This window comes from Miniopterus natalensis, chromosome 1 (genome assembly GCF_054644295.1).
Source record: "Miniopterus natalensis isolate mMinNat1 chromosome 1, mMinNat1.hap1, whole genome shotgun sequence".
In the NCBI taxonomy this organism is placed as follows: domain Eukaryota; kingdom Metazoa; phylum Chordata; class Mammalia; order Chiroptera; family Miniopteridae; genus Miniopterus; species Miniopterus natalensis.
Genome location: NC_142081.1, coordinates 163,154,633 through 163,276,528, shown reverse-complemented (window position 1 = coordinate 163,276,528; position 121,896 = coordinate 163,154,633). Strand labels below are relative to the sequence as shown.

The following is a 121,896-nucleotide window of genomic DNA, read 5'->3' as shown; positions in this document are numbered from 1 at the left end:
CACTGAGGACTCTGGTGCCTAAACTCAAGGCTGGGCTCCCCAGCCCAGAGCACCGGAACTGAGAGAGGTATCCACATAACATCTGGCTGTGAAAAGCACCAGGGGTTCTGTCTGCCAGGGAGAGAAGGATGGAAATGCAGGCACTCGCCTTGGGCTCCAGTGGGGGGGGGGGCAGAATGGACTGGAGCTATGTGAGGAGAATCTAGGGTTGTGGGCTCTGGAGACAGAGCTCAGAGGCCACCCCTCTGGATTCCTGTGCTGAGTCATTCCCCCATACTGCAGAGGCAGATATTTACCTTCCAAGCAGCTTTTGCCTGAGGGGGGAGAAATTGCCCCACCCTGCTGGAAAAAATCTTGCCCAACACTTTGGAGTTTCTACAGCCTGAGGCTCATTAAGGAACTGATAACAATCAGCCAACCCACCCTGTGGAGTTTCTACAGCCTGAGGCTCATTAAGAGACTGAGTAACAGCATCTGGGTGCTTTGAGTCTTTGCCTGATCTGCTTCTGGATGTGGGCCTTGGAAAAGCAGACTTTGGTGTTCATCTTAGTCCTGTCCAAATGCACCCAGCCCCAACAGAGGGGACCTCAAGCCATGGGTTATTTATAGCTCTAAACAGGGTACACAAGGCCAATCACAAACAGTGTCTGACATTCACCTGCACCAGAGACTGTCCAAAAAGACTGACAGTCATAGCAGATCTACTTAATACATAGAAACAAACCCAAATAGGCAGCCAAAATGGGGAGACAAAAAAACAAGCCCCAAGTGAAAGAAGGAGAGAACCTCCAGAAAAAGAACTAAGAGAAATGGGGATAAGCAACCTATCACATAACGAGTTCAGAATATTGATCAAAAGGATGCTTAATGGCATGAAAACAGATATGGAAACTATGAAGGAAATGAAGAATGACATAGCAGAAATAAAGAACACATTGGAAGAAATAAACAGCAGATTAGAGGAAGCTGAGGATTGGATCAGTGAATTAGAAGACAGAAAAAATCGCTCAATCAGAGATCTAAAATGAAAAACAATTAAAAAACATGAGGACAGTCTAAGAGAGCTGTGGGACAATGTAAAACATAACAATATTCTCATTATAGGAGTGCCAAAGGAGGCCAAAAGTAAGCAAGGTTAGAGAACCTGTTTGAAGAAATAATGGCAGAAAACTTCTCTAACCTGGTGAAGGAAAAAGTCACACAAGTTCAGGAGGCACAGAGAGTGCCAAGCAAGAAGAATTCAAAGAGACCCATGGCCAGACATATCATAATTAAAATGCCAAAAATTCAAGACAAAGAGAGAATATTAAAGGCAGCAAGAGAAAAGCTAGCTGTTACCTACAAAGGAGCCCCCGTAAGGCTGTCATCTGACTTCTCATCAGAAACTCTATAGGCCAGAAGGGAATGGCGTGAAGTATTCAAGGTAATGCAAAACAAGGATCTGAAACCAAGACTACTCTATCCAGCAAGGATATCATTCAAAACAAATGGTGAAATAAAGAGCTTCCCATACAAAAAATTAAAAAATTAAAAGCCCAAAGGAGTTTTTCACCACCAAACCACCATTTCAGGAAATTTAAAAATGACTGCTTTAATTAGAAGTAGAAATAGAGGCATTGCAAGAAAAGTTAAAGGGATTGCTGTTATAATAACAAGAAGAAATAGAGAGAGTAACATAGGTATAAAGAATTAAAATGGCAATAAATAGGACCTATCAATAATAACCTTAACAACTTAAGGGAGAGATCAACAGCAATACTGTCATAGTCATGGACTTGAAAACCCCATTGACTTCGCTGGATAGATCTTCCAAACAAAACATCAACACAGAAATAGTTACTAAATGGCACACTAGATCAGATGGATTTAATTGATATTTACAGAACACTTCACCCCAAAGCTGCAGAATATACATTCCTCTCAAGTGCACATACGTAATTCTCAAAGACAGACCACATGTTAGGTCACAAAACCAGTCTCTACGAGTTCAAGAAGACTGAAATCGTGTCAAGCATCTCAGATCACAATGGCACGGAATTAGAAATCAGCTACAGTAAAAACACTGAAAATCATTCAAACACATGGATACTAAATAACATATTATTAATCAATGTATGGGTTACCAATATGATCAAGAAAGAAATCAAAAACTTCCTGGAGACAAATGAAAATAAACACATAACAACCCAAAATCTATAGGACACAGCAAAAACAGTCTTAATATGGAAGTTCATAGCACTATAGGCCTACCTCAAAAAGCAAGAAAAATTTTTAGTAAACTATCTAACCCTACAACTTAAAGAATTAGACAGCTCCCCTGTGAAGCTGTCCTGACCAGGGTTTTTGTTTGACGGGAGTCTTTAAATTACTGTTTCTATTTCATCCATTTTTATTAGCCTATTCAGGTTCTCTGATTTTTCCTGATTCAGTTTTACATGATCTCACTCATATGTGGAATCTAATAAACAAAATAGACTGAGGAACCAAATAGATCCAAAGACATAGAAGCATGGAACAGACCGATGAATCTCAGTGGGAAGGCCGGGGTGGGAGAGTAGGTGGGGAGACATTAACCAAAGAATTTATATGCATAACCCATGGACACAGACAATAGTGTGGTAAAAGCCTGAGGGGGAGGTGAAATGAGTGGATAACAAAGTAGTGGTTCATATATACAATGGAATATTACTCAGCCATAAAAAGAATGGAATCTGTAATATTTTGAACCAAAAAAAAAGAATGGCTACCATCAACAAATCAACAAATGACACGTGCTGGTGAGGGTGTGGGGAAAGGGGCACCCTAGTACACTACTGGTGGTAATGCAGACTGGTGCAGCCACTGTGGAAAGCAGTATGGAGTTTCCTCAAAAAATTAAAAATGGAGCTTCTTTTTGACCCAATGAATATAACATTTTACTTACAGTGCTTCTGCATCAGGAGAGTGAGAAGAGGGTAAAGACATACTGAACTTCTAGATTTCTATCTCCTATTTAATCACTTCACCTGTTTTCAAGACAGAGTTATTGATAACTTTACTGAACATTTCAGATTGTTTTTGTGAGAAGACATGTAAACAGTTGTGGGAGTAGGTTCCTAGTGAGCATAGCATGGAAGATTACACCTTCTTTTCTGAAAATATTTTATCATACTATTTTCAAAGTACTGGATTCTATATAAAGATTGTTTTCAAAAGACTATATTATTCATTGAAAGAAAATTGACCAACTGATGCTTCTTAATAGAAAAATAAGAAAACCTTTTTGATAATTATTTGTATTTGATAGGAAGAGGAACACCTATTTCTTTATGACAGAAGGAAAGGATTACAACTATTATGTACTGTTACTATCTTCTGAAGGATTGGGTTCCAAATATCCCATTTTCTTTTCCTTTAGAATCTCTCTGTTTTATGTCACCCACAGGATACAAGAGTTGGTGTGACTTTTGTACCTGAAATAAATTCATTAACTGTAACAGAAAACACATTGAGAAAGTTAGACATTGGGTATTTTGTCATCAAATTGCTCAACTGCCACAACAGTAAAGTCGCACAACTTCACCTCACTAGTCAGAGAATGGAAAAGGGATTAGGGGTCACATATCTACTTCTTGTGTAACATGTGACACCTATTCTCCAAATGAGCAACTCCAAAGAAGAATACAGACTTTACAGTCTCTGGTGCAGTGGTATTTGTCATTCTATCACCTGTGTCAGTACTTTATTTGCTTTTCCAGTGACTAAGTAGTAGGAAACAGGTAAGGACAAATAAACAAAATCTCAGTATGGACTGTAGTTCAGAAGATGGAAAAGGAAGATGTCAAGAGTTTTAAAAATGAGTTTATTTATTTATTTTTTTAAAATATATCTTTATTGATTTCAGAGTGAGGAAAGGAGAGGGAGAGACAGAGACAGAAACATCAATGATGAGAGAGTCACTGATCGAGCCCGCAACCCGGGCATGTGCCCTGACCGGGAATCGAACCCTGATCGCCTGGATCCTATGTCGATGCTCAACCGCCGAGCCACGCCCGGCCGGGCTAAAAATGAGTTTATTTTGACAAATTTCTCAGGATTATCATAAGGAGACATGAGATTGCATTGACATTTTAAAGAAACAGTGTGAAAAATATAGGATTATGGGGGGAAAATTGCTTTGTTGTACTTTGATATGTCACTTGATACTCATTCTTGGAGCTATAGAACAAAAATAATCCCCGTTTCTTAGGGCTTCTCCTCATATACAATGAGCAGTAGCTGCTAATGTAACAAGCTTCTCCCATCACCAACGAGGGTGGCTGGACATAGAGAAGGGACAATGAGAACGAAGATGGAGAACAGGGAACATGGAGTGGTTCACAAAGCCTAGACGCACTCCTAGTAAAACAGGAGGGACACAATTCACCAAGAACTCAGCAAAGTTTTAAAGTGCTGCTGATTGGAAATTGATAGAAGATTAAATAAAGTGATGTCAGCCTAGGTAAAACATAGGTGATGCATAGCTTGACTTGGAAAGCATTTTAATCTATGTAAATTTTGAAGGAATATTGAAAGAAAAAGAAAACTTTATATCCTATTTTTGCAAGAAATCAAACTATTTAGTTCCTTACCTAAATGTTATAAACTTTCCCACCAATATAATTATCTTCATTTATTTTCCCCATTTACAGGAATGAAGCATCCTATCCTTTATGCCTGTTAAGACCCGCCAACCTCAGGTTCTTAGTTTACTTACTGTCCTTCTTCTTTCTGTCTCTTTAACCTCTCCTCTTTATTGGGTCTTTTGCGGTAAGAGGTATACATTCATAAATGAGGTATATAATTTAATTTGAACAGTGTTTACTCTGAGTTCTTTCTGCTTATGGTAAAATCACATTGGGAAAATTATTTAATCTATTTGTATTTCAGTTTTGTTATCTGTAAAACATGTATATTAATGATGATTGTTATAAGAATTATTTAAATTAATATATTTAGAGTACTTAAATTATGCCAAGCATTTCACACTTAATGTTATAAAATAAAATAAAATACATATATGGACATATGTGGATCTTGATGCCTACATTCCTGTCTCCGTGTTAACCCCCTTTCCCGTTCGCCATATGTCCTAACCTGAATGCTACTTGATGAGTGTTGTCTACACACTTTGTTTTATTTTCTTATCTCCCATATTGTAATTTAGTTTCTGCCCCCACCATGTCCCTGAAATAGGTTATACCAGGTTCAGCAACAAAATCTGAGATCAGATAAAAATGTGTCCATAGTTTTGTTTACATGATCTAAAATTTATTACTATTTTACTTCATCTATTAAAATCATTGCCATGGTTCCTGACTTATACCCTTCAGGTTTTCCACTTACCTTTTATTTGTTCTACTCAGTATTTTTCTGTAATGGTACCCTCTGCCTGTCTAGTAAATAGAAGTGTTCATTATTCATTCACTAATTCAGTTAAATACTAATCAAGTAGCTTCTAGGTCACTGTTGTTAGTTCCTGGATGCTTCATCATTTCTCTTTGTTCCCTTCATTATCCATACTTCCTGGAAGTATTCTTTTGATTAAAATTTCTCCATTTGAATCCCCATTTGGAAAATGGGGAAAATGTCCCCATTTTGAAGAAATATTGATATTCACAGGGATACTGAGTTATTCTGAGTAGAATAGTCCCTTTAGGGCAGTTAACAAGTTAGTGCACCATTAACTGTCTATCATGTTAAAAGAGGGCTCAAAGTTTATTAGGCCCACTTTGAATAACAAGGAAGCTATGCTACCTATGGGTATGTGAGCATAATCTAGTCAAGAAGTAATCTGTAAGTTACAGTTTTTTTAGTTCATTTAGGACATGAGTGTTATCTACTGTATGTCCTGGCTGCATTGCATTCATTATACCTTAGAAGATATTACTTTATGTGCTCTGTCTGTGGCAGATAGAAATACTAGAGTGATGTAAGCTTCATGGCAAAGTTAGATGACCCCTTTATATCTCCTCTAAACTCTACAATGAGTTGGTCATATATAGCCTAACAAAGGTTTCTCTGATTATCTGGGCACCTGAGGGATCCACACATCAGTGTACCTGAAGGTGGGTGTATTGGAATGCACAGGGAGGCAAGATGGGGGGAGGACAGGGATGATACAGACAATCCCAGTTCCAAGGCTTTCCACAGATGAGCTGGCAGCTCCAGTGGAGGTGGTAGGGGTGGAATTGCCAGGGAGTATTCTTGACGCCACTATGGGTGGAGGGTAAGAGGGGCAGCAACAGCTCTGGAGCCCATAAATGCGGCTCCCTCCTCTGGTTGCTGTGGTACTCCCGTTAGTTTGCATTACTGGATAACCTGGTAACAGGAGACGTCTCTCTGGCATTCTGGTCACAGTACAGTGGTGCCAGAAGCTAATAGAAACCAGGTAGCAGGGTGGCGGGCTCATGAACCTGGTTACCCCTTGACCTGCCACATTTCCCCCTATCATGGTGGTATGACCCAAGAAACAGGTAACCCAAACACAGCAGGGCACCCTTTATCCTTGACAACTCCTCCCCTTAGAGTTCTTTAGTTGGTGGTGTGATCCAAACCTTTATTCTCTCAGAATCAATATGATGATCTTTTTTTATTGGTTTGTTACAGCTTTACATGAGTTTTATTATTAGACATCTGAGTATTAAGTGGTGCCCTACTAATCTGCATCTCATTGGTTTAATTTCTACCAGAGCTCAGTAAAAATCCAGGAACTGTTTCCGAAAACGCAGAAGAGTAGTCAGGAGAATATGGTGTGGTTTTGCTCTAAAATCGTAAGATTTCCCTATAAGGATTTATTTAGTATTTATTTAATTTTTTAAAAAAATATATCTTTATTGATTTCAGAGAGAGGAAAGGAGAGGGAGAGAGAGAGAGATAGAAACATCAATGATGAGAGAGTCATTGATCAAGCCTGCAACCGGGCATGTGCCCTGACTGGGAATCGAACCCTGATCTCCTGGATCCTAGGTTGATGCTCAACCGCTGAGCCACACCCGGCTGGGCGTATTTATTTAATTTTTAAATTGTGATAACATCAGTTAATAACATTATATAAATTTCAAGTGTACAACCATATTATACTTTGATATGTGCATACTGTATTATGTGCTCACCACCAAAAGTCTAGTTTCCTTCTGTTACCATATGTTTGAGCCCCATTTACCTTTTTGCCCTTCCCCCACACCTCTCCCCTCTGGTAATTACCAATCTGTTGTCTGTTTCTGTTAATTTGTTTTTTCTGTTTTGTTATATTTGTTCATTTGTTACTTTTTGTTTTGTATTCCACATATGAGTGAAACCATATGTAATTAATTTACATTTATGGAATATAGAGACTGGAAAAAATTGTAATGATCTTTTGTTTTTTCAAAATGTTTTTATCGATTCTAGAGAGAGAGTAAGGGAGAGAGAGAGAAAAAGAGAGAAACATTGATGTGAGAGAGATACATCGATTGGTTGCCTCCCTTTGAACATGCAACCTGGGTGTGTGTCCTGACTAGTAATTGAATTGGTGACATTTCAGTGCATGGGACAGCAACTCAACCAACTGAGCCACACTGGCCAGGGCAAAATTGCAATGATCTTACATTCAGAGTATATGACTGTTTTCTGTAGGAAACTATTTCTTTGATTATATAAAATTATTACTAAAATTATGAATACTAGCGATTTTTAAATATAATGAATTAACATTTAACTTTAAGGTTGTCAATTATACTGGTCTTTAAAAATCTCATTAAAATTAGTAAAACAATTTGTGTATAATTCTTTAATTTATTTCTCCTAAAATCTGTTTACCTTTAAAACTTTACTGATATCTTCACTTGTTGGGGAAAAAAAATCATTCCATTGATTATCTTTATTTTCTAAGGAAATGTTCAGAATTGTTTCTTTTACATAAAAGGCACACAATAAATATTTGTTGATTAAAGGCAAAAACAGGCATAATTGTTTGATAGAGCTTGTTATGGACTTGTGTAACCATCTCAAATGTGTTTGTTGAAGCCTTAACTCCCAATGTGACTATATTTGGAGATAAGCCCTTTAACAAGATATTTCAAATTACATAAGGCCATGAGGTGGACTTTAATCCCGTAACACTTGTGTCCTTGTAAGGCTTTTTTTTCTTACAAAGGCCATAAGAGGACAGAGTCAGGAAGGGAAGCCTCGCCAGAAATCATCCCTGCTGGCATCTTGATGTTGCACTTCTAGCCTCCAGAATTGTGAAAAAATAAATATCTATTGCTTATGCTGCTGAGTCTGCAGTATCTTGTTATGGCTTCTGAGCAGACTAATGCTGAGCTTTATGGGAACTTTGTAAACATTACGAAGCAGAATGCTCCATCATTATTTTCAATTTTGGCCTAATACAAATAACATTGAGCAAATAAAGAGGAGGCTTATATTTATTTAGGAAATTTTCCTTTTAAAAAGGAAATCATATTTTCATGGATACTAATTTTTGAGGATACTCCCCTGATTATATGATCTGTTTGTTGCAACTGGTGAACTGTATTATTCTGAGCTCCCTACATCCATGACATTTAGCTCATATTTTGTTCTCTTCAGCAATCACCACATCACTTAAGGTTATAAAATTAAAAGAGTGATATGAATGGGAATTTTAGAGTAATTAATGTCCCTGTGCCAGAAAGTGGGTAAAGAGGAAGTGGGTAAAAATACCTGGGGCTAGAAAAAGGAAGAGTGGGACACGCTTACCAGTTAATGGTCTTGTGGAATTCTGGGCTGTTTCTTTAGGCTAAAAAAGAGGAATGGAATATTTGAAAACAGGAAGGAGGTACAGGAATAAACAGGATTGTCCACTCAGAACTTTGCAAAACTTGGAAAGATCTATTCCCTCTTTTTCTTCTTTCCTGTTTTACCAAATTTTTGACAAGAAAATAAACAACATTTTGTGATCAAGAATATAGCAGATGCTGCACAGGCCAGCAGGAACCCAATCACATCCAAAGAGTGGTACTGGAACCAGGTGAGGTCATGGGAGGCTGGCCGCAGGTGTTTGGCTCCTTTGTGGCGCATGACATACTCGATCCAGAAGACTGCTCGATCTAGAGGTCTCATGGGCTGGTCATGGTGAATCCTTGACAACTTCATAGCATTCTCTTTATAGCTGGATGGCAAGTAAGAAAGAAGGCAAAAAGAGAAAGAAATTTTGTTTTTGTTAGTTACATGATACATGTTATAAAAATTAATCTAAAGGCCACAGAACTCTGCTCATTGCTACATGAACTCTGCTCATTGCATAGAATTTTAACACGCATAGTGGAGAGATTATAAAAGAAATATATTCTTTTCTTTTTTTTAAAGTATATCTTTATTGATTTCAGAGAGAGGAAAGGAGAGGGAGAGAGAGGTAGAAGCATCAATGATGAGAGAGTCATTGATCAAGCCCGCAGCCTGGGCATGTGCCCTGACCGGGAATCGAACCCTGATCGCCTGGATCCCAGGTCGATGCTCAACCGCTGAGCCACGCCCGGCTGGGCAAAGAAATATATTCTTAATAGAATGTGGTTAAATTCAGACATAGAAATTGAAGCCTACTTTTTCCAAGCAGGAAGTGTGACATTGTATGAACTATACTTTCCAGAAGATTTCCAACACCAAGATAATGAATGGGCCAAGATTATGGGAAAAGGTCCATTCAAAGGTCTGTAAGCATGATCTCTAACATTTTCTTGTATGGTGCATAATACAATCAATGGTAATCCTTTAGAAAGAAGTAGTACTTACGAAGAATTGTTAATGACTGTTCTCAAGGCGTGCAGCAAATCTGCACTTGTCATTGTGTATAAGTTCACCTCCACAGCCGCTCCTTTGGCCTTCATGTGAGCAATGTTATCAGGCTGATCAGCAAACATGGGAACTCCCACCATAGGGACCCCATGATAAATAGCTTCATAGATCCCATTTATTCCACCATGAGTGATAAAAGCTTTGGTTTTTGGATGACCTAGTTTGGGGATAGAATGAGAAGCAGGTGAAAATTTTACTATAACACATGAATAGAAATTCAGAGACAGAAGAGGAAGATCTATGGAATAAATTACTGAAAAAGACAGTATTTTCTACAATATTTCCTATGGGGCACTGCTACCACAAAAAAATTGCTATCCCAGGAAAAGGAGGCATTAAGCCCTTTTGTGTTGCCTGAAACTCTCTCTGAATTCATAGGAGGTATGAATCTATAAAATTAATGGTCAAATATTTAATTATATCTTTTGAATTGGAGCAAAAATGAGAAACATTTAGAATTGTTAACTATTTGTTGACATTAATTTTTAAGTTCATATTCACTGTTAAAGAATTAATCAACTTGTCCATCAACCACTATACAGCTTTTCTTCCCTTTAGTCTTACCAAGAAGATCATTCTGGGGTAGCCAATCATAGAGCCGAGTATTGGCTCCTAATGTGGCTGGTTTCTTTCCTTTGTATCTCCATAAAACCTGTGGAAGACAGTGCATATATTTCACAAGTAGTACCACAGGATAATGACAGTTTAAGGTTGTTGAGTTATATATAAATCATGCATCTACTCTACTTTAGCTGATGGTTGAGAAGGGAGTATACTTTGTAAATACCGAAAGAAATAGTGGCACTGTTTACAACCATTTTTTTAAGAACTTGTGAAAGTTGCCTATTAAGTATACTATTATCATTTTGTCTCTTATCACTTAAGAGCTTCTGGGAGTGAGATTGTAAGTGAAGAATTAGTATATAATGCCATATTAGCCAAATGAATCAGAGTTTGGGAGTTATAATTTTTATGGCCACAGGACTTCTGTATACATTTATGTCACTGGCATTCTTAGTTCTATCTTCAAATTAGTGTTTCTTACAAATATCATTGCTTTAGATTTTATCTACTTATTTTTTGGATGATTGGTTATCTTTTCATCTTTCATTTCTTTCTATCTTCTTTTTTCTCCCACAACTTTTTTTTTGTTTTTCTAAAGTAAGAATAAGATAGTGATTTTTGCTTATATTCCAAAGTTCAGTCAATTATTCTGTTTGGTTTTGTTTTTGCAATTATATTTACCTTTAAATATAATTTTTTACATAAATTTTATGGAACTTAACCAAGTATGCAAATAAAAAGAGCTCTTGGATGTTTTATAAATAACAATATATAACAGCAATAATCTAGTATGGCGATAATAACTTTAAAATGAGTTAAATATCATAAATTAGGGCATGCAAATTGCTAGACTATAATATTAAAATTTCTATGGTCTTTTAATTCTAGAAAACTCTAATTAAAATGCTAAATGAATCTAGGCTTCTACTTCTATGCTCAATTATGATAAATCAAGTCTTAATACAAACAAAGATATGGAGGATATTCTTGTATATGATTCATCTTTATTTTTGTCATTTTATTTCTCCCTTTTCCTGGTCCTGGAGTGAATGTATTTCAGAACTATTTTGGGAATTGTCAGAACAAGACTTAAGATTTCATGAACAAGGCACTTAATGTTTTCATCTTTATTTCATTGAAAACAAATGATTGTAAAAGATCTGTTTCCATAATAACAACAATGCTCAGCAGGCAAGGTGCAAATATGCCTAAACTCACTGTTGTAACATTTTACAAATTTTTACTTAATCCTGGTACCTGATATGTTAAGCATAAAATGAGATTCAACTTTCAGTTGGAAAGACACCAACTGAGCAGGATTAAAGGTTGTACTAACCTTCTGTGGAATCTGGGCAAGGGCCGAGGCAATAAGATTGCCCTTTTCTTCTGTGAGATTTTGGATCACTGAACCCAGAGAAAACACCACAATACCATCTTTGCCTGAGCTCTGGACAAATTCTTCTATTTCCTGTAGAGAAAAAATTCTTTGTTTTACGGAGGTATAGTATCATAGGAAATAAAATAAAGTCCGCTTATACTTCTAAAATAAAGATTCAAGGAATTGTCAGAAGCATGGTTAGACTGCTTTTTATCTTTGACACCTAGAACCACCTAGTCTCTTTAGGAGGAAGTATATAATACAATATACAGTTGATGTATCGTAGAACTGTACACTTGAGCCTATATAATTTTATTAACCAATGTCACCCCAATAAATTTAATTAAAATAAATAAAATCTATGTTTAAATACATATCATTGATTAGTGAATAGCCATAGAACCAAACCATTAAACCAAAGGGTTAGGTGATGATAATACAGCACTTTTCATGGTTGATGGACACTGTTACTCACCAGATTTAATTTTATTAAAAATTGAGCATTTTATAAGCTCGTAAAAATATTCCTCAAAAGAAATCCCCCAAATGTGTCTGAATTAGGCATCTGACATCTTACATTTAATAACTTTTTACTGTGTTGATCTATTTTTTATATATGGCTTCAATGGTGATTTCCTCATGTTCAAGTCTTTATTAATAAGGCTAAGCAGATATTTGTTAGAATTGTGGTATATAGTAATAGTACTGAAAAAGAGATATAACAATTTTAAACAGCTCTATAATCATGTTACTTTAGGCAACAGTGATTGCCTGTCTTCTTGATGTATAAAACTCCCACCTCAGTGGACACTAGCTACATGTTCTTAATTTGAGCGTTAGCACAGAGTTGATACATAGCCACTTCTATAAATTAAACTGCCTCACCATTTAGAGTTGTGCAAGTTGGCTGTGGGGAAACTCCGGGTTTGGGCCCAGTCAGATCAAACTCTATGAGAATGACATCTTCTAGACATGTAGTATGTATTCTTTGTCAAATTGTTTGTGGCAGCTCTAGAGTCACCATGTTCCCCAATTAAAGGCTGTTAAATGACCAAAAAGGAGACGATGTCAAAGTTGACAATGTCAGCTTCATTAATGTTAGGAGGACATACCTGACATCATAGATATTATTTTGTTATTATTTTGATTCACTTTCCCAAACACATGGAGTTTGAATAAAATGGTGTGTGTGTGTGTGTATGTGTGTGTATACACGTGTGTGAATGTTCTTGATTGGAGGATCTCTAATAATTGTGGTGTTTTTTTTTATGACTTAGTAGTTTATTTTGAAGGTCATTTAAAAAACAAATTTAAGGACAATCAGAAAAAAATGCACAGAACACACTCATTAAATAAGTATGGTCATTGAATCAAAATAAGTGAAATATGTTTCCTGCAACTCCAGTAATAAGTTGTTATCTTGAAGGGTTTTATACTTCCAAAAAGGGGGAGAAATTATGGAAATTAAAGCTGCCTCTTAATCATGTAAATCTACAGTAGAAACCAAATGTTTTTGTTCTTCCCAATAAGTCAGCTTCGATCTTCCAACTGTGCTTTCTTTTTAAAAAGATGTTATGCCTGAAATTCAATGGGATTCCGCAGTCTTTCCTTTACAAGTACAGTAATTTCCTGTAATAAGATAGGCACACCTGTCTGATCCAGGTAGGCACAGTTGGCAAAAACTGCAGATCCACTTTCTGTTCGGATGACTCTTCTGCATGAATATTCTTATTTTCTACCATCCTCTCAATGTTATCTGTGAGACTGTAGTCAGAGTGAGGATTTTCTACAACCTGCATCTGTCCTTCCAGCATCTGCTCTGGCTCTGTGCCTGACCCTGGAAGTCACAGCTCTCAATACCAGTCCGTGCCCAAGCCTTCCATTTCGAAGAGCCTTGTGCCTCGCCACCAACTGCCAGAACAAACTGCTTCTGCCTCATCATTGCTTTTTAATCTGTGTGTTTCGTGTCTGGACTAATTCTAACCATAAACCATGATTAGTATTCAGACTGCACAAACTCCTTTTCAATAGGTAAGCTGAATTTAGAATGGGATAAATTTCCCCCTTTCATTTCATCTGAGGTGATTTTGTGAAATTATGGAGCTTATTGTGTGTGTGGCTGTAAGAGTGTATATCGTGTAAAAGTGGGAAATAGAGGATAGAAATGAGTTTGGTATGGGAGATTATCTAGAGAGCCATAAAAATTGTCACCTCTTTTTTGATTTCTCAAGTTAGATGTTGGTTCATTATGCCAAGTCGTAACAGAACTTGGTTTGCAGAGATAACTTGCTTGGTAAGGAAAAAGATATTCATGACTCTGAAATGAAATATCACTCATCAAGATACACTTCACCATAAAATAAATCAAGATTCTCCTGGGAACACCATGTACTCTGCAAACTTCCTGAAGGGATTTTGTTAATATTCTTACAGTACAAGTAAATGAGGGTTTTCCTCCTCGCTTCCTATCGATAGTTCAACAAGGTATCCTTGTAATGCTTATCTATTACTCGTTTGTTTCTCAGTACTATTTTCTTCCGACATCCCTGACACCCACATTTTTTTCTTTGAAGACTTAGGAATGTGGTACACTATTATCTTTTTCATTCCAAAAGAAACCCGTCACCATGTTGGTAAAGAATCAAGCCAAGATTGGGCCTCTCATTTTCATGAACTCTATGCTGATAACCTCCCATCTTTCCTGTGCTGTGCACTGAGACTGAGACCTCCCATTACCCAAATGACTTCTAGAAAATCCTCTTGCTCCTTTAAGTGAATAGTCACAATACAGAACTCATTGTATTAGTCTCAAATAATTTTTACCTCATGTTTCCTATTTCAGTAGAAGCCAACACTATGAAATAAACATTTAAAATGGAAATCAAGGAGTCATCTTTATTTCCTTCTCTTTCTTCAACTTTTACTTCCTCTCACCCATTAAACAGTGTGGAACTTATCCTAGTGTCCCATGAAAGCATGTTTATCTCTCTGTCATAGTATATGCCGTTATTCACAACTGTATCGTGCTCGTGAGAAATACTACAGCAGTCTCCTTAGTGATGTTCATGGCTCCAGTTTCCTGTCACTTCTATCAATTATCCATACTATAAAAACAATGATAGTTTAAGATATGCTTCAATTATGCCACTTTTTCAACCTAATTTCCCAATATAATGCCTAAAGTACCTGTATATAACTCACAAGAGCCCCTCTGACATGGAAAATGGAAATGGAGTTGGCCATTCAAAGATGTTCAACATCATGTCTCTCTTATTAAGACTGCGATCTTTAAAGGGAGATCAGGGATATAAGAAGGTACATGTAATCCTTCAACGCTATAGTCTTACCTTAGGTAAAGGTTTGGCAGGTTTGCAGTGCAATCCTCCAACAAATTCAAAATTAGGTAGGTATGGGCGAGGAAATTCAAAATCCCAATATGTCCTAATTAACCAAATTTCAGCTTTCCCCAGAGTCTCACATAATGTAGTGGGTCTTCCTGGAAAAATTAAAAAAAAAAAAAAGGTGGGTAGAGGGAATTAGACTGTAAGTTAAATGGAAAAATTGCACCACTAATTTGATGATTAGCTATCAAGGGAAAAATAAATTTAGGTCTTCTAGAATAATATGGCTTTTAGAGGCAAATGAAAGGGGGAATTAATAAAATAACATGGAATAAAAGAAAGAGAAATAAGACGTAAAGATGAAAGAGAAAAGAAAGTTTAAAAAAAACAGAAAAATAGAATAATTTGTAAGTTTTTTTTTACAAGATAAAAAACAAACAAAACATTTAAACACAACTCCAAACTATAAATTAATTACTAATTTTTTTTCTCTCCAACTGAATGGCAGATGATAGATTAGCCTCATGATATCTGCACCAAGTCACCTTTCAATGGTATCTAGTCTTCCAGTCAAGAATATGTCCACGCCCTCTCCAGCATGTTTTAATTTCAGGATTACTCATATTGTTATAGGATCCCATCAGTATCAGTCTACCTTATCCTTCTCAGTTATATCTCATCACTTCAAATAATGGGTCACTATTTTATTAGTATAAACTCCCTGAATAATTCATACTCATGATGACCCTCTTTTTGGGATGTGTCATACATAAGTACATACTACGATGATCACACACCACTTTACTACTGTCTTACTTTACTGCTGCCTTACTGCTGTGTTTTGAAGGGTATTTAAGGCATTAATTTTAGATTTTTATGCAGAAGAATGACTAATTGCAAAAATAACCTAGTCAATAATTTCTGTTTACAAAGAAATACATGTTATATAACTGAGAGAAAGAGAAAAAAACCAGTGTGAGAATATTTTTCACTTTAGGATTCTAAACAAAGTTGATGGTGACATACACCCAGGGAGGAAAGCCTCATTTCAGAGTCATCACTTTTTAATCTTTGAGGTCTTGTAGTCCAAAGGACACTCAGCTTGAAATTGCTAGAGGTTAGATTAGAGCTCCATCTCTTAGTTTCTGAATTAATGTGTCTTTCCCCTCTAGATGTTACTTACTGACTTAAATCATGCCTTGATTACAAACTCCAAGGTGATATTTTTATTAGCCATTCTCTTATTTCACTTAATCATTTTTTTCCCTAGGTGATTTAGTCTATATGACCTTCGCTTCATTTCAGAAAGACAGAGCTTAAAGCAATTAGGAGAATTCTGTATTTAGAGTAATGATTCACAATAATGAGTACAGAGGGGATAAAATGAAAGAATGAAAGTGAATTTAAGTATAAAATAAACTGTAAATAATTTCATAAATAATATTTGAAATGTTACATATGAGGAATTATGAACATAAAACAGTGAAATAAAACTGACAGCTATCCATTTTATTTTAGTTATATAATTTACATAAAATTGAGTTCTATAATCAGAATGGATAATTCTAATATATATGCATATATATGTATATGTATATATATACACACACACACAGACACACACATATACGTTCAATTAATGGGTTAAATTTTAGCTACCAAGTAGATATTATTATCAAATGAATCTGCTATGTTAAGCTACCCAGTGAGTCAAGTGGGATGATTTTTAATTTTAAAAACTTCTTAGGGATTGTCTGAATACATGACTAGTACAATTTTGCTTAATAAAATATGCCCTTTTTCTCTCTTTTCCTTAAATAATGCTTCTGCCCACTTTTTCTCGAGTTGAGGCTTCTCAGAGGCCTTTACTCATAATCCTATTATCAAAATGTGGCAGTGACATATAGCTTTCCGTTACCACTGAGGGCAGACTTGAGCCAAGATCCTTGTATTTTTTTAACTAATCTATAGAGCCTAGCATGTAGTGTGATCCCAGCATGCATAATGATTATTAAATTGATTAATTATAGCAAACCAATACATTTGAGTTCAAATCATGACTATATCAAAGCATTTTTTAAGTTGGTTTCTTTGAACATTAGTTCTGTGAAACAATTAGATAATCGGTGAATTAGAGAATATATTTAGTGTTAGATTGATCCTTTGTTCTTGTCTGTGCTTCTCAATTATAGTTGAAGTAGAACTCTCTCTGAGTTGGCTGATTCATATCAAAGCTGAGCATATGAAATTGTAAATCAAAGCATTTTTTTAAGCAGAAAAGTCAAAGATTAAATATAGATTGAATAGGTGTATATCAGTGAAGTTAAAAAAAAAATCTATTCTCTTTAACTGCTCAAGACACAAGTCTTTCAGAATTTTCTAATTACTCTTTCAGGTTTTTGTGCAGCACTCCTCCAAGAAATATAAAGCATCCTAGGAATCTTTTTTATGACCAACGATGATGAACCTGTCCAAACAGGACTTTCTGGAGTTTCATTTAAAGTTTATGAGAGGGCCCTGGCTGCTGTGACTCAGTTGGCTGGGCATCATCCATGTACTGAAAGGTTGCTGGTTCAGTTCCTGGTCAGGGCACATGCCTGGGTTGTGAGCTCCATCCCTGGAAGGGAGCATGCAGGAGGTAGTCAATTGATGTTCTGCTCTTACATCAATGTCTCTCTCTCTCCCTCCTCTCTCTAAAAATCAATAATAAAAAAATTCTAAACCAAAAATGAAGTTTATGAGAGGATAAGAATGGTGAGCACATTGATGTGTGGCATGTCTGGATGCATGGACCTGCCACCCAAATCTGGTGTGCCAGACGTGGTGCCCCTGGATGACTAGCCCCACCACCTTGGTGTGGCATGACTGGCCCTGCCAAGGTGATCCAACAACCCCGGACACAAGGACCTACCATCAGACCCAGTGTGACTGACCTGGCACCCCCAGATGACTGGCCCTGCCTCCTTGCACTGGGCCCCACAGTCATGACCCAAGGCCCCTGGATGCACAGACCTGCCTCCATGACCAGGCATGCCTGACCCAGTGCCCCCAAAAGACTGAACCTCACTGTGTGGCAGGATTCATGGACCTGCCACTGTGACCCAGAGTGCCTAACCCAGTGGCACCAGAAGATCGATCCCACTGCTTATGACCTGGTGCAATCCATTGCCCCTGGATGCATGGACCTCCCCCTGCAACTCAGCTGCCTCACCCTGCTGCTCACAGCACCCCTGACTACTAGGCTGCTAAAATGGGGAGACAAAGAAACAACCTGAAAAAGAAAGAAAAGGAAGAATCACCAGAAAAGAAACAAAATGAAATGGAGGCAAGGAATCTGTCAGATAAATAATTCAAAGTAATGGTTATAAGGGTGTTCAAACAACTTAGTGAGAACTACAAGCCACTTAATGAGAACTATAGGAATCTTAGTGAGAACTACACCAACATGAAAAAAGAGATAGAAACCATGAATAAGAATCAATTAGAAATGAAGAATGACATAGCTGAAATAAAGAATATCTGAAAGGAATCAACAGTAGATTAGATAAAGCTGAGGTCTGAATCAATGAGTTAAGAGACAAGGTAGAAAAAGACATTCAATCAAAGCAGCAATTGGGGAAAAAAATTAAAAAGCAAGCGAGTTTAAGGGAGCTTTGGGACAACATGAAATGTAACAACATCTGCATCATAGGGGTAGCAGAAGGAGAAGATTCTGAGCAAGGAATAGAGAACTATTTGAAGAAATAATGACAGAAAATTTCCCTGACCTGGTGAAATAAAAAGTCACACAAGTCCAGTAAATATAGAGAATCCCAATCAAGATGAACCCTAAAAGACCCACACCAAAACAAGTCATAATTAAATTAGCAAACATTAAAGATAAAGAAAGAATCTTAAAGGCAGCAAGAGAGAGACAGAAAGTTATCTACAAAGGAGCTCCCATTAGTCTATCAGTTGATTTCTCAATAGAAACACATCAGGCCATAAGGGAGTGGCATGAAGTGTACAAAGTAATGAAAAGTAAGGGACTGAATCCAAGGCTACCTTATCCAACAAGGCTATTATTCAAAATTGAAGGTGAAACAAAGAGCTACACAGACAAAAAAAGGCTAAAGGAGCTAATTACAACAAAACCAGCATTGCAAGAAATGCTAAAGGGATTGTTGTAAGAAGAAACATAGAGAGAGAGAGTGAAAAACAGGCATAAAGAATAAAAATGGCAACAAATTAGTACCTATCAATAATAACCTTAAATGCAAATGGCTTAAATACCTCAATCAAAAGCATAGGGTAGCTGAATGGATAAGAAAATATGACCCAAATATATGCTGTCTACAAGAGAGCCACCTCAGAACAAAGGCACACAGGATGAAAGTGAAGGGATGGAAAAAATTTTTCCTTGCAAATGGAAAAAAAAAAAAAGTTGGTATAGAAATACTCATATCTGATAAAATAGTCTTCAAAATGAAGGCCACAACAAGAGACAATGAAGGCCACTTCATAATACTAAAGAGATCAATCCAACAAGAGGATATAACCTTGGTAAACATTCAAACACATGGAGGCTAAATAGCATGTTATTAAACAATCAATGGGTTATCAAAGAGGTCAAGGAAGAAATAAAAAAAATTCCTGGAAAAAAATGAAAATGAACACACATCACCACCAAATCTATGGGACACAGCCAAAGCAGCCCTGAAAGGCAAGTTCATAGCCTACTACAGGCCTACCTCAAAAAACAAGAAAAACTTCTAATAAACTATCTAATCCTACAACTTAAAGAAATAGAAAGGGAACAAAAACAAAAGCCCAGAGTAAGTAGAAAGAAGGAAGTCATAAAGATCAGAACAGAAGTAAATGATATAGAGACTAAAAAACAATACAAAAGATCAATGAAACCAAAAGCTGTTTCTTTGAAAAAATAAACAAGGTTGATAAATCTTTAGCCAGACTCATTAAGAAAGAGTGTAAATAAATAAATAAAATCAAAAACAAAAGAGGTTAAGTAACAGCTGACACCACAGAAATACAAAAGATTGTAAGAAAATACTGTAAACAACTATATGTTAACAAGTTGGACAAACAAAGAAATGGAAAAATTCCTAGAAAAATACAACCTTTCAAAGCTCAATCAGGAAGAATCAGAAAATGTGAATAGGGCAATAACAATTGATGAAACTGAAGCAGTAATCAAAAACTCCCAGCAAACAAAAGACCTGCTCAGGATGACTTCACACGGGAGTTTTACTAAGCATTCAAAGAAGAACTAACACCTGTCCTCTTCAAACTATTCCAAAACAATCCAAAAGGAAGAAACACTTCCAAGCTCTTTTTATGAGGCTATAATTGTCCTAATTCCAAAACCAGATAAAGATACTACAAAGAAAGAGAATTACAGGCCAATATCCCTGATGAACATAGATGCCAAAATCCTCAACAAAATATTAGCAAATCAGATCCATCAATATATTAAAAAGATCATACACCATGACCAAGTGGGATTTATTCCAGGGATGCAAGGCTGGTACAATATCCAGAAATCAATAAATGTAATACATCACATAAACAAACTGAAAGACAAAAATCACATAATTATATCAATAAATGCTGAGAAAGCATTCCATAAAATCCAACACCCATTTTTTAAAATTTATCTTTATTGTTGAAAGTATTACAAATGTCCCCTTTCCCCCCCATTGATCCCCTCTACCTTGAACCCTCCCCCCAGGCCTTCACCCCACTATTGTCTGTGTCCATGGGTTATGCATATCAAAAATTTTGGAACTGATACAGGTGGATTAAATACAATATCTTTGTTAATAATAATCATATTTTACTTTAGGACTGGTATCAGACAAGTAGGTTATCTTGCTCTTAGGTAAACATTGTCCTCTCTTTACCAAGAATACTACAACTTCCTCTAAAATGAAAATGCAGTGTATTGGACTCATATATAATATCCAAATATGAAAAAAATTCCATCTTCTAGAGGATTAACATTTTTGCGTGTTTTGTATTGATTTTTTGAAGGAACCTAACAAGCATCAAGTTGTCTTACAAGAAATGGTATGATAACTATAAAGACAGAGTAACCATGTAAAGAGATTTCTTGTTCCCATTTCCACTTAGTTTTTGATAACCAGTTGATTACTGTCACTGGTAGAGTTTTAAATGAAAGTCAGATACTTTAAAATGTATTCCTTTCATTTACTTAGATTTCATTCACTTAGATTTCTGAATTTATTTTGATAACAACTTTAAAATAAAAAGCAAAATGTCTTACCTAATGCCTCACTGTAAAATTGGTCCCAAAAATGAATGTCATAATCCCGGATCCGGAAGTCAAAGAGAACAGAGAACATTACATTTTTTACTCTTTCCAGAAAGGTCATTCGGTCTGTAAGTCCCACCATCTGAACAGGAACATAAGAAGGTGGAGCTGGAAGTTTCCCACAGTGTTTCTCCTTCATGCCTCCCATAGACACTCTTAATGTGAGCACAAAAGGGACTCCAAGCAATTCCGCCACCAACTCTCCACAGGGCATTACAGGGTCTATAACCATTACATCGTAGTTTCTTTCCTGGAGCTTCTTCATGAGTGCCTGATTGTAGACTGCACTCTCACACAGGGTTTTTACACTTTCAGTTATTTCAAGAAAAACATCATTCAGTTTTATTGTTGATTGCCAGGGTGTTAAGTTTGGCAAGACATTCAAAATTACGTCCAGAAATTTCTCATGTGCTTTCTCCACTGATTCTTTCTGATATTCTGAATGCAATATTTCGAAGTTCAGTGGGGAAGGTTTCTTGTAGTCAATGAGCTTAGTATGTGCAGGAGTCAACACAGTTACCTCATGTCCTTTCTTTGCGAGTTCCTCTAGAATGTTCTTTATATTAAGCCAGTGGCTCATGTCAACAGGCCACACCAGAACCTTTCCACAGAATCCACAGCCAGCACTGCAGAGCTGCAGCAGCAGAACCACCGAAGCCCACTTCTGAGGTAACATGACAGCAGCTCCGTCACACACTGCTCTGCAGAGGTTTAGGGTGTTCCTGCTGAGTGCAGAGATCAATGGCAATAAAGACACAACATAGGTTAAAAATTAACTTTAAAATTAAAATGTTTTTGTGTTCATGCAAGATTAATGTTTATCGAGGGAATAAAACAGAAGCCAAAAAGTTCTCTGGGAAAAATTATTTCGACTTCCAGAACTCAAAAATAAAATACATTACATAGAGATACATTTATCCTGTAGATTGGAAGTAAGGAAAATAACAAATAAGAATCCCCTGTGGATAATATTTCGCACACACAGACACACACACCGAAGTCCATTCCACTCTGTGTCTGAATTTGCCTGATGGTTTAGGTGACACACGTGCCATATCTTTTCCCCTATGTGAAATAGCAAATAGCTTGCTTGGATATATATGGGGCATATTTTGATAAGAGTCTTAAGACTAGTACAGGGTGTTCAGAATTCCAGAGGAAAAACCTCATAATCCTCTATGGAATAATTGGAAACAGCTTTAGTAAAATAGAAAAGATGAGGCGAGATGAAAGCCTTGGTAGGATCTAGGCAGAGTGTAGCAAAAGGACAGATTTCACAATGAACAGATGAATGAGAAAAGTTCATGGGTATTTGGAAAGCATTCCAGTGGGTATGGATCGCAGAGAAAGTTGTGGGCAGTAGGTAACAGAAGAAAGTTAGATTGAAATAGGAGACAATAGGTAGTCTTGAATGGTTTGGATTTTAATTTACAGACAAATGTTATTTACTCGAATTTTAAAGAAGGGTAATCACAAAATCAAATTTTTCCTTTAGCAAATGATTCTGGCAGCTAAACATAGAATGGCATACAAAGGCAAGAGTTTAAAAGCAGGGAAAATGATAAAAAATGTGTATTAGTAATTTAAGCATGAGACCATAATAGCCCGAAACATGGATTTAAAATAATAAATGTGGGTTATTTAAGATGGCTGTGGAGTAGGAGGATCTTTCGCACACTTCCTTCCAGAACCAAATCAGAAATAAAACTATATTGGGAAACAGTCACTCTGAATTACTAACTGAAAACTATCTGAAGAGGAGACTTTTAACTGTACAGCATATTAGTTTAAGATTTACAACATAGTGATTAGGCATTTATAGATTTATGAAGTGATCACCTGATAATTCTAGTACCCATCTGACATCACACATATTTATTAAAATATGATTGACTATATTCCAAACGACTTCTGAAACTTTCCACTTAAATATTTCTTTGATTCCTTGAAGTGAATAAACCTGAAAGAGAACATATTCATCCTAAAGAAGTCCCTCCACATTGTTTCCTATTTCAGTAAAAGTCATCAATATTCAAATAAACACACAAGATAGAAATGCAGTAGTCCACCTTAAATTCATTATCTTCCCTGAACACTTAACTCCTTTCACTTACCAAACTTTTGAATTTACCCCAGGTGTCTAATGAAAGTATCTTTATCTCTCTATCATAATGGTAAATACCTTTGTTCTGATCTCAGTTATGCTGGTCAGGATTACCGAAACACTCTCTCTAGTGACCTGCATGGTTTTAATTTTCTATGCCTACAATCCATTATCTACACTTTAATCCCACTGGCATTTTAAGATGCCAGTTCATTCATGTCACACTTCAGCTAAAATTCTCAGTGTTATGTCTATATTAGCTAATATTGCTTAGAAGATCTATGATGTGGAAAATGGTTTTGGAGATGCAATCCAAAATTTGCAGTAGCATGTCATTGTTATGAGGTTATATTTAATCTTCAAAGGAATATCAGGTGTCATGTCATAAAGGATATAAAAACTTCACTGTAATACGCCTACCCTAAGTAAAATTTTGGAGGGATTGCAGTGCAATCCCCCAACAGACTAAAAGTAGTCTTTAAAACATAGCAAAAAAGCAAAAACAAAAAAGAATTGAAAAAAAAAGAAATAACATAAAATGATCATAAAAACAATATGTCAGTTATACTAACAAATACAAGTGGATAAAAATTCTCAAGTAAAACTTATATTAGATTATAAAAATTCAGTCATGTACTGGTTAAAAGAGACACACCTAAATATTAGTACAGTGTGTAACTTCCAAATAAGTAGAAGAAAAAACAAAAAGAAAGCACAGCAAAAGAAAAAACATCTTTTTAGATGTGAGGAGCAAAAGAAAACTGGGGAAATATGATTAGAAAAACTGAAAATCTATGAAAAATATTGAAAATGAAATATACTAGTTTTCAGGTACACAAAATAAATTAAAATTTTGTGCTTAGAAAATAAAGATAAACAGTTAATTTATAAAAGTCTAGTTATATTCTGACTAAAAAGAGAATGTCTAAAACATTAATACATGTAAACATTTTAAAGTAAATATATGAAAAATATGACACTTAACAAAAGGATGCAGATGTTGTTCTACTGATATTAGAAAATAATTAATTTTAACTCAAAAAAAGCATTACCAAAAATAAGTCAATGAAAAATAATAACAAAATTTTTCATTCATTTGGAAATTATATAATTTTATGTAAATGAAGCTATTACCACCTTAAATTCTATAAAACAAACATTGACAGAATTATGAGGAGAATGGCTTTCTTTGCAGATCTGCAGACTCATGGGCAGTGACTAATGAATTGATTGGTTGGTCAAAGACTTGGGAAGAATTACAGGGAAGATTAAAGGCAAGAAGACCTGGAGTAGGATTATTTTGGAATTCGCATAGATTATGAAAATTTGCACAGCTCTCCATATCCAATGTGAATTTTCTCCAGAAACCAAATGCTACAGACAACTGTCTCAACAATAAGGTGTTCTGGATGAGTAGTTCTGTGTATGACACTGTTTTTCCTACTTTCCAGAATTTGATCATAAAACTCATGTACAGAGGAGCAATGGAGAATGGGATGGAAACTATACAAGAGTGCAGAACATTGAATTCACCTCACTAAGGCTTATCTGGCTACTTCAGCTGTTATATCTTCAAGCTGTTAATATATCTCCCTACTTGCTTCTCAATATGGCATCACTCCCTAGGGTTCTAGACAGCCAGAAGGTAGAAGATTGCACTGGTCACCTTCCATCCGAGAGGATGCATCTGTTATCTCCATAGAAGTAGTTAAATTTCTAAATAACAAACATCTCCCACCTCACCCCCACTCTCTGTAGTATTTTAACCAGCCTCACAAACCAACCATGGGTATGAAGTCTTAGTAAAAATCATGCTATTGATATCAATATGTGTATGACCAGAAAACATATTTATAGCCACACAAAAAAAGCAAGAAAACCTAATGTCCATACAGTTTGCTGACTTTATCAAGTTCCCCATTAGCTAATGAAAGCTTCTCAGGGTTTTAGCTGAGACAATTCCCTATGTATTTTAGGTGCTTTATTAAAGGATTCAGTGTATGCTTGAAATCATGGCCTGATATACGATGCCTTCAGTATTTTGGTTTGAATACATGGGTTCAGAGTTCAAGGGATTGAAAGAGAATGGGTCCCCTAACAAGTATGAGTCACCATTTCCCTTAGACAAGTTTGTTCATTATATCTTGGAGCCAGGCCGTTTGAGGCTGCATTTTCAAGAGAGGAATGATTCCACCTAGAGACATGGCCACGATTTACTTAGATTAGAACCTGTGAATGCTTCTTGATTACTTCGAGCTCTTCTGTTGTGTTCCTCTTCTGGCTGTGGTGATAGATCCAAAATACCAAAGATAAACTAGGCCGCTGACACATGATAAAATATAGGCAAAATTAAGACTCATATCCAGCAGATTACTACTTAATACTCTGATGTCCAATAGTAAAGGTAAATGGAAAGCTGTGATAAATCATTCAGACAATATATATTATCACATTGATTTGGAATGGATGAAGATTTGGATCATCTTGCCAGGTAAAGAAACCTGACTAGAGGAGATGCTGCCATGGGATAAGGGGCACATGGAATGTATATGAACAAAATAAAGTATTAAATCCAGGCTCCTGAGCATCTGTGAATTCTGAGGATGTAAGAATTGTGCAAAGTACTCTGGTTGATGGCACATGGTTTCTGCTTTGTTAAGGATGAGAGTTTCCTCATCTGACTAGTTTTATGAATGACTGGTAAGGAAAAATCCATTCTAAGACTTTTTTTCTTTTTACATATATGCTGAAGTTACACTAACTAATGAAACTGTTATCACCCAGGAATTTTTGCCAGCTGACTTCTGGTGATATTCAGGAAAAGAAAGAAATCTGCAGATAATCAGAGAGCAGGAGGGGAAATATTATGTGAACAGTGGTTATTGAGCACAAGCAAGTTCCCTATTTAATGGTGGCTTGTATCAGAAACCAAATGGATGCCTGGATTTGCGTAGAGCTCAGCACTATGGATAACCAGCCTACTTCTCATAGGATCATAGGCATTCACTGCATTCTAGTTGCAGAAAATAAACTGGGCATAGAGCAAAAATAAGCAGTTATTCTCAAAACATAATAAAACTGTAAAAGTCAAAATACATCAATATGAATCACCCTTTAAAAACGTTAACTTATAATAAGTACATTTTAGTCTTCACAAAAAAATTGTAGAATTTATTTGCATTTTCAGTAATGAACATATCAAGAAGAAATACTTATATGCTTTTATGATACAGTTATTTTCAAATTGGAAGCAATTTTTAATACACAATATTGAAATGAATAAGTATGTCAAAATTATCAATAAACAATGGATGTCATTTATCTCCTTAATTATACACCAAACACTGAAATTAAATCTTTAATTAAACATGTTATTAAGTTTGTAATGGATATAAAGAAAGTTCAATTTTTATTCTATTTGTTAAATTAATGCAAAGCTGATTCAAATATGAACATTTGCCTTTAATTAGTATTTTGCATAAATATTTACTATAACATTTTTGGTCAGGGGATCTGCTAATATATTATGTTCTTGGTATAACAATTAATTTATGAATTTAAATTTGTAGATGATAGAGACTGAAAAATAATATAATGATCTGACATCCCAAATAAATGTTTGTTTTATTGACAGAAAACTAAGCCTTTGATTATAGTAATTATAGATTATGAGCATTAGTGATTTTTAAATATAATGAATTCACATTTAACTTTTTTATTAATTGTACTGTTAATTAAAATTTTCATAAAATTACTAATTTTTTTCTATGTTTTGAATTGTTATTTCCTCTAAAAGTGATCTGTTTACCTTTAACATATTGCTACATTCTCTATCCTTGAGAAAAAGTAATGACTAATTGATCTCTTTTGTTTGAAGGCAGTACCCAGACACTTGCACTTGAGGGCACCCAAGAATACTTGTTGACTAAAGGTGGAACACAAGCCATGATTATGCATGTGTTCAATGGATAGCTCTGACCCCAGAATCATTGGGCAAGCAGAAGGACTTATTTTTATGGAAAAAAAATACTATTCTTCTAACATACTAATCTTCTATGATGTTTCCCTGATTTGTTCTAGGGGAACTTGAGAATTTTATTCTTCCATGTTTCCTACATCCATCAAATGTAGCTCACATCTTGTGTGTTCCCCAGGATTTAGCATATTGTTAGTCAGCATATCACTTAGGGTTAAAAATAAAGAAAATTTTGATATTATGCATAGAATGTACATAAAACCCTTAGTGTCCCTGTATTAAGAAAATGAGAGGAAGAGGGTAAACCATCTGGCAAAAGGCAAAGGAAGAGTGGCACCTACTCACTACTTAATGGTATTGCCAAATTGTAGGATTTATCTGCAGGCTAAGGTAGAGGAACGGGAATTTTGAAAACATGATGAAGATGATATGTTTTCATTAAGGTCATTGTGGCTAAACTGAACAGGATTGCCCATGCAGACTTTTACCACCCTTAGAATGATCTATTCCCTCTTTTTCTTCTTTCCTGTTTTACCAAATTTTCGACAAGAAAACAGACAACAATTTGTGACCAAAATTATAGCAGATGCTGCACAGGCCAGCAGGAACCCAATCACATCCAAAGAGTGGTACTGGAACCAGGTGAGGTTGTGAGCAGCTGGCCGAAGGTGTTTAGCTCCTTTGTGGCGCATGACAAACTCGATCCAGAAGACTGCTCGATCCAAGGGCTTTATAGGTTGATCATGGTGAATCCTTGATAGCCTCATAGCATTCTCTTTATAACTGGTAGACACAGACATAGACAGAAATTAGAGCTTTTGTTTTCATTGAAGGTAAGTATATGATACCTTTGCATAACATATTATATTATGCAAAGGCCACAGATGCGTTGAGGAAACATTTCATTCTTGCTGTGACATGAACTTTGCTGATTGCATAGCATTTTCAGAGCTGTAAAGGGGATGGTTTGGAAGAAATACATTTTTGACACAATGTGATCAAATGTAAACATATAAAAAAGGAATAAGCCTAATTTTCTCAAGAAGTAATCTTAATATTATTGTTTGAAGTGTGATTTTAAGGACCGTTCAAAAGCCAAGATTGTGGCTAACCCATATATTGTGGGAAAATATCCATTAAAAAGTCCATAAGCATGGACCCTAATGTCTCACTATGTGGAATCTAAAGAACATAATAAACTGGTGAACAAAATAGACTCAGTAACATAGAAGCATGGCATAGACTGATGAATCTCAGAGGGAAGGTGGGGATGGATGAGTAGATGGGGAGAGATTAACCAAAGAATTTTTATGCATATATGCATAACCCGTGGACACAGACAATAGTGTGGTAGAGGCCTGAGGTGGGGAGTAGGTGAGGGGTGGAAGGGGTCAATGGGGAAAAAAGGGGACATCTGTAATATTTTGAACAATAAAAAACACACACAACAAAAAACAAAAATAAAAAACAAAGACAAAACAAACAAACAAACAAAATGACAGGCACAGGAAATTGGTAATCAACATCCATGAGTCATTTTTGCAGTTCTGAGATTCCTCAATTGCACACACTTGTGTATTTGTGTCTTTATTGGCAAGGTCAAAATTAGATGAAGGTACTAGAGTAATTTTAGAAATGGCAAGGAGATGGAATCTGAGTTTTCAAGGTAAGTAGAAATATCTGACTAGAATTTGAGCCCCTAACCATTATGGCATCACAGTAGTTGGTAGATATTTGAAATCTGAGGGTTTTTTGGAATTTTAACAAATCATTTCATTTATTTGGGGAATGAAATAATAGAGTGGTTTTTATATTAGTCATACTTTGGTTCTTATTTAAAGGTACAGCAAGTACATATACATGATACATTGGGCATTCTTGAATATGATGGGTAATATAATCAATGATAAACCTTTTAAAGAAATAATACTTACAAAGGTTCATTAATGACTGTTTTCAAGGCATCATGCAAATCTGCACTTGTCATTGTGTTTATGTTCACCTCCACAGCCGCTCCTTTGGCCTTCATGTGAGCAATGTTATCATGCTGATCAGCAAACATGGGAACTCCCACCATAGGGACCCCATGATAAATACCTTCATAGATTCCATTTGTTCCACCATGAGTGATAAAAGCTTTTGCTTTGGGATGACCTAGTTTGAGGGTTGAGTGAGAAACAGATGAGGATTTCATTATAATATGTTAACAGAATTTCAGAGTGAGATGGAGAAAACTACAGGCTAAATCAATGAAGAACACAGTATTTTCTACAGAAGCTGAACACAGGGGTCATTACTATCTCAGAAAACTGTGATCTCAGGAAATGGTAAATTAACTCTCTCAGCATTATCTGGAAAGACTGTACTGAGGAGGTGACACTTGAGTTGAGATTGAACTTTGAAAAGTCATGAGAGTCTTAACTGAAGATTCTCCTTTGTGAACCAGGGGAAGCAGGAATTTATAAATGGTCAATTCTTTAATTATACCTGCTTTAGAATTGGAAATTTTAAATGTGAAATGTGTAAAACGTGAAAATTTTAAATTAACTGTTGATTGAATTTAGTTGCTATCAGTTACTGAACTTGTTCCTCACCCAACTATATAGCTTTCCCCCTCAGTCTTACCGAGAAGGTCATTCTGGGGTATCCAGTCATAGAGCTGAGTATTGGCTCCCAATGTGGCCGGTTTCTTTCCTTTGTATCTCCACAAAACCTGTGGAAAACAGTGCATTAATTTTGCAAGTAAAAACACAAAATCAAGAAATTTTAGGGCTGTAGAGTTATTTAAAAATCATGTAGCCCACTCTATGTGATATTTGAGAGGAATATACAAAAGGGGTAGTTCGCAAACATTGAGAGATACAGTAGGACATTTACATCTACCTGTTGTGAAAGAGCTTGTACTAATAGCTTATGTATATTATTATCACTTAAAAGTGATGTTTATCACTTAAAAACTTTGGGGAGTAAGATTGTAAGTGAAGAAATAGGAAATAAGTAAGACTAGTTTAGTGAACCAGAGTTAGGGATTAAAAAGCTTTAAAACAAACATAAATGCTGTGTAAACTCTCTTGTCAGGAAGCCATTCTAGCTCTCAAGTTTCAAATGTAATATTTTCCAAAAATATAATTAGTTTTAGATTTTTATTGTCAGGTTTTTGGTTGATTGATTGTATTTCCTTCCTCCCTCCCTCCCTCCCTCCCTCTCTCCCTCCCTCCCTCCCTCCTTTCCTCCTTCCTTCCTGTCTTCTTTCCTTCCTTTCTTTTTCTTTCCCTTTCCTTCTTCCTTTTTTTAATCTTTCTTTTTATAGTTTTGGAGGAAGGATGAGATACTTCATTAAATAATATTCTATTTAGGATGTTAATCTTTCATTACATAATTTTTCTTTTGGGGGACTCTATAAGACAAATTCCGGATTATATACTAATAGGTGGCAAACTCTTAACAGGAAAGTTTGTTAGAAATAAAAATAAAAGGTTTTTACAAATAAAAATCCAAAGTTTTAACAGGCCTGATTAGTATACAGGTCATTACAGAGTTTTAACTAATATGCAAATATAGAGTTCTTGGATATTTCATGTGAAAAATAATATAAATGGGCCTGGCCAGTGTGGCTCAGTTGGTTGGAGCATTGTCCTGTTGTGGCTTCTGTTCCTGGTCAGGGAGCATATGTAGTTCCATCCCCGATCAGGGAATGTACAAAAGGCAGCCGATCGATGTTCACTGTTCTCATCTCTCTTTTTCTCCCTCTCTCTCTCCCACTCTCTCAAATTAATGAGCATATCCTCAGGTGAGGATTAGAAAAAATAAAAAAATAAATGAGCCACTTCAAAATGGAGTCAAAGCTGCCATTTCAGAGCAAGGCCTTGCATGTCTTACTCTTCAAACATTTTGAAGGTTTAAACTGGGCAAAATAACCTTTAGACTGGGCTGAGAGCAACATTATATTCCAAACAATTGTTTGCAGAATTAACAAGGAAGCAGACATCCTGAGCACCGACCTGAAAATTAAAGACATTCTTTAACGTTATCACTACTGCTTATGGCTAAAGAGTCACTTAGATTATTTGCACCTATAGAAATCCCTCCCCTGGCTTATTAACATCAACAGAAATTTATTCCTTTTGTTTATGTAATTATTTCCCTTTCCTTTTCATAAGTAATCTTCACCTTCACCTTCTAACCAGAACACACTTGCATTTCTGCCTGAATCAGTGCTTCCCAGAATTGCAATTCTTTTTTGACCTCAAACACTTGTTGCCTCTCACTTTGGCCTTTAATTTCTTTAGGTTAGCAGAGTATATATAAAGAGTAGAAATCTAAAATTATAATGACAACAAAATTAAAGTCAATTGAGTATCACAAATTAGAAAATATATATTGCTTGACAATAATCTGAGGATTTTTCTTTGTTTTTTAACTGTAGAAAATCAATTTAGAAAGATAGGCTTCTAGAGCAACTCTACTTTGATAGAGTCTTAATAAAACCTAGAGATATAAAGTATATCCTTGAGCATGATTCCTCTCTATGTATAACCTCTCTCTTTTCCTGGACCTTGGAGCTAACACACTTGAGAACTTTTAGGAGTAGTCAGTCAGTGCAAGTCATACAATTTCAAATAGTAAGAAGTTATTAGGATCTTAATGTTTTTATCTCCATTTCCTTGGAAATAACTTTATAAAAAGATGTACTTCCATAGTATTGCAAAGGCTCAGTAGGCAAAAGATCAAATGGGCCCCAATACAACATTTTAATGTTTTGAGAAATTTTTATTTTAAAAGTGGTGCCAGTAATGCTAATGTATAATGAATTTCAACTTTTTATTAGCCACACCTTCTCTCCAATTGGCAAAGTGGCTGCTTACTAGGATCATAGGTTGTACTGACCTTCTGTGGAATCCGAGCAAGTGCTGAGGCAATGATATTGGCTTTTTCATCTGTGAGGTTTTTGACCATTGACCCCAGAGAAAACACCACGACACCATGTTCACCTGAACTTTGGACAAATTCTTCCATTTCCTGTAGAGATAAAATCCTCTCTATTATAAAAGTACAGGATCACAAGGAAAAATTTCCCCCTACATTTCTAAATAGGCAGGGTCCAGAGAAGTATTGGAGACATTCTGTATCCTACCACACAGAACCATCTGGTTTCTTTAAGAGAAAAAAAATGTTTCTGAGAACTATGGCTTAAATATATAATAAGTGATTATAAATAAAGGCATGGAGTCAAACCATTGTACCAAATGAACAGATAATAAGAGATAGGTCTTCCCATGGTACATGAAACTGTTACTCCCAAGGCTTAATTTTATGAACCAATAGAGTTGTTTGCAAGCTCATAAAAATATTCCTTCTACTCACCAAATCCTGTGGAATCTACCCAACGGTTCTCATGAGAGTCTCTTTATCACTCAAACGACCATAGTAAGTGCCCCTATTTATAATTCCATCATGCTTGTTAGAATGACTACAGCAGTCTCCTTAGTGACTTTCAAGTCTTTAGTTTCCTGTCCCTTCAATCTAGTACCCACACTATAGACACACTCTTCAATATGTTCCTTAAATCACTTCATTCTTCAGCTTAAATATCAAAGTAAAGAAATTTTAAAAAGGTAGTCTCACTCATAAGAGACCCTATGACTTAGAAAATTGACTTGGAGTAGCAAACTGAAGATACCCAACAGCACATCTCTGTTATTAAGGCTGTAAACTTTAGAGGAAATTCAGAATTTTTATCATAAGGTACAAAAAATCATTCACTAAAATAGACTTACCTTAGGTAACGGTTTGGCTGGTTTACAGTGCAATCCTCCTACAAACTCAAAATTAGGTAGGTATGGGCGAGGAAATTCAAAATCCCAATATGTCCTCATTAGCCAAATTTCTGCTTTCCCCATAGTCTCACATAATGTAGTGGGTCTTCCTGGAGAAAGTAAAGAAAGTTGGGTGGATGTTATTAGCATATATGTTTGTTAGGAAAATAAATGTACCACTAATATTCTGATGTGCTATTAAGGAAAAAAAATCTAGGTCTTCTAGATTGCTTATTATGTCTAGATTTTGAAAGGAAGGGAAATTTAAAGTAATAAGGAAAGCAGGGTGGGGAGAGGGAGAGGTAACATTTGGTAGTGAAACAGTAATGTATACAATAATACATTCAATAAAATAAATTTCATATAATAAAATAAGAATGAATAAATTAATTAACAAAAATGAAATAAAAAAATTTAACCACCACTCCAAGTACTGATGAATTTAGTACTCATTGTTTCCTTCCAATTAAGTGGCAGATGATAGATTATCCCATCATATTAGCACCAAATCACCTCTCAACAGTTTTCTAATTTCCTATCAGGAATACATTTCTACCTTCCAGCTCATTCATTCATATTGTTGAAGAATTCCACAATTATAAGTTTACCTTACTTTCCTGAGTCAAATCCAATCAACTTCAATTGATTCGTTCTTTTTTTTCTCAGTAAGAACTCCCTGAGTAATTCATGTCCAATATGATCCCCTTTAGAATGTGAAATACACATTACCGATATCACACATTTATTTTAGTGTTGCCTTTAAGTGGTGTTTCTTGAAAGGGACAGATTCTAAGTATTAATTTTAGGAGATTTGTGGAGGAGTATTTGCAAATGACCAAGTCAACCATTTTTATACACAGAAAATATGTTTTATACACAGAAAACACTCAGCTTGAAGTTGGGAGAGATTGGATGAAAGAACACCACCTCACAGCTTCCATGCCAAAATGTTTATGTCCTTTAGAATTCTTATTCTATTTGTGTGACATCCTGCCTTTATTATCAGCTCTCTAGGTGAAATTATTGTGTATAGCCTATAGATCACACTTTAAGAAAGACATAGCGTATTCACTAAAATTCTGTATCTGAAGCAGTGATGCACAGTGTCAAATATAAAGTCAATCAAAAGTGAAGAGAATGAAACTGAGCAAAAGTATGCAGAAGTTCATAAATAGTATCATAGGACATTTTAAATGCCATACTGAGGAATTATGAAACAAAAATATAGAATTAAAATTCACCATCAATCTTTCCCCCATAATTATAGTACACAAATAAGTTATGAACACAGTGGAGAATTATGTAAATAACATGCAATTAATAAATGGGCTGCTACATTTGAGTTACTATGTCAATATTTTTATTGTTTGAATGTACTATTTTAATCCTACATGCGAATCTACTGGAATGACTTTTTAAAGAATTCTTAGAGGTAGCCTGGATTTATGGCAAAATGCCTCATGTAGGTGATATATATACAGGTGAAATTTTCAGTGGGAGACAGTTACCAATTTCTCAGAGGTAGGTCATTAGCTGGGTTGATACCGAGAGATAACTTTTCTAGGCTCCTTAAGTTATTAATTTCTTTTGAAAAGCATGAGAGAAAACAAATTTGTACAATTTCTGAAACACTGTTTAAAATTTAACACTTTACAATACATTTATATTCACTTATAAATAAATAAAATTATATTTTTAAAACAGTTTTTTGGAAGGTCAAGACATTTCCCATATACCGGTGTTTTGGCAATTATGCATAAAGTTGCTATAACCATACATGTGCAAATTTTTGTGTGAACACAAGTTCTCAGCTCCTTTGGGTAAATACCAAGACGCATGATAGTATGGTAAGAGTATGTTTAATTTTGTAAGAAATCTCCTGTCTTCTAAAGTGGTTGTACCACTTATCATTTCCACTCATGAAAAATGAGTCTTTGTTCCACAACTCATCAGCATTGGGTGTTGTATGCGTTCCACATGTTGGTCATTCTAATAGATGTGTAGTTGTATCTCATTGTTTAAATGAGCATTTTCCTCATGAAAAATAATATGGACCATTTTTTATATGCTTAGTTATTTGACAACTATATATCATCTTTGGCGAGGTATCTGTTAATGTCTTTGGCCCATTTTAAAATCAGGTTTTATGTTTTCTTGTTGAGTTTTAAGAGTTGTATTAAAATATCTTGAATAACAGTCCTTTATCAGACATGTCTTTTGCGAATACTCTCTCCCAGTTTGTGTCTTATCTTTTCATTTTCTTGACACTGTCTTTCACAAAACAGAGTTTTTAAATTTTAACAAAGTTTAGCTTATCCATTGCCTTTCATGGATTGTATTTTTGATGTATCTAAAAAGTCCTCACCATACCCAAGATCATCTAGGTTTTCTCCTATGTTATCTTCTAAGAGTTCTATAATTTTGAATTTTACATTTATATGGATAATTTATTTTTGAGTTAAATTTTGTGAAGCTTAAAATGTTTGTGTCTAGATTTATTTATTTTTGCATGTAGATATCCAGTCGTTCCAGCCCTACTTTTGAAAAAAGTATATCTATTGTATTGCCTTTATTTTTTTACAAAGATCCATTGACTATCTTGTGTAGATCTTTATTCCATAGATCTCTTCTGTTTCTTTGACCTATTCATCTATTCTTTTGCTAATATAGCAATGTCTTGATTACTGTAGCTTTATAGTATGTCATGAAATTGGATAGTATTCATCTTCCAACTTTTTCTCCTTAAGTATTGTGCTGGCTATTTGGAATATTTTGCCTCTCCATTAAACTTTAGAATCAGTTTGCTAATATCCATGTAATAACTTCCTGGACCTTTGATTGGGATATATACACACACACACACACACACACACACACACACACACACACATATATATATATATATATATGCATATATATATAATCTTTATTGATTTCAGAGAGAGGAAGGGAGAGAGAGAGAGAGAGAGAGAAACAGCAATGATGAGAGAGTCATCACTGATGGCTGCCTCCTGCACGCTTTCTGCTGGGGATCAAGCCACAACCCAGGTATGTGCCCCGGCCAGGAATTGAACTGTAACCTGTTGGTTCCTGGGTTGACACTCAACCACTGAGCCATGCTGGCTGGGGAGCCAATTGATGATGTTTCTCTCTCATTGATGTTTCTATCTCTCTGTCCCTTCCCCTTCCTCTCTCTCTAAAAATCAATAAAAACATATTTTTTAAAAAGAAAATATTTTTGTACAGCTGTACAATATGTTTGTTGTAAGCTAAGTGTTATTGCAAAAGATCAAAAAATTGAAAACAATAAAAAGCTTTTTTTATATCCTTATTCTATAAGCATTTTATACTTTAAAAAGTTTAAACTTTCTAAACCTCTTTGTTAAAAACTAAGACAAACACATACATTAGCTTAGGTCTACAAAGGACGGATGATCAATATCACTGTCTTTCATCTCCACATCTTGTCTGACTGGAAGGTCTTCAGGGGAAATAACATGCGAAGAATATTGTGTTGGAAATTTTATGTCTACCATCTAAATGTGATTCCCTCAGCACTTTAGTGTTTAGTTTTTTAATGGTATACAAATACAAGTATATATTTGGATTGACATTAATTAGTATGTTTTATATTTTGTTTTGATAGCAATCTATTAAGTATCAAAAATACTTTACAAAATGATTAGATGACTGTAAAGAAAAAGTAACCAAAGCCCGGCCGGGCATGGCTCAGCGGTTGAGCATCGGCCTGGGATCCAGGCGATCGGGGTTCGATTCTTGGTCAGGGCACATGCCCGGGTTGTGGGTTTAATCAATGACTCTCTCATCATTGATGTTTCTATCGCTCTCTCTCCCTCTCCTTTCCTCTCTCTGAAATCAATAAAGATATATTTTTAAAAAAAGAAAAAGTAACCACAGCAAGATATTTCTCACTTTCCCTTCCCGGTTAATACTGATGAGTTTATTGCTATAAATTATAGACTTTGAAGTAGAAACTAAAGTTTTAAAATATTGTCTTTTCATTTTCCTAGACTTTTCTTAAACCTCTTAAGAATGAAAAGCATAACTTCTTACCTAATGCTTCACTGTAAAACTGGTCCCAAAGTTGAATGTCATATGGCTGAAGCCAGAAGTCAAAGAAAAAGGAAAGCATTAAGTTTTTTACTCTTTCCAGGAAGGTCATTCTGTCTGGTAGTCTCCCCATGACAACAGGCACATAGGAAGGTGGAGCTGGGAGTTTCCCACAGTATTTCTCCACAGTGCCACCCATAAAAAACCTCAGTGTATACACAAAAGGGACTTCCAGCAACTCAGCAATCAGCTCTCCACAGGGCACCACAGGGTCTATAACCATTACATCGTAGTTGGTTTCCCGGAGTTTCTTCATGATCGACTGGTTGTAGACTACACTCTCACACAGAAATTTTAAATGTCCAGTTTGTTGAAAAAGAAATTCTTGCATTTTTCTTGCTGACTGCCAGCGTGACAATGTCGGCATGACATTAGTAGCTATGTCTAAGAAGTCATTTAGTTTATTTGCAGCATCCTCTCCCTCATGAGCCATAGGGATCACCTCGAAGTTCAATGTGGAAGGCTTTTTGTAGTCAATGATGATAGAGTTTGAAGGAACCAATACAGTCACCTCATGTCCCCTTTCTGTGAGCTTCTCCAGAATAACCTTTAGGTTGAGCCAATGGCTCATGTCACAGGGCCACACCAGGACCTTCCCACAGAAGCCAGAGCCCGTAAAGCAGAACTGCAGCAGCAGAACCACAGAAATCCATTTCTTAGACACCATGGCAGAGCTCTTTCACCCACTGCTTTGCTGCGGCTGAATATTTGCTAGGCACAGAGGTGAAGAGGCAATTTAGACATCAAGTTAAAAATTAAGCGCTGTAGTTACTGGCAAATGCAGAGAACTTTGTCAGTGTTGTTGACTGGGCACAGTACATGATTCTTGTTCAGGAAGAGATATAAAATATTTAAATATTTTTTTAGGAAATGTTTGCTGCATTCTAGGAGCTTGTTTTAAATATGTGAAAATAGAAAAAATTTTAATTGACAATTTTTAAAATATGATAGAATAACCCATTTGAGTGGGTCTAGTAAATAATATGGTAAATCTTATAGAACAAGAAGATTGATAATTTGGGGAAACATAAAGGGTAGGCTTTGTCATAAAGCTGATTACATGCTAGTATTGATAGTATGTGGATAGGACACATATATTACATAATAACAGGACAGGTCTTTTACATCTTTGTTTAAATTTATTCCAAGGTATTTTGTCCTTTGATGCTATTATAAATGGGATTGTTTTCTTTGTTTCATTTTCTGATAGTTCATTACTGATGCATAAAAATGATTTCTGGATATTTATATTGTATCCTGCTACTTTATGGAATTCATTTATCAATTCTAGTAGTTTTTGGTGGAAATCTTAGGGTTCTTGACATAGCATCATGTCATCAGTAAATAATGATAGTTTTACTTCTTCCCTTCCAATCTGGGTGCCTTTTATTTCTTCTTTCTCTCTGCTTGCTGTGGCTAGGACATCAGCACTGTGTTGAATAAGAGTGGTGAAGGCAGGCATCCCTGTCTTGTTCCTGATCTTAAGGGAAATGGTTTTCATTTTTGACCATTGAGTATGATGTTGGCTGTAGGACTGTCATATATGGCCTTTATTACATCGAGGCATTTTGCCCTCTGTTCCCACTTTGCTGAGAGTTTTTACCATAAATGGGTGCTGGATTTTGTAAAATTATTTTTCTGCATCTATTGATGTGATTGTGTGATTTTTGTCCTTCATTTTGTTTATGGGATGTCATGTTTATTGATTTTTAGATATTGTACCAGCCTTGCATCCCCAGAATAAATCCTACTAGGTCATGGTGTATGATCTTTTGAACGTATTGTCAGTTTGCTAATATTTTGTTGAGAATTTTAGCATCTGTATTCATCAGGAATATTGACCTTTGATTTTCTTTCTTTGTTGTATCTTTATCTGGTTTTGGAATTAGGGAAATGCTGGCCTTATAAAATGAGCTTGAAAGTCTTCCTTTCCTTTGAATTTTTTGGAATAGATTGAAGAGGATAGGTGCTATTTCTTCCTTGAAAGTTTAGTAAAATTCACCTGTGAAGCCATTCAGTCCAGGGCTACTGTTTATTGGGAGGTTTTTTTTTATTACCATTTCAATTTCATTAGTTGTAATCAGTCTATTCAGATTTTCTGACTCTTTCTGATGCAGTTTTGGAAGATTGTTTGTTTCTAGGAATTTATCTATTTTGTCCAGATTGCCTAATTTGTTGGCATAGTTGTTCATAATATGTTATTATGATCCTTTGCATTTCTTTGGTATTAGTTTTTACTTCTTCTCTTTCATTTCTGAGTTTATTTATTTGGGTTCTCTTTCTTTTTCTCTTGATGAGTCTGGTTAAAGATTTGTCAATTTGTTTATCTTTTCAGAGAACCAGCTCTTGGTTTTATTAATCTTTGGTATTGTTTCTTAGACTCTATTTTGTTTATTTCTGCTCTGCTCTTTATTATTTCCTTCCTTCTCACTTTGGGCCTTGTTTGTTGTTGTTTTCAAGTCTCTTTATGTGTAAACTTAGATTGCTTATTTGAGATTTTTCTTGTTTCTTGAGATAGGCCTCTCATGCTATGTGCTCCCCTGTTAGGACTGCGTTCACTGTGTCCTATAGATTTGGGGTTGTGTTTTTATTTTCATTTGTTTCAAGGAATCTTTTGGTTTCTTCCTTTATCTCATTGTTAACCCATTCATTGTTTAGTAACATGTTATTTAGCCTCCATATTTTTGTGTTTTTTTTCACTAATGAGAAGTGAGAGCTGACCAGTAGCTAAAAGAAAACAAGGAAGTGCTGTTTATAGTTGGAGCAACCTGAATATGATGATGACTCTAGCAAAATCATGAAACACTAAAGAAGGAGTAGCTATAGGGAGTTTTTCTGACCTGTGGTTTATGAGTTAATGAATACACAACAAGTCTGTGGAGATGCCAATTTGGCCCATAAACACTTCCATCTTAAGGTGGAGATAAATTTAGAAATACAGATTTTGTGTCCAATCATTCATCTATTCAACCCAGTTTGTGTCCAAATCCTTTAACATTTCATACCTTCAAGAAGCAATTTTAGCCTTTAGTATATGCCAGATTCTATACATTGCACAGGGAATAAAGAGACAAATAAGATACTATTCCAATTCAAAATGAGTTTACAGATTATTGCAGAAAATAAGTCAGTTAAACCAACACTCATTGTACACCTATAAGGAAGATGGATCTTAGATGGTAGGGATGAACTGAGGAGGGACAAAACTTATGAAGCAATTGTTTGGTGGAGGAAGGAAATGAAGAAATAATGCTTTAAGCCTTTAAGAGTGATATTTATCAGGTTGAAAAATATTGTTTTGGAAGTAAAAGAGAATATTAATGTATCTGTGTTCTAAATGTGACATAGATATATCCAGGGTTATATTCAATTATAAAATTATATTCAATTCATTAATTTGAAAGAGACATGTTACTTAAATTTTAAATTCCTTGAGAGTATTTCTGTTATGCTGAAAAAAAAAAAAAATCTAGGGTAGATTTGTTTAGAAGATGCAAAGATAAATCTAAGGTCAAGGATTGGAGAGATGAGCTCTGCTGAATAATTAGGCTTTGCATAAGTTCTGGTGTTAACTGGCGGAAAGCAGAGGCCAAACAAGGGTCAGAGAAAGGAAGATAGCACAGGTCTATAAATCCACTAGAAGAAAGTTGAGGTAATGTTATAATCTTAGGGTATGAAAGTCCCCTTGTACAAAATAAATAACCCAGAAGTGATGAGGGAAAAGACTGATAAACCTATCTATTCACTGTATAACGAAGTTCATGTACATTATAACCAGCTCAAACAAAGCTAAAGAAAGAACAGTGATATATGATACAGCTCAGATACTGACCTCAAAATAAATGTATTATTAGATAAATGTCTCTAAGTCATTTTATTATATGAGAAAACTAAGATAGAACTCAGGTTTTGTAGAGAAGTCTTTTGCATAAATTTAGAAGTATAGGCATGTTTTTATTTATGTCAAATATTTAAACTTCTGGATGAAATATTTAAAAAAATGCAACAGGGAATATGATAGAATGGTTAGGAGACATGGAGAATAGACTAAGATGCCTGAACCTAGTTTTTGCTTATTTTGTGCCTCCTCCCTCAACTCTTTTTTCACTCTTTAAGTTTTGCCCCTTGTTCACAGCACCAGACTGTCCAACTAAGCTCTATGTTTAAATTATTTAACTCAATCTTCCAATTACTTTTAATTTTTTAATAAAGAATCATTTTAGACATAAAACAGTTGCAAAAGAAGTACAGAGATTTTGGTATACCCTGCAGTCATTATTACTATGGTGTTTGTCTAATGGTGATTTTCTATATCTATTATTCCTTCTGTAGTTATTAATTGGAATTTTACTGCAAAGGATTATAAAACTACATGCTAACATTTGATTAGTATGATTTGCACAGTCTCACTGTATTTCCCTTTAAATTACTTATTAATTACAAAGGTAAAATAGGGAGATTCCTGGAAGACACCATCTTAACTGAGTAAAATTACTGTCACTAGTAATAACTTATCTATACTATGTATATCCTGATAAGCCACACTGTGAAAAACACAAGATCACTTTATAGTATTCTTATTAAAAATTAATAATCTCACTCTAAACATGAGAAAACATTAGAAAAACCCAATTTAATGAATATTTAAAAAGTAGCCAGTATTCTTCATAAATAAAAGACAACAAAATACTGGGAACTGTCACAAATTTGAAGAGTAAGGGGACTGGACAAATTAACGCACAGAGTGAACCTGGATTGTATATTGTAAAGAAAAATGGTCATTAGCAGGATAATTGCAAATGTTTTAATAAGAATTCCTAGTATTGATCATTTTATTATGGTAATTGAAAATGTTAATACTTAAAACCTAGTTAATTTAAAATTTTTTATTTTTCTCCTACATTTATTAACTGAAATGTAAAGAATTGCTTACTTATTCAATTATTTATTTATATCAGTATAACATATACATTTATAAGTTCTATTAAATTATTATTATTGTTTATTTTATTGCTGAAATTGTCCCAGATTTTGGAAAATTTTCAATATATTGGTTTCTGTGTCTTTTCAATGTGGCTCCGTAATTTTAAGCACTTTTTACTTTCTGATATTTCAAGGTGTTTCAGGCTCATCTATTATTTTCACTGCCATAACCTTAAAATCATTAACTTTTCCAAGAAATGCTGGTTAATTTTATTAGAGCACGGCATTTAAATATCAAGATGAGCATGCAAGTTGTGTTCATTGCTGCCAGGGTTTTAGTCTTATTCAGCGTACAAAGCTAATAAAAAGCTAGTAAATATACTTGCAGGTACTATTGCTCACATAAATGCATATCTATATTTACTCTTATCTAGCCTTTTGTTTATTTCAGAGTCCTTTTACCACAGTGAGAAACTTGTCTCCCAATACCACCATATGTTTACTTATTTGTTCAATTTTAGAAAACACATGAAATAGTTTCAGAATCACTAGCTCATAGACCTGTAACAAACAAATTTGCAAACCAGAGTACAGTATTTGCCTCACAAATATGTCTCAAGAGAATTGAGATGGCAGTTAGATACCTTTGTATAAGGAAAATACTACACTCATATGATTTTTATTGGTATGTTTAAGCAGAATTCCAAGTGATAAATCTTTCTTCCTTCCATAGGCAAGAAAGAAGAAGAAAAGGGAAGGGAAGGGAAGGGAAGGGAAGGGAAGGGAAGAAGGGAAGGGAAGGGAAGGGAAGGGAAGGGAAGGGAAGGGAAGGGAAGGGAAGGGAAGGGAAGGGAAGGGAAGGGAAGGGAAGGGAAGGGAAGGGAAGGGAAGGGAAGGGAAGGGAAGGGAAGGGAAGGGAAGGGAAGGGAAGGGAAGGGAGGAAGGAAGGAAAAGAAAAAGAGAAAGAAATACTTCACTCATTTAAAAAAGGCAGTGCAACCTTATCAGAAAAGGACTGAAGTAAGAAACATAATCAAGGTCCATAATCACTCATGAATATAAAGACAAGTGTCTCTATAGAAATATGAGCAAAATAAATTCAATGATGAACAAGAAAACATAAAATACCAGTATTGCATTGAGATTAGTTCAAGGGTAGAAATAAATCTTAATAGAAAAAATTTTAATGTCACATATGACATAGCAGATTAAAAGAAAAGGAGAAAAAATTATTAATATCTCATTAATTGATTTAAAAACCTTTTGGTAAAATCTTCAATTTTCAATAAAAACTTTCTTACAAGTTAGAGAAAGAAAAGTCTTTGAACTAATATGAATTGTTATATATTTAACGTCATTTTTAAATGAAAAAAATTTAAAATATTCACTTTTAACTCAAATATAAAAATGCCCACTTCTCAGTCAGCACAAGAAAAATATAATAAATTTCTAAAAATTAAAAAAAAATAACACTTTAATGATATTAATTCTTCCAATCCATGAACATGGTATATTCTTCCACTTGTTTATATCTTCCTCTATTTCTTTTTTCAATGTTCTGTAGTTATCTGAGTAGAGGTCTTTTACATCCTTGGTTAAGTTTATACCTAGGTATCTTTTTTTTTAGTTGCAATGGTAAATGGTACTTTTTTTTTTTTAGTTTTCCTTTTTGAGAGTTCATTATTGGTGTATGAAAATGCCACCGATTTCCAGATGTTAATTTTGTATCCAGCTACCTTGCTGAATTCATTTATCAAATCTAATAGTACTTTGATGGAGTCTTTAGGGTTTTCTATGTACAACATCATGTCATCTACAAATAATGACAGTTTCACTTCCTCTTTTCCAATCTGGACACCTTTTATGGAACAGAACAGAGGCCCCAGAAATAGACCCAAGCCATTATAGTGAGTGAATATTTGACAAAGGAGGCAAGAGCATCCAATGGAGTAAAGACAGCCTCTTCAATAAATGGCACTGGGAAAATCGCACAGCTACATGCAAAAATATGAAACTAGAACACCATCTTACACCATACACAAAAATAAACTCAAAATGGATAAAAGGCTTTCGCAACTTAAATGTAAGTCACGAAACCATAAAAATCCTGGAAGAAAACATAGGCAGTAAAGTCACAGACATCTCATGGAGTGGAATTTTCACAGAGAAACAGAAAAAAAGAAAAAATAAACAAATGGGACTACATCAAACTAAAAATCTTCTGTACAGAAAAAGAAATCACCCTCAAGATACAAAAGAAGCCCATGGTATGGGAGAACATATTTGCCAAGGATGTATCTGATAAGCGACTAATTTCCAAAGTGTACAAAGAACTCATACAATTCAACAAGAGGAAGACAAAAAATCCAATTAAAAAATGGGCAAGTACCTGAATAAACACTTCTCCAAAGAGGACATGCAGATGGCCAAGAGACATATGAAAAAATGCTCAACATTGCTAAGCATCAGAGAGAGGCAGTTTAAAACCACAATGAGGTATCACTTCACACCTGTCAGAATGGCTGCCATCAACAGGTCAACAAACAACATGTGCTGGCGAGGGTGTGGAGAAAGGGGAACCCTGGTACACTGTTGGTGGGGATGCAGACTGGTGCAGCCACTACGGAAAACAGCATGGAGGTTCCTCAAAAAATTAGAAATGGAGCTGCCTTTTGACCCAGTGATCCCCCTTCTAGGAATATATCCTAAGAATCCTGGAACACTAATCAGAAAGAATATATGCACTCTTGTGTTAATAGTAATTTACAATAGCTAAGATCTGGAAACAGCCCAAGTGCCCATCAGTAGATGAGTGGATAAAAAAGCTGTGGCACATTCACACCATGGAATACTATGCAGCTGTAAAGAAGAAGAATCTCGTACCCTTTGGGGCAGTATGGAAGGACCTGGAGAATATTATGCTAAGTGAAATAAGCCAGGCCGAGAAAGACAAACATCACATGATCTCACTTATATGTGGAATCTAGAGAACTTAATAAACTGATGAACAGAATAGATTCAATGACATGGAAGCATGGATCAGACTGATGAATCTCAGAGAGAAGGATGGGGGTGGGAGGCTGGGGAGGAGATATTAACCAAAGAATTTATATGCATATATGCACAACTCAAGGACACAGACAATAGTATGATGAGGGACTGGGGAGGAGGGTGGGGCAGGGTGGAACGGGTCAATGGGGAGAAAAAGGGACATCTGTAATATTTTGAACAATGAAAAAAAAAAGAATATAACACTGCCATAACTTTCAAATAATACAAGTGTTGATATTGAAATTTAAAGAAACCCACAGTTACTGCCAAATTACAACTGTTTACCAAGGGAGACAGCTTTTAATTTATACAAGCACACACACACACACACACATTATAAATATTATGTACAATATTACATAGAAATATGTTCAACCTATATAATGTTTTCCAAAATCAAACATATCATCTATACATATAATATTATATACACATATTTATATCATATAGTATACATTTTATACATGTATAATGTTTTATAAGTTGAACATGTCTATATATAATAATACTATATATAATATATAATACCATTTTATATAGATAGATAGATTCAACTTTAGAAACTACACCAACAACATCAATGTCAACATAGACACACACACATCTATATAATATTGATGATTTTAGAATCATAAGGCTTTAAGAATAGACATAAAACATGGATAATTCGCTAAAACAAAGATTAATCTAAGGTCAAGGATTGGGGAGATGTGCTCTGCTGAATAATTAGGCTTTGCATAATTTCTGGTGTTAACAGGTGGAAAGCAGAGGCCAAACAAGGGTCAGAGGCAGGAAGATAGGACAGGTCCATAAATCCACTAGAAGAAAGTTGAGGTAATGTTATAATCTTAGGGTAAGAATAGTATATAAGATAGAAAATTGTCACTTTTTACTTTTTCTTTTCTTCTTTTTCTGCAGGCATCCAGTATATTGGAGACATTTTTTTGAGATTTTGAGCCTGTTGCAGTGTTCAAGTTAGTCAATGGTTGAAGTAGTTCTTTACTGGATGACATAATTTTTTCCTAGAAAGACATTTTTCCTAGAAAGTAATCTTTTAAATGGTACTTTGAAAGATGTTAGGAATATAGATATTTGATCCATTTGACTGTTTAGAATATTTTTAAAAGTAGCAGTTGAATAATACTGTATGTAACATTTTCAGATCAGATTCTTTCACTTAGTAATATGCATTTAAGATTCCTCTACATATTTTTGTTTTGATGACTCAATTTTTAGCACTGAATAATATTTCATTGTCTGAATCTATCACAGTATATTTATCAGTTCACCCACTGAAGGGCATCTTGGTTGCTTCCAAGTTTTGGTAATTATGTATACAGCTTCAATAGACACCCCTGTGCAGGTTTTTGTGTAGACATAAGTTTTAAACTCCCTTGGGAAATACTAAAGGGTGTGATTTCTGAATCACATGATAAGAGTATGTTTAGTTTTGTAAGATACTGCTTGTCTTTCAAAGTGGCTGTACCATTTTGCGCTGCCACTGGTGATGCATGAGAGATCATGCTCCACATCCTCATCAGGATTTAGTGTTATCAGTGTTACGGACTTTGTCCATTCTAAAAAGTGTGTTGTAGTATCTCATTGTTGTTTTAATTTGCATTTCCCTCATGACAAATAATATGCTTATTTGCCATCTATATATCTTCTTTGGTAAGGTATCTGTTAGGTTTTTGGCCCATATTTTAATCAGTATGTTTTCTTATTGTTGACGTTTAATAGTTCTTTTTAATATTTTGGATAACGATTCTTTATCAGACATACCTTTTGCAAATATCTCCATTCTGCATCTTGTCTTATTTTCTTGACATTGTCTTTCACAGAGCAGAAGTTTTTCAATTTAATATAGTCCAGTGTAAAAATTATATCTTTCACGGGTTATATCCAAGAAGGAAAGACATCGCATAATCTTACAAAGTTAGAATTAAGTTTGTCAGATTAATTAGGCACCTGTATTTAAAATGTGGTAATGATTTTTTCCTGAACTGGTGGGAATTCATTTTTAATCTATAAACATCATTCTAATGTTGCACCATAAAATTAACAATGTGGATCAAAATATTTTTCAAACTTCTGTTTGAAATATTACCTTCATGAAATATAGAGCAGGGTGTGGGTATCTAATTTCTATTATTTTTACTAAGAGCTAGGAAAATATGACACATCAGGGATCCAGTATTTCCTTGATGCCCTATTGTCAAATGTTGATAAAAAATATGCTGGCCTCCTATTTTTCACTTTTGATGGTATCTTGATGGCCTATACTTCAGGTTTAGTGCATATTTACATTGTCAGGGAAATATATAAGCAATAAATGGCCCATGACATTTGCAAGCAAGTTGGCCTGATTGCAAAAAAGAAAAAAGGAGAGAGAGAGCTCATAGACCCAGACAACAGTGTGGTGACTGCAGGGGGCAGGGAGGTGGGTGGAGGTGAAAAGGGTATAGGGAGAACAAATGGTAATGAAAAAAATATAGAATAAAATAAAGAAAAATAAAAAATGCTGAATTCTAGAAGGAATTACCAATCTTTAAATTAAAAAAATTAAGAATATTATATGAGATAGAAAATTGTCACTTTTTCTTTTCTTCTTTTTCTGCAGGCATTCAGTATATTGGAGACATTTTTTTGAGATTTTGAGCCTGTTGCATTTTTCAAGTTAGTCAGTGGTTGAAGTAGTTCTTTATTGGATGACATAATTTTTTCCTAGAAAGATATTTTTCCGAGAAGGTAATCTTTTAAATGATACTTTGAAAGATGTTAGGAATATAGATATTTGATCCATTTGACTGTTTAGAATATTTTTAAAAGTAGCAGTTTTCCTGAAGAGTAAAAAATGATGTGTATTAAAAATGCATATATTAATAATATACATAGTGAAGATGGGACATGCTGTACAGGGGAGAGCATTGACCCATTCCCCAAGATTTTTCCAAAAAAGATGCTTCTGGTTTGCTAAGCAGAGAATTTTTATGTGCTTACATTTGTTATATTAAGAAAATATCAGGGTCTAATATTTATAGGCCCAGATATTAGTCTGCAAACTGTGTTGGAGAGAGCAACATTTTTCTGTATAAAAAAACTGGTGTCCATGAACTTTGGCACATAAGTGTCATAAATGGATCTGCCAGAGGTTATCTGGATCTGGCTACCACAGGCTCATGAGAGTTCATTGTTAATATTTAGAAGTTTTTCCAAACTGGATGTTATATGACCAGTAGCTTGAAATTAGGCCAGGTGGGAGAATTTACACCACAGATAGGGGGAAATGCAACTAAAGTGTTATCTTATTCTTTTTTTTTACTACAGAAAGCCAGTTTTTAAACAGCTAGAGTACGTCATTGAGTACTAAGGGGCAGAAAAGAGAGAACATATATGGAGGTGAAAGCAATGTAGAGTTCTAAGATTTAACAAATAGAGTAAGTCAGCCCTAGTTGGCCTGGTTCAGTGGTGAAAGCATCGGCCTTCAGACTGAAGGATCCTGGGTTCGATTCCATCCAAGGGCACATCCCTCGGTTGCAGGCTCAATCCCTGGCCCTGGTCAGGCCTCGTGCAGGAGGCAACCGGTCGATGTGTCTCTCTCACATCAGTGTTTTCTCTCTCCCCCTTCCACTCTTTTTGAAAAGCAATGGAAAAATATCCTTGGGTAAGGATTAAAAAAATAAAAAATAGAGTAAATGGAAGCTAGAAGTCTTTTTATTAGTTTTAGATTATTGAATGGCAAACTACCCAAAGCCTGAGTGTCTTAAAGCAATAACTTTCTATTTAGCTCATGGTTCTGCTCCCAATTCTGGTATAGACTAAGTAGAGCTGCTCTGGGCTGGTCTACTTCATGGTCATGTAAATATGGGTCAGCAGAGGGCTAGCTGATCTTAGAAGCCATCATTTGTATGTTTTGCAGTAGTCTAGCTAATATCTTTGTGGGCAAATATCCTGGGGCCTTGTATCCTTTACCATTTAGCATGCCAGATAACTTAAATCACAAAATAAAAAATGCACAAAGCAGTGAGAGTAAACTTCAATTTTTAATAGACTGCTTGTTTTACATTCACTAAAGTCACATTTGCCAAAGCAAGATAATTAACCAAGACAAGAGTCAATGTGGGACATGACTGCATATATGAGTGAATATAAGAAAAGCAAAAAAGTTCATAATAAAAAGAAAAAAAAACATGTAAAGAGAGTAGATATAAAGAAGACACTTTAAAAGATAGTTCTCAGAACTCCAAATAATACACAACTTAAAGATGGATAGCATCGTATGTTCTGTCTATTTGTCTATTCTATCTAATATTACCATAATTGACACAAGTAGAGAGATAACTTCTAAATTTTAGGAAATATAGAAATTGCCAAAGACTTCCTTGTTATGAATTCCTTAGCCCAAGATATTTTATAAAAATATGCCCAAAAGCCCTCAGCTAACGTCATATTCAGTGGTGAAAGGTTGAAGGCAAAGATCAGGAACAACACAACCATGGCCACTCCCATCACTCGTTTGACATAGTACTGTAAGTCCTGGCCTGAACATCCAGGCAATAAAAAAATAAAAGATTATCTGAATCAGAAAGGAAAAAGCAAAATTGTCTCTATTTGCAGATGACAGCATCTTATATATAGAAAATCCATAAGACTCCACCAAAAAGCTGTTGATACTAGTAAATGAATTTATTAAAGTTTCAGGATACAAAAATCAGTTGCGTTTCTATAAACTAAAAATGCAACAGCTGAAAAATGAATGAAAATATTTTTTTCTCCCATTTACAATAGCACCAAAAACAACAAAATACTTAGACATAACATTTAACCAAGGTGGTGAAAAATCTGGAAAATTTTTAAACATTGATGAGAGGTTCAGAGAGAGATGTGATCACACAAGAAGAGCCAGAGAGAAGTGAGCTGAGGATTCTGTTAATCATTCCTGGCTTTAATAATATAAAGAGGTCATAAGCTAAGGAGCGTGGTCAGACTGTGGAAGCTGGAAATGGAATGGAATATTGATTCCAGGGGAAGAGTGATATCAGAGGAATGGCAACATGAGAGATCCCCTTGGTCTCTCCCCCTGAAATTTCAACAATTTGAATAACTGGAACTCAACAAAGGATTCCCTGCTCAATATACAGGCACAGCCGATAGATCCATGCACTGGAGCATCTAATGCTGGGCAAGTGGGAACAAACAGGGGAGGCAAGAGGGAAGGAAGGCTCAGACTAGTCAAGGATGCAGCCCTGCAGCCAGAAGCCCACTGCAGGACTCAGCCCAGAGAGGGGAGGGAGCTGGTTGTGGCTGCTGCTTCCATCAGCAAAGAGGAGCAGAGAGACTCGGTGGGCACTCCTGCAGGAGTGAGGAGTAGCTGAGCTGAGAAACCTGGGCAAGGACACAGCACAGGGGTTCTGCTGCAGTTGTCTGACGGTTGGCATTTCAGACAAAAAAAGCCACAGAGCCCTGCTGTCCCACAGACTCCCATAACTCACCTTGTGTCACCCTTGGTGTCAGGTTGCTGAGCACTTTATCTGCAAACCTGAGGACTGTTACAACAGAATCACTGTTTGCCCTGAGCAAGGGGTGCGCTCTGACTCTGTGGTTGTGGTGCATTTTGGGGGAACCCTGTGGAGGTCCAAGGTCTCTATTACCAAGAGAGCAAAATAAAGAAGGCAGCTGGGTCCCCCAGACCGCACACTCCCAAGCATCATGGCTACAATGACAGCAGCCGAAGGGGTCAGCTTTGGGATTTCACAGAGCTAAAAAACTTGTGATCCAGTGCCACCTACTGGAAAATAATAGAAATACCTCTGTGTAGTAATCATTTGGAGTAGTACCTCTCATACATCGATGACTAGACAAAGAAGGAATCCATCAAATACCATGAATAACCAAAATAGCAAGGCAGATCAGAAAGAAAACAAAAAATCTCCCGAAAGCAAACTAGAGCACTTGGAAATATGTGATATAAATGACAGAGAATTCAAGATTGCAGTTCTGAAAATACTCAACAAGATGCAAGAAAGTGCATACAGGCAATTTAATGCACTCAGAAAACAAGTTAATAAACAAAACTAGTACTTTACCAAAGAAATTGAACTTTTAAAAAAGAACCTAACAGAAATTCTGGAGATGAGGAATTCAGTAAAAGAGATCTGGAATGAACTATAGAGCATACAAAATGCAGATGATCAGATGGAGGAAAGAATTAGTGATATTGAAGATAGAAATCTAGAAATGATGCAAAGGGAAGAAGAGAGAAACTTGAACATCAAACAAAATGAAAGAGCTCTACAAGAACTGTCTGACTCCATCAGGAAAAACAATATGTGAAAAATAGGCACACCAGAAAAAGAGGAGAGGGAGAAGGGAACAGAGAGCCAATTCAAACAAATTAGTTGATGAGAAATCCCAAAACCTATGGAAAGAGCAAGATCCTTGAATACAAGATGAAAGTAGGATGCCTAGTTATCTCAATCCAAAGAGGCCTTCTCCAAGGCACATTGTATTAAAACTGTCAAAAATAATGACAAAGAAAAAATTTTCAAGGCAGCCAGTGAAAAGAAGGAAGTGACCTATAAAGGAAAGCCCATGAGGCTATCATCAGGCTTGTACAAGCCAGAAGAAAGTGAAACCAAATACTCAATCTACTGAAAGAGAGAAATTGTCAGAAAAACAGACACACAGATCAATGGAACAGATTTGAGAGCCCAGAAATAAAACCACATGTAAATGGGCAGATAATTTTCGCCAAAGGAGCCAAAACACACAATAGAGAAGAGAAAGCCTATTAATAAATGGTACTGGGAAAACTAGAAAGCCACATGCAAAAGAATGAAACTAGATTACAGTTTGTTCCATGTACAAAAATTATTTCAAATGGATCAAAGACCTAAATGTAAAATCTGAAACAATAAAGTACATAGAAAGAAACATAGGCACTAAACTTATGGACCTTGGTCATAGAGAACATTTTATGAATTTTCCCTAAGGCAAGGGAAGTAAAAGACAAAAATAAATGACTGGGACTATATCAAACTAAAAAGCTTCCGCACAGCAAAAGAAACATGACAAAAGGCAACTGACCGAATGGGAGATTATATTTGCAAACAACAGCTCTGACAAAGGGTTAATATCTAAAATATATTAAAAACGCATAAAATTCAATACCAAACAAAGGCAGATAATGATCATTCTTGGATGTTTTTGGCGTGGATTAGCAATAATACCTGCAGTGTACCTAACAAAGTGCTTGGTACCAAGTAAGTGTTTAGCAAGAGTATTTATTAAGTTAACAATAAAGATGGTACAATTATCAAAGGAATTAATTAGCTGCAGAATCATCTAATAGAGAATTAGACCAGAGATTCTTGATGGATCACAAACTGAACATGAATGACAATGTAATCATGTCACTTTTCCAGTTAAAATGATTAGAGGATGCATTAAAAAGCCAACAAAAGAAAAATAGAAGTGAATAAGAATGAAGAATGAAAACTAATATATTAGTTTTCAATAGTTATTCAGTATCTGAAAAAGTCTGGAGAGTAGCTTTGTTAGAGTGGGAGCCAAGAATTTGATAGCTGTTAGTTACAGAGATACGCACATTTGACAAAAACCACTCTGTATACTTTATGTACTTTTTTTTAGCCATAGGTCAATTAGCCCTTAATAATAAAAAATGGGATAACACTATGCATCAACAGCATGGTTAAAAATTTTTAAAAAAGAAAGAAGAATTCCAAGAGTTGGTAAGAATGTAGAACAATTGGAATTCTAGTGGATGATTGGTGGGGTTAACTGGTACAAGCACTTTGGAAATTAAATTTTAGCAGTACCTACAAAAACTAAACATTGTCATATGCTCTGACCTGCCAATTTCACTCTTATGAATATACCTAACAGTATGGAACATGTATATTTACCAAAAGACATGTACAAGAACGTTTATAGCAGTGTTTATTGTAAATAGCTTACACCAGATAGTCTACATGTCCATCAACAGTAGAACAGATAAATAAAATGTGGTCTATTAATTCAATAGAATCGATATAACTGTGAGAATGAACAAACTAAACCTAAATGCAACAAATATAATAAACAAGCATATTATTATATTTTCTGTAATTGGACAAATATAATAAACACTATGTTAAGTAAAAGAAGCAAAATATAAAAGAGTCCATAATGTGTGGTTCATTAACACAAAGTTTAAAATCGGGCAAAATTAATCTGGTGTTAGAAGTCAAGAAAGTGTTTACCTTTACATGGGAGTCATTGGGCTGGTATGAAGAATGAATAGAAGTTATGGGTTGTAACAATACTTTGTTTCTGGATGTGGGTGCTAGTTGCATGGGTGGGTTCACATTGTGAAACTTCAATGAGCTATAAATGTTTGACTTATGTTTGACTTCAAAAGAATGTTTACAGAAAATTTCAGAACACCTCACAGCACTGACCACAAGAAAGCTGTATGTGAGAAGGAACTAGAAGACTCATGACAGAAGATGAACAGAGAGATCCAAGTTTTCTAGAAAAAGGGTGGGAGGTTGTGAATGGGGCTTAGAATGGGAGTGGGACACACAAAAACTAACAAAGTACTGGGTCCCGAAAGGGAGCCAGAGATCGAATATAAATAATGTTGTGAGTAATCTAGCTCAGTTCTAGGCAAGTGGGTTGGGGGACAATGTTTAGAGGCTTATTTTTTTTCACGGGCTGGAAAAAGGTAGCATTAGTTCTAGGAAATCCATCTAATATAGACGGAAAGAGAGGCCAACACAGAACCAACGTTACTGATAGGTAAAAGTAGGCTACACTGGCCAAGTGGCATATAAGTTAGTGCTGGGCTTTCTGCTCTCCTGACCTGCAGTGCACTCGGAAAGCTAGAGGCAGACTGGGAAACCAACACACAGGCAAAAGGTGCCATCCAAGCTGCCTTACCAGTTTAGCCACTTTCACTACAGCGTTCAAGCCCTTGCCTTCCTATATACGCAGCAAATGCTGGTCCCAAACCCTTCCCACATATGAATTATCTACACGTTGTACAGGATATCTCTCAATGCAAGGGTCGGGGAGAGATCACGCGCAGTGCAATTGGAAGGTAGAACATTGGGCCTGGGTGAGAATTGTCAATAGATTCACTCCTGGAAATAAATAGCAGTGATTGTCATATTCTCAAATATGCTTTTTCCATTAGGTGTAAAAGTATAATTAAAATTGAGTTGATGATCATTTTTACTCGCTTCATCAGTAAAACTTAGGACTTCCTCTCTGATAAATAAAACAGGATTTTTAACCAGTGCAGTTAGATATTTCCTTGTTACTTCCTTCTCTTTTCTTCAATATAGATATTTGGGGGCTTTCTTTACTACTGTGAATCATGCTATTTTTCTGGTTTATTTTTCCCACAGAACTGAAGAGCAACCATTGAAATGGAAACGCCACAGAAATTTTACATGTTATTAAACTTCCTGTGTTCAAAGATGATATCAAATGTAAGGTACCCACCCTATTTCGGTATCAGTTTACAGTTACCAGGTGTCCTTAATACTTTAAAAACATAATTGAAAATAAAAGACAAACTGGATTATATCAGTTCTTCCTGACAATATACTTCAAATAGATTTAATAACACGAAGAGCCTAAAGGATTTAAGTAAGTAATACATTTAATTTCTCAACGTGTGGGATTGCGGAAATCCTGTGAAAATGAGAACATGCTTTTCCACACATTATATAATTTGTCATGGTCTTGCCTCAGATCACACAGTAAGCAGGTGGAACTTGAACGCAGAATCTTATATGCTTTTCAAGACCTTTCACAATCTTACCTTTTGTAATCCCCTTATTTAAAGCATCTAGACTATTACCTTATCCAGTACCCATAATATATGTGATACATAATATGGGCAGTGATAATTATTATTGAATATATTTTGGATGTCTTAGAAAATAATTGTGTGACTAACATCTAAATTTACAGAAAAATACATTTCTGAGGCATATGAAATTTGGAATTCAGAGATAAAGAAAATATATATAAGTTGCATTCTAAAGAATATTAAAACAGAATTTTACTTTCAAAATTCTAATTATCATATCTTCAAAGTTACAAGCAAATTTTAGTTAACTTGCATGTGTTTTATTTATATGTGTGATATGTTCAATATCCTCCCTCTAGACCAATTCTATAAAGAATTTTAAAAGTTTAAATGATGGAAAATTGGATGAAGAATGTTCTAACATCAAGGAAAGAGAAAATTATACATATACAAATTCCACTTGTGAAGGGTAAAATTAATGTTGGGTTATAGTAAAAATGTTCCTGCATCTGCAGCTTGCCACAGGCCTTTGTACTTGTTTTTTTCCCCGATGCCTGAGTGCTTTTCCTCCAGGGAGCCCACTGGCTCTCACTCTCACTGCCCCTGGGTCTTTGCTCAAAGGCCACCCTTTCATTCGAGACCTTCCCTGACCTTCCCATTTAAACGTATAATCCGACTCCCAGAACAATCCAGTTTTTTTTACTCTACTATACAGCATATATTACACTTTCACATCCTATATATTTTGCATATTTATTTTATCATCTGTCTCTTCTTACTAGAACATAAGCTCCATTTAGGTAGAGATTTTGATCTATCTTGCTACCTGTTGCATTCTCAGTACACAGAAAAGTTGTAGATACTGGGCTCAATAAATACTTTTTTACACAAAGAAAGCAAGAGGAAGGGAGGAAGGGAGGAAGGGAGGAAGGAAGGAAGGAAACAGGGAGGGAGGGAGGGAGGGAAGAGATGAGGAAAGAGGAGAGAGAAAGAAAAATGGAGGAACAGAGGAAGGCCAAAAGTTGTGTAAAAGAACAGTATTTTGAACATAGCCTTTGTAAGAAAGTACCATTGATAGCATCAAGTATTAATTCCCGCTGTTAATTAATACCACCGATACTGATACTGCTGATAGATACAGAAAAAATAACATGTAGGGAAGGAGAAAAAAGAAAAATAAAGGAAAGAATGCTCATAAAGGGCGGAAGGAGAAGTAGGCAGCCAACCGGAACTGGCTTGACAGTTTGCATTATTTTGCTTGATCCTCATGAGGAAACTGCAAGGCAAGGAAATTTGAGGCTGGCCAAAGGAAACTGAAAACTTAAGTTGTAGACAGTGCTAGCCCAAACATTCAGAAGAGCCTAAGGATGGAGAGAGAGTGAGAGGCAGAGGAGGGTACAAACTCAGGTTGCCATGCTCAGTCTTAGGCTTTTAAAAGTTTTCTGCAAAGAAAAGAATGAAGAACCAAGAAGAGAAAATAAATGGTGTATCACTTCAAAATGTTTGCCAAGATATTTTTTTTGCATAATTTATCCTAGTAAAGGTATTTCCATCTATATTTGAAGATTGATTTACACATTGAAAAGCTATTTCTTAAATAGGCACAAGATTATTTGCACTATTGGCACACATATTAATACCACCATTCCATTTTTAATGAATTTATCCCAAGTTAATGATCAAGGACTTGTACGAAGGTATAATAAGTATATTTACTTCGGTTTGGCATGTGCGGTGGGATGAAACATTCAGCTGTATTAACAAGAATAAATAAGGTATCTAGAGTCGTTAATAAGAGGACATTTTAGAGACTTACCTAAAACTTTGCTGTAGTACAAATTCCATTCTCCCCAGTAGGACTGAAATATATAGTCTTGCAGAGGATAAGATATGATATTTTTAACCCTTTCAGCAAAGGTCATCTGGTCAGTGAGCTCGGACAAGGCTGCTGGTACATAGGAGGCAGGTGTGGGAATTTTCCCACAGTGTCTCTCCACTGTTGAGGCTGGGGAGAACCTCAATGTGTACATAAATGGAATTCCTAATTTCAGAGCAACCAGGTCCCCACAGATTGTTACTGGGTCGGCTACCAACACATCAAAACCACCTTTCTGAAGTCTTGACATTAACTTGGGGTTGTTTAATATGCCATCACAGATTTGTAGGTTAATTTGAAAAAAAGTGTCTAGGAGTTTTCCGAGTTCTTTGTAGAAAGTCCAGAGTGTGAGAGGAGTTGGCCTGTGGTCTATCCACAGCATTATCATATGTTCAATTAAGGAATCTATATTGCTCTTCTTGAAGGAAACAGGTATCACCTCAAAATTCACAAGAGAATCAGGATTGGAGTTGATGAATAAAGTTGCTGATGAAGCCAGTACGGTCACATTGTGATTTCTTTGAGTCAGCTCTTCTAGAATGATCTTAATATTTAACCAATGGCTACCATCCGTCGGCCAAATGAGCACATTTCCACTTAAAACAACTTCAGTCAGAGTCAAATTAAAAACCAGGAGGAAGACAAACTTCTTAGGCATGGTGATATTCATTATGGAAATCAACCTACTGTAGGTCTTTTCAGATGAAAATGAACTTTCAAAGTATATTTAGGTAAGTATATATTTTTCAAATATAATAATATTTAATGTAACAGCTACACTCATTCATAGGTCAATTGATCTATAGATGAAAAGGAAAACAATGTAATTAAATCCTTATGTGCATTATGATTATTTCAACAACAGACATGAAATATGGTCTTATTTTAAAGAAAAAAAAGACAGGCAGTTTATAAGCCTAGTATCTGTGTACTCTATGATAACTATTATTTATAAAATGTGTCTCTAAATTTAATGTATCTTTCCAAAATTAGGTTAAATGAAAAGTAACACCTCCGATTGCTAAAGCCACTTTGTCAAAACATGTAGTACTTTCAAGTTGTATGTCTTTATTATAAGGTATTTTTATGTACAAAATGGATGAGCTATAGAAAATTTTGACTAATTAGAATTTTATTCTTGTATTTTGAATCAAGTTTTCATTTTCATTTCTGTTTACTTTAAAGGGAGGACTCTAAAGTGGAATAAAACATATCAAGTCTTCATATTTAATCATATTTAATAACATTTGGTATATAACACTTACTGAAGAATGTTTTGTTCATGTGTATAAAATTAACTTAGAACAAAATTTCTTAAAAATATATGTTATTAGTTTGAATTGAGAATCCCTAAAACATTTTTGTACGGAAGTTCTTTCTTACATATTATCCACCCAAAGGCATACCCTGAAGTGAAGGCCTCTTCTTCCTGTTTGCTTCTGAGGCATTGCACAGGATGGCTAAGATTTCATTGTGCTGATTCATTTCTCATTGCCTTTCAGTTTTAGAAGTGGCCCCAGAGGCCACAAAAGCCTGGGAAGCAGCCTTCACACTGTTTTAGGAACATGAGTTGTCAACTCCTTAAGAACTTTAAAGTTTTAGCCTCACATTAGTGCTTCAACTTTATTTTGAGTAGCATTTAGTTCTTTTGAATGATTAAATGTAGATTTAAAATGTCCCATTTGTTTTGTTGTATATAAACCAAGAATCTTTCTAGAGCTTTCATTTTAGCCCCGAGTCTGCCATCAAAGGCTTCACTACTTTCTTGATTAAAGCCTCGGGTAAGTTTCTCAGCTTTCTCATTACAAAGTGGGGAAGAACAAAGATGCCTATTTCCTGTAGTTGTGAGGAATAAATGAAACAGTGGGTACTAATTATTCACAATGGCATCTGTGTACAATAAATATTAACTATATATGATATTGTAGGAAGAGAATCTTACTTTTAAAATGACCAATTTAAGCAGAGCTTATCACCTCCTCTCACTGGGGTACCCGAGCTTTAGTGCCGAGGGGAAGCAGAGTTTGCCACCCTAAAATATGCCTTTTGATATATTAATAATTTTTAAGCTGGCTATTTTCAAGAAATGAAAGACTGAAGAAAAAACTTTGACTTTCCCCCTAACTGCCTAAAAGAATTAGAGGATCTGCTCCAGGAGGGGAAATATCATCATAGATGGCTGTAGTTTAATATAACCAAATTGGTGTGCGATAGAAAAAGGGGAACCCAGCATGGCCCAGCAAACATTTATTTACCAAACATTTGCTTTGCTATCCCCCTGTGAATTGCCTCCTACTTTTTGAAGTCCGAAACCACACCACCCCTTTCTCCCAAGCTCAACATGGCATGTACACCCAGCTGCCTGATCTGTCCTCCATCTCATGGTCTCATTCTGTGGAACCCCATATGTACATACATAATAATTTTGGTCATTTTCTACTGTTAATCTGTTTCATGTTCATTTGATTATTAGTCCAGCTCCAAGAACTCACTTTTATTTTAGGCCTTTTATTTTTAGGTTAATAATATAAAACTCAAGATTATACCCATAAAAATTATAACCTCTATTCTCTTTTATTGAGTGGGAGGAAAAAAGAGTGACAGCTCTCTTTGGGAATGGTGCATGACCCAGAACAAATTCCATCTTGGGTGTCATGCCTGTGGCTGTTATCCAGCTCATGAGCATTGTGCAAAAGGTGATGCTACCAGCAGTTATTTGAAAGATTCCAAAAAAATCAAGATTAAGTTAAATTTAAAAATAAAGGAAGATAGGAAAGAAGGGAGGAAGGAGAGAGGCAAGCAAAGGAAAAATCAGGAAGAGAGAAAAAAAACAGAAAAGAAAGATCCAGGCCAAAATATATTACTCTTCAAGAAAAAGACTCTAATACATTTTTTTCTCCTTTGAAATGTCTACTGTTGCCCTAGCCATTGCGATTCAATTGGTTGGGGTGTTGTCCTGTATAACAAAAAGTGGTGGGTTTGATTCCCAGTCAGGGCACATACCCAGGTTGCAGGTTCGATCTCCAGCCAGGGTAGGGACATGTGCTGGAGGCAGCCGATAATGTTTCTCTCTCACATTGGTGTGTTCTCTCTCTCTCTCTCTCTCTCTCTCAAAACAATCAATACATTTTAATAAATAGATAAATAAAATGTCTACTGTAAATGAAACACTTTGGAGATATACACACTCAAACTTGTTTCATTTGTATCACTTTATTTTATATTAATTGTCTGTGCTCTGAGTACTTAGTTCATGCAAAGTTCTAAATATTGTGGTCATAATCTTTTCTTTTCTGAAGATTTTTTTTTTCTATTTAAATTAATATACTTGCAAGATAGTTTATTGTTATTATAGATGACATTAGTTCTTAGAAATCATTCATTTATTTATATATAATAATACATTATTTTTACAAATCTAATATATAAAGTTTACTCACACAAATAAAAACCTGTTTGTTTTTCCAGTGACCAAAGTGTAAACTGTTGGTTTTAATAGGTAATGGGTTATGAATATTTTTTACTGGCATTAAAATTCTACATTATTCTTTCCTTAAATGTTTCCTCAATTTTTGTGGCTTTTTTGTTGTTAATATGTCCACAAAAATAAAATTTACCTGGTTCAAGTTTAAACAAATATATTTGAAATCCACGGCAGACTTTTCTTTCTTTCAGTTAGAGGGATTCTTTCTTAACACCAGAAATTTCTCCAGGCAACAGTCACCTGGAACCTGTGCTTAAGGGAATAGCAAGTTCCCTACTGATAACATGGCCCAATTAAATTTATTCAGCAGACTAAAATAGGTGAGAAATAGAACAGCAGATTTCAAAAGCTAAATACACTGAAAGGAAGAAGAAAGTACCCAAGAAAGTTTAAACCTAAAATAGTGTAAATAATTGCTAGGTTTGCATTTGAAATTTTAAAAGGAGAGAAAAAAATTTCCAGAAGCTTTGGTGTCAGAAAGATTTCATTTGAAAACTATTTTCTCAAACTGGTAGTTGTATTATTTTACTGTAACATGTTTGATATTTCTAAACCTCAACATTTTTATCTGTGATAGTAATTTTTCTTTACAAATTTATTGCAGGAATTAGGAGGTATAATGAACATGAAGCACTTATCACAGTGTCTAGTGCACAGGCTGAGATCAACAAATGTTTACTGCTATTACTATAAAGATGTCCATGAGTTTGAAACAAATACCCACGACTTGAAATAAAATAAGTAATTTGACATTATACTATCCCATTTCTAGCAATTAGCAAAGATTAAGGGCTCACTTTGAGGTTCTCATTGCATTACACTGCAGAAAACTAATCTTACAAAAAGTTGTTCTATTTATTTACTCAGGTGTGACAATTTGAGACCTGAACGTATATGGATCCTTTACAATGACTTGATTAGAGCAGTCAAGCTAAAGTAAAAGATAAATTCAAATTACAAATTGGGAATGTTATTTTCACAAGTCAGTTCTACTTATCATTTGCATTTATCACATGTACAAAGACTTGCACAAAAATAAATTACTCTGCCATGTCACTACTTTTACTTCTTACCTGGCATTCTGAGTATGAGTGTTCATGTCCCTGGGCATCAATAAGAATGTGTTTCAGTAAAACAAACTTAAATAGTCATTCTAAGTCAGAAAAGTATAATTTGATTAGAAACATGATATCAAAATCAGAGAGTAGGAACAGTTTTAGAAATCTTCATTACATTCCCATGAACAAATTGTTAAGGAGTATTAGTCTCATGTGAGGACTTGAAGAATAATGGAATGGTATGGTTTTATTACCAGTATTAACTTACAAGCACAATACAATGAAACATGTGATACTGAGGCTGCCAGCATGGGGAAGGTTTATCTGGAGAATAATCTTACCAGCAAGAATAAGGAGCCTTGCAATCATGACAATCATTACACCTAGGTTGAGAAGAAGCAGATGATGAAAGTTTAGGTAATGAGATAAAAATGGAGACATATATAGTGAGCAAGGAGCCCTCTACTTACCTTCCTCTATTTTATGAACTGAGAGGCTGAACATACTCAAATGTCACTGTTGGCTTATTGCACACATGAGGAGATTAAAGAGTTTTTGCAGATATTAACAGCTTCATTGCCTCCTAAATGACCATTTCTTCATCTTCTACCTTTCACTTTTAGCCCCATGATATTGACTATTGACTTCTATCACCACAGGATAGTCTATAACCCTCAGAATAGCTTTGCTTATTCTCTTTGAATGACAGAATACATAGGTTTTTGTTTACATTCCAAGAGAAAACCAATTTTTTAATTTGGGGGCAACTAACATATTCAGAGAAGGTGATGCACCAATTATAACTAACACTTTTCTTAATACTCCTCATCAATGAACTCATGCCTATATGGTCAATTCATTTATGAAGAAGAGTCCAAAAGAGGGAAATGTAACTACAGGGAAGAGTCAAAGATATGCATCATTGCTGGCTTTCAAGATGAAGTCACAAGCCAAGGAATGTGGGCAGCTTCTAGGAGCAGCAAAAGGCAAGAAAACAGGCAGAGCCTTCTCTAGAACCTCGGGAAAGGAATATGGCCCTCCAGTACCTTGATTTTGGCTGCATGAGACCTGTGTGGGACTTCTGACCTCCAGAACTCTTCCTCTGCAACCGTGTCTGACAAACCCAATATGGCTGAGATTGAGAAATCCGATAAAGTAAAAACTGAAGAGGACAGAAACACAAGAGAAAAATCCACTGCCTCCCAAAGAAACGATTGAACAGGACAAGCAAGCAGGCAAATAGTAATGAGGCAAGCGCGACCAATATGCACCATACATTCCACAAGCATTCAAGCATTGCCTTCTTATTTTACTTCTTTTAGCTATTTAACTTTGTAAGATGCAAAGAGGTTGGATCAGTTTAAGTAACTGTGCTGCCCCTTTTCACATTAGAGAACTACTGACAATGAAGGCCACACCTGCCTCTCCCATCAGCCTGTCTGGAAGGCAGGGAAGGGAAAGAACTTGCATGTTGGTGAAGGAGCAAGCTGGGTGGGATGACAGTGAAATAAAATAAAAAAAAGAAATAAAAAAAAGAAGAGTCCAAGAATATACAACAGGAAAAGGAAATCTCTTTAATAAGTGGTGTTAGGAAAACTGGACAGCCATGTGCAAAAGAATAAAACGGAACACTATCTTACACCATACACAAAAATTAACTCAAAATAGATTAAAGGCCTAATAGTAAGACTTTAAACCATAAAATTCATTGAAGAAAACATAGGCAATAAGCTTCTTGACATTGGTCTTAATGATGACTCTTTTGGGATTCGAAACCCAAAGCAAGGGCAATAAAAGCAAATATTAACAGTGGGACGACGTATAACTAAAAAAGCATCAGCACAGCAAAGGAAACCATCAACAAATGAGAAAATATTTGCCAATCACAAACGTGATAAGGTGTTAATATACAAAATATATAAAAACTTATGCAACTTATTAGCAAAAAAAAGATTAAAAATGGAAAGGGGATTTGATACTTTTCTGAAGAAGACATACAAATGGCCAACAGGTACATGAAAAGGTGCTCAACATCACTAATCATCATTAATCATCACAGAAATGCAAATTAAAGCCACAATGAGATATCATCTCACAGCTGCTATAAAAAAGACAAGAGATAAGTGTGGGTGAGGAGAAAAGGGAACCGCTGTGCACTGTTGGTGGGAATGTGTATTAGTACCGCTCCTTTGGAACACAGTAGTCATGTACCACTTAAGGACGGGTATAAATTCTGAAAAATGCATAGTCAGGCAATTTTGGTGTTATGCAAACATCATTGGATGCCCTTAAATAAACATGATGGTGAAACCTACTACACACCTGGGCTGTAGGGTATAGCCTATTACTCCCGGGCTAGAAGCCTGGGCAGCATGTTATTATACTGAATACAGTAGGTAATCATAAAACAATAGTAAGTATTTGTGTATGTAAACATACCTGAATATAGAAAAGATATAGTGAAAACACAGCATGAAAGATAAAAAATGGTACACTGGTATAGGGCATGTACAATGAGTGGGACTTGTAGGACTGGAAGCTGATCTGGGTGAGTGAGTGAGTGAGTGAGTGAGTGAGTGAGTGAGTGTGAAGGCCTAGGATATTGCTGTACACTACTGTAAATTTTTAAACACTACACTTTGGCTATACTAAATTTATAAAACATCATGGATTAAATCAAGCACAAGAGAAAATGATGCAATTAAGGGATGCAGTAAACACAAGGTGTATGAGGCTGCTGCTAGTGTAACAGGTCATACTGTTTTACAGCAAACTTTTTTAAATAAGTAGTAAGAAGGGTAAACTCTAAAATAATAATTAAAAGCACAGTTATGTAAAAACATAAACCAGTAACAGAGTTTATTATTATCAAGTATCATGAACTGTACACAATTTTATGTGCTATACTTTTATACGACTATCAGCACATTAGGTTTGTTTACAACAGCATCCCACAAATACAAGAGTAACGGGCTGTACTACAGCGTTACAGGTGACAGAAAATGTTCACCTCCATTATAATCTGTGAGACCACCCTCATGTATGTGGTTCATTGTTAATCAAAACATTATGTACTGCATGACTTTAAAGAGATTATTCAAAAAATTAAAAACAGAACTACCATATGATCCATCAATTCCATGTCTAGAGTATACATCCAAAGGAAAGAAAACCACTCTTTCAAAGAAATGCCTGGACCCCAATGTTCATAGCAGTATTATTTACAATTGCCAAGACATGGCTAACTGTCCATTGATAGGTGAAGGGGTAATGTGGTTATATATACAATGAAACATTCAGCCATAAAAAAGAAAATTCTGTCATTTGCAACAACATGGATAGAAATTGAGGGCATTGTGCTAAGGGAAATAAGTCAGACAAAGACAAATACCATATGATTTCACTAATATGTGGAATATTAAAAAACAAAGAAACATAAAAACAAAAAACTCAAACTCATAAATACAGATTGATATTTGCCAGAGGTAGGAGTAGGGGGTAGACAAAATGGGTGAATGGAATCAAAACTCACAAGCTTCCAGCTACAAAATAAATATGTCATGGGAATACAGTGTACAGCATGGTTACTGTGGTTAATAATGCTGTATTGTATATCTGAAAGTTGCCAAGAGAGAGAATCTTAAAAGTTCTCATCACAAGAAAAAACCCTGTAACTATGTGTGGTAATGGGTGTTAAATAGACTCACCGAGGTGATAATTTTGCAATACATACAAATATCAAATCATTATGTTGTACACCTGACACTAATATGTTATACGTAAATTATATCTCAATTTAAAAAGAAGTAATTAAACTCTTTCTCACCCCTATAGCAAAGAGACTTCCTTTTTATGGTCACACATGGAAGCAGAAATTGTTTTTCAAGAACTTGCTCTCCTGAGTGTGTTCCTATGTATTCCCATTTGCATTTTTTGTAGTTCATAAGCTACCTCACTAGTCCATGCTTTCAGCACATCTTTCCTGGAGTGATGAAGTGTTCTCCAGTCTAACGTGTCCGCTTTCGGTCCACATCGGTCTATGTGGTTTATATAAGATGCAATCTAGCCATAATACAACCCTTTAATCTGTTCCCAGTTACTTGTTAGATACCAATCAAGATGCTTAGCATGACATACAAGATGCTTTGAAGATATTTCATTCATTCATTCTTGCAATACTGACATCTTCAGAGTTCTTTCTCATGCCTGCCCACCTTACACTTTGACCTTCCTCAGTACTGACTCCTCAGCAATACCCACCATACATGTGCTATGTCTAGACTCCACAACATGGGCACACTGTTTCCTTCTCCACACTTAGTTTTCAGGAAATTAATATTCACTATTTAAAAATTTCCTTGTGTATTACCTCAACTTTGAAGCTTTTCAGAACACCACTCTGTCCTGTCATATATTGCCTGTCTCCTCTATACCATTTCTGCCCGTCATACATTTTTTTCCATTATCCATGCCATTCGTATTGTAAACACTCCCTTTCATGCCTACCTTCCCTGTTTGACTGTGAAATCCTTGAAGGCAGGAACTTCATCTTAGTCTTTGTTGTACCCTCCCTTTCCAAGGGAGTGTCTGCTAAACACTAGGAAGTCTATGAGCAACGATCAGAGATTATCCACACATGTGGGGATTTTTTTTTTTAAATATATTTTTGTTGACTTCAGAGAGAGGAAGGGAGAGGGAGAGGGAGAGAGAGAGAGAAACATCAATGAGAGAGTCATTGATCGGCTGCCTCCTGCACGCCCCCTGCTGGGGATCGAGCCTGCAGCCCGGGCATGTGCCCTGACAGAACTGAACCTCGATCTCCTGTATCAGAGGTCAATGCTCAACTGCTGAGCCATGCCAGCCGGACTACATATGTGTTTTTAAACATGCTCACACAGATACAAATGTCTATATTAATAATAGGGTTGTAGAAAGCTTATTCTCTTTCAGCTTCCCCCACACACCACTGAAGTTTCTAGGCAATTCCTATTATTAGTGCAATATGTAAATGAGAATCAAGTCCTAATTTTAAACTAAGGTATTTGTTTCTGTATTTTATGCATAAAAATACATAGTTGGTATCTTCAAGTCCATAAAATTAGAAAACAGCACACTATAGTTCCAAAGCATATTCTATTTTATGTTCTTTCCTGCTATCAAATGATAATAATGACAGTAATCAATATGTAGGATTGAAAAGAAATAGTTATAGGAAATAAAAAAGAGGTCTGTTTGTTTAAATTCAAATAATACAAAAAAAAAGTTACATACCCAAAGCTTCACTATAGTAGGAATCCCATGATTTCCAAAGGGTATGAAAGATGTAGTCCTGTAGATGGTAGGAAATGAAATTTCTTATTCTGTCAGTAAAAGACATCTGGTCGTTCAGTTCTGATAAAATAGCAGGAACATAGGAAGGAGGGTATGGTGTCTTCCCACAGTGTTTTTCCACTGTCGATGCTGGAGAAAACCTCAAGGAGAACATAAATGGAATTCCAAGTTTTAAAGCTACTATATCGCCACAAGGAAATACTGGATCTGATACCAGGACTTCAAATTTGCTTTTCTTCAACTTTTCCATCAGCTTTTGGTTTTTGAGAACACCATCACAGATTTCTCTACACAGTGCATGAAAGTCCTGGAGGACTATGCCAATCTCCTGATAGAATCTCCAAATGGTTGAAGGAGATGGTCTATTTCCCATCCATGTCAAAATAAAATTTCTGATCATTTCTTCCATTCTTTCTTTCCCAAAGGGCACCTTATATATTTCAAATGTCAGAGATGGGTTATAGGTGGGATCAATGAAAAGTGCACCAGAGTAAACAATGACAGTCACATTATGCTGCTTTTTAATGAGCTCATCTATAATGATCTTAATATTTAGCCAATGACTACCTTCCATCGGCCAAATCAGAACATTCCCACCAAGAGTGATTCCTAGGAGACTTATCTGAAGAGACAACACCAGAATGATCTTTTCTAACATGATGTGGCTTGATGTAGAAGATTTGATGAGATGTGACACAAACGAATTTCTCTGTTTTTCAAACAAAAAGGAAAGACAAATTATTTTTCAGTTTGATTAAACCAATGACATCCATAAGAGCTTTTCTTTACCAAATGTTATTTGTCACAGTATCTGCTTATTTTATGATAATTACAGATTTAGGAGCACCATGTGTTGTACCTGTCAACCTATTGCTTTAGCTTCATTATGATTCTTTTCCTTAAACTTGATCTTTCAACCCTTTCTTTGCATCTCATAATTGTTAAATTCTTACTATTAGATTGCTTGAAGCCCCTGTATATTTGAACTCTACACTTAGGCCTGGGAATTGAAACTTCAGATATGGCTCGAAACGTAGAGATGCAAACTCTATAGGTTTTTCAATATTTAATATATTTTATATAATATCATCAGCAAAATTTATTATAGTTACTAGTTATTAACATAAGATTATTACAAAGAGAATACTTAAAATGCGAAGTACATAGTAAGTATAATATTTATTACTTTATCTTAATAAATCACTGAGAAAAAAATTGCAAGTAAATAAATAAACTGCGTACAAGTATATATGCAGGAGATGATGGGTAATGTTACTAGTGAAAGGGAAGGAGCTCTTCGGAGAGAACTGCTAAGTCAAGCATGCTTCTATGTGAAGTGCTGCTCAAAAAGCTAGCTAGCCTGTGTGAACAATAGCTACTTTACATCTAGACTCAGCCTTTCATAATTGCTAGCATTTGTTAACTGCTCACTATGTGTCAGACATTATGCAATGTGCTGTACATATGTTCATATAATTTACTTTGCACTAAAAAAGATCCAATAAGGTTGATACAGTAATTATTCCTACATCAAAGGAGGAAACATTGGTCAGAGAAGCTGAGTAACTTTCTACATTCATAGAACAAATTAAGAAAGGAACCTAGGGTACCTGCCTTAAGGCTCTTTCACTCCAAAGCCTATTGTATTGAGAAAATTGATACAAATGGAGCCATTTCAAAAGAGCCACCATCCCTTGTACATCTTGCTCCTTGAACATTTGGAATGATTAGACTGAGCAAAATAATCTTTGGACTGAGCCAAACCAACATTGTCTTAAAAAGAATTGTTTGTAAAGTTAAAAGAAGAAGGGAGACCTTCTCACAAGGACTGATGACTTTGGCATTCTTAATCCGTAACCATTCACGTATAAATAAATAAAGAGTAATTTAGCTTGTTAGCATCAATAGAAATTCCTCTCTTCTATTCATGTAATTATTTCCCTCCCCTTTCTCATAAAAACCCCTTTCTTTCGCCCCGAGATGGAATTTGGGTTTCTTCCTGAATTTATGTCCACAGATTTCAGTTTGTTTTGATCTCAAATAAATGCTTGTTGCCTCTCACTTTGGCTTTTTATTTTTAGGTTAGCAGTATCAACCACCAGGACAGAGTGCCCCGTTAGAGTGTATCATGTCACGTTATCAACTACAAGGCAAGTCTTCATTAGAGATGTGGTATTTGATACTCATCTTGGAGTCTGAAGTATTGAAAAATAAAGCAACAGGTCCCAAATGGAGTCATGTATGCCAAGTCCCATGTCACCAAGCCAAGTTCTTACCTAACTTCAGTACAGTTTCACCTTCTCCCAGGAATGGAATCTTATACCAGTCAATCAGAAATTACCTAGTCAGCACTAGTGAGGCCGTCTGTCCGACAGATCCCCACCACCCCCTAAGGGAAGGGGACTGACTTTTTGTTAGTGTAACTTCCTTGTCTTGCTCCCTTCTGCCTATAAGTCTTTCATTTTGTACAGCTCCTCCAAGCTCCTTTTTATCTGCTAGATGGGATGCTGCCCAAATCATGAATTATTAAATAAAGTCAGTAAGATCTTTAAAATTTATATAGTTGAAATTTGTGTTTGTTTTTTTTTAACAGAAGTATCTGGACATGAGTGATAAGCATGTGTACAAAGGATTACATAATAATCAACCTTTTTGATTTAAAAAAAAATCTCAGTAATTGTGACTTTGAGAAAAACAACTTTTGAGAAAAAAACACGTTGTTTTTCTCAGTTACTACCTGGGCATTTTACCGTATGATAATCCTACTTACACCCAGACTGGACATTTAGACAAGGGTATGAGTTTAGGATGCCCATCATCATTTCCACTTTACTTTTCCCAAGGAACCTTTTAAAATAACTTTTTGGAGTTAAGCCTGGGAAAAATTAGTGACCTTCGCCCCAACCATCTTATAAGGAGTAGGTGCTTTTTACCCTGTTCTCTGCCTCCTGCTGGCTTGTAACCTGGGATTGGGGACTGCCCTTCCCCTGGCTCAATTGTGCCCCTTTACTTCTGGGATCTGTAATAAACCTTGTGGTTCTATTTACATTGTGTGGGTGTATTGAAACTGCTCCTTCAATCAAAACAATTTCTAGGATTTCACTCCCTTCTCCCCCACTCACCCCCACTCGTGCCTCCTCATTCAGCAGATCATAAGCTGGGTATCTTAATTCAACACACCAACTCAGCTTCAGAACGCAATTGTGGCCAGGAGGACGGGACTGTGGGTGCAGTTTGTACCCATATACGATGCCTTTGACCTGCATGTGGCTTACTAACTTTCTGGGAAGGAACCACTGCTTTCTGGTGATCTGTTGCATTGCATTGTGCTCTGCTTATTGCTGTTTCCAGGTGTTGCTGTGAATATCCACCCTAAATTGTGGATGTTGTAAAAGATCAGACTCCCCTGCAGAGACCAACCAACAGACCTCAGTCTGAGGTGGGTGTGTTTCTCAATAGACCCTCCTGAGTGTCAGGTCTGGAGGTGATCAGCAATAATCATACTAGAAAGTCTGGTGTTGAGCCAAGGTAAAGCTAAATGGGAAAGTAAGGCTCTGCTTCTTTTTCCTGGTAAGGGACAAGGGACACCATCTATCTCCTGGGAGCCAAGGGTAGTTCCCCTGTATTAGTACTAGAAGGGGAGGCTGGCTGCTGGGCCTAGAGAAGGGTAGTTACTTATGACCCCCAGTCATAGATATTCTTGGCTCATTAGAAGAACACTGACCACTATGCTGCTGCTGGGCCTCACTTACTGAAGTCTAACCCATTTGCTCTAACTATAACTCCACACATGAAGAGATAATAATTGCATCTGGACCCACCAAAAGAATGGTGTGGATCTCTAAAAGGCGGGAAAAGGCAATCAGATTGGTTGACACCAGTAACATCCGAAGATTACGACATGGTGATACAATTACAGCACTTAACCCTACCACACTTTGGAACAGGCACCAATAAGCTTTTGACCCACAATCACCCCAGAATAAATCTTCACATGGGGCAGTTAATAGACTCAGTGTCCTGTGTGCCATATGGTCATGGGGCTTCAATCCCAGACAGGCAACACTAGAAAGTGGCTGGAACTGCACATCACTCACCTGCAATTGCACCCCAGGATGGGGGGAGAGTGAGTATTAGAAGTTAGCTCTAGAGTGACTGTGCCCAAAAAGCCACCAGATGTGGGTACTATCCAGGCAATTAAAGCCCTCTATCTTAAATGGGACCAATGTCACAAATGCTTAAAAGCAACCAGCCACCAATATCCTGACCTCTGGCACTGGCCATTACATTGTCCTAATTTCACTCCTATTTGCCTGATAGACTTATGCAGTTAGACCCATCTCTGGTAATACAGGGCCAAACATTAAATTGTTAGGAGCACAGAACTAAATTGGTTTTAAACCAAGGCTGCACATGTGTCTCCAACCTTTACTATTTATGGATGGAGACCTCTTATGCCTTGGAGGAAAGCATCACCCAATTATTTGCAAGGCGCACCACTGAGGACCTCAAAATTTACTGATAATTTGGGATTCTAGTAAATGCTGTCAAAACCTTAATGAGGGTGCCTCAAATCTATGTGACCCCATTAGACTGCTTGGACCCTCAGTTGCCCTCCTGGGGCAGCTCCCTCCACCTGCAACAACAATGGAGATTGCAATGTCCCAGCCTATGACATCAGGGGACAACTTCATACTAAATGCTGCCTCCAAAACCTTCAACTATGACAAGGATGTCACCAAGGAGGACTCAGTCAGTGGCTGATGATGGTGAACTCTGCCCAGTACCCGGGTGCCGAACTGAACATTTGTTTGTTTAAATTCCCTGCCAATGATCTTGTGAGTGGCATTTTGCAGAGTTAACTATGTGTTTACCCTAGAGCCCCCTTGCTTACTATAATGAGTGCTGCTCTAGTGTGAGGTGGTAATCTGTCAAGCTGCTTTCTGCCTCACCTTTGAGCCCTGGGAAGCCAAGGTTTGTGTCAAGTCTCACAACCTTACAGGAGCCCCAAAACACTTCACCTAGTTGCTTGCCTTTATCACACCATTGTATTGGCCTACATATGTATCCTGCTGGGAGTTAGTGAATTTAATATTTGTTGGCAGGACCCTTCTTGACTGTGGGTGCTGCTACCACTAAGACCCCCCAATGCTCCAGAACCATAGCCACAGGGTCACCTCCCTATACCACCTCATGGGGACCCTTCCCCAAAGTCCTGCTCAGGGCTTCACAATCCTCCCATTTAAGATTCCAATGATCTTAATATTTTTATACAATGGGCAAAAACCAGAGCTCATTTGTGGGTGCCTCTTTAATTGTTGGAATCAATAAGAGCTTTTTCCCAAGTTAGTTGCCTACCCAGCTGATTTATTGACACTGTCCCCATTTGGCTAGCAGAAGGCATCCCATGTGACCCTGCAACTTGCCCTATGCTCTCTATGGTGCTCATCAGCTCCCATGCAGGACACTTGTTTTGCTGTATATGGCACTTGGCAGGAGCTTCCACATGCCCTTCATAATCCTCCATATCTACCCAGGTACCAACAGCACATGAATATGACCTACATCTTGTCCAAAGAGCACAATTCCCTCGACCTTGAGCCCTGTGGCCTAGCCATCTGGAGAGAACCCCAACTTATTCTGGCTTCCCTGAGCACACAGTTGATGTGTAATGGAACCCAGTACCCTGGGGCCATTACACACACTTGGCTCTCCAAAAGTGCACTTCTGTTACCCTCAACCTCCAACATCTTTGCCTCTGTGCTGTCCCCAGGGAAGTACTGTCTGTCCAAACTATGTACTTTAGTCTCCTTGGGACTACCCTTACAAATCATTTGGAGATCAGTTGTCCCCATTTCTGATCTCTCACATGGAAAGTATGCAGTATCCACCCACATTATTCTGGGGGCATGTGTGCTATTGTCCCTCACAGGGTCTGGGGTAGGTGCCAATGCACTGGGAATGCAGCAACAAGTATTTAAGGCAAACATCAACCCGCCAGCCATCCTGGTTGAACACATTGGGCTACTACATGAGAGCCTTAATGCAGCAAAAACATGATTCTTTAGAACAGATAGTTTTGGATAACTGTTTAGCTTTAGATTGTTATTAGCCAAAAAAGAGGTGTATATGTTTGTAAAGGATACCCATTACTGCATGGATATTCATAATTCTGGAAAAATTCATACACATATACAAAAGATGACCCCATAAGTACAAATATTCTGTAATCTCACCCATGTTTTTAATCAAATACCTGTATCCAAGGGTTTTGATTTATTTTATTGGCTGAACCCCAACCAAAGGGACATAGCAGATGGTTAAGGACAGGATTTCAAACTGTCATTTGCCTATGGATATTGGTGATCGTCATTTCTGCTTTGCTTAAATATTCCATGTGTTGGGTGACCAAAACCCTGCCCCTGGCTTTCAATATTCCCACTGTCCAGTCTGTGCCAGGAGTTTCCCTGAAGCTTAATGCCTAGGCATCATGGGGCAATAGCCATGAGTAAAACATCTTTTGAGAAAGAATGACTTTCTTTTTCTGCTTAGTCATTTTACAGTATGAACCCAGCTCACACCCAGAATCTGGACATTCAGATAAGGACTTGAGTTTAGGATGCTTGCCATAAATTCTACTTTACTTTTCCCAGGGCACCTTTTAAAATAACCACTTGAAGTTAAGCCCAGGAAAAGTTAGTGACCTCCATTGCAGCCACCTCATACGTCATAGGTGCTTGCTACCCTGCTCTCTATCTCTTGTTGGCATGTTATCTGCGACAGAGAACTGCCTTCCTCTGGCTCAATTGTGCCCTTCACTTCTGGGATCTGTAAGTAATAAATCTTATGACTCTATTTCCATTGTGTGGGTGCATTGAAACTGCACCTTCAATCCAAATGACGCAGAGGATTTCATCTCCCCAGAGTAGGAGTTCAGATGCTAAAGGTGCTACCTGTCACCCCTATGTGGGTGGCTTGTGTCTCTTCATTCAGCAGGTCATAATTGCAAATTCTTGCTTCAATACACTGGCTCCAGCTTTCCAACAATAATAATGTGACCAGTATTACGAGATTTCTCAAACTACACAGGCAAATTTTAGATTTCATTATGTTCCTAAATTTAAAATTAAATTAAAAAAATAAAATAAAGAAATTATAATCTTAAATGAAGAAATTAATGATCATAAAGGTTTAAAAAGGTTGTAAACAAAAGACTTTCCCAAAACAGAGGCCCAAACTTGTGATTTTAATTATTCTGATCTTAAGATCACTGAAAAACTAATCTGTTCTTGGAAATCTTTGGGAAACTATAGCTAAAACTATGACACATATATTTGTGAAATCAGGTCAATTAAAAAAAAAATGAACATATTTGAAAAGAAGCTAGTATATACAAATGTTTTTATCATAGATGATAGTAAAAGATGTACTGTAATTAATTTTACAAAAAGGCAGCAAGTATAGTATTTATTAGTAATACAATTGGTTATTGATGCTACAACAGTATTTTCTTGAGAAACTTTAAATTTCCGATTTTTAATAAATAAATTTGATTTTGCATAAAATTTATTATATATAAAACACAAACTTAAAATATATAAATATAAATAATCCATTATACAATATTAAGAAAATAAAATACCCACAAAGGATGGCATTTTATTCTTATACTCATACTGTGTTGAAGAACATTGTAGTCACTTGTAAGAATAACTTTCGCCTTCACCATACATCAGTATAAATCTTATTTGCTATTTTATGTGTGCCTAATGAAGGAACAAATGATCTCTCCACTGGTGGAAGTAGAGGTAATAGATAAACTTTTAAAGAGGCCAGTGAGCTCACAGACAAAACTCTCATTTTCCTCCTCTCTAATACACTTCCCTCAATATCTATACAGTTACTCTGAAGTGTAACCCCTAGGAGGAAAAATCCCTCAAATTATTTCAAAATAGAACTAAAAACCTTTCAAAGGAAAGGAATAAAACTAGCCGAAAGTTAACCCACAACCTTGTAATGGTGGATATTGTTTTTAGAAAAAAGTATGAACTAGATCCAAATATTTATTACACAGTGCTTTTATATAGCTTATATATTACTTTAAATTTCTTACCTGATGTTTCCAGCTGGACCTTTAATAGCAATTATTTGCCACTAGGAAGCTGAATTTAATTTTAAATAGTTGGGTAAGAGTGATATGCTGAGAAATATGATCTCTTTTTGTTTGTTTGAGAGATGATCTTAGGTGGAGAAAAGATTATACAGATTTGTTTACTGAAAGCATTCCTCACACATTACATTATTAAGCAGATTAGCCTTGGTGAAAGCACATCCTCTACCGCTTTCCTGGGAAGTATTTGCACTGTATATTGCCTTTGCTATCATGGTCTCCACCACTCCCATCAACCAAGAATGCCAGATGTATCTGAAATTATGACTGGTCATGCTTAGTAATCTTGGGTTATTATTAAGAAGTATGTAAAATTGATATTTCTCAAACTTATGCAATTATTATTGATTATAAAAAGACATTTAAAAAAAATTGAAGTGTCGTTTTTGAACCATATAATGATGAAAGTTGGTTATGTTAATTCAAATGTAGAAACCACAGCAGAGCCGAGTTGCTCTGAATAATAAAGAAATATCTCTGAAAAATCCTGGTGTTTCATTTTTTGTTTTTGAATTTATTTAAAAAGGTACTAATTTAGATCATTAAATGTGTGTTTTAAAGCTTTATACTTTTATTATGCAACATCCCCGTAAATAATTACCATTATGTTTCTTTGTTTAATCATTTTAAAGGAGGAAAAAAAAAAAATAAAGTTAGTATGCCTTTTACCATAGAGTCCCCAAAATGTCATATTTAGTAATAACTAAGTACTGGAATAGAACATGACCATTGATTATTTTAATTGGTAAACAAATGTGGCAATAATTTCATACAGATTTTGAGTGGTGGCTGAGACTCTGGAGGGACATCTCAGCTGCAAAGTTCCCCCCTAATACCGTGGGGTCTCAACCCCATGCTGGTTTCAAGGCTGGAGCACCCCAGCCAGGAAGAGGGTCCCACATAACACCTGGCAGTGAAAATCAGAGGGGGTTCCGCCTGCCACAGACAGGAGTCTGCCAGAAACCCAGGCGCCCTCCAACCAGGCCAGCGCACAAAGCCTGTTCTGCATCAGCTCACCCTGGGCCTCATCAGTGGGGTGAGGCTCAGAGTGGACTAAACCTGTGCTTCAGCAGAGACGTGGAGGGAGAGGGTTCAGCCCTGGAGTCATACACTCAGTTTTGACACCTCTGTGCTCACTCTCAAGAGTCCTTAAAAACTGTGCAAAGAGACACCTGGCCGGGCGTGGCTCAGCAGTTGAGCGTTGACCTGGGATCCAGGCAATCGGGGTTCAATTCCCGGTCAGGGCACATGCCTGGGATTTGGGCTTGATCAATGACTCTCTCATCATTGATGTTTCTATCTCTCTCTCTCCCTCTCCTTTCCTCTCTCTGAAATCAATAAAGATATATTAAAAAAAAAAAAAAAAAGGTGCAAAGAGAGACTGGGTTGTGGGGCTCGGGTGAGAGAGCTGAAGGGACAGCTGCCAGGGTCCCTGTGCTGAGCCCCTTTCCCACACCTGCCCACAGGTGCCATCTTTTCAGGGTGGAGCCCTCCCTACTGCATCAGCCGGAGGAACTGCAGTAGCCTCACCTCTGACTCCCTGTCGCCCTGCCTCCAGGAGATCATGCACTGTGAGGGAATGTGCTGCCTGAGCCCATAGGATAGAGTTTTTCTCTGACTGAGTGATTTTTCCTACCCTGTCTTCCAATTTGCTGATCTCATCTCCAGCTTCCCCTAATCTGCTGTTTATTCCTTACAATGTTTGTGTGTTTTTTTTTTCATTTCTACTATGTCATTCTTAATATCCTTCATAGTTTCCATTTCTTTTCTCATGATGTTGAGCATCCTTATGATCAGTATTCTGAACTCTATATCTGATAGATTGCTTATCTCCATTTCATTTAGCTCTTGCTCTGGAGACTTCTTTTGATCTTTCACTTGGGTTTTGTTTTTTTGTCTCCCCATTTTGGCCGCTTGTTTGTATTTGTTTCTATGTATTAGGTAGATCTGCTAGGACTCCCAGTGTTTTGGATGGTCTCTGGTGTAGACTAATGTCACATGCTTTTTGAAGCTTTTCACACTCCACAGCGTGTGGTTCTCTCTGCTGGGGCTGGGTGCGTTTGGACAGGACAGAGATATGCACCAAGGTCTGCTTTTCCAAGCCTGGGGTCCAGAAGCAGATCAGGCAAAGACTCAAAGCACCCAGAGGCTGAATGTTATTCAGTCTTTTAATGAGCCTCAGGCTGTAGAAACTCCATAGGGTGGGGTCGCATTTGGTTTTGCATATCTGTGTATATACATCTATACACATAATTTGCTTTATATCATATATGTGTCTTATATCATATATATCTGTAAATTTATGTTACATACTTATATAAGTACAACAAAGTATCTAGTATACACAAGTATATGTAGAGAAGATTTTTACTTTATTAGCAAAATTATGAAAATCCTAATAATTTGGATTCATCATACCTAGTCAGCATTATCTGCTACTATCCACATGGGGGCAGCATATCCTAAGGCTAGATAAAGTACTTGAAGGAAAAAGTGAGATCAGGGTTTCCCATTTACAGCTGTCACAGGATCCATACAGACTACAGTTTTGAACGTGCTTTTACAATTTCTTGTTGAATCCTCACAAATTTTTTATACTTTAACTTTATTTTATAGATGAAGAAATCAAGGTCTGAAAAGGTGAGAACTTTCTGACAATTGAAAGTTTTGTAATTATATCTCATTTCTATGAATTATATATTTCTCACCCACTACATTTTGGCTACAAAATGATAGTGATAAAATCACTGACAGAGAGTTCTGTAGATTTTTCTCTACTTCATTGTTATTAATTTGAGATGCCATCTATACAGAAAGCAGTTTCCAGGGGAACATGAAATTTAGAAAGCACTATTAAAAAAACATTAAAGCCACAATAGCAACAAATCTTGGCAGAGAAATTCCAAGGAGTCATTAGCTTTGATTCGTTTTAACTGGCTCAGCTAAACGGAGTTTGTAACTTGTACTTTTCCATTTCTTAACCCCCCATAATAAACTGGTTCATGTCCCGCTGAGAAGATTAAAAGATATGTTTTCTGGCTTCATGTCTCCCCTAAATTCATTTGCATGGACACTCAAGTGCTTTTCAAGAAATTTAAGCTAGAAGTACCAAACTATTGAATGGCTTCTGCTCCTGAGAATTTTTACTATCTGTTGGCTAAAAATATCACAAGTAAACAGTTCTATTTAGGCCGTCAGTTGTAGTGGCATTATGAATGTTGAGGTTATGTCAAAATCAAGAAAATGATTATTGCCATCAGTTCCAATTAAAAGAGCCCTAAAATATTGTTTCTTTCTATGTAGGAATAATTTGTATAGGAATAGTTTTCTTATGGAACTCCAGGTTTGGAAGGCAATTTGCAGGTCATTTAAGAGAAAATAAACTTCTCTTACTAATATTCTTATTTCCTATGTAATAATGAAGTAAATATTATTTCATATTTCCTATGCATATAATTATAGCTATCTTACCAACTCCTGAACCCATTTTCATGTATGATCCAGAAAAATAATTTAATCTGGGCATGAAACCTGGGAAAATATTGGTGAAAAAGAATGGCATTTTAAAGTTAGTACTTTGAGATTTGCATATCTAAAAAATACATTTGGGGAGAGTAATTTCTTAATTTCAGGGTGACAGTGACTTTGTTTTCACTTTTAATAATGAATTTCTAGTATTGTACTGGACCAGAAAAACATATAGTCTGTACCATTTCTTAATTTGGAATATATTTACATTTTATTGTATTTTGGGGTTATTGGATGACCAACTTGGTAAATGCTTTATGAATAAATGAAAGGACTGTGCATTAGCTGTAAGAAAGTTTTATATCACTCAATTGTGTCACTAGTATTAATGATAATATTTAAGATCCTCAATATCTCTGTTTTTATCTGTTTATTTCACACTATAGTTTTAGATTCAAAATTTTCTGATCATTATTTCTTCTATATTGCATGTCATCAAGACATTTCATTCTGTCTTCTGTCATTAAAAATGCTCATTTTATGTGTTTTTGCTCCTTCCTTCCTTCCTTCCTTCCTTCCTTCCTTCCTTCCTTCCTTCCTTCCTTCCTTCCTTCCTTCCTTCCTTTTCCTCTTTTCCTTCCTTCATTTTCTTTCTCTATTTATTTAGTTTTTTAAAATGCCACTTATTATTTTAATCCATTTTGTTCTCCTATGTCATTTGTAAATTCTAATATCTTTTCTATTTCTACTTATATATTTCTAGAAAGTAAAAGTTTTGCAAGTTAATCAGAGATCATAATTTCACACAAGTAAAGTATTATCCTTTACAAGAGGAAATCTTATTAGAACTTTATTTCTTCATTCATCGTTTTCTCTTTCACACAGCATGTACAATGAAAACTTTAATAAGGTTTTTCCTCCCCAACTCCCTCTCTTTCACCTCCTGGGTTTTATTGGAAAGCTTGGAGATTCCTGTTCCTAGGTTATAATTAAATTGTTCCTTAGACCTTTAAATTGTGCTTTGTCTTTTGCCTTCAAATTTTATTAGTTCTCACATTCAGATTTACAACTATTACATATACGTGATCATGGCAAACAGTAAAGGACTTCAAAGTTATTTAATAAAAATTTTGATAATTTTTTCCCTCCTTGCAAACTTTTCTTAACTTCTCTTGGCCCCCTGGCTAATGCTAATCTTTTTGTGTGTGTTTTTCCTGACTATTTCTGGACTCCTCCACGCATATGCCCACATACACTCTAGTACGTGTGTGTGCATGGGCTTTCGGTAAATTGGTTAAGAGCATCTGATGAGATGTGGAGGTGAAAAACCTCACTGGGGTGGTTTCAAGGAGGAGAGAATCTGGAGATTTTGAATATAGTTAACACTTTCTCAAAGTTTGTTGTAAAGGAGCAGAGAAATGAAGTGATTTCTGGAGGCTCATGAAGGGTAAAGAAATTTTTATATTTTGTTTTAAACATGGAAGAAATAACATTCATGAAATGAAATGATTGTGAAAGAAGATGGGAGACAGTACATCCAAAGAAAAAGGTGAGAAGAGCATAAGGGATCCGGCACACAGAGCTGGCTGATAGGAGTTTGTGGTAATTCTCTCCTGATTGCCTTGGTCGTGAAATGGAAGGTGGTTTTAGAGGCTTGAGAACAGCGGAGAAAGTATGAAACAGTCTTAGAAGAGCGGAGAAGTGAATGAAACCAGAATGCTGGAGGGGTGATGGCTATAAAATCATGATTATGGATTTAAATGGTACTATTTGGCATGATTATGTGGGTTTCCTAGCCACCTTTAGCTGCCAAGATTGGGGTTTTGCTAACCGATATGAGGATGGGGTAGAGGAGCTAAGATGTGGGATTTACACAGCAGAGTGACTGATGTATCATAAAATCTCTGCTGGGTAAAGAGGGAAGTAAGAATGTGAGAGGAAATGAGGGACAGTGACAAGCGGCCAAATCAATGGGTCGTTTGTCCCAGGGTGTTAAAATATTGCTGGAAGACAAGACCATAGGATTTCACTTATATGTGGAATCTAACGAACAAAATAAACCAAAGAGAAACAAGCTCACAGATACAGAGAACAGGCTGACAGCTGTCAGAGGGGCGGGGGCCTGGGGCTGGGATTGAGCAGAACAGGCCCTGTGCATGGAGAGCCGCGTGCTGGTGGCAGGGGGAAGGGGGGCGGGGCGGGGGGGGCACGGGGACAGGGGGAAGGAGGGGCGGGGCATCAACGGTGACCGGAGACTAGACCTTGGGTGGTGAGCACACAGTGCAGTGTGCAGCTGATGTATTATAGAGCTGTACACTCGAAACCTACGTGATTTTATTCACGTGTTCCCCCGAGAAATTTAAAAAAAGGCTGCTGGAACTGTAACACTAGAAAGAGGGAGCTTAATAAAACTTGGGTATCTCCTTCTGAAAAACTGTCTACTCATCATCTTCACACATTTTTAAAAAGACTTGTTTTGTCCATTTTTATATTTTGAGTAGTAATAGTATCTTATCTCTCATATATGTTATAAATATTTTTATGAACTGGTTATACTTACCTTTCCTATTTTAAAAATCCTTTTCAAGCCGTTTCCAAGCACGTTAATGGAGTGTGTATTTTACTACTCATTTTATTAGTTTCTGTTCAGCACTGTTTGGGTTCATTTTATCTTATTTTGAGATCTTTATACTGGTTAAGCTATTTTTGGTATAAATACTTCTAATAATTTTCTCAAAATGTAAATGAATGGAATACTGTTCAAACCATTAAATGTTCTCAAAATATTTTACTTTGGTTTTGCTACATGAGTAATATTTTGGCAGGAGATTCTTGGGGCACAAATATTTATTTTTCTCAAAAGCTAGACATTATGCTTTCCATTATTATAGATGAGAAATCCAATAGTGGTCTGATTTTCCTTCCTTTGAAATAAAATAAACCAATTTATTTTAACAGAGCATAAAACTTTTTCACTTCAAATGTTGAAATCTTTCCAGTGCGAACTTTTGTTTCTTAAGGTCTGCCTTGGATTTTTTGGGCACATTTCATCTAAAATTTTAATTTATTCTCCAGCACAGTAAAACACTTTTTTAAAATCATTTTTTGATTATTGATTTGTTTTCCTATTTTTTGTCTTTATAAATAATTTATTGTTCTCTACAGAGCACTCTTACCTCTCCTCCATTTCTCTAACACCTAATCTTGTCACTTATATTTTTCTGTATTTTGTTTATAGGATAGTTCTTTTATTTAACTTTTAAGGTAACTCAATTTTCATGACTATTTATTTCTGTTTCACTATTGCATTTCTTAATTTGGAAAGTATCACTTTTAAAAATGTTTTTGGTCATATTTCTAATTTTTTTATATTACATTTAAAATATATTCTGCTTTTTTCATTAAACCTGTTTAAATAGGATCTTCCTGTTTTGTGGGAGTTTTTTAGTATTACTCAAATAAGACCTTCCTGTTGATGTATTTTCATGTACCCTTCCTGCTTGAAGAGAATAAATCTCCAAAAGTGTTCTTTCGTGGTCGTTTACTGGTTCTGGTCAGGCTGGCCACTTTCTTCTAAGTCTCCTAATAATCATTGGTTAACTGGTTCCAAAAATATTTTACTCTATTTTAGTTTTGTATTCTAAGTACTGCTGTATTTCCTACATTCTACAGAAAGATCTGTTTTTCCAACCCCAAAATATTGTACTAATTTATTTCTTTATTTTAAAATTTTATACAGTCTTGACTTCATCCTAGTTGTATTTCTTATAGGTTTTTAAGACTGTGTCATGCTTAATAGCTAAGTAAATGAGCTATCTGTTTCAGAATATTTAATCGCTTAGTTGCTCCGTTTATAAAATGGAGCTAATAATGATGCCTATTTAAAAGGGAATTTTTCAGATTCAATGAAATGATAGAAGGTTAGGTCAGTTCTTGTCACATAGAAAGAAATCCAAACTAGTTCTTATTTTTACGTTTCTGGTTTTTATAAACCTAGAGAATTTATTCAATAAATACATGATGATCACTCATTCTAGTCACCCCCTTTTTACTCATTTGACTTTGTTGCCTGGGCCACTCCTCATCTCACTGGTTTTGCAAAATCCCCACCCTGATTAAGTTAAACATTCCACCTACTTTGTGCCCAAACAAAGCAAGAGAAAAACAGTACTGTGGTAACTGGTCTTAAATTCAAGTTCATGACCATGCCTTCAGGTTTCTTTCTCTATTTCCCTCTCACTCTTCTACTCTTCTAGAAAACCCTCTTCTGTTTTCCTTGGCTCTATTTTCTGTTTTATCTTTTAGGTTGCCACTCCCAATCTTCTTTTTTGTTGAAATGTTTTAACCTATGCTATTCAGAATATGGTGGGGAAAGTGTCCTAAACAATATGTTTAATCAACTCTGACATGTGGCAAATATATTTACATGGCTTTTGTTGCGAACCTGCCCAGATCCCATTTTTGAGGGCTTCGTGATAATGTAAAATGACTATATACACTGAAGCTGTTTGTCAGTACTTTCAAAAAATATTTTTATTGATTTTTAGGGAAAGAAGAAGGGAGAGGGAGATGGTGAAACATCCGTGTGAGAGCATAACACCCATTGGCTACCTCTTGCACAACCCCTACTGGGGATTGAACCCACAACTGGGCCATGTGCCCTGAATGGGAATTGAACTGGCAACCTTTCAGTGCACTGGACAGCATCCAATCAACTGACCCGCACCAGTAAGGTGTGTCAGCACTTTGAGTAAGACTTCTCCATCAAGCGAAAAAAATACCATTTAACACTAGTGTATACTTATGGCTGAGGAACTAACTTATTATGGTAGCAAGTAAAAATGTCCAAGTTTACTCAGCATTCTCAGGGGGACTGTTGAGGGTAACTTATTTTGGCAATCCTCAGATATTAAGACCCATCCCCTTGAATAAGCGCTAGGGTACTAAACAAAAATAGTTAAAATAAAATCACTATAAAAATAAAAAGTTAGCCTGGCCGGGAGTGGCTCAGCGGTTGAGCGTCAACCTAGGATCCAGGTGATCAGGGTTCGATTCCCGGTCAGGGCACATGCCCGTGTTGCGGGCTAGGCAGCTGATCAATGACTCTCTCATCATCGATGTTTCTATCTCTCTCTCTCCTCCTTTCCTCTCTTTGAAATCAATAAAGATATCTTAAAAAAAAAAAAAAAGTTACATCATATGCCAAGTAACAACAGTGAAAGTTGTTTTATCAAGGGGCATTGTATTTTTATCAATAAACATTTACTATTTCCCAAACAGCTCTAACATTTTGTAGGAAATATAAGGTTTGAGATGACACACACACACAAAGATTTTCAACAATTTCATAAAAACAAGAAGTAAGCAGTGACAATAAAAGTTTTGAAAACATGAAGTGTTCAGCCCTTAGAATTCTTTCTCCTATAGAAGACCCCCACAGAGCTCAGAGGTGTCTGGAACCAGACCTAAACTAGCTGGCTTAATCTGAACATCACCATTTCTTTCTTCATTTTTGTACTCTAGTCTTCTGAAAAGTTTCTATATGGAGATTCATTCAAATTAAATGGTACTATTTTAATGAGGAAAATGTCAAGTGGTAAGCTTCTTTTCCTGTCTATTACAGTGTAACTGACCATTTAGAAATCAATTGCAGTCAAGAAATTCATTTGTAAATCATATATTTTGGAAAAAAATTTCCAGATTTACCCGTTCTATGGTTAGCAACCAGCCTAAACTAAACACTTTCCCTAGAAATAATTAACTTGAAATATTGTACACAATAAACTATGCTATATGCCTTAATCACCATCCAACAATAACCCGTGGAATGTGTGCTCAAAGTCCAAGCTTGGAATGCAGAAAGAGGCGACCCAGTTGATGACTGTACGCCTGTACCCTTCATTCAGACAAATGATAGCACACATAGGTTAAAATATATTAACATTTTCATCTCTACTGACTCACATGTCAGGAAACTAACATGTCAGTGTGAAGAGAGACTGGGGATTACAGATTAATATTTTAGATTAATATTTTTACAAAATAAAAAACTTAGAACTTGCCCACTGTTAACATTTGTGAGGTTAAAACAAGAGTACAAATAAAAGCCCACAGCCCCTCCTAACTCCATTTATAGACCCAAAATGGCCTTATATAAATGTGTTTGGACAAACTAAGCCACAAGTTCAGACTCTGTCCACACCCTGCCTTCCAAGCAAAAAGCCGCCCCCTGACCACCCTTCAAGCCTAGGGGTGAAAATGCCTACAGCAGAGGTCTTCCCTGGGGACAACAGACCTGGAAGAAACCTTCTTAGGTCTGGGAGTGGCCTGAGGCAATACAGGCAGAGAATTCTAGGGGTGGGGCTCCTAAAAGGAAGGACAGACTCCCTGGCTTCAGCAGACTCCTTGCCCTATAGAAAGAGACGCAGCCAGAGAAAGGCCGGAGTATGGCCCTTTAAAGCTTATAAGCACCAAATATCCAGAAATACATTTCTTCCAACTAAAGTAACACTAACCAACAGGACAGAGATTTCTGAGGGCTGAATATAAGAGGAGATGGATGGTAAAGGACTGTAGCACAAACGCCCAGTCTCTCAGGGAAGGGGCCTGTGGGGTGAGTAGTGAGGGATAATTTTCACTTTGTGGCATCCTGTAGCTGTTTCACTTTTTTTTCTTGTTTGGGCCACAAGAGTTGAGCCTCAGGTTCCTGTTTCTACACTGGGCACCATCTGTTTTTAACCAGGACTTTGCTCTCCCTTTACCCACAGCAAAAATCGGCTGCTTTCCTTTAAATGTATCTTTATTGTTGAAAGATTACAAATGTGTCCATTTTCCCCTCCAGCACCGACCCCCTCCACCCTGCTTCTGCCCCCCAGGCCTTCGCGGCGCTATGGCCCGTGTCCTGGGTTATGCACATGTGCATGGAAGTCCTTTGGTTGCTCTTCGCGCCCACCTTCCCCTTCCCTTTGAGACTCATGAGCTTGTTGCCTGCTCCCATGTCTGGTGGCTTGTATGACATTGTTCTTGGCAAACATATCACATAGCATCTCATTACTACTCACGTCAGAATGTTCTCACTACCTGAGACATTTTAGAGGGTAAAAGCTTTGAATTAAACACACCAATGAGCTGAATGGGACGGATGGACACAGCTACGGAACAGGGTTTAGCCTAAGGCTGTTCATGACTGCCTCAGCGCTGGCTCGCTGGTGTTCGCTCCTTTCTTTTTCTTTCTTTCTTTCTTTCTTTCTTTCTTTCTTTCTTTCTTTCTTTCTTTCTTTCTTTCTTTCTTTCTTTCTTTCTTTCTTTCTTTCTTTCTTTCTTTCTTTCTTTCTTTCTTTCTTCTTCCTTCTTCCTTCCTTCCTTCCTTCCTTCCTTCCTTCCTTCCTTCCTTCCTTCCTTCCTTCCTTCTTTCCTTCTTTCTTTCTTTCCTTCTTCCTTCCTTCCTTCCTTCCTTCCTTCCTTCCTTCCTTCCTTCCTTCCTTCCTTCCTTCCTTCCTTCCTTCCTTCTTTCTTTCTTCTTTCTTTCTCTCTCTCTCTCTCTCTCTCTCTCTCTCTCTCTCTCTCCTCTCTCTCTCTCTCTCTTCCTTCTTTTTCTTTCTTGTGTGTTTTTAAGTGTGCCTCTACAGAAGATTAATCATATTTAATTTCTCATTCTGTGGCATACATGTGACAGATGTATTTGATAGAACAATTTTGAAGGAATATTCTCTGAATGTTTATTCCACTAATATTCATTTGTTCCTACCTTCTTTTTTCAAAATGAATCATCTGGACATAATTTTCTGTCAATGATTCTGGAATTTTCACATATATTAAATTAAAAAGTTGCAAATACAATTCTGTCCATTAAAATTTAGTGAGAATTTACTGATGCAAGACACGATACCAAAACTTTGATAATATATCATTTTCAAATGTGTTTCATCCTTCACAGAACGAACTAGTAGATTGGAGATTAATATTCCTAGTCTTTCTCCCCAGGAGAATCCACTGGCTCTGCCTGTGTGCGTGTGTGTGTGTGTGTGTGTGTGTGTGAGAGAGAGAGAGAGAGAGAGAGAAGGAGAGTTTGATAACAGGAAAGACTTTGGATGGTTTAACAAAATAATAGATTTCAATTTCAAATAAAACATTACATCTGATACCAAGTTTTGCAAACAGAAAATGTTGCTCTGAGAGGAAACCAAAACTAGATGAGACTGTCCTGGACAAGCAAATAACTCATGTTTTTTGGGAATCGAGCAAGTCACTTAAATGCATAAATCAGCAGGAGGCAGTAGTAAAGTTTACGTTGAACTAGAGACTGTATGTCCTAGCTAAAGATATTCAAATTCTTAAAAAAGTAAAGATGAAGTAAACAGAAACCACAGCACCGATAACAGCTTTAAAAGTTCTGCTGGCCAAACAGAAACTTCAGTTGCCCTTAAATTACCCCAGATTTTTTTTTTTTTTTTGGAAATTGTCTCAGGTCTAGTCCCAGGCTCCCAGGGTGGCCTCTCATTTCGTCCCTTCTGTCCCAGTTCATGAAGATGCATCTCCTCTGTTCCCAGTGCCCTTGCAAGCAACCAGATAATGTATCCATCTAAAAGTCACAACTCCTGAAGTTATCAATATTGCCAGTCTCCTTATGCAATATATTGATGGGTGAAAGCAAGAAGAAGAAGCCTTCTCAGTTTTATCCACTGCAGCATTGGGAAACTCCAAGTGATGGGGATAGAGGGAAATCTGAATGATAGCTCCCTTGCAGCACTAAGAATGACCTCACCCCTCAGATGCTGGCCTACTGTCTTATTAAACAAATTTTGTGCTTTGACTTCGTTGCCCTCCTATGTAAGCTGTATGGACCCACACATGGGAAGGCATATTTGAATTCTTCACTGCCAATACAGACATAGCTAGGCAAACTATATTATTAGTCTAAATTCAGTCTATCTATATAACCATCTATTGGAGGTCCCTTATAGTAGAAAGATTTGAGGGGATATTAGTATCATCATCTTATCTTAAAATTCTTATTAATAAACCTAGGAGATACAGCTTCCAACTTGCAAGTTATAAGTTAACCCATTTATCACCCTCATCAATATAAAGTTTGAAAATATTTTTAACCCAAGGTTTAGCAAAACAGAAAAAGCAACAATTGTCTTACATTCTAAATCAAGAACATATATTAACAATACCCATAATCACTTCTACAGTTTATATTTGTGTAAAGCATTACAGTTTACATGAATGTATTCAAAAACACTTCAGTGAATACTTAGTTTGTGACTCTACTCTGTTAGGAACTGGGGAAAAAATAGATAAGATATACTGCTATTTGTAGAAAATTAAATTACTTATGTATCAATACATAATTCAGAGTGATAATACAAGAAGTTAATATATGTACTCTACATTTCAACAGGGAAAAATACATAATACAATAAACACATTATATATACATGTAAACAATTTCATGACTTAAGACTTCAACTTTATATTTTCTCTATCAACCCAGAAATATGTGTATGTGTATATGTTTCATAAAATAATATAGGTTTGTTAAAGGTCCATACACATTAGGAAGGTAATCTCCTTTACTAAAAGTCAAATAATTAGACATGTTAATTACATTTACACAATATGCTCACAGCAGCATCTAGACTAATGTTTGACCAAACAACTGACACCATTGCCTAGCTACATTGACATATAAAATTAACAATCGCACCAAGACCTGTAAATTAAATTCAGCTGTGAACAAACTCATAGAAAGATGTTAGTTTTGACTCAAGATTTGTTATATTGGATCTGATATTTCTCTTAGCAATATTTTTTCTGATATATCTCCTTGGGCAAGGGAAACAAAAGAAAAAATTAAACAAATGGAACTGTATCAAACTAAAAACTTCTGCACAGCAAAGGAAACCATAAAAAAAAAAAAAAAAAGAGAGACAACCTACTCAATGGGAGAACATATTCACCAATGATACACCTGGTAAGGGCTAATATCCAAAATTTATAAAGAACTCATACTGCTCAACACCAAAAAAACAATCCAGTTGAAAAATTGGCACAGGACCTGAATAGACACTTCTCCAAACAGGATATATGGATGGCCAATAGACATATGAAAAGATGTTCAATGTCACAGAAATGCAAATTAAAACCACAATGCACTATTATCTCAGACCTATCAGAATAGCTATCATCAGTAAATCAACAAATGACAAGTGTTGGTGAGAATGTGGAGAAAAGGAAATCCTCATGTACTATTGGTGGGAATGTAGATAAGTGCAGCCACTATGGAAAACATTATGGAGTTTCCTCAAAAAATTCAAAATGGATATGCCTTACAACCCAGTGGTTTCACTTCTGGGGATTTATCTAAAGAAACCCAAAACACTAATTTGAAAAAGCATATACACCCTTATGTCCATTGTAGTGTTGTTTACAATAGCCAAGCTATGGAAGCTACCCAAGTGCCCATCAATAAACGAGTGGAATCAAGAAGTAGTGGTACACATATACAATGGAATATTACTTGACTGTAAAATAGAATGAAATCTTACCATTCACAACAGCATGAATAGACCTAGAGGGTATTATGCTCAGTGAAATAAGTCAGTCAGAGAAAGACAAATACGATGTGATTTTACTTATATGTGAAATCTAAAGAACAAAATAAACAAAAGAGAAACAAGCTCATAGATACAGAGAGAGAACTGGTGGGTGCCAGAGGGGATTGGTTTGAGGGTCTGGGTGAAAAACGTGAAGGGACTAAAAAGCACAAGTTGGTCGTTACGAAATAGCCAGGGGGAAGTAAGTAAAGCATAAGAAATACAGTCAATAATATTGCAATAACTATGTATGGCATCAGCTGGGGTACTGAAAATATTAAGCGGGACATTATATAAAGTATATGATTGTCTAACTACTAAGTTTTACACCCAAAACCAACACAAAATAAAACTGGGGGGGAAAAATCTTGCTATGTTGAAGAGAGGTGAGTATCTGAAGAAATCCATCTATGCTTCCCCTGATTAACTAAATTAGTAGCCAACTTAAGGTGATGTCATGGGAGGAGGGTATCCCTTGAGTTTGTGTTCAGCACCAGATGAGTCCAAAGTTAACCTTTCTACACCTCCATCCATAGCTTTAAGAACAGAATAAGATTTGGGTTCATGGTTCTACTGCTGTCTAAGTCCTGCTAAAACTTATTTGTCATACACAGGAAACTCAACTGCTTTGCCGTTTAGAAGCAGCTAGTCCTGTTCTGCCTACCAGTGATTAAAAGTTTCTCTGTGTGGAACTTGGCCTTAGCTACTCCAGTTCAGGAAAAACAGGGCCTGTGAAAGGGCCTCAAGCCATGTTTTGCTGAGATCCTATCTTTGGTGCTCTTGTGTATCTGCGCTTGTAACTGAATCCTTGACCCTACTAAGGCAAAGGAGAAAGTTCTACGGGTATCTGCAAACTCTTCCTTGCAGACCCCTTTGCATTCCCTAATTCCATTCACTTAGTTGCCTTTTGGCTTGGGTCCTCTCCTGGCTCTTACCAAGGCGATTCTGACGGACTACCCCAATTTTCTATCACCTTATTTAAAAAGAACCACTCTTGTATGGTTAAATCATATGTTATCTGCAGTTACCTTCAAGGCAATTACCATATGATTGATATAAAGCACCTTACCAAGGCTTCAGAGGTCAAGATAGGTCCAGTATAATCCTTACTAAAGCACCAAGGTCAAAAATTCTCTCCCTACATACTAAAGTTTAAGGAACAGAACCAAATGTCTTTCCCATGCCAAAAGCCTCTCCTTATGTATGATTTACCTAAAATTTTTACTTATTTCATTTTTCAGTGTTCTTAGCCCAAGCACATATGTGTCCTTTGGGGACCCACTAACACTACTATTTCTGCCCCAGCTTCTCTATAACATTAAGAAATAAAATATATGGTTAAAATGGAGCCAAATTATTACCATTATTATTGTCAGAGGCCAAGCTGGAAAATATGACTTTAGGTCTTAGCCAAAGAGAGTTACTAAGGCTCAGAGTTAGGAAGAATTTATCTCTTAAGGAAGAGCATAGGCACACTCCTAGGAGAAGAGTAGTGATGAGAAGAAAATGCCAGCCATTCTCTCAAATTTACTGATTAGCTAAGACGCTTTTCCTCTCCAGGACAGAGTGAGCAAAGGAGAAAATAGAATTCAGAATTAAAACAACCAAGCCACCTTCACTTTGAGGAAATCCCAGGAGAAGCATCTTTACTACCAGTGGGCAATGCTCATCAGTTTACTGTCCCCCTCCCCAAGTCCATCCCAAAAATTCAGTTTTGAGATTTTTGGCTAAACCTAAAGATGGCAAAGCCCAGCCTGAGAAGATGTCCTCTGGATCTTAGCTAAAGCATCAGAAGCACTGTGGTACTGGGCATCATGCAGTGGGGAGGAATTCTGCAGATACGAGTTTTATTATGGGTCTATTTCAATTTTTCCTTTAACTGTATGGCGTATCTCTTAGTCTTGGGAACTTCTTACTTCTAAAAAAAACCTCATTTTTGACATTTTATTTATTGCTTTTCATTTGGGTTTTTTGGAGTCTTGCCATAGCAAGATTTACTTCTTTCAAAGGCTGAATGATTGGTCATAAAGAAACTGTCAGGACTCACTTGAATATGGTGGCAGACTGAGTGGAAGCTACACTGACACTCTCTCAGCACTAATCTGGATTTACAACTAAAACATAGAAAAACCACCCTGAAAACCATCCTGAAATCCAACTGAAGACTAGCTGGAGAGCACCCGCACAACCAAGGAGGAAAAGTGGAGACCACATAGAGGCAGGTAAGAAGTGCAGATGTAAGAGGGCTGGCTGGGCTCCCACCAGCAGCAGCTGAAGGTCCAGAGGGAGATCTCAGCTGTGGGGGTTCCCACAGAGGACTCTGGGGCATAAACCCCAGGCTGGGCTTTCCAGCCAAGAGCACCAGAACTGAGAAAGGTGCTCACATAACATCTGGCTGTGAACATCAGACAGCAAGTTTCCGTCTGCCAGAGAGAGGCCACTGGAACTTCAGGCACCCTCTTAAAGAGCCAATGCACAAAGTTTCATGAGCAGCCACTCACCTTGGGATCCCTCGGAGGGGGAGTGGACTGGAGCTGTGTGGGGAGAGCTGTGTGGGGAGTCATTCCCCCAGACTGTGGGGGACATCTTTCTTGGGAGGCAAATTTTCAGCTTTTGCCTGAGGGGAGAAGCAATTGCCCCACACTGCTGGAAAGCCTCTAGCCCTGCCCAGAGGAGTTTCTACAGCTTGAAGCTTGTTAAGAGACTGATAACAACCAGCCACCTCACGCTGTAGAGCTTCTATAGCCTGAGGCTCATTAAGAGAATCAGATTAACCAGTCTGCAGGCAGAGGCAGACCTCAGGGTGCTTTGAGTCTTTGCATGATCTGTTTTGGGACCCGGGCCTTAAAAAACAGGCTTTGGTGTGCTTCTCAGTCCTGTCCAAGTGCATCCAGCCCCCAGCAGTGGAGACCGCAAGCCTGGGGTTGTTGATAACCCCAAACGGGGTACTCAGGGTACTCAGAAATTCTGGATCGCTTCTTCCCGTTTGTGCTGTTCTCTCTCACCGTCTATTTCTTTCATTTGTTCTGACCGAGCCTTCTGAACCTCCCTTTCTCATTCCCGAAGGCTGGCCTCAATGCAGGCTTGCCTTTCAAGCTCCTTTTCTTTTTCAGAGTGTAAATTCTTGGCTATTTTTTCAATGTACTGCTTGGAAAGGTCCTCTCTTATTGATGAACTATCCACTGCTTTGTACCGTGGATTGTCTTTTACTTTGCTCCATCAAGACTGACTGTCCAGGTGATGATTAGACAATAGCTCAAAGAAATCCGATTTAATCTTCTCACCTCTGGTCTTCGAATCTTCTTTCTCTTTCTTCCTTGCCGCTGCCACAAATTCATTAAACAAGGCTTCTCGATCTTTCATCTTTTCAATTGCTTTGAATCTTGAATCCTTAGCATGCTTGGCTGCAAATTCACTAAAAGTTGCTCTGGGATTAAATTTTGCTTCCTCCATCATCTTTCTGAAGTCTTCCTTGGCTTGCATTATTTTGTTTTTCTTTTCCCTGCATGCTTCCTCTGCCCTGGTCTTTATGTACTGATCAAATACCTGTTTTGGCTCTTTAGGGTTGAGAAGTAAGTACCAAGGATCAAAAACCATCTTGTGCAACTCCTTCTCCCACGTTGAAAATGCAGACACCCCTCTCTCTAGCAGCATGTCCTTGAACTGCTTCATTCGGGCCTCCAGAGGGACAATGGCCCTTTCTTGGGCAGCTTTAATTTCAGCTTCCATTGCAGCTTCTTTGCCTGAATCAATGTCTTTATTATCATCTCTCTTCCGTTTTTTGGCTTTAACTAGTTCATCTTCTTTAAGTTCTTCCATTAATTCTTGCTCTTCTTTAACCGCACTCATAGAGAACTGCCACTTTTGGATGGACAGCATTGTCGGAGTTGGGTGCCTTAGCTTCCTCAGCTCTTCCATTCCTCTTTTATGAGGGCGCTCCTGAATAATTTTGTCAACATCTGCCCTTCCAATGAGATCATCAGGCTGGTCCCACATAGAAAGACTGGTGGTAGGGTTATAAAAGAAGACCCGCTCATCACCAGTCCAAACAACACTCCACAGAATACCAGGAATAGGGGTAGTAGCTACTGGCTTTGCTTTCTTGGCAGCCTTTTCTTCTTCAGTCATCTCCTCTTCTTTGGGCTCCTCCTTTATCTCCTTTATCGGCTCTTCTCCAGGATCCTCCTCCTCCATCTCCATTGGCAAAGTTTCTTCAGAAGGTTTTTTAATTGGATCTTTAATCTTCTCTTCTAATTTTTCTTTTTCCTTCAGTTCTTGGGGTTTTTCCCATGTTGATTCTAATGTTTTATTATTATAATAATATGTCTTCCCATCTGCTGTTTTATATTCAGTCCATTCAGAAACAGCTGTTGCTCCAGCTAAGGTGGCAGGTGATGCTGCAATAGCGACCTGGGGATGTATCATGGGGACAATGGGAGGGTCCATTCCTGGCAACATGCCAGTCTTGGTGGTAGTGGCTGTCTTTACATCCAGGCAGCTGACTATTTGCATCATTGCTACACCTGGAAGTGGAATTGGCTAGCCTGTACTAGTGCCGTTGTACCGAAAACAGCCACTGCTGCATATCTTCCTGTTGTTTAGCCACTTTCAAAGGTGGAATTCCAGCTCAGCATTCAGATCATGGCTTATCTGCTCTGAGACACTGGCCAGGGTGGAAACCACAGGGAGACCAAGAAGGGTCATTTCCTCTTCAAAACTGATGCTAGTCTACCTGAGTGTGCCTTGGCTGGGAAAGGAAGAGCAGACGAAGGAGGTGGCATTTTTTTCAGGACATTGCACTGCTTTAGATATTTTTCTGCTATTTCTATTTATTAAAAAGGAACTGACGACTGAAGGAAAAAGGAAATTATGCAGCTTTTACTACTAACCAAGCCCTGGGTCAGCTGCTTTACACACAGTACCAGGTCACTAAGTATGATTATGATCCCATTTTATGGCTGAGGAAACAGATTCCAGAAGCTCACAAATTGCATCTGGCATTGGCCTGTACTAGATACCCTACAAAAAGACTGAGAATCCTAGCAGATCTACCTAACACTTAGCCAAAATGAGACCAAAAAACAAGCCTCAAATGAAAGAACAAGAGAAGTCTCCAGAAAAAGAGCCAAATGAAACAGAGATAAGCAATCGCTCAGATATAGAGTTCAAAATATTGATTGTTAGGATGCTCAACAGCATGGAAAAAGATTTAGAAACTATAAAAAATGACCAATCAGAAATGAAGAATGACATAGCAGAAATAAAGAATACATTGGAAGGAATAAACAGCAGATTAGATGAAGCTGAGGATCGGATCAGTGAATTAGGAAAAAATCACTCAATCAGAGACCCAAAACCAAAAAACAAAAAACAGGAGGACAGTCTAAGGGAGCTGTGGGACAGTATAAAATGTAACAATATTCATATTATAAGAGTGCCAGAGGAGGTAGAAAGTAAGCAGGGGGTAGAGAAGCTGTTTGAAGAAATTATGGCAGAAAACTTCCCTAGCCTGGCCAAGGAAAAAGGCACACAGGTTCTGGAGGCACAAAGAGTCCCAAGCAAGAAGAATCCAAAGAGGCCCATACCCAGACACATCATAATTAAAACATCAATAATCCAAGACATAGAGAGAATCTTAAAGGAAACTAGAGCAAAGCAATCTGTTACCTAAAAAGGAGCTCCCAAAAGTCTGTCAGCTGACTTCTCATCAGAAACTCTACAGGCCAGAAGGGAATGGCATGAAGTATTCAAGGTAATGCAAAACATGAATCTGAAACCAAGACTACTCTATCCAGCAAAATTATCAGTCAAGCTGGATGGTGAAATAAAGAGCTTCTGAGACCAAAAAAGGTTAAAAGACTTTATCACTACAAAACCAGCATTACAGGAAATGTTAAAGGGACTGCTAAATTATAAGTAGAAATAAAGAGAATGAGAAACATAGCTATAAAGAAACAAAATGTCAGTAGATAAGTATCTTTCAATAATAAACAAATGTAAATGTATTAAATACTCCAATAAAAAGATATAGAGTGGCTGAATGGATAAGAAAACATGACCCAAATATATGCTGTCTACAAGAGACCCACCTCAGAACAAAAGACTCGTACAGGATGAGAGTGAAGGGATGGAAAAAAAATTTCCATGCAATGAAAAAAAAAAAAAAAGCTGTGGTAGTAATACTTATATTGGACAATAGACTTCAAAATTAAGACCATAGCAAGAGACAAAAATGGTTATTACATAATACTAAAGGAATCAATCCAACAAGAGGATATAACCCTTATAAACATATAGGCACCCTATATAGGAGCACCTAAATTTATAAAATAAACTTCTAGAGGACTTTAAGGGAGAGATCGACAGCAATACAGTCATACTCGAGGACTTTAACACCCCCCACTGACTTCACTGGATAGGTGTTCCAGACAAAAAATCAACAAGGAAACAGTGACCCTAAATGACACACTAGATCAGATGGATTTAATCAACATTTATAGAACATTTTACCCCAAAGCTGCACAATATACATTCTTCTCAAGTGCACATGGGACATTCTCAAAGATAGACTACATGTTAGGACACAAAACAAGTCTCTATAAGTTTAAGAAGATAGAAATCATATCAAGCATCTTATTGGATCACGATGGCATGAAATTAGAAATCAACTACAATAAAAACACTAAAAGACATTTAAACACATGGAAACTGAAAAGCATGTTTTTAAACAATGAATGGGTTACCAAAGAGATCAAAAAAGAAATCAAAAACTTCCTGGAAACAAATGAAAAGGAACACACAACAACTCCAAATCTATGGGACACAATGAAAGCAGTCCTGAGAGGGAAGTTGATAGCACTACAAGCGTACCTCAAAAAACAAGAAAAACTTCTAATAGGCTCTTTAATCCTACAACTGAAAAACTTAGAAAGAGAAAAACAAGAAAAGAGCAGAGTAAGTAGAAGGAAAGAAATAATAAAGATCAGAGTAGAAATAAATGACATAGAGACTAAAAAAAAAAAAATACAAAAGATCAATGAAACCAAGAGCTGGTTCTTTGAAAAGACAAACAAGATTGATGAACTTTTAACCAGATTCATCAAGAAACAAAGAGGACCCAAATAAATAAAATCAGAGATGAAAGATGTGACATAACAACTGACCCAACAGAAATACAAAGGATTGTAAGAGAATACTATGAACAACTATATGCCATGAAGCTGGACAATCTGGATGAAATGGATAAATTCCTATAAAAATACAACCTTTCAAAACTCAATCAGGAAGAGACAGAAAGTCTAAATAGGCCAATAACTGCTGATGAAGTTGAAGCAGTAATCAAAGGGCTCCCAGCACACAAAAACCCTGGCCTGGATGGCTTCACAGGGCAGTTTTATCAAACATTCAAAGAAGAATTAACACCTACCCTCCTCAAACTATTTCAAAAAATCCAAGAGGAAGGAACACTTCCAAACTCTTTTTGTGAGGACAGCATTACCCTAATTCCAAAACCAGATAAAGACACTACAAAGAAAGAGAATTACAGGCCAATATCCCTGATGAACACAGATGCTAAAATCCTCATCAAAATATTAGCAAATCAGATGCAGCAATATATTAAAAAGATCATACACCATGACCAAGAGGATTTATTCCAGGGATGTAAGGCTGATAAAATATTTGCAAATCAATAAACATGATACATCCTATAAACAAAGTGAAAGATAAAAATCACATGATCATATCAATAGATGCAGAAAAAGCATTCAATAAAATCCAGCAACCATTTTTGATAAAAACTCTCAGCAAAGTGGGAATAGAGGGATCATATCTCAACATAATAAAGGCCATATATGACAAGCCTACAGCCAACATCATACTCAATGGCAAAAACTAAAAGAATTTTCCCTAAGAACAGGAGCAAGACAGGGGTGTCCACTTTCAATACTCTTATTCAACATAGTACTGGAAATCTTAGCCACAGAGATCAGACAAGAGGAAAACATAAAAGGCATCCAAATTGGAAAGGAGGAAACAAAGCTATTATTATTTGTAGATGTTATGATATTGTACATAGAGAATCCAAAAGACTCCAACCAAAAAACTACTAAATTTAATAAATGAATTCAGAAAGGTAGCAGGATACAAAATTAACACTCAGAAATGGATATAATTTTTGTACACCAATAACGAACTCTCAGAAAGAGAAACTAAAAAAAAATTCCATTTACCATTGCAACTAAAAAAATAATATACCTAGGAATAAACTTAACCAAAGATGTAAAAGATCTTTACTCAAAAAATTACAGGACACTGAAAAAGAAAATAGAGGAAGATATAAACAAATGGAAAATATACCATGTTCATGGATTGGAAGAATTAACATTAAAATGTCCATATTACCCAAAGCAATCTATAAGTTCAATGCAATCACTATTAAAATACCAACAGCATATTTCACAGATCTAGAACAAACTCTTCGAAAATTTATATGAAACCAAAAAAAACACCCCGAATAGCCATGGCAATCCTGAGAAAGAAGAACAAAGTTGGAAGGATCACAATACCAGATATCAAGTTATACTACAAAGCCACTGTAATCAAAACAGCCTGGTACTGGCACAAGAACAGACATATAGATCAGTGGAACAGAACAGAGAACCCAGAAATTGACCCACTCCATTACGGTCAATTAATATTTGACAAAGGAGGCAAGAACATACAATGGAGTAAAAGCAGTCTTTTCAATAAATGGTGTTGGAAAAATTGGACAGATACATGCAAAAAAATGAAACTAGAGCACCAACTTACACCATACATAAAAGTAAATTCAAAATGGATAAAAAACTTAAATGTAAGACATGAAACCATAAAAATCCTAGAGGAAAACATAGGCAGTAAAATCTCAGACATTTCTCATAACAATATGTTTGCTGATTCATCTCCTAAAGCAAGAGAAACTAAGGAGAAAATAAACAAATGGGACTGCATCAAAACAAAAAGCTTCTGCACAGCAAAAGAAACCATCAACAATATGAAAAGGGAGCCCACTGTATGGGAGAACATATTTGCCAATGACACATCTGATAAAGGTTTAATATCCAAAATATATAAGGAACTTATACAACTTAACAAAAGGAAGACAAACAGCCCAATTAAAAAATGGGCAAAGGACCTAAATAGACACTTCTCCAAAGAGGACATACAAATAGCTAAGAGACATATGAAAAAATCCTCAATATCCCTAATCATCAGAGATGAAAATTAAAACCACAATGTTGTATCACTTCACACCTGTCAGGATGGCCACCATCAACAAGTCAATGAACTACAAGTGCTGGCGAGGGTGTGGAGAAAAGGGCACCCTAGAACACTGCAGGTGGGAATGCAGACTGGGGCAGCCACTATGGAAAGCAGTATGGAGTTTCCTCAATAGATTAAAAATTGACCTGCTATTTGACTCAGTGATTCCACTTCTAGAAATATATCCTAAGGAACCTCAAACACCAATTGCAAAGAACTTATGCACCCCTGTATTTGTAGCAGAGCAATTCACAATAGCTAAGAGTTGGAAACACCCCAAGTGTCCATCAGTAGATGAGTGGGTAAAAAAGCTGTGGCACATTCACACCATGGAATACTACGCAGCTGTAAAAAATATCTTTTATCCTTTAGCACAGAATGGAGGGAACTAGAAAGTATTATGCTAAGTGAAATAAGCCAGTCAGAGAAAGACAAGTACCACATGATCTCACTTATATATGGAATATAATAAAAAAATGATGTACAAAGTGGATCCAGAGACATAGACGCATGGAACAGACTGAGGGATCTCAGAGCGAAGGTGGGGAGGGGGGTGTGAGTGGGGAGAGATTAATCAGGGATTTTGTATGTTTATGGGCATAGCCTGTGGACATGGACATTGGTGTGGGTAGGGCCTGGGGGTGGGATGGATGTGAGGTGGAGGGGATCAGTGAAGTTAAAAATGGGACATCTGTAATGGTCTCAACAATAAAAATAAGGAAACATTAAAAAAAAAAAGAAAAGAAAATGTCAGTGAACACTAAAGGAATAAAACCAGACAGAATATGGTCTCTGGTCATAGTCAAATTAAGTTATAAATCTAATAAAACATTCCAGTGAATATTAAACTATACATTTTAATTAAATGATCATAAACTAAGGCACTTCAAAAGCTGTAGGGTACAGATAAAGACATTTTCAAGTGAATTATATTTAAATACACATATTACAAAATAAGCTGAAAATTAACGATCAAAGCTTCCATCTTAAGAATTACTTGACTGGTAGACGGAGAGGGTGATGGAGTCCCAGTCAACAGTGCCTCAAAGCTGGCTTTGCTTTGCTTGAAAAGAATAAAATAATCAAACCTAAAAGCAAGAGTAAAAGACAGAAAAGAACATGAGTGCTCCACTGGCTATTTTTAATCAATATTTTATTAGATATCCTAGACAACACAGTAGGAATTAAAGATAAATATATAAAGTTTATAAAGGAAGAATTAAATGTTATTATTCATAGATGGCATGATAGTGCAAGAAAAAGTACTTGACAGAATCTACAGAGAAATCATTAAAATTGATAAATTGTTTCAGTAAAGCACCTGAATATAAAGTTAAAAACAAAAATCAATTGTATTTCTGTGTACCAGCAACAAAAATTATTAAATAAAATTTAAAGAAGGCTTTACTTAAAATGACACCAGGTAGATAAAATATAGAAGAATAATTTTAACAAAAATTATGCTATATTTTTACACTGAAAAAATTATTGAAGTAAATTAAAGAAATCATAAATAAAAGAGTGTGTTGTATACATGACACTTCTTGATCAATACATTAAATTTAATCCCAATACAGATCATAGCATTTTTAAAAATGGAAACTGAAGAATTAAAATGTATATGGAAACGCAAAAGGCTAATAATTGACAAAGCAATCTTCACAGATAATGAAACTGGAGATGTTATACTACCAAATTCTTGGTTATTTTTTAAGCTATATTAATTAAAACACTATGATGATGATGCATGAATAGAAAAATAAACTTACAGAATGAAATAGAGTCCAGAAGGAAACCCACATATATATAAACAACTGATTTTTAACAAACCTGGCTATAGTACAGTGAGGAAAGGACTTGTTTTTAGTAAATTGTACACAGTCAACTGGGTATCTCTCTGAAAGTAAAACGTATCTGGAGTCTTATACAAATGGATTGTAGATTTACATATAAAAGGTAAAAATATATATATTTTAGTAAATAATGGAACATGTTAATGACCTGGTAGTAAGCAAATATTTCTTATATATGATATAAATTCTTATCATAAAAGAAATAATGATGAATTGGACTACATTAAGACTACGAATATCAAGACACCCTTAAGAAACCATAACAAGTAGAAGAGTCAGGGAAGATATTTGAAATACAAATAAAGGATATATACATCTATGTACATATATGTAAATACACAACATACATGTACACACACCCACACACAAAGACTAACACAAAGACACATCCTCTCTTTCAAATCATTTAAAAAAGACAGTCAATGCATAGAAAAATAAGCAAAAAATATGAACAGGCACCTCACTCATAAAAAGGTTATTCAAATGACCAATGAACATGAAAAGTTACTTAACTTTATTAGTCAACAGGAAAATATAAATTATAACTATAGCATGATACACACCAAGATGACTAAAATGAAAATTATATAAAATACTAAGTGATGGAGAGAGTGTGAGATTAAAATGCACTACTAGTGTAATTGCAAATCATATAACTACTTTGGAAGACTATTTGGTGGCATGTCTTAAACCCATGCATATTATATTATCTAGTAATTTAACCCTTAGGTTGGATTCAAGGAAAATGCAACAAGAATGTGTATACCAAAAATATGAACAAGAATGTTCATAATAATATTTGCAAACCATCAAGAACAAATAAATATTGGTAGAGTCCCACAATGGAATACTATATAGTAATTAAAATAGGGAAAAAATACTACAGCTACATGCAACATGGATAAATATCCCAATTATAGTGTTGAGTGAAAAAAGTCAGTAAAGAGTCCATCTGTATCATTCCATTAATATACACTTCAAAACAGAAAAACCTAATCTCCCGTGTTGGAAAACAGGATTGTGGGTTTCACTGTTGGGAATATTGATTGGAAGAGGGTACTAGGGAGAGGAAGACTCTGATATACTGAGCAACTTCTGTTTCTTAAGGTATGGATCTGGTTACTTAGATATGTTTACTTGGGAAGATTTATCTGGATATTTAAGATTTGTACACTAGTCGGTGTATGGTATACTTAAACAAATAAGAAAAACTGCATTAATTAAGGAAAATTCAGATATTGGGATAGAAGTTTTGTACCACTCAAATACTATGCCTTTACCAATAAGCTGCTTTGAAAAGATTTTGCTTTATATGTAATTATTATATATTCCTGCCCTTTTATGATTTACTCTTTGTGTTTTGACTTTGCTGCAGAGACCCAGTGTGCTTCAAACCTAAGACTCCAAAATATGTCAATAAGAATTCAGGCAAAACAATGGCAGAGTATAGTTTTCCCACATACTAATCTATTCAACAATGTAGCTTTTATCCAATGGAAGGTATAATTACCCAGGAAATAAGCAAAAATATTCTCAATGAAACAATCTGCACCAGTTCTTTAAGTTTAAGAATAGTTCACACACTGAGCAAACTCTACTGGAAAAGTTGCCCATTTCTTTTATTTTAAAACACAGTGCATATTTGAATGAAGGCCCAGAGTTGAGCTCTATAGTTCACTGGATTTTCTTCCTCCTTTTAAATTAGGTTTTATTTGCTTAATTTTTTTGCACCTCCAAATATAAATTCAATCAGTACAAAAAGAGTATCTTGGTAGCCATTATATCTGTTTCTCTCTTTCTCTCTCCTTCCCTCTTTCTCTCTCCCTCCATTCATCCATCTATCTGGCAATTACTTGTAAAACAAGAATAGTTCATCTTTATCACTTGGAAAAAGTAACAGTTAATATAGCCATTGAAGCATCTTTGGTGTTTATATAAAATGCATAATTTGGAACAACCCCTTCCCAGCTATCTTATTGGCATCACCAAGGAGAACCACAAGAATCTTGTTTTCTTGACACATGCTTTCAGTAAGCTCAGGAACTTTGGTACTTCTGCTAATAGGACTAGGGGGAGGGAGGAGATAGAGAGGACTCAAGTTGTGAGAAAATATTTTGATCTATCTCCTCCTTTTTCTCTCATATTTAAAGTTGCATGGGAAGTTTCTCCATAATATTTATGACAGCTTGTTCTCTCCCTCCCTGAATAAGAGAGAACAGGACAGAGTACAGTCAGTCCTCATCTTATAAATAGGGTGCATTTAACAGTCTTGTTAGTCATTTATTTGGACTCTATGCATTTTAATGGAGTTCTTTCTTTTGAGATATTTCTTTCTAATTAGTAAGTTCTCAAGTCAACACTCGAATCTTACATTAACCTATATGAGCTTCAACCATGGTATTGCCATCTTTATTTAAACATAACAAGAAACAACATGACATAACTCATAGAAGGAAAGCATTCATAAATCTATTCTTCACATGTTTGTAGGCAGTATCCCTGCAACAGTCAGGCTCTGAGAGTGGATAGAGCTATGAACCTTTAAATTGTCAGCCTGGATACCACTACCTAATTATGTTCATGGTAGTGTTTTGAGGTATAATCTAACATTTGAAGGAGAGTATTTATATATAATTCTATATAGTGTCATATAGCAGTTAAGAATGACATTTTTGAGTTAAACAGGCTTAGATTTAAAACCTAGCTCAAAGTTTGAGTTTATTCACTTTATAACAGATATACTTCTACTTCTACAGGATTGCCTGACATCTAATAAATGATCAATGCAAATGTTAACAAGATATAAAATATAACAATTATTCCACATATATCATTTATACAATAGCTATATATGTTAGTGAAGTCAGAAACTTCTTTGACTCTCAGCAACTTGCAAAATACATGTCCATTTTGAAGCCAGCTAACAACATGAAACTGAAAAGTAAAGAGCTCCCAATGGACAAAACTAGAAAAATCTGAGCAAGAAAATACAGTATTATTGACTTATAACCAAAAATATAAAATAAATATCCATAATTACTTACTGATATAAATAAATAAATGAGTAAATAAATAAATAGTGAAGTAAAAAGATCTCCCAAGCAGAATAATTCTAAGTAATTTCTGTAGACACTCCACCTTTTAGAAGGTAAACCATTGTTCCCTGCTTCTTAAGTGCAAGCTGTAGACTGTGATTTTCTTCCAAAGTGTATACTATGGAAAGGGAAAGAAAAACAGAGAGTAGAGACCTTTGTAGAGACCTGATAAACACTACTTCAAGTAGGTGATCAAGGTCAACAGCAACAGTGATAAGTCATAGTTAGTATATACTCCTGATGTCATATGTTGAGATGGTATTTTATGGTCTTTTCCTCCCAAAATATATTATTCCAGTATAGTCCTGAGAAAAATATCACATAAACCCCAATTGAGGGACATTCTACAAAATAGCTAACTGTTAAAAATGTCAGGATTATCAAAACCAAGGAAAGTCTAAGAAACTTTCACACCTAAGAGGAATCTAAGAATACAAGGTCATTAAATGTACTGTGGTACCCTGAATGGGATCCTAGAAATGACATTATAGAATAAGGAAGAAAATCTAAACACTGTCTGAACTGCAGTAAATAGTAATATATCAATATTGCTTCACTAATTATGACAAATGTATCATATTAATGTAAAATATTAGTAATAAGGGAGACTGGGTCTGGAGTACCCAGAAACCCTCAGTACTATCTTGGAAATAAGTCTACAAATCTAAAACTGTTCAAGAAGAAAAGTTTATTAAAACCCCAAAAAAGCACAACTGGTGTACTTGAAACCAGAGAGGGAGGTGGGACAAATGTCCATCGCCTCTTTTGCTATATCCCCAGTCCTGTGGCAGCTCTGGAGGACCCTTTACAGACCCCAAGACTCCCATGCAGCATGATCCATAAATCTCTATACTTAATTGCCAATAAGACAAGATGATGAAAATAGAAGTATTACTGAGGTCTCCTGAATGGCAAGTCTATTCATTTCTCTTTTTCTTCAAGGCCTGTTCATCTATTAAGATAATAAAATTGATTAGTTATAATCTTTTCTTTAAAGGGCCAAGTTTAATGCTGACCAGAGAGATTAAAGATGGTGGAGGACTGAGTGAAAGCTACACTGACATCCTCCCAGGACCAAACTGGAATTACAACTAAAATACAGGAAAACCATTCTGAAGAATCAATTGCAACTGAAGACAAGCTGGAGAGCACCCTCATAACCAAAGAGGAAAAGCAGAGACAGCATAGAGACTGGTAGGAAGTGAGAGAGCTGGCTGGATTCCCACAGGCGGCAGCAGCAGCAGCAGGTTGGGAGGAATACCTCAGGTGTGGGGGATTCCCAATGAGGACTCTGGGACCTAAACTCCAGGCTGGGCTTCCCAGCCAAGAGCACCAGAACTAAAAAAGGTGCCCACATAACATCTGGCTGTGAAAAGCACCAAGGTTTTTGTCTGCCAGGGAGAGACTGCTGGAAATGCAGACACCTTCTTAAAGAGACAATACACAAAGTTTTGTGTGCAGCCACTCACCTTGGGCTCCAGCAGAAGGAGGGCAGAGTGGACTGAAGCTGTGTGAGGAGAATCTAGGGTTGTGGGCTCTGGAGATAGAGCTCAGAGGGCACCCCTCTGGATTCCAGTGCCTAGTCATTCCCCCATACTGCAGAGAACATCTTTCACAGGCAGACATTTACCTTCCAATCAGCTTTTGCCTTAGGGGGAAGCAATTGCCCCACCCTGCTGGAAAACCTCTTGCCTTACCCCATGGAGTTTCTACAACCTGGGGCTCATGAAGAGAATCAGATTAATGAGCCTGCAGCCAGAGGCAGACCTCAGAGTACTTTGAGTCTTTGCCTGACCTGCTTCTGGACCTGGGCCTTGGAAAAGCAGACTTTGGTGTGCATCTTGGTCCTGTCCAAAAGCACACAGCCCCAACAGAGGGAATCTCAAGCCATGGGTTGATGATAGCTCCAAACAGGGTACTAGCAGGCCTACCTAATACATAGGAGCAAACCCAAATAGGCAGCCAAGATGGGGAGACAAAAAACAAGACGCAAATGAAACAACAAGAAAAGTCTCCAGAAAAAGAGGTAAATGAAACAGAGATAAGCAATCTATCAGATGTACAGTTCAGAATACTGATTGTAAGGATACTCAACAGCATGAAAAAATATATGAAAACTATAAAAAATGACCAATCAGAAATGAAGAATGACATAGCAGAAATAAAGAATACATTGGAAGGAATAAACAACAGATTAGAGGAAGCTGAGGATTGCATCAGTGAATTAGAAGACAGGGTAGAAAATATCACTCAATCAGAGACCCCAAAACAAAAAACAATGAAAAAACAGGAGCTGTGGGATAACATAAAATGTAACAATATTCACATCATAGGAGTGCCAGAAGAGGTTGAAAGTAAGCAAGGGTTAGAAAGCCTGTTTGAAGAAATAATGGCAGAAAACTTCCCTAACCTGGTCAAGGAAAAAGTCACACGAGTTCAAGAGGCACAGAGAGTCCCAAGCAAGAAGAATTCAAAGAGGCCCATGCCCAAACACATCATAATTAAAATGCCAAAAATTCAAGACATAGAGAGAATATTAAAGGAAGCTAGAGAAAAGCAATCTGTTACCTACAAAGGAGCTCCCAAAAGTCTGTCAGCTGACTTCTCATAGGAAACACTACAGGACAGAAGGGAATGGCATGAAGCATTCAAGGTAATGCAAAACATGGATCTGAAACCAAGACTACTCTATCCAGCAAGGCTATCATTCAAAATAGAGAGTAAAATAAAGAGCTTCCCAGACAAAAGAAGGCTAAAGGAGTTTATCATCCCCAAACCAGCATTGCAGGAAATGTTAAAAGGACTTCTGTAATAAGAAGAAGAAATAGAGAGAGAAATATAGGCATAAAGAATTAAAATGTAAATAAATAAGGACCTATCAATAATAATGTTCAGTACTTTAAGGGAGAGATCAACAGCAATAGAGTCATAGTCATGGACTTTAACACCCCACTGACTTCATTGGATAGATCTTCCAGACAAAAAGTCAACACAGAAATGGCGACTCTAAATAACACACTAGATCACATGGATTTAATTGATATTTACAGAACACTTCACCCCAAAGCTATAGAATATACATTCCTTTCAAATGCACATGGGTCATTCTCAAAGATAAACCACATGTTAGGACACAAGTCTCTACAAGTTCAAGAAGACTGAAATCATATCAAGCATCTTCTCGGATCACGATGGCATGAAATTAGAAATCAACTACAATAAAAGCACTAAAAGACATTTAAACACATGGAAACTGAAAAGCATGTTTTTAAACAATGAATGGGTTACCAAAGACATCAAGAAAGAAATCAAAAACTTCCTGGAAACAAATGAAAATGAACATACAACAACCCCAAATCTATGGGACACAGTGAAAGGAGTCCTAAGAGGGAAGTTAATAGCACTACAGGCCTACCTCAAAAGGCAAGAAAAATTTTTAGTAAATTATCTAACCCTACAACTTAAAGAATTACAAAGCTCCCTTGTGAAGCTGCCCGAACCAGGGCTTTTGTTTGCTGGGAATTTTTTTTATTGCTGCTTCAATTTCATCAATTGCTACTAGCCTATTTAGGTTTTCTGATTCCTCCTGATTCAGTTTTACAAGATCTCACTCATAAGTGGAATCTAATAAACAAAATAGACTGAGGAACAAAATAGATCCAGAGACACAGAAGCATGGAACAGACTGATGAATCTCAGTGGGAAGTCGGGGGTGGGGGAGTAGGTGGGGAGAGATTAACCAAAGAATTTATATGCATAACCCATGGACACAGACAATAATGTGGTGAAGGCTTGGGGGTGTGTGGATGTGGGGTGGATGGGATCAATGGGGGAAAACGGGAATATCTGTAATACTTTCAACAATAAAGATAACTTAAAAAAAAAAAGAAACATACAAAAAAAATGTTTAATGCTGGCAAATACACTATCATTAGAACTCCAGAGCACTGCATACTTTCTTCAAGGTATCTAAAAAGTGTTAAGGCAATTGGTTTATGATTATGCAAGATCTGGGAAGGAGAAGCTATGATATTGAAGATGGATTATTAATATTGTGGAATCCTACCTCTTGTCTGTATTTACTTGAATGTGCTCCATTGCCTGTGAAATAACAAAATGCTAATAAAAATAAATCTGATTTAACTTATGTAATAGCATGGACTGACATTATCAATAAGTGTAAATGGCAGATTGAGTATGCTATTATAAATTCCAAAGTTTTAAAGAAAAGGTATTTAAAGCACACAATAAAAAAAACCAAAAAACTTTTGTCAGAAATAATGAATTGGAAACAGTATATATTAATTAATGGCACTTTAATTTTTCCAACTTTTGAAATGCTTATCAGGTTAAAATATTTGCTTTACGTAAAAATGTAACATTAGTAATTAAAGATTACATGATAAGTCTTGGTAAAGTCATTTTACCATTCTTTTAAAGGCACTACAACCTAAACTTTAAGATCACCAATTAGAATGATGCACTAGCACTGTAATTTTGACCTGGTCACCTGATTCCCACTATTGCTAAGTACAGTTTTCCATTTCACTCAGGAGCATCTTTCATGACAAGTATTTTAGAGTGCTTAAAAGGGCAGAAAACAAGGAGATGTGGCTATATGTTGGCCTCCTTGCTAATAGATGTTGGCATATAAGGTTGAATGCTTTGTGATACTGTTTCATACAACCTGATAGAAGAGTTTATGTGGAAGAATCTTATAGCTTTAAATACTTCTAACCCATTGGAAGTTCACAATACTTATACAATAACTTTGAATGATCAAATGACTTGGTCCAAAACGTTTGTGAAAACATAGAATAGCAATAAAGTTTAGAACATGTACTCTATTCATCAAAGAAACAGAACCATGAGATATGTATACATATGTACATGTATAAACGTATTTGCATATACACATGGGTACATGTTTATACGTGTGAAAACAGTTTAATTCCTACTGTCTGGACACATAAAGCAAATACAGCCAGAGAATTTTAGAATGTGGAAGAAACACAAACCAATTATTTAATTTTATAGATGAGAAAACTAAAACCTTATTTACTCAGTTTCCTGAAGTTTAAGCATCTCACTAAAGGACGATCCAAGATACTGTTCCTTTGGGAATCTTTTTGGCTCTTTCCCTTTTATCAATAATGACAAAGATTCACAATAGGCACCTATTACAATAAGTACTCTAAACAAGTTCCAGTACTTGCTTTGAATGTCATGATGAAAATATTTTTTAAGCCCTACGTTGGCCTCTTAAAAAACAATTCCTTGACTTGATTAATGAGGCGTCATGGATGAGGGTATTTGCTATCCCTGTCTTTACATCACTTGCTATGGTTAGAGAAAAATTGAATGAGATTAATCTAAGTGGTTTTGTTTGAAGATAATACCAATGATTGCTGAAAAGGAATAATAATGATAAATTCATTGTTTCGGGAAAGTCACTTTGGTGGCAGTTCTCTAAATAATTTCAAAAGATATTCGGTACTTTTAAAGCTGGAATTCTAGGGCGTGTGCTAATGTGTGGTGAGGAGCTTACACCGAGGAGCAGGTGAACCAGGGTGTTGCCATTTGAATCAGTGACTAAAAAATGGATAAGAAGCATTGACCTGTAAGAAAGATCAAGGACGATCTAAATTCTATTGTTTTCTCCACTCTTATCTCCAGTGCCTAGAAAACTACCTGGGGCATAGCTAAAGCTCACTCAAATTTTTTGACTAAAGTCCAGTTACAGAGACATATTTCCACAAAGGGAAGCTAGGAAAAGTGGAAATTATTTAATCCTGCTAGTGAAGGCAGTTACTGCAGCCAGTCTATTACACAGATTAAAGGCTAGCTCAAAGACACTTAATTTTTTTTCAAAAAGCGACCATAGCATCAGAAGTCCATACCACATTAACTTATTACTAAGATAATAAAGTGAATAGACACATGATTGCCTTTACTTTTTTGTTGTCAAGAGTATTCTAGAAAGTTGGAACTGGTCCACAATACCCTTAGTTATTCAAGGTTAACTAAACATGTTTCTAAGAAACATACACGCAAATTTCATTCCCAGAAATAATTTATAATACATATGATAAGTCATAAATGTCAAAATAACTATCTTCAGAATCATAGCTATATTACTGCCTGTATCAAATTTCCTAGGACGTTTGCAGTTGGCATTAGATCAATCCTCTACTGAGTCTGGGAAAGAGAAGTTACCAGCTTGAGGAGCAATTCCAGGTGCAGGGGCTGACAGCAGAGATTCGCTTACGAAGGCAAAATATGGTAACCCAAGTGATCGTAGCCACCTCAGTTGTGGCTCAGGTGGTCTGTCATGTGTCAGAACTTCTCCCCAGAACAAGTGAGGGCCCAGGGCATTTGGACCATGCTTGAGTTTGGGAACTTGGTTTAGCATTTAACTTGGCACATACAGATATGACCTGCAGGCAAAAGATTTTTTTTTAACCCTCACCAGAGGATACTTTTTCCTATCCATTGATTTTCAGAGAGAGTGGAAGGGAGGAAAAAAGAGGAGGGAGGAGAGAGAAACACACATCGATTGGTTGCCTCCTGCACTCTGATGGAGGCCAGGGATGGAGCCTGCAACTGAGGTATGTACCCCTGATGGGAATCAAACCTGGGACCCTTCAGGCCGACTCTCTAACCACTGAGCAAGCCAGCTAGGGCAAGGCAAAAGGTTTTGCTGCACAGGGGGATAGAAATAATTACCTCCAAGGCAAAGCTGGACTTAACATATTGAAGAAGCCAAGCTGAGAGGCATAGTGTGAGATAGTGGATAGAATGGACATTGCATATGGAGGGCATAGTGGAGATTCAGCCAAGCGAGCATCCCTTAGACACTAGATTGGGAAATTTTAGCCTCAGCTATGATCTTGTCTGGGGTACCGAAGGTGCTATTAAAGGATCCAAACCTGTTCAGACACAAGAGGAAATAAACTGAAGTTCCCAAATGGAGACCAGAGCACAACAATAAGCAATTCTCAGGAGTTCAGAAGAGGCTGGTAAGATATGGGCAGGACTCTACCCAGGAAACAGGTTCCAGCCCTCAGTCCGGTTCTCAGAGTAGAGCTCCAGTTCCCAGGGAAGAGCCCACCAGGGACTAATGTTGACCTTTAACCTTTGCAAACTCAGAAATTAGATACTCAGAAATTAGGAATTTGGATACTCAGGTTAGAGATAGAAACATTTCCAAAATCCAAACCACATAATTTGGGACATGAAGCATGTTATCAAAATAGAGACACTGCAAGATCTTGAGCTATGACTCAGGGAACAACTTGAAACCCAGAAGACAGCAGTGGAACAGTGTGTCCAGATTTGTTTTCAGCAAAGGGAAACTGGGGCAGAGCTAGGAAGTATGGTGTCAGTGTGCAAACAACATTTCTTGGGCCATGTTAATAGGGAGGGAAACTTAATTTTAAGCCAAAATATATGGGGATTGGGTAGGATAAATACTTTCTTGACAGTGCTAGCTAGCCTAGGAAAAGGCAAGAATATTCTACAAAAAACTAATGATTGGTCCTAACTTTACAGAATTTGGCAGCCTGAGTAAGGAGCAAAACTGGGAATTGATTAATGACACTGAAAAATCAAAGTTTTAAAAGCACATTTGTTCCTTTAAAAACCCATTTGATTGCCCAAGTCAAGTCATAACTGCCCCTGTTTCAACAAATTACAGGTCAGTTCTTTCAGATTTGCAGCTTAGGCTCTTCAAAACTCTGTGGGGAACTGAAGGGCACTTCCAGCCATTTCCTTCTTATAAAGAACGTCGAATTTCTCATTTTGGGCCATTGTGAAGTAATTCTTCCAGTCACCTACAATCCCTAAAAATAAGATATACAAAAACATGAAGAAATAAAATATTTCCATTATGAAGGAAAAGCTAACATATATCAAAAGAAAGCCTTAGAAAAGTTAAAGAAAGACTTCCCTTGTATTTGAATACTTTAAAATGTCATTTCTGTTGTACTGGTAATTCCTCCCATCTAAAATGTGGCGTATAACTATAGAGTTTGACATTTAAAGACACATACTGAGAAGGGTTAATTTTCTTGTCCAAATTTATGGGCTGTACAATGCATAGTTTCCTAAAAGAAATTCTTTTAGAGTTTCTAATTTTTCCTGGGTCATGGGGTTACAACTGGACACTGGTCGGGGCATATTTTATTTCATGAGTTACTTTTGGAAACTGTACAAAGGAGTGTTCATCAGCACAAACAAGCCATAAAATAAAAAGCTGATTAGAATCAGTTCCCAGGATACACACATGAGGGTGGTATGATAGTTGTAGGATACTTGTTATTTCTGAGTTCATTAGACTTATATTTGCATTTAGATGAGAAGAACAGCAAGAAACATAACATCCCTGAATGATCTTTACAAAAGTAAACTTTTGTCATATAAATTTATTTAATTTCTTCATCTTGGATGCTTATTAAATACTTATTTTAAAAATAAATTTTAATGTGGTGCCAATGTGCTTGGAGGAAAATATTTACTTTACCCTGTTATGAAATATTAAATATATCCTATTGACTTGCAATCTATATTAACTTGTGATGGTTTGATAAAAATTTCAAACCCTTTTAATAAAAGGCACCCCTTAGACAGCTTGTTTCCTTGGTTATTATACTTTGTTCTATGTTCACCTGATGGCAAGAGCTCTTAGGAACGTGAGGGGAGTGTATATTCAGGATAGTACATCTATGACGATGTCATTAAAAACAGAGAGCACAGCTTTAACAGTAAAGAGTCACATTTAAAGTACTCTAATGAATGATTGTCTGTTCTGAATATAAATTAACACACACAAACACATTTGCTTTATAAGAAAAATGAAAGAATAAAAAAATTTTTGATACAATAAATGCTGGCCAAAGCCGATTTTTCTGTTTTGTTGCAATTTGGGGCAGAGATATAAATATTGGACATCATCTATCCTGTGCCTACTACCTTTACTACTGTGTCACTAAATTATAACATTGATTTATCCAACAAAGCATCCTTCAAGAGTTGACTAGCCCTTTGGTCATTTCACTCTGAGGCCTCCTCAGCGTCCGTTTACAAGCGCCTCTTGCGTTGCATTATGAGCCTCCTGAGGCAGACGCATGTGCCATTCAGCCTTGCATATTCTGGAGAATATGTGCCACATATAGATGCTCATGAAGAGTTTTTCCTATATGTAAATTAATGAATGAATGTGTATTCTTTAAATGTTTATTGAATGCATGAATGAATAAATAGAGGAATCTTGAACTGTTTAATAAGACTGGCTACTTTTTTATGTATTATTTACTATCAGAAAAATATTCCAAATGCTTCATATCATTTACCATAATCTTCCCCAAAAACATGTGCCATAGATATTAGTACTTTCTCCATACTTTCAGTGATGTAACCAGAGTTTTGGCAGATTAATTTATGTATTCAAAGTCATAAATTCAGCAAGTGGCATAGTCCGGATAAATTCCAGACCAGTCTAACCACAAAGGACATGTTCTTTACCAGTTCCAGAGCCCATGTATAAACTGTGTCTCTTATTAGGCCAGTGTGCACTCTTTCAGGTTGAAGTTGGAGAAACCATATAATTCAGATACTGAGCTTATCTCCTCTACCTCTATACCCTACGCATAAAATGGTATCAATTTTCATATGACTGGGGATAAATCTCTCCTAGAAGTTTCAGTCAATGACCTGACATGATAAAAATGTGCCTTGTTTTAGAAAGATAATCTTCTGAGTCTTCCACTAGAAAATATGTATGTATTATTAGTGGGGTTTTTTCAAACTTACAATGCACCATTTACAATGAAAAATTTGCTTTGCCCTCTTATACTAGAGGTTATTTTTGAAAAGTTAAATGTAGTGTTTTTGAAAATGAAAAACAATTTTAAAACACTGAAACTATTTTCTATTTTAATAAGTTATGGAGAAAAATGTTTTATAAAAAATTTAACCATATAACTCTTTCAAAATTAAGGGTTTTCTTCTACACACTTCTATACACAATACATTCCTAGGGTTATATTTACCTCCCAGTGCAGCAATTCAATAAAGAATATTGAAAACAGAGGGTAGCATTATTAGGTGAATAATTTCTCAAATTTGTTTAGGTTAATAATTTTTTAAATGCATTATTTTTATCATTAATAAAACATTTTAACACAAATCATATACAAAAAGCGACACGGAAGTAAAGCTGTATTTCAACAATGAATGCCATAGTCCTCTACTGTCATCTTCCCAAGTTAAATTTAGATTCCATGTGTCCTATAATTCAGACAATATTTTTTGGAAGCAAAAAACTTCCATAGAATTAAAAAAAGTCCTTTCTCTGGTGAGTCCTTTTGAACAAAGTGACCACTATTTTCTAAATAATATGAGGACTTTAAAGAATATGGTACTGTACTGAGTGACAGTTTATCGCTGAGCAGAAAGAGGCCTATGCCAATTTAGACAAAGGTTGAGGATTTAGATACAACACATTTGGAATGACTCATATCAGAATTGACAAGACCAGTCCCATTTAGCAGAGTAGTAAATTAGAGGAGAGCTATGTATCAAATACTCAAGGTATTCTGACAATAGGTTTACATGCATTATTTCCTTTAACAGTTGCTAATCTGATTTTAGCAACATTTTTGTGGTTAGTATTTTTAGCGTGCTTATTTTACAAGTGAGGAAACTGGTGCCCAAACTGGCTAAGTAATTTGGAAGAGATGACAAAGCTAATCCTCCTGTCAGAGTAATGTATAAGAAAGTAAAAGGGGAAATTAAACTCAGAAAAATATTCACCTTTGCGCATAAAAGGAGATTTGCTGTGATCCATCACTGTACTTGGTAGGTGTGTGTAATTCACCAGAGGGTTGTCCTTCATCATTCCAAATGAGGTGTGATGGATGATCTTATTCAAGATCTCATCGTTTAGGTTTTTTTCTAGGAATCTAGCAACCCTCTTAATTTCCTGCATTGGATTCTATTAGTGGGGAAGGAGACATACCCAAGAAAGTGGTAAACATAATGTAAAAAATGATAATATTTATAATCTGTTATAATAAATGTTTATTTTGAATATTAAATCTATATTTGGTTGTCATTAATAATTTTAAACAATTAATTATAAAAATGAAAAAACCAATAATTTATATTTAGCAAAAATAAAGTAGAAATGTTTTATTTGTTATAAATCTTTTAATTTACATTTAGAGTACAAGAAGAACAAATCTTGAGCTAAATATTAACAATACTTATAGAAAATAATCTTAAGGGCTATTTTAAGCTTGACTTGTAATCAGATTTGAACTGTGCATGTTTTAGAGACCCAATATCTTTTTATTCTTTCCATCTCTTTTTTTCTGCATTTAATCAAAATTTCTTTTTTGTTTTTAGTAACAATATTTAAAGACAAAAATAATAAATTCATGGACAACATCAAGTATAAACACTGACTTGGCCTTGCTTAAACATAGGTTATTAAAAATAAACTCTAATAGATGAGCAAAGATATCGAGACCTAAATTATTCATTAACCACTGAGGATAAAAAGAACAAAATCTGAGAAATGGATCATTTTCCAGATTTTAATGAGACAAACTTAATATTTGTAACATTTTAGGAAGCCAAACTAAAATCTGCATGGAGATGTCTAGAAAGATTTCGAAGAGTTGATATCTAAGCTGAGTTTAAAAAGATGAGTCAGAATTTACCATGATGTGTATAGTCTTTTGAGGTGTTGGACAATGAATTTCCATTAATAAAAAAGTTACAACTCTTAGAAGTATTAGTGTCTCATAGTATGTTCAAGGGAGAAAAATAGCAAAATGGTCAGAGTGAGATGTAAGTTGTTCGTAGGAGTGATAGAAGCTATAAAACTGGAAAGATAAACTGGGTTTAAATTGAGAACAACCTTGGATGTCCCATTGAAGGATTTGGACTGTATCTGTAACGCCAAAGGAAAGAAACAGCTTTTAATAACGTGTCTTATTAACTCTGAGTGTGTGTGCACGCACATGCAGGTGCATGTATACACACGTATATGTTTTGGCAGGGAGTTCCCTAGAAAGGAAATTATGGTAATATTTTATGTGTGACAGCTTGATGAGGAAAAAGTGAGATGACTAATTAAGGGGTGGCAATGCTTAGAATAAATTAGAAGTCAGAAATGATGATGGTGGAGAAAAAGCCAAAAGAAAAGCTAGTCGTAGTACTAAGAAAACACATAGATGGACAGGCAAATAGAGAGCAATTTCTGTTAGGGACTCAAACTGTTTGGAGAATAACCTGGCCACAGCCAAAGTATCAGTGATGATGTTACTGTATAAACCAGCACAAGTTCAAGTGCAGAGTGCTGGCTCCTATCGAGTCTTCCTCTGCTGCATTTCTCTTTCAGCTCATTTATTGAGAATTTATGAAGGCACTAATAAACCTGATGTAAATTACTAGGCTTCTCTCTGAATTTTATTCTTGATATGTAATTATAATTTTGCTCTAATATTATTATATTAAACCTCTTTATATAACATTGTCTAAGAATATCTGTATGGCAGTAGAAAAACATTGCCTTTTAATTATAATCTATATAGAAGATTTGAATGGGATACAAAGTACCTGGATATGTTTATAAAGCTGATTAAAACACACTGTAGATCAATTTAAATGAGTTGATTTGAATAAGGCATGTGAGCTCAGTAAAGAGGAAAGGTTGACACAAGAGAGTCATGTGGGATACAGCATATGTGTGACTCAGAATCTGGATACCGTGCCAGGTCAGAAAACGTATTTCTCCATTCTATGGAGAAAAGAAACTATATTAAGAAGATAAAATTTCTATTTTCAGAAAGCTAGTGTTATTTACGTTTACAGGAAGAGAGATACTTGGAACAGAAGAACATTTTTCTCTCTTATAAAGAATATGTAATTTAATCATATTAACCAAAACCACTTTAGCTGTGTATGCCACCAAATTGACATTAATTGCCTCAAACATTGGTAAGTTTTAGAGCACAGGTTCTCTATGGGCTGCAAACAAGTATGACAGAGGGTGGGAGCCTGTGCAGAGCAGAAAAACGCAGAGGACTCTTTTTGATAAGATGTGAGAAATAATCTGGGGGTTAATTAGAAATATGTGGAGCAAGGGAGATTTTACCTGGGGCATGATTTCTGGTAGGCAAAGTAAGAAAGTCACTAAAATGTTTGTTTTACTGCTCACTCATCTATTTATTCATTAATTCAAGCAATCAATTATTAACACAACAAATGACCATTGAGCCCTTATTTATGCAGTAGGTGCTAAATTAGGTACTGCGAATGCAGTCACAAGAAAGGTAGATATGCGCCTTGGCTGGTGTTGCTCCGTGGTTAGAGCATCGGCCACACACTGAAGGGTCACGGGTTCGATTCTGGTCCAGTCAGGGCAAGTGAGGGAGGCAGCAAATCGATCTCTCTCTCTCTTTCTCCCTCCTTCCTTCCCTTCCTTTCACTCTTTCTAAAAATTAGGAAATCCTCAGGTGAGGAGGGTTAACAACAACAAAAGAACGGTAGGTATGGCACCTTCCATCATGAGCTGAAAGTCTAACAAGTATTCTCATTTGTATGCCCAGGCTCGTAGAACTAGAAAAGCTTGGTTTCCATATATTTCCCGTGTGTGGGCACACACACTCCTCCCATTTGCCTAATTTAAGTGAAAGAGCTCCAGAATAGGCCTGGGATCTGGCAGTAGTATTTGAACTAATGCCAGTTCATACAGGAGACAAGATGAATGTTTATGAGTCCCTGGCTAAGAGGGAGGTAGTAAGCAAATAAAGGAGGGGGGCACATTTGAAGAATGTAATAGGGCATGTGAACCAATGGGATGTTCAAGACATAGTTGAACTATATTCACTAAAGGGAAACTAATGAGGACAATTTAATTTCAAGCTTTGAAAACTGAATGGACATATAACATCATTAATCAAAAGAGAGAATAAAAGAAGAAAAGGATTACCTGGTGGAGAGAGAGAAGCAAGATTAGTTTAGTTTTGAACATGTTAAATTTGAGGGTCATTTAAATAAAAGCATGGGTTTGAATTCAGTGTAGAAATTAAAGTTTTGAAGGCATCAACAGCACATAAATAGTTTTGGCAATAGTGGGCATGGACATGAGCACCAAAATATAGTAAACAGCTTAAAAAGAGAAGCGACCAAGTGATAGATAAAGATCCACTGAAAAGCTGTGAGAGTATGATAACCTGTTAAATGGAGGAGAGAATTTCAGAAAGAAAAGGTGCTCACAATAAATACAATGGTTAAGAGGGGTAAGAGGAATAAAAATGTTATAGGTTTTACAATTAGAAAGTCATTAATGATCTTAAGATTTGGGGAAGTAGGCATGAAGAATTATATCATTTTGGACTCCATAGATTAAGCTGAAAATTTTATGTTAATCTTTTTACCCCAGGATGTAATGAGGAATTACCCAGAATGAATTTCTATCATTTTACCTCTTTCATATCTTCATAGAGCAAGAAAAGTATTGGGTGTTCTTCTTTTTTCTTCCACCAGCTCTTAACATGATTAAACCAGGAACCATAGGCCACTAAAATCAGAGAAAAAGTCTATTTCCATGAGCATTCATAAAATTAAAGATTTGTTTCTGAAAAATAAGTCAATGTTCAAACATTCTGTGGCATTAATAATCAAGGGGACTGAGAATATAAGGCCAATTTAAATTATATATATATATATATATATATATATATATATATATATATATATATATATATAGACCAAATATGAATTTACAAACAATCAGATTTAAAAATATTATGTACAAGGAAACACTTTAATTGAAAATACATTGATCTCCACTAGGTTATACTTAGCCTCACATGGAAGAAAACTATTCTTTTATGAAGTACTATATAAATTATTTATTTAAGTACTATAAGTATGTGTACAACAGATTATACTAATGGTTTCGGCAAGGTAAGCAATTTCTACTGTGAGCAGAAAGTGAAAATGGATTTCTAGCAACTGAAAAGAGCTTAGAGAATATTTTCATTAAGCCAGTGTTTAATACCAGGTTTATATATTAAATACCATAGCAAAATATTAGACATATTTGATTTAATTTTTAAATGGTATTTGAATGTACTTGTTACTGACTTGGGAAAAATAAATGTTATGAAAGGAAAATTCATACCAGCAATAGTTAATAGTGTTATTAAAAGTTAAAAACATTACTTATCAATTTTAGGCCAAGGCCTACCTACCATTTCCAGCCATGAATCTCTCCAGATATTCTTCCCAGGTGCCAGGAGGAGGTTGCAAATTATTCATTAAGTCAAAGTGGTAATATGAGACTGCGACATCCTTGGCATTTCGAGCCAGATAAATCACCTGTCGGAGGAGGGGAAGAAATCAAATGGATGTGTGTGTGTTTTTTAAGAAAAAATTAACATACAAGCAAAGAAAGTAACATATTTGAAATCCATGAAATCTCTAAAAATCAATTAAAAAATTAAAAACACACACAACTAAACATACTCCTACCATTCAATTCAGCAGTTTCACTACTTGGAATTTACCCAAAGGAGTTGGAAAATAAAGTACACAGAAAAACCTGCGCATGGTTGTTTGTAGTAGCTTGATTCATAATTGCCAAAACTTGGAAGCCACCAATATGTCCTTCAGTAGGTGAGTGTACAAGCAAACTGTGGCACCTCCAGACAGAAAAGAAACTAAAAAAACAGTAAAAAGAAATGAGCTATCAAGCCATGAAAAGACATAGAAGAATCTTAAATGCATGATACCAAGTGAAAGAATATAATCTGTAAAGGCTACATACTGTATGATTCCAATTATACAATATTCTGGAGAAGGCAGAACTATAGAGACAGAGCAGTGGTTTCCAGGGTTGAGGGAGAGGGGGGAATAAATAGATGGAGCACAGAGATTTTTTAGGTCACTAAAACTATACTGTATGATATGATATGATATGATATGATATGATATGATATGATATGATATGATAATATATATATATACGCACACATATATATCATGACAAATACATTTATCCAAACCCATAGAATGTACAACACCAAGAATGGATCCTGAGGTAAATTATGGGCTTTGGGTGATAATGTGTATCAATGTAAGTTCATCAACGGTAACAAATGTACCACTCTGGTGGGAGATGCTGACAGTGGAGAATCTAAACATGTGTGAGGGCAAGGGATGTATGGGAAATCGCTTTGACTTCCACTCAGTTTTGCTGTGAACCTAAAATTGGCCTAACAACAAATAAAATTGCTGTAAAAAATAAAGTCTGTTAAAAAAAAAGAATAAGAAGGGAATATTATGAATAGCTTTTCGTTATAAAATTCAACAACTGAGAATTCCTCACACATCACAAACTAGCAAATGTCAGCTGAGATGATATAGATAATCTGAAAAGCCCCACAATTACTGAAGAAAATGAATTTCAAATTTCTCCAAAAGCAAATTTCTCCAAAAGTCATAAATGTTTCACTGGAGAATTTTACCAATCAAATAAGAACTGACTTCCTTATGTTGAATTTTCAAAGAAGATCAAAATATCCAGGGACTTGTACTGAGATGGGAATCCTGTTGCTACATAACTGGAAATTTTTAATATGTAGGATTAGACTAAAATAATTGAGCCCTGGATGGGTGGCTCAATTGATTTGTCGGCCCATACACCAAAATTTTGCGAGTTCAATTCCTTGTCAGGGCACATACCTACATTGAGGGTTAGATCCCCAATTGGGGTAAGTACAGTAGGCAATTGGTCGATGTTTCTCTCTCTCATCCTCTCTCTAAAATCAATAAAAACATATCCTCAAGGTGAGCATAAAAAAAAAATTCAAACACTTTCATGGAAATACTTTCTTATATAGCTCAGCTCTCAAGGTAACAAATAAATAAAACACCTGAGCAATTATTTACTATGTGAGTGAGTGAAGGGATTATGGTCACATTAAAAAATTGAGTGGCAGTCTAGAGTGTACCTTGCAGTTGTTCTTCCAAAAAGACTTAGGAAGAAGATCAATTGGTAGATGTGTCTTCACAAGCCGGGGTGATGGATTCTTCTCTAATTGTTCTACACCTGGGAATATTCAGTTTGGTATACAGAGATATTAGAGTCTCCAAGGAGCCTGCATTTCCTAATTTTCTCAACCAACCTTTCAGAATATTTTTGAACAGTATATAATGCTACTAAATTTTGAACTAATCATAGGCATTATTAACCTGGATTGTAAGAGGCAATATTATATGATGATTAAGGGCATAGGTTATGAGGTTAGCCTTCTTGGATTCAAATTCCAACTCTATCGCTTACTCACTGCGAGACATTTGAAAGTATCCCAGTTTCTATATTTCACTTTCTTTACCTCCGAAATGAGGAGTAATAATAGCAACCTTAGCACTTTGGTTTTATCATGTCTGTGCCTATCATAAATAATTATAAAAATGTTTTTTCTTTGTCAAAGAGTTATTGATATCTAGTAAATCTCACATCAACTATTGTTTTGCATCAGCTATTATAGTATAGATGATGTCATTTTTGTGTAGCATCAGCTGTTTTTTCCTGCCTTTTCATTATTTCCTTTATGTGTCATATGTATAATGCAAAATGAAAATGTTGTGTAACTTTAAGGTATTAGTTGAACTCTCCAAAGTCATACAGCTACTATGTGGTAGAACTTGGTTTCACATTAAGTCTTTGGATCAGGGATATATAAACTTCCCTGAGGCAGAAAGCATTCATTTATTTTCTATGTTTAGAGCCAGAAGAATCTCCCTACATAAGTGACTTGGCCAGTCTGAAGGCACTTGTGGAGTAAAGGCATGCTCAGAGAATTTGTGACGTAGGCTGGGAAGAGCTATGCTAACCCCTTTCACTCACTATTCTCTTAATGGGCTAGTGGCCTTTATCGCACCCCAGATACAGCTGTTAAAGGTGTCATCTCCAAGAGTCACCAAGATCTCATTTCTTGTTCTCTCCTCTTTCAGGTGTCACATCCAAAAAATATTAAAGTCCTCTACATATATTTCACAATATTACTTATATCCAGTCTAACCTCTAGATTACGTGCTAATTCTACATTATCTTCCCATCTTTTGCATATGAAGACACACCTGCCCCAAATTTTATCTGACTCACTCATTCAAAACAACCCTATGCTTCAACAGCTTGCCAAATTTTATTGCAGATACTAAAAAAACCACTCAGTCTTTCTAGTAAAACATCCCTTTATAACATTCTACATAGCACTTAATTTCATCATTCATTTACCTATTTGTTATCAGTTCCCATGCTTCTTCCATGTCCCTACCCCCAAACACACAGGGGTAGCATTTGTTTTGT

The 121,896-nt window shown here is 36.1% G+C and overlaps 3 protein-coding genes and 3 pseudogenes across 8 annotated transcripts in view; 1 reads left to right on the top strand and 5 right to left on the bottom strand.

The window, feature by feature from the left end:
* Positions 1 to 8,871: 8,871 nt before the first annotated feature.
* LOC107541931 (UDP-glucuronosyltransferase 2A3-like) lies at positions 8,872 to 22,124 on the bottom strand. Its single transcript, XM_016219116.2, has 6 exons — positions 21,401 to 22,124; positions 15,124 to 15,272; positions 11,735 to 11,866; positions 10,399 to 10,486; positions 9,772 to 9,991; positions 8,872 to 9,151 (listed from the first exon to the last, which is right to left on the bottom strand). Exons 1-6 carry the CDS (start codon positions 22,122 to 22,124, stop codon positions 8,872 to 8,874), a joined length of 1,593 nt encoding a protein of 530 aa, XP_016074602.2.
* LOC107541920 (protein dpy-30 homolog pseudogene) lies at positions 13,307 to 13,596 on the bottom strand (annotated as a pseudogene).
* A 5,907-nt stretch (positions 22,125 to 28,031) lies between the features above and the next one.
* On the bottom strand, positions 28,032 to 67,676 carry UGT2A2 (UDP glucuronosyltransferase family 2 member A2). 6 transcript variants are annotated; one of them, XM_087816569.1, is made up of 7 exons: positions 66,961 to 67,676; positions 57,086 to 57,717; positions 33,306 to 33,454; positions 32,416 to 32,547; positions 30,154 to 30,241; positions 29,463 to 29,682; positions 28,032 to 28,311 (listed from the first exon to the last, which is right to left on the bottom strand). In XM_087816569.1, exons 1-7 carry the CDS (start codon positions 67,674 to 67,676, stop codon positions 28,032 to 28,034), a joined length of 2,217 nt encoding a protein of 738 aa, XP_087672695.1. The 6 variants fall into 6 exon arrangements, with proteins under 6 accessions (XP_087672695.1, XP_016074599.2, XP_016074597.2 ...); XM_016219113.2 differs by lacking the exon at positions 57,086 to 57,717 and having other exon boundaries at positions 66,959 to 67,676; XM_016219111.2 differs by lacking the exon at positions 32,416 to 32,547.
* On the top strand, positions 62,804 to 62,930 carry LOC107541921 (thymosin beta-4-like; annotated as a pseudogene).
* A 24,539-nt stretch (positions 67,677 to 92,215) lies between the features above and the next one.
* LOC107541924 (transcription elongation regulator 1 pseudogene) lies at positions 92,216 to 107,606 on the bottom strand (annotated as a pseudogene).
* Positions 107,607 to 110,999: 3,393 nt separating this feature from the next.
* The window catches only part of LOC107541935 (sulfotransferase 1B1), a 13,414-nt gene continuing 2,517 nt past the window's right edge, over positions 111,000 to 121,896 (bottom strand). Inside the window, exons 3-7 of the mRNA XM_016219122.2 lie at positions 120,536 to 120,633; positions 118,775 to 118,901; positions 118,004 to 118,098; positions 114,321 to 114,501; positions 111,000 to 111,349 (exon numbers count right to left, since the gene is read on the bottom strand). Of these exons, the coding sequence (XP_016074608.2) occupies positions 111,237 to 111,349; positions 114,321 to 114,501; positions 118,004 to 118,098; positions 118,775 to 118,901; positions 120,536 to 120,633 (614 nt within the window). The 3' untranslated portion in view covers positions 111,000 to 111,236. The remainder of the gene's footprint in view (positions 111,350 to 114,320; positions 114,502 to 118,003; positions 118,099 to 118,774; positions 118,902 to 120,535; positions 120,634 to 121,896) is intronic.

What these genes read in the sequence shown, in the direction of transcription:
- LOC107541931 (XM_016219116.2), bottom strand. Translation starts at nt 22,124, where the DNA reads ATGTTACCTCAGAAGTGGGCTTCGGTGGTTCTGCTGCTGCAGCTCTGC. An exon ending in ATTTTACAGTGAGGCATTAG is followed by an intron (nt 15,273 to 21,400) that starts GTAAGACATTTT and finishes TAATTTTTCCAG; the next exon opens with GAAGACCCACTACATTATGT. An exon ending in CTGCCAAACCTTTACCTAAG is followed by an intron (nt 11,867 to 15,123) that starts GTAAGACTATAG and finishes TTTTCTCTACAG; the next exon opens with GAAATAGAAGAATTTGTCCA.
- UGT2A2 (XM_087816569.1), bottom strand. Translation starts at nt 67,676, where the DNA reads ATGTTAGAAAAGATCATTCTGGTGTTGTCTCTTCAGATAAGTCTCCTA. An exon ending in GTACTACAGCAAAGTTTTAG is followed by an intron (nt 33,455 to 57,085) that starts GTAAGTCTCTAA and finishes TACTTTCTCCAG; the next exon opens with GAAGACCCACTACATTATGT. An exon ending in TTGCTCGGATTCCACAGAAG is followed by an intron (nt 30,242 to 32,415) that starts GTCAGTACAACC and finishes TGTTTTCCACAG; the next exon opens with GTTTTGTGGAGATACAAAGG.